The sequence below is a fragment of the Procambarus clarkii genome, chromosome 26 (assembly GCF_040958095.1).
Source record: "Procambarus clarkii isolate CNS0578487 chromosome 26, FALCON_Pclarkii_2.0, whole genome shotgun sequence".
In the NCBI taxonomy this organism is placed as follows: domain Eukaryota; kingdom Metazoa; phylum Arthropoda; class Malacostraca; order Decapoda; family Cambaridae; genus Procambarus; species Procambarus clarkii.
This window is the reverse complement of record NC_091175.1, coordinates 4,647,706-4,791,884: the sequence shown is the minus strand read 5'-3', so window position 1 is coordinate 4,791,884 and position 144,179 is coordinate 4,647,706. Positions and strand designations below refer to the sequence as shown.

The 144,179-nt window shown below is 37.3% G+C and overlaps 10 protein-coding genes and 4 long non-coding RNA genes across 17 annotated transcripts in view; 7 read left to right on the top strand and 7 right to left on the bottom strand.

The window, feature by feature from the left end:
* The window catches only part of LOC138368989 (uncharacterized), a 25,496-nt gene extending 22 nt beyond the window's left edge, over window positions 1–25,474 (bottom strand). Inside the window, exons 1-6 of one of the 3 annotated variants that reach the window (XM_069331730.1) lie at window positions 25,335–25,474; window positions 21,454–21,532; window positions 16,587–16,679; window positions 12,718–12,810; window positions 10,815–10,865; window positions 1–1,660 (exon numbers count right to left, since the gene is read on the bottom strand). The exon at window positions 1–1,660 is cut by the window's left edge and continues 22 nt beyond it. In XM_069331730.1, the coding sequence (XP_069187831.1) occupies window positions 1,605–1,660; window positions 10,815–10,865; window positions 12,718–12,810; window positions 16,587–16,679; window positions 21,454–21,532; window positions 25,335–25,337 (375 nt within the window). In that variant the 5' untranslated portion in view covers window positions 25,338–25,474 and the 3' untranslated portion in view covers window positions 1–1,604. Of the gene's footprint in view, window positions 1,661–1,740; window positions 2,127–4,275; window positions 4,873–10,814; window positions 10,866–12,717; window positions 12,811–16,586; window positions 16,680–21,453; window positions 21,533–25,334 lie in introns of those variants that run through there. The other 2 variants (XM_069331731.1, XM_069331729.1) reach the window with 2 other exon arrangements.
* A 3,816-nt stretch (window positions 25,475–29,290) lies between these two features.
* On the bottom strand, window positions 29,291–34,906 carry LOC123757003 (uncharacterized). Its single transcript, XM_045740407.2, has 5 exons — window positions 34,767–34,906; window positions 34,183–34,333; window positions 33,063–33,548; window positions 29,853–29,958; window positions 29,291–29,426 (listed from the first exon to the last, which is right to left on the bottom strand). The coding sequence occupies exons 1-4, from the start codon at window positions 34,767–34,769 to the stop codon at window positions 29,900–29,902; spliced, it is 699 nt and encodes a 232-aa protein (XP_045596363.1). The 5' UTR covers window positions 34,770–34,906; the 3' UTR covers window positions 29,291–29,426; window positions 29,853–29,899.
* Window positions 34,907–41,738: 6,832 nt separating this feature from the next.
* Window positions 41,739–63,031, top strand: LOC138368694 (titin-like). The gene is made up of 5 exons (XM_069331414.1): window positions 41,739–41,894; window positions 43,313–43,415; window positions 45,380–45,472; window positions 45,812–45,922; window positions 55,568–63,031. Exons 4-5 carry the CDS (start codon window positions 45,914–45,916, stop codon window positions 63,029–63,031), a joined length of 7,473 nt encoding a protein of 2,490 aa, XP_069187515.1. The 5' UTR covers window positions 41,739–41,894; window positions 43,313–43,415; window positions 45,380–45,472; window positions 45,812–45,913.
* Window positions 63,032–63,068: 37 nt separating this feature from the next.
* Window positions 63,069–68,829, top strand: LOC138368693 (uncharacterized). The gene is made up of 2 exons (XM_069331413.1): window positions 63,069–67,769; window positions 68,710–68,829. Exons 1-2 carry the CDS (start codon window positions 63,069–63,071, stop codon window positions 68,827–68,829), a joined length of 4,821 nt encoding a protein of 1,606 aa, XP_069187514.1.
* Window positions 68,830–73,025: 4,196 nt separating this feature from the next.
* On the top strand, window positions 73,026–80,573 carry LOC138368988 (uncharacterized). The gene is made up of 2 exons (XR_011229695.1): window positions 73,026–75,245; window positions 79,132–80,573. It is a non-coding gene; the product is annotated as an uncharacterized lncRNA (long non-coding RNA).
* Window positions 80,574–81,259: 686 nt separating this feature from the next.
* LOC138368987 (uncharacterized) lies at window positions 81,260–91,264 on the bottom strand. Its single transcript, XR_011229694.1, has 3 exons — window positions 90,596–91,264; window positions 89,134–89,217; window positions 81,260–84,022 (listed from the first exon to the last, which is right to left on the bottom strand). It is a non-coding gene; the product is annotated as an uncharacterized lncRNA (long non-coding RNA).
* A 2,076-nt stretch (window positions 91,265–93,340) lies between these two features.
* Window positions 93,341–101,141, top strand: LOC138368986 (uncharacterized). The gene is made up of 3 exons (XR_011229693.1): window positions 93,341–93,409; window positions 95,113–95,220; window positions 100,222–101,141. It is a non-coding gene; the product is annotated as an uncharacterized lncRNA (long non-coding RNA).
* A 530-nt stretch (window positions 101,142–101,671) lies between these two features.
* On the top strand, window positions 101,672–105,169 carry LOC123756672 (uncharacterized). Its single transcript, XR_006772663.2, has 3 exons — window positions 101,672–102,638; window positions 102,749–102,893; window positions 105,029–105,169. It is a non-coding gene; the product is annotated as an uncharacterized lncRNA (long non-coding RNA).
* Window positions 105,170–105,937: 768 nt separating this feature from the next.
* On the bottom strand, window positions 105,938–108,214 carry LOC138368985 (spore coat protein YeeK-like). 2 transcript variants are annotated; one of them, XM_069331728.1, is made up of 4 exons: window positions 108,078–108,214; window positions 107,745–107,973; window positions 107,436–107,489; window positions 105,938–106,874 (listed from the first exon to the last, which is right to left on the bottom strand). In XM_069331728.1, the coding sequence occupies exons 1-4, from the start codon at window positions 108,078–108,080 to the stop codon at window positions 106,855–106,857; spliced, it is 306 nt and encodes a 101-aa protein (XP_069187829.1). In that variant the 5' UTR covers window positions 108,081–108,214; the 3' UTR covers window positions 105,938–106,854. The 2 variants fall into 2 exon arrangements, with proteins under 2 accessions (XP_069187829.1, XP_069187828.1); XM_069331727.1 differs by lacking the exon at window positions 108,078–108,214 and having other exon boundaries at window positions 107,745–108,070.
* Window positions 108,215–111,885: 3,671 nt separating this feature from the next.
* Window positions 111,886–113,039, bottom strand: LOC138368741 (glycine-rich protein-like). Its single transcript, XM_069331461.1, has 5 exons — window positions 112,916–113,039; window positions 112,654–112,810; window positions 112,495–112,536; window positions 112,290–112,394; window positions 111,886–112,175 (listed from the first exon to the last, which is right to left on the bottom strand). Exons 1-5 carry the CDS (start codon window positions 113,018–113,020, stop codon window positions 112,162–112,164), a joined length of 423 nt encoding a protein of 140 aa, XP_069187562.1. The 5' UTR covers window positions 113,021–113,039; the 3' UTR covers window positions 111,886–112,161.
* A 6,542-nt stretch (window positions 113,040–119,581) lies between these two features.
* Window positions 119,582–120,680, bottom strand: LOC123757002 (uncharacterized). Its single transcript, XM_045740406.1, has 5 exons — window positions 120,656–120,680; window positions 120,327–120,546; window positions 120,174–120,215; window positions 119,827–119,973; window positions 119,582–119,724 (listed from the first exon to the last, which is right to left on the bottom strand). The coding sequence occupies exons 1-5, from the start codon at window positions 120,656–120,658 to the stop codon at window positions 119,711–119,713; spliced, it is 426 nt and encodes a 141-aa protein (XP_045596362.1). The 5' UTR covers window positions 120,659–120,680; the 3' UTR covers window positions 119,582–119,710.
* Window positions 120,681–124,873: 4,193 nt separating this feature from the next.
* On the bottom strand, window positions 124,874–126,254 carry LOC123756604 (eggshell protein 1). The gene is made up of 5 exons (XM_045739834.2): window positions 126,135–126,254; window positions 125,508–125,721; window positions 125,355–125,396; window positions 125,087–125,239; window positions 124,874–124,981 (listed from the first exon to the last, which is right to left on the bottom strand). The coding sequence occupies exons 1-5, from the start codon at window positions 126,135–126,137 to the stop codon at window positions 124,968–124,970; spliced, it is 426 nt and encodes a 141-aa protein (XP_045595790.2). The 5' UTR covers window positions 126,138–126,254; the 3' UTR covers window positions 124,874–124,967.
* An 8,028-nt stretch (window positions 126,255–134,282) lies between these two features.
* On the top strand, window positions 134,283–135,250 carry LOC123757001 (keratin-associated protein 19-2-like). Its single transcript, XM_045740404.2, has 5 exons — window positions 134,283–134,317; window positions 134,422–134,629; window positions 134,742–134,783; window positions 134,899–135,048; window positions 135,151–135,250. The coding sequence occupies exons 1-5, from the start codon at window positions 134,315–134,317 to the stop codon at window positions 135,162–135,164; spliced, it is 417 nt and encodes a 138-aa protein (XP_045596360.1). The 5' UTR covers window positions 134,283–134,314; the 3' UTR covers window positions 135,165–135,250.
* A 5,391-nt stretch (window positions 135,251–140,641) lies between these two features.
* Window positions 140,642–141,655, top strand: LOC123757000 (uncharacterized). The gene is made up of 5 exons (XM_045740403.1): window positions 140,642–140,680; window positions 140,796–141,039; window positions 141,155–141,196; window positions 141,312–141,452; window positions 141,554–141,655. Exons 1-5 carry the CDS (start codon window positions 140,678–140,680, stop codon window positions 141,565–141,567), a joined length of 444 nt encoding a protein of 147 aa, XP_045596359.1. The 5' UTR covers window positions 140,642–140,677; the 3' UTR covers window positions 141,568–141,655.
* The last annotated feature ends 2,524 nt before the right edge of the window (window positions 141,656–144,179 follow it).

The following is a 144,179-nucleotide window of genomic DNA, read 5'->3' as shown; positions in this document are numbered from 1 at the left end:
TAATAATACATTTTCAGAATGAATAATTTTCAAATCAATAAGTTTGGACACATATAGGCAGGAGAGAGAGAGGTGAAATGAAGTGAGGTATAATGACAAATATATGAATGAGATTGGGTGGATAAAAATAAGAGCTGCATCACATGGGCCAATAGGTCAATGCATGGGTATTAATAACATAAGATAGTGGATACTAACAATGAATTAGTGAGACAAATGTGTATCAATGATCCTACTCAAATCTCCCTTTAACTGATCAATCAAAAATAGATCTAAATTATACAAACCACTGCTAATGTGCAAATTACATGATTTTGTAATCTGTATTAATGCAGATTCAATTATGTTCCTATTGAAAGTACTTTTACAATTTGTTATTGAAGAAGTCATCTCCCTATCAATTTGGTGAGAATTTTCTGACAAATGAATAAACCAATCAATAGACAATTGGCCATGTCTTACAGAGTATTTATGTTGCGAAATTCTACATTTCAAATATTTAAATGTTTGCCCAACATAGAACCTATTACTGTCTATAAAAGGTATTTTATAAATGACACAATTATCACTACGAGGGCTGTTTCTAACTAATAGTTCACCAACAAAATATTCGTAATTAATTAATACATGTATATCAAAAATTTTCAAGGACTTGACCATATTTTCAAACCCAGAAAAATATGGTAAACGTAACACATTCTTTGGGCAAATATTCTCAATGCATATATTATTATAATATGTGCGACGTGCTTTGCTACGGTAAACTTCCAAAAAACTCAGTAGATAACAATGCTTGAGACCAATAGAATCAATATTCTTAAATTCTTTATCTTAGAATTCTGGACTAACAACCCGAAGAACACTTAGATACATAGAGGAAAAAAATTATTGTTTCACATTGTATCTATGCCCTGAGAAATAATGAATATAAGATATATTATTCGTAGGCTTTCTATAAACACTAAACAAATTGAAAAATCTTCCCTATGAATAAATATATCAAAGAATGGCAAACATTTATCAATTTCAGTCTCCAAAGTAAATTTTATAGCAGTGACTTGATCATTAGGTTTAGCTACAAATTCGTCTGTATTTTCATCTGAAGGCCATATACACAAAATATTATTAACATATCTAAACCATAAAAAGATTCCAGGGGTAATTTTTGAAACAAATTTCTTTTCGAAGAATTCCATGTACAAGTTTGAAAGCAATGGCGATAAAGGATTGTGTCTCTCATAGACACTAAATGCTCCTCGATGCTCGATCGATGCAGTCTTGTCAGCTACCGTGTTTCCTCAACACACACAGTACCGTCCTCAACCAGTACTGGGAAACACCAACGACTCTACCCTAGCCACGGGCCAGCCAAAACATAGTCTAACTGGTGCTCTTCGTGCACGCCCACAATCACTCTCCAGCCTGGTGCTGGCAGAGAACATCAGCCTCGCGCTGCTGGCCCTCTTCACGTACAAATACTAGGGTAGCAAACCCTAGGCAGGAGCTTCTTGCAACTCGCTGGTTACACTCCTCCGTAGCACCTCACTGTCAGTCGTCTCTTCTGTTAGCCAGTCCCGGGCACGCTGAATTCTGCCACTGCCACTTCACAGGCAGACAGTAGAACACCACACAGTACTTCTCCGGCGGCGGCTCACTGCTTCTGTAAAGCAGAATGGAGTAGAGAGCTATTGGCTGCCCTGGGTAGACTGACTGTCCTCGTACCACAGCAGCCGTACGTCGACTCTATGGATACAGACACGTCATCAGTACACTGGTCAGTACATGGGACACTAGGAAACATCACTTACGTACTCTGACATAGACATACAACTCCTCCTATAACAGATGGCGCTGATTTTCTAGGCGCCACCTCACCAGAGGCCAGAACCAGCTACCTCTCGAGCTGACTAGGACAGGAATCTAGCGCCTCTTGCTGGTATTAATCCTGTCACCACTAGATGGCGTCGTCCAAATTGTGGGGGTTTCGGGAGCAGACTCACAGATGGCATTGACGTCGCTGCTCCATGCTCCAACGATGGAATCGGGTTCGTAACATCGCCTCAGAGGAGCTTGAGCTCACTTGAGCTGAAGAGATCGTGAGGGGAGGGCGTTCTCCGTTTGAGTCCCTGGTGAAGAAGAACCCCTGAGTGAGTGGTAAGCATTTTAAAACAGTTTACAGTGATTGCCTATAGTAGGCCGTGTGTCCAGCGTCCGTAGCCGATGTTTATTAATATGTTAGGCATGTTTTGATAAGGCAGAGAGCCTAAATAAGAGGACAGAGATGAGAGAGACAGCTTGTGACGAGCAGCATGTCCTCTCCCGTCAATCGCCTGGAGCCAACTGACCGGCTGACGGCGGAGGACAGTTCCCTGGGTGAGGAGCCGCCTGCCGGCAGGGCGGAGGATGGACTAGTCCAAATGTGGGGGAGACCCCTCACAGCATATGGGAAGCAGAGAGATGTCGGATGGAGACATTTTATGTGTAGTTTATTTTTAGTATGCCAGGGAATGCTTATATTAAAGTTTATAGTTACAACTGTAGGTTGGATTACCTGCAGATATGTATATATATATATATATATATATATATATATATATATATATATATATATATATATATATATATATATATATATAGGGGTACCACCACTGGTTTAATTAAAGGGACCCACATCCTCGAAGAAGAAAATAAATAGTGTTCAGAGAAGACTTTGTGGATTCTCACTGAATACTTTAATCTTTTCCTCTCCTACGACCCCTATTATTTTTGTTTTATTTGATTTTATTGCAATGCTACAGTTTACAGAAAACACACACTTATATAACAATATAACAATATATATATATATATATATATATATATATATATATATATATATATATATATATATATATATGTATATTTATATACTGCTGTTCCAGTCTTCCTGTCTTCCTCCTCAGCATCAGATGACCTGGTTAAGGAAATTCTACTGGACACCCTGAGTGATGTAGCGTGGATACAGGACCCCCACTACATGGATCGCGACACGAAATGCGGTGCCATGGCAGACCCAGCACTCAGACCAACCATGCCGAAAGTCAAGGAACAATCCAGCTGGGACAGCTCCATTGTAGACAAAGAAGCCACAGCTTTGCTTGAGGCAGCAACAACCCCCCCAGTGATTGTGCACGCCTCAAAGCTGTGCAGGCTCCCAATGCAAGGGACTTTCTTTTGGCAGTCCCTATGTCTGCGACAGGCACATGTCTTGATCTGCAGGAGCTCCATATTGCAGTCGATCTCTGCCCTGCTGCTCCTATCCACACTGTTCATAGGTGTGTTTGCAGTGAGGCAAATGCTGACGAATATGGATTGCATGGCCTGCACTGTGGAAAATCTGGTGGTTGGCTCACTAGACACGACGAAATCAATGACATCATTAAAAGAAGCCTTGCCTCTGCCCAGTGTCCAGTGGAGAGAGAGCCCCGCAACCTACTGAACCGTGACTGTTAGCTTTGCCGGCCAAACAGACAGAATCACACTGCGCCCGTGGAAGGGTGGCAAACAGTTGGCGTGTAACTATACTTGCGTATCCACCCTGGCCACCACATGCATCAATTCTCTGTCGGCCAAGCAAGCAGGAGCCACGGCAACACACAGAGAAAGATACAAGTCAGCCAAGTACAGGCAATCAGATCATCGGTACAACTTCGTTCCAATAGGGTCTGAGACCCTAGGCCCATGGGGAGAGAGTGCAAGAAGGTTTTTTAAGAATCTTGGTTCTAAGCTCATTGACACTACAAGAGACCCTAGAGCGGCAAGTTTTCTCTTCCAGCGCCTCAGTGTTGCGATCCAGAGGGGGAATGCCCGCTGCATCCTCGGTTCCTGCCCGGCGTCGGAGGAATTCGAGGAAATCTACAGCCTTTAGGAAGCAAACTTTTCTTGTTTCCTCTCAATGTTCATTCTTTGTATAAAATCAGATATGTAACTGTATAACCTTTTATATATATATATATATATATATATATATATATATATATATATATATATATATATATATATATATATATATATATGTATGTATGTATATAGATATATAGATATATATATATATTGGTGTATACTGCAGCAGGCTTTCATTTAGACATTTCATTGACTATGATTGCATATTCTGTGTTGATTATTTTATTGTTTATGGGCTTCTATTCCTCTGACTAGTTCTCCTGGAGTGTGTTCAAATTTGAAAAGGATTTCTCCAAATGTCATATTTTTTCGAGGTTTACTAAAAGAATAAAAAATTATCTGTAGAATGTATTGCACTTATTATAAATTTACACAGCGTTTTGAACCTACAAGGTTCATTCTCAAGTGAGGGGACAGGATTGATTAATTGACTGATTGATTAATTAACCTATACCTACAAAGAGTAGTAAGACGATAGTTAGTCATTGGCATTTTCGCCTTTCTATGCGAAGATGCCAACGACTATGTGTCATGCCAGTGACAGTTATGTCACTGTCCAAAATGCCATGCCTACTACACCTGACTAATCGTTGCTTATTTTTCCTGAATATAGAAAAAGCTCTATATCAAAATAATTGTATATTTGAAAACTGAATTAAGTTTAGTAAGTACAGATGAGATCTTTGAAAAAAATTCTTGAGTTTCTTAACATATCTGAGTCTTCATTAACATGTAATGAAATTAGAATCATTAGACAAATGAAGCATATGATATATAGGAAAAAATTCTGCAAAAGCTTGTTTATATAATATTAATCATTTTTTATTTAACATACACGTTTTTTGGGGTTTAATCTTTTCTGCTCGACCTTCTCCACTTCCTCTTTCTCTTGGGACACGTTGTCGACGCTCTCTTTACTCACGTCGTACTCTGCCAATGAGACAGTTATCAGTCTTTTGAACAGTTATCTGTGAATCAATGTATATATATATAGTCATGTTTCATTGCATATGACTGCATTGTCGCCCGTTGATTATTTTCTTGTTAAGAGCTTCTATCCATCTGATCTTGGTTTAATTGGAAAATGATTTATCCAAATATCATATTCGAGGATGACAGAAAGAATAAAAGCTATCTGAAGAATGTATTACACGTATTATAAATTTACTCAACGTGTCAAACTTCCTAGGTTCATTCACAAGTGAAGAGACAGGATTGATTGATTAATGAAGATTAAGCCACCCAAGAGGTGACTCGGGCATGAATAGTCCATAAAGGAGAAAGGATGGATTGAATGATAACGATTAAGCCACTCAAGAGGTGGCGCGGGCATGAATAGCCCGTAAATAAGAGAGATAGATAGGGTTGATTGATTGATATAGATTATGCCATCCAAGAATTGGCACGGCATGGATAGTCCATAAAGAGACAGTTGTTGTTTTAGATTTAGCTATTTGGAATAAAAATTTCCATGTACCATGGGCTATGGTGAGCCCGTAAATTGAGTTTGGTTATTCACGATAACCTTATTACTGTAGAGACAGGAGTTGTTGTTGTTTTAGATTCAGCAGCTCGGAACAAAAATTCCCAAGTAGCATGGGCCACTACTCTACCTGTACAACAGGTAGAGTAGTGGCCGTTTTTGTTAGTGAGTCTGCCTTTTCATTACCATCTATGCCAATGTGATTTGATATCCAATTTAGGGTGATTGACAGCCATTGATTTTGTGTTTTTCCCTATATGTAGGATGTCTGTGAAGAGTTGTATATTATCCCTGTGCTGGCTGGATAACAATACCTGGAGCAAAGAGTTAGAGTTGGAATGAATGATGACATAATGTAAATTATTCACAATTTCATAACTGATGGCCTCTTTTCTGGGCATATAATTCTGTGTCCAATGTTGAGCATCTACTGTTCAATGTACCAGTAAGCTTCATGGTTGTTAGTGTAAAATGCTGCCCCAACAGAATCTCTTTCTTGATCAACTGATCAATCTGTGAAGATGTGAGTGGTTCTCGGTCTTGAGATGCTTTCCATTTGTTGTTCTATGATTGCTTTGAGCCTCTGCGAGTCACACTTTGATTTTTAACTGGTATCCATCAGTGAGTATCTTCAAACTCGATTCTTTCCATGGAGGAGGCCACCGAAAGTGTTGATATGGGCTATCTTTTCCCATTCTAATAGTCTGTTTCAAGCCCACTTTCTCTAGAGTTGTATATTATATTTCTCTAGAAAGTGGGTTTGTGAAAGTGGGCTTGTGGAAAGTGGACTTTCTCTAGACTCATTTCAGCTAAAACGATTCAGTTTCGTCAACTTCTTTGACTTCATCGACATTTTTCCGGTAGGGAGAGATAGAAGTTGTTGTTGTTGTTTAAGATTCAGCTACTTAGAACGAAAAGTTCCAGGTAGCACGGGCTGTGATGAGCCCGTAAGTGGAGGCTTTTTGGAGCCTTTATCTGTGTCAGTAACATACTAGAGACCTGTGGATGGATGGGAGTCTTGATGATGGATTTCAGTCCTGGAGGGCTGGCTGTACCAGATATGGAGCTGGTGGGGTTAGTGTAGACCTCTAGGTTTCCGTTTTTTCTTTGAGAGAAAATGAGGAGATATTTAAGGAGAAAGGAGTTGTTATTGTTGTTTAAGATTCGCTACTCAGAACAATAAGTTCCAGTAGCACGGGTTATGGTGAGCCCGTAAGAGAAACAAGAAAGGAGAGAACATATCGGATTTATACTACACCTGGAGATCAGGTAAAGGCAAATGGGTGAAGGGTAGGAGTAAAGATAAGAAGAGGAATAGGTCAAAAAGCTGTACCAACAAAGATTTGTCAGGTGTATTGGGCATGGCTTTTTGAAAAGCGACATCATCGTTGGCCTCTTTGCATTCCGGTCTTGCTCTCATCTCATGGTTGGAAGAGTGAATAGTTCCGTTATGAGTATTTATTGACTTATTGACTTTTATGTGAAGGGATTCAAAAATTTGTATTCTTATATATTGCATTTTTTCTAATATGCAGGTGTTTTTATTCAGCATTTCTTCTGTGAGGGTGATGTCATAGGCGTCTCTCATGATGTTTTTAGGGACACGTGATTGAGGATGACGGGCAAACACACCGTAAACTTGGTCGATGTCATACTTAAGTACTTAGATTGAAGGTTACATCCTTCAGGTTGGCAGGTGTACAAATATACTAAGTTTGTCCGCTGGAAAGAGTTCTCCGCCGGCTTCGGGCTGTTTTTAATATGTAGGTCGGTAGTCGTCTTTGTTTTATAGTATATAATGTCGATGTTTTCGGTAGGGAATGTCCTTTTTTTGTCCTTGAACAAATATGACATTTGAAGAAATCATATTCCAATGAAACAAAGATGCACAAGCACTAGTTAGAGAGGCGTAGAGGCCCAAAACAAGAATAAAATCAACATGGAAAGGAATCTGCAATTATATTCAACGAAGACGTGCAAATGAAAACCTGCTGCAGTTTATACCAATATATATTATATATATATATATATATATATATATATATATATATATATATATATATATATATATATATATATATATATATATTATATATACATTATATATATATTATATATATATATATATATATATATATATATATATATATATATATATATATATATATATATATATATATATATATATATATTTTAGTATATCTTGGTAGCAGTCTTTTTTGTAAACATATGTTGTTAAATATGACCGAAAAAGTAAGATTAATAATTCTAACACGAATTTTCTCAACATTTCTTACGTTTCTTTTTACTGTCGATGGTAATTGAAAAATCAATACTCCAAAATTCATTTTTATTTCCAGTCTGACGCGATGCTTGAACGCGTTTCGTAATAACGTATTACATTTTCAAAGACTTTAGTTTCGCACACACAACTGTAACCTGAAAACACTTATTAACAGAGTTTTACTAATTCTAACGCTAAACAGCTTGTCTTATATACTCGCATTTGGGTGAGGTGATATGTTGAAACAGTTTTGGATGAGGTAAACAAACTTTTGACCAACACAAGACAGAACACGGTTCAATGGGTATAAATTGGATAAGTGAAAGGGAAGAATGGAAGTAACTGCAAGGGGCCTATTGGCCTATACTTCGTCTTGATGCTTTTATATTGGTACGGAGTCTTGAAGTGGGTAGAATATAGTTGTGCATTAATTGGATGTTGGTTGCTGGTGTTGACTTTTTGATGTGTAGTGCCTCGCAGATGTCAAGCCGCCTGCTATCGCTGTATCTATCGTTGATTTCTGTGTTGTTTGTTAAGATTTCTCTGGTGATGGTCTGGTTGTGGAAAGAGATTATATGTTCCTTAATGGAGCCCTGTTGCTTATGCATTGTTAATCGCCTGGAAAGAGATGTTGTTGTCTTGCCTATATACTGAGTTCTTTGGGGCTTACAGTCCCCAAGTGGACATTTGAAGGCATAGACGACGTTAGTCTCTTTTAAGGCATTCTGCTTTGTGTCTGGAGAGTTTTTCATGAGTAGGTCGGCGGTTTTTTTGGTTTTATAGTAAATGGTCAATTGTATCTTCTGATTTTTGTCTGTAGGGATAACGTTCCTATTAACAATATCTTTCAGGACCCTTTCCTCCATTTTATGAGCTGTGGAAAAGAAGTTCCTGTAAAATAGTCTAATACGGGGTACAGGTGTTACGTTAGTTGACTCTTCAGAGGTTGCATGGCTTTTCATCTTCCTATTTATGATGTCTTCAACGAAACCATTGGAGAAGCCATTGTTGACTAGGACCTGCCTTACCTTACAGAGTTCTTCATCGACTTACTTCCATCCTGAGCTGTGGCTGAGAGCACTGTCGACGTAAGCGTTGACAACACTTCTCTTGTACCTCTCAAATATATATTTGCTACACTATATATATCACTTAATATTGTATTGCTATTTTTTTATTTTTCATTAGTCATTTCATGTTCACCTAATATTTACTTATAACAGACACCATAACTTTCTGATGTCCAGCTGTTACAATACTTGTTGTTATGACCCCAGGTTGCCTGAAGTAAGAGTCTACCCCAATGAGAGTTATTCGGCAATCTGGACCTGATTGTGTGGTCAGAGGAAGTATAGATATATGTATATATACTAAATACATGATAAATGTCCGTGAATAGTTTAAAAGCATGAGCAGAGGATGTACATGTAAATATGTGACATGACAAGAGAGGTCGCTGCTTTGCTGACATGATGTGAGGCTCGCGGGACATCTTGTCCTTACTTGAGCAACAGAAGTCGTGAGGGAAGGTCACTCTCTTTTGAGCTCCTAGAAGAGGAGGACCCCCTAATTGTGTGCTCCTTCAGGAGGAGGGAACTAGGCAGGCGTTTATGTGTGAAGAGTGTGGGACGACTTAAAGGGCTAGAAGTCAAGACTAGAAGAAACCTTGTGAGGCAGCCCTATAGCGATTTTGTGGTCGGCCTGTGTGGGCGCCATTGTTGAGGACCAGGACCTGAGCGTCCTCGCGCCAGAGAACTCTGCGGTTTGTGAGGGAGAACTGCAACGTTTGTGAAGGAGAACTGCAACGTTTGTGAATGAGAAATTCAACGTTTGTGATGGAGAACGGCAACGTTTGTGAGGAAGAACTACAACGTTTGTGTGTGAGAACTTGCAGCTGTTTGGTGATGCTGCAGGAGTGCCTTACATATTTTGAGGACCCCGATGATGATTGTAGTGTGGGGACCTCGAGTAATGGAATAGAGAATCGTAAGGACATCGATATCTAAGGGAGTGCTTGATTGCATCTTCGACGCGATAGGCGCAGTGCAAGTTGAGAGAGTGTTGCTGTTGTAGGGTAGGAAATATATGAATATTATATGTGTCATGTATTGTAGCTTGAAACAGTGAATGAAGCAGAAGGCTGTACTGAAATTCAAGCAGCAGCCTGGTACAGTTATAGGTTGGAGGCATTAGGTGACACCAGAGTGTTATCAGTTGGTAGTAGCCTAAGAGGTGATTGAATTGTTATATAACCACTTCATTTATGTATATTGTGGATGTTTTTGTATGTAATTTCATGTTTGTTAGCTGGCTTTTGCTTCTATCATGTTGAGGCTTCCTGGCTAGAGAGAGAGAGAGAGAGACAGAGAGAGACAGAGAGAGAGAGAGACAGAGAGAGACAGAGAGAGAGAGAGAAGATTAAGCCACCCAAAAGGTGGCTTGGGCATGAATAGCCCATAAGTGGTGGCCCTTTTGAGCCATTTCCAGTATCAATAGATGATACTGGAGATCTGTGGAGGTGCGACTGCACCCTGCGTGACGGGAGATGTCTCCCGTGAGAGAGAGAGAGAGAGAGAGAGAGAGAGAGAGAGAGAGAGAGAGAGAGAGAGAGAGAGAGAGAGAGAGAGAGAGAGAGAGAGAGAGAGAGAAAGAAAGAAAGACCCGGCTATAACTTGGGTGATAGTGGACTATGACCAACTAAAGGAGATTGAAAGACCATTACAGAATAAGAATACTGTGAAGATTGCTACTGCAAAGTTCCAAAAAAAAAAAACGTACATATGTTAACCTATAAGTTTTTAAAGGGGCGAGCGTCAACTTTATAATAATATTTGCCTGTCAAGTAATTTATAAATAATGTAAAAGCTTATTATTTTCATAAGTCCGTGTTTACAATTTTTACACAAATTCAAGTATATTACTTAAGATAAAACTTTGTACATGATTAGCTTCAATGGATACCTAAACCCAAGTAATTAAAATGTAATTTGTTTGTTAATAATGTAAATATTAGCTAGTCTTTGGTACTTTTGAGAAACCACAACCTGTGTTGTGTCTATTCACACTTACTTCAACCACCCCAGAACATTTCAACTCACTACTTACCCTCGTTCTCCGATTTGAGACTCTCTTGTTCTTTCTTATGAACACTGGCATCTGCAAGATCAGAAATGTTTAACTAGGATTTGCTGGGAAGAATCGTCTTGAAATTTTGTACAACTTACAATGCACATTGTGGTTTTAACGTATTATGTTGAGAACAATGTGCTCTTACAAATAAGGGTGTGGTTTCATTGGTGTCATGTTATATAAAGGTAGAGGTAACCAAATAACTGTGCTTAACACTTAAAAAAGGAAAACATCTGACTGATTTCCAAAAATAAAGTTTTACTTACGAATCTGAAAGAACTAAGGACCAACGATTTTTTGGGTAAAACACAGTAACGCGCCCGGGGAAGAGAATAGGAGTCAATAATGTGCCCGATAATGAGAGCAGGAGGCAAGGAAGTGTCCGGAGAAAAATGCAGAGACCGAGAATACGTCAGCCGATGTGAGCAGAAGCTAGAGAAGTGTTAGGGAAAATGTAAAAGACCCAGGGCAATGCCTGCAGAATTGCAGGAGCTGCAGTGCCAAAAGAACTGAACAGGCACTATGGAAAAGACGAAACGCATTATGTGTTGTGAGGATAAAGAGATAACTGAATTGAAAAGAAAAGGTTTCCAAGGAGAAACTTGTCGCACTCCATAGATCTTGAAGACAGATAGTTCTTTATATATTTAAACTTTTTCACTTATGTATTTTGTAATGTAAATCCACCTTTAATTAAATATATATAGAGACGAAGGAAGAAAATTACAAGTTGTAGAAGCATATTGAAATATATTCACTGATGACATTTTACTATTCCACTCAATCACATCCTCTCTTCCCATTTCTGTCAAAACACTTTCTCTCTCACTCTATGTACATGTCAAATACTATATGTCTGTCTGTCTGTCTGTCTCAATATCTCTCTCTCTCACTCTCTCTCTCTCTCTCTCTCTCTCTCTCTCTCTCTCTCTCTCTCTCTCTCTCTCTCTCTCTCTCTCTCTCTCTCTCTCTCTCTCTCTCTCTCTCTCTCTCTCTCTCTCTCACTCTTTCTCTCTTACTAACTTTCACACCTACTTTGCTACTGGCTAGACCCTGGCCTGCGTTAGAACTCAGATGGTTGTCAAAGGATGTGTCTTAATATCCAGTGGCGGTGACGTTTATGGAGAACGAGTTCACATGTAACGACTTATTTTTTGCTAACTTCTATTGTGCATATTCCCTATGTAATAAAAATAAAGCAAATAAAGCATATAAAACATATACAATTTGAAGGAAGGGGAAATTAATTATCTATCATTTGGACATTGAGAGAGAGAGAGAGAGAGAGAGAGAGAGAGAGAGAGAGAGAGAGAGAGAGAGAGAGAGAGAGAGAGAGAGAGAGAGAGAGAGAGAGAGAGAGAGAGAGAGAGACAGACAGACAGAGAGAGAGAGAGACAGAGAGACAGAGAGTGAAAAAGAATCATAGACAGACAGACAAACAGACCGACAGAAAACCACTCAATCAGACAGAGACAGACAAGTAAAGAGAACATGAAGTCAACTAAATAATCATTTTCACCACAAATTAAAATTTGAACTTTATTGGTCAAAATATTGAGAGCACTGCTTGAATAACTGCACAATAGATAAACAGAATTATTTTAGTTAATATAGAGAAGATCTCTGAAAATATCACTTAGGAATGAGATTGAATGGATATAAATAGGAGCTGCCTCGTATGGGCCTTCTGCAGTTACCTACATTCTTATGTTCTTATGTCCTTCACAACGTATCTAAATAATCATATTATTACAAGTAAAGGAATTAATATACGATCCTTAGACATATGAAGCACGTGAAATATAACAGAAAATTTCTCCTGAAGTCTGCAATTTTATTCTACTGATAATTAATTAGATTAAAGGACCAATACACCTACTGGAGGCGGCCTGTTCCGTATTTTCCTTGACGCTCTTAAATCCCCCTTGGCTTTCAGGAATTTCTTTGACGACATGATGTTTCTTGTTATATTCTGTAAATGAGACAGTTATCAGTTTTTGTTATGTGCAAATGAACTACTAACAGAAGCGGGGAAAAACGAGGAACATACTCATTTACAATCTTAACCCCACGACTCAAAGAAGCAGCAAAACAACTAAAAAATCTGAAAGACGTAACAATAAGAAAAGCCGACAAGACAGCAGCATGTATTAATTCCCACCCAAGAATACATGAACAAAATTAGCGACATCCTTAGCGATGATACCAAATTTCAACAAATCACGAGGAACCCTGTGGAAGACCTTAAACGCAAAGAAAGGTAGTGTTCATTTCACTAAACTCCATGGCGACTATGGCTTAGGATATGCCTATGACAATGTTAAGACACACAAACCAGGTAACCCACTACGCTCAATAATCAGCCAAATACCAACTCCAACCTATCACCCAGCAAAAAGACTTAACGAACTCCTAACTCCATACACTCCAAGCAACTATAGTCTACAATCATCAGCAGATTTCCTAGAATTAATCAAAACTTCCCAGCCCGATGGAATCATTGCTTCTTTGGACGTCGAATCCCTATTTACCAACGTCCCAGTCGACACAACCAAAGGAATGATACTGGACAGAGTATACAGAGACGAGAGAACCCCCAAATTAGACATACCCGAGCCACACGAGAAGAGCCTTCTCGAGGCATGTACAAAGGAAGCCCCTTTCATCAGTCCGCAAGGAGACATGTATCTACAAATAGACGGAGTAGCAATAAGCTCCCCCTTAGGAGTGTTATTTGCTAATTTTTATATGGGAACCATCGAAGACAGTCTTCAGTAGCAGACAAAAACCAACTGTATACTGCCGTTATGAAGATAACATATTCGTCATAATAAAAGACTCAGATGAACTAATTGATCTAAAAGCCATCTAGAGAGAGAGACAGTACTCCAATTTACAGATGAAAATAGTGAAAATAACAAGTGGCTGCCCCACCTCCCTCCACTGAGCTGTAACGTAGACAGATATCAGCCAATGTAGATATGTAGATGCACACGTGTAATACCATACGACCTGTTTACCTTCTCTCCATGGATGCAAAGTGACTTCATCTGAGCGTTTTTGGCTGTTGTCAGGTACACACACACACATATATATATATATATATATATATATATATATATATATATATATATATATATATATATATATATATATATATATATATATATATATATATATATATATATATATATATATATATGTCGTACCTAGTAGCCAGAACGCACTTCTCAGCCTACTATGCAAGGCCCGATTTGCCTAGTAAGCCAAGTTTTCATGAATTAATTGTTTTTCGACTACCTAACCTACCTAACCTAACCTAACCTAACTTTTTCGGCCACCTAACCTAACCTAACCGATAAAGATAGGTTAGGTTAGGTTGGGTAGGGTTGGTTAGGTTCGGTCATATATCTACGTTAATTTTAACTCCAATGAAAAAAAAATTGACCTCATACATAATGAAATGGGTAGCTTTATCATTTCATAAGAAAAAAATTAGAGAAAATATATTAATTCATGAAAACTTGGCTTTTTAGGCAAATAAGGCCTTGCATAGTAGGCTGAGAAGTGCATTCTGGCTACTAGGTACGACATATATATATATATCAGTACAGGGTCAGGTGATAAAACAAATACAATAAAGGTAAAGACAAGAGGGATACATAGGGGATAAATGGGGGACGAAGCACATTCAAAGATTAATCAGGTGTGATAGGCATTTTATGTTGAACAGTGTCTTCTGTGTTGGCATCGTTATATTCCTGTCTTGTCCTTACTCTCATGGTGGGTAGAGTAAACAGTTTCGTAATTTGGGTGTTCATGGTAGGTTGTTCTATTCCTATGTGAATTGCTTCAAGAATTTGTAATCTTCTTACATCTTGGGTTTTGTCTATTATACAGTTAATTTTGTTCAACATTTCTCTTGTTAGGGTGATGTCATGGGCTTGTCTCATGTGACTCCTGGGGGCACCGGATTGAAGATGACAGGTCAAACGCCTCGTCAGATTGGTCGACGTCATACATATGTACTTAGATTGAAGGTTACATCCTTCGTGGGGGCAAGTGTACATGTATACAACGCTTGACTGCTGTAGAGGGTTCTCCGTCGGCTTCGGGTTGATTTTGATAAGGAGTTCGGAAGTCTTCTTGGTTTTGTAGAATATGATCAGGTCTATGTTTTTGTTAGGAGTAATGCTTTTTACTTCTTTACGAATTATTTATTTCATTATTCTTTCCTCTTTTTTATGTTCACTGTGCATGGCTAATTTGTAATATAATTTTATTGGAGGTATTGTGGTTTCTGTTCTAGGTTCAGGATTATACCATCGGTCCAGGTGTCTTCTTATAGCAGCGTTTATTTCCGTGTTGCTATATCCGTTGTTCACCAATACCTGTGTTATTCTTTCAAACTCTCTACTCACGTTGCTCCATTCGGTGCAGTGGGTAAGCGCTCGAAGAATATAAGCACTGAGAACACTAGCTTTTTTATCTTTGGGGGACACCCACTTTTACCGTTCAGGCATAATCCTATGTTGGTAGGCTTAGTATATACGTTGGTGCTTAAAGAGGTTCCTGTTTTTGTTATTAGTACATCCAAGAATGGCAGTCTGTTATTTTCACTATTTTCATGTGTAAATCGGAGTATTGACTCTCTCTCTAGATGGCTTTTTAGATCAATTAGTTCGTCTCAGTCTTTTACTATGACGAATATGTCATCTACATAACGGCAATATACAGTTGGTTTTTGTCTGCTACTGTATATTGTCTGTCTTCGATGGTTCCCTATGCAACCCGTTCTCGCAAATTTAATAAGTCAATATTGATTTATTAAATATGTGCATAGGTGACATACTTAACATAATAGATACCCTTAAAAAGATTCATAGAAAACACCGACCTTACCTAACCTTGTTAGTATCTTAAGATAAGCATCTTATTGCTTCGTAATTACAATTATTACTTAACCTATACCTATTATAGGTTAGGTAATAATTGTATTACCTATACCTATTATAGGTTAGGTAATAATTGTAATTACGAAGCAATAAGATGCTTATCTTAAGATACTAACAAGGTTAGGTAAGGTCGGTGTTTTCTATGAATCTTTTTAAGGGTATCTATTATGTTAAGTATGTCACCTATGCACATATTTAATAAATCAATATTGACTTATTAAATTTGCGAGAACGGGTTGCTATATGGGAACCATATCGGTTCGATGGTTTTCCATGATCACCCAAATCACGAAACTATTTACTCTACCCACCATGAGAGTAAGGACAAGACCGGAATAACGATGCCAACACAGAAGACACTGTTCAACATAACAGGCCTATTACACCTGATTAATCTTTATATGTGCTTCATCCCCCATATATATATATATATATATATATATATATATATATATATATATATATATATATATATATATAGATATATATATATATATATAGATATATATATATATATATATATATATATATATATATATATATATATATATATATATATATATATTTATATATATATATATATATATAATTATGTTTAGTAAATACGGATAATATCATTGAAAATACCACATAGGTCCTTCACAACATATCTAAGTAATCATTTCATTACAAGTAAATGAATTATTTTACAATCATTAGACATATGAAGCATGTGAAATATATCAGAGAATTTCTCCTGTTGTATGCATTATTCTACTGATAATTAAATTGATTTAAGGACCAATAGACCTACCGGCGGCTTCCTGGGTATTATTTTGCTCGACGCTTTTAACTTCCTCTTTGCCTACAGGCTTGTCGCCGTTGTTACCCTCGTTCGCTTCGAACTCTGTAAACGAGACAGTTATCAGTTTTATTTTTTGCATATGCAATATATATATATATATATATATATATATATATATATATATATATATATATATATATATATATATATATATATATATATAATATATATATATATATATATATATATATATATATATATATATATATATATATATATATATATATATATATATATATGTCGTACCTAGTAGCCAGAACTCACTTCTCAGCCTACTATTCAAGGCCCGATTTGCCTAATAAGCCAAGTTTTCATGAATTAATATATTTTCTCAAATTTTTTTCTTATGAAATGATAAAGCTACCCATTTCATTATGTATAAGGTCAATTTTTTTTTATTGGAGTTAAAATTAACGTAGATATATGACCGAACCTAACCAACCCTACCTAACCTAACCTAACCTATCTTTATAGGTTAGGTTAGGTTAGGTAGCCGAAAATGTTAGGTTAGGTTAGGTTAGGTAGGTTAGGTAGTCGAAAAACAATTAATTCATGAAAACTTGGCTTATTAGGCAAATCGGGCCTTGAATAGTAGGCAGAGAAGTGCGTTCTGGCTATTAGGTACGACATATATATATATATATATATATATATATATATATATATATATATATATATATATATATATATATATATATTTTGGTAGCAGTCTTTCCTGTAGACATATATTATTAAATATGACCGAAAAAGTAAGATTAATAATTCTAACACGAAATTTCTCAATCTTTCGTACATTTCTTTTCACTGTTGGAGGTAATTCAAAAATCAATTCTCCAAAATTCATTTTTATTTCTAGTCTGACGCGACACCTGAGTGCGTTTCGTAAAACTTATTACATTTTCAAAGACTTTACACATACACAACTGAATAGAACTTACATATCTCCGATTTGTTTATATCTACATTTGAGTGAGGTGGATGGGGTGAGGTGGTATTTAATAGGGTATTAATTTCATCAACACAAGACAGAACACGAAACAATGGGTATTGAAATGGAAGTGATTGTAGAGAGCCTATTGGTCCATATTTCTTGATGCTTCTATATTGGAGCGGAGTCTTGAGGTGGGTAGAATATAGTTGTGCATTAATTGGCTGTTGATTGCTGGTGTTGACTTCTTAATGTGCAGTGCCTCGCAAACGTCAAGCCGTGTGCTATCGCTGTATCTATCGATGATTTCTGTGTTGTTTACTAGGATTTCTCTGGCGATGGTTTGGTTGTGGGAAGAGATTATATGTTCCTTAATGGAGCCCTGTTGCTTATGCATCGTTAAACGCCTAGAAAGAGATGTTGTTGTCTTGCCTATATACTGGTTTTTTTGGAGCTTACAGTCCCCAAGTGGGCATTTGAAGGCATAGACGACGTTGGTCTCTTTTAAAGCGTTCTGCTTTGTGTCTGGAGAGTTTCTCATGAGTAGGCTGGCCGTTTTTCTGGTTTTATAGTAAATCGTCAGTTGTATCCTCTGATTTTTGTCTGTAGGGATAACGTTTCTATTAACAATATCTTTCAGGTCCCTTTCCTCCGTTTTATGAGCTGTGGAAAAGAAGTTCCTGTAAAATAGTCTAATAGGGGGTATAGGTGTTGTGTTAGTTGTCTCTTCAGAGGTTGCATGGCCTTTCACTTTCCTTCTTATGATGTCTTCGACGAAACCATTGGGGAAGCCGTTGTTGACTAGGACCTGCCTTACCCTACAGAGTTCTTCGTCGACTTGCTTCCATTCTGAGCTGTGGCTGAGAGCACGGTCGACATATGCGTTAACAACACTCCTCTTGTACCTGTCTGGGCAGTCGCTGTTGGCATTTAGGCACATTCCTATGCTCGTTTCCTTAGTGTAGACTGCAGTGTGGAAACCTCCGCTCTTTTCCATGACTGTTACATCTAGAAAGGGCAGCTTCCCATCCTTTTCCATCTCGTAAATGAAACGCAGCACGGAACTCTGCTCAAATGCCTCCTTCAGCTCCTGCAGATGTCTGACATCAGGTACCTGTGTAAAAATGTCGTCAACATACCTGCAGTATATGGCCGGTTTCAAGTTCATGTCGACTAAGACTTTTTGCTCGATGGTACCCATGTAGAAGTTTGCAAACAGGACACCTAGGGGAGAACCCATGGCGACCCCATCTACTTGCTTATACATGTGCCCATCCGGGTTCAAGAAGGGTGCCTCTTTAGTACAAGCTTGGAGTAGTTTCCTCAGAATATTTTCTGGTATGTCAAGAGGAGTACAGGCTGGATCACGATACACTCTGTCGGCTATCATCCCGATTGTCTCGTCCACAGGTACGTTGGTAAACAGCGATTCTACGTCCAACGAGGCTCTTATCCCTGTGGCCCGTGTGCCCCGCAGTAAGTCAACAAATTCCTTTGGAGACTTCAGGCTGAAGGCGCAAGGAACATAAGGAGTCAGCAGGCCGTTGAGTCGCTTCGCCAGTCTGTACGTGGGTGTGGGTATCTTGCTAATGATTGGCCGAAGTGGGTTTCCAGACTTGTGTGTCTTGACATTTCCATACGCATATCCGCATATGGATATGCGGATATGTTATTTCATATCCGCATTTAGATTTGTTATTTCAAGCAACTTGCAACCAGCCAATCGTTTTCTCATCCTGGTCGCAGCGTCCTCGTATCTGCTTCACTACCCACCGAAATGTCCGCTCAAGCAGCAGCGCTGCCACTGCCATCTTGGAGAATGATCACTAAGAAACAACCTTTTGACAATGTAAGGGAACGTAAAACGTACTTTTCAAATGTCCTCAAATGATTTCATTATTTGTTTGCATAATGTACATGGCAAATGTTCAAACGTTTCCTAAATGATCAACACTGTAACATGAGAAGCAAGATAACAAAAAAAATTAAATGTCAGATTTTCAAGTCACATTTAAAAATATATAATATCACTAATTGTTCATTTCGAGTTATTAGGGTCCCAGAATACAATATGGTCTTCATGTGTATCATTGTAAAATATAGTTTGACAGTATAGTTTACTGAAAAAAATCGTCAATATGGCATTTTAAAAACACGCCAAATTGAGACACAAAAAATTGTAACTTTCAAACGTTTGGCCTTTATGAAAAATCCATATGAAGACATTGTAGACCAGACAGCTCTGCATACTTTATAAGAAGATGGTGAGAATCGGTCAGAATCTGGATTTTTGAAGCTGACTCAAAGTAGAAACATTTGGAGATAATTGAAGTTGAAGTTATCCACAGTGAATATGGTAGTTGTAACTTATTAATTTACTTTAATTTACTTGAATGTTTTAATAAACATTGCTTGGCATTCGTACACGAATATGTGAAAGTTGTCGGTCAATATGTGATGAAATAAAGTCAAGAAAAAACACCCCCCCCCCCAAAAAAAAAAAATATATAGGAATAGTTATAATTGGTTAATGGATATATATGTATACTTTATATAAGTGATGAAGCCGTAATCTGGTCCCCATTCAGCAAAACAACCTAATATGACAAAGAAAATAGAGTTTGAAATATGTGAAAAAAATCGGCAAAATAGTCAAACTCAAGTTCTACCACCTGTGGCTGATTTACCTGTTGACCAATTTTGTTCCAACTTTACATACCTCATGAATGGTATGCATTCTCCAAGATGTAGAAGCCACAACAAAATCAAATAAGACACAAAGGAGAATTTTAAAAAAATGGAGAACAATACAGCAATATATATATATACTTATTCATTATTATTTGTGTGAAATTTTGCCCTCTAGGTTGCAATCAGCAATCCAAGAGGGCACCAGCTGCATATCCATTTCGTAGACCCTCCTTACTACTACTACTCGTTTTCTTTGAGCGTTGAACAGGTGCTTTCATCTCTTTATCACTCCATTATTTATGAGTTCCACTAACTAGGAAGTGTTATTGTTATCATGAGTATTTTTTTTAATTCACATAAAATCCATTTCTTAACAAACTGGGAATGCAATTTTCACGATGCTGATGCCAAATAACGTTAGATTTGTTTAACATTTTATTCTATATTTCATGTGTGGACGAATATATTTTTTTCATTACAGGTTCCTTTAAATTCGAATTTCTCCAAAATGTTGCAATTCACGGCCTTCCTGAAGCAACCAAAATGTTCTCTGGGCCGTCTAATATATAAAAGGAAATGGAACACTGACTCTTGAAGCCGGGAAATGTACTATACGAGCCGGCAATTGTGACAGTTTTATAATGATTAATAAATACATTCCTAAACAAAAAGCAATGTCTGAAAATAATTAAAGAAAAGTATCTGTGGATATTACGCATTTTCCATCATAGAAAGATTCGATAACAAAGAGCAACCTTCAACGTGATATCTAATTTGTCAAAGCAAAAATATGGAAAATCACATTAATAAATTATTGCAAAGAAAACGGAGAACATTAAAAAAAGACAGAGTAAACATACATAGCATCATACATTTTTGACAGGCAAAATATATTTGCAAAAAAATCCAAAAATTTATCTTAATAGTTTGATGCACATATGTCAATTATTCATTGTTCAAACTGACATAAATATATGAGTAGCTGCGCCTTACGGATGGATCTAAGACCAAGAATAAATAAAATCGCTAGATAAATATAATATAAAATATAAAATAGGAAAAAATAATAGAAAACTAGTAAATTTTACCTAACAAACTTTTTTCGTCAAGTATATATTTGAATTCATTAAACCTCTGACAATTGGCTAGTTGGTATGGGGTCTATAATAAACTAATTAAACAGTTAAAGAAACTTACCATTATTATCAACTGCATGGAGTTGTGGGATGCCAGTTGCTAGCAAGGAAGCAGTTGCTGCCAGATACACTACGTTCAGCTGCAATCAGAAAATGTACATTATTACACTAGCTTTAAAAATATTATATATTATATATATATATATATATATATATATATATATATATATATATAAATATATATATATATATACATATATATATATATATATATATATATATATATATATATATATATATATATATATATATATATATATATATATATATATATATATATATATATAAGTTGTGAGGGTACCACTTCTGGTGCAAATGTGGGGGACCCACAGCCTCGGGAAGAACATAAGGAATATGAAAAGAAGACCTTGAGGATTCTCACTGACCACTTTAATATTTTCTTCTACCCCCCCCCCCATTCTTTTGTATATACACATATATGTTTGTTTTAATTAAACTGCTACAAAAAAGAAGTTACATATAGGGTACAAAGATGATTATCATAAGTTGTCGAGTTCCTCCAGCTCCTCAGATGCATTTCCTCTCTGTATCGCCACACTGAGGCACTGGAAAAGGAAGCTGGCAGCTCTAGGGTCTCTTGTTGTTTCAATGGAAACCAACGTCGACTATGCCTTCATATGCCCGCTTGGGCACTGTAAGCCCCAAAGAACTCAGCATATAGGCAAGACAACAATGTCTCTTTCTAGGCGATTAACTATGCACAAACAACAGGGCTCCGTCAAGGAACATATAATCTCTTCTCACAACCAGACGATCACCAGAGAAATCTTAACAAGCAACACAGAAATCATCGATAAATACATCGATAGCAGGGGACTCGACATCAGCGAGGCACTACACATCAAAAAGTCAACACCAGCAATCAACAGCCAATTAATGCTCAACTATATTCTACTCACTTCAAAACCCTGAACCAATATGGAAGCAGCAAGAGGAAGTATGGGCCAATAGGCCTTCTGCAGTTACTTCCTTTCTTATGTTCTTATACCAATTGTTTCGTGTTCTGTCTTGAGTTTCACCTCACTCAAAACTTTTGTGCCATGTCCCCTCACCCAAAAACGAATATAATTATGAATGTATTTTGTGTGTAAACCACAGCCCCGTTACCTGTGCCAGGTAAGTTCATTACGGGCTCTCCATAGCACGTGCTACTTGGAAATTTTTGTTCCTAGAGGCTGAATCCTAAATAACAACTTGTGTATAAACACAATTTTGTGTGCACCTACGGGCTCACCATAGCCCGGAGTTGAATCTTTAACAACAACATGTGTGTATATTAAGTCTGAAAATGTTATTAGGAATTACGAAACGCGTTTAGGCGTCAGACTAGGAATAAAAAGAATGAATTTTGGAGAGTTACTTTATCAATTACCCTCGACAGCGAAGAAGAACGTAAGAAATATTGAGAAGATTCGTGTTAGAATTATTAATTTTACCCTATCGGTCATATTCAACAACATATGTTTACAAGAAAGACTGCTAGCAAAATATACTATTTATATATATATTAAATATACATATATATATATATATGTATATATATATATATATATATATATATATATATATATATATATATATATATATATATATATATATATATATATTGCGGAAGCACAAAGGACTGGCATGCAAGACACAACGAGGTCAATGACATCATCAAGCCTCGCCTAGCCTCGTCTCAGCTAGGTACCCAGCGGAGAGAGAACCTCGCATCTTAGGGGTCCAAAACCCGGATTTCCCCGCACTTCGCCCTTGATGGCATCACCATATACTCATGGAAGGAAGGTAGACAGTTGGTGTGGGACTACACATGTGTATCCACCCTGGCTGACACCTATGTACACTTCGGAGCTGATCAAGCAGGTGGGGCGGCCAACCACAGGGAAACAGCTAAATCACTCAAGTACAGGCGACTGGAAGGTCAATACCTCTTTGTTCCCATAGCGTCTGAGACGCATGGCCCCTGGGGCAAGAGTGCCTTGGGATTTATCAAGGAATTGGGTTCCAAGCTCATTGACGTCACCAGAGACCCAAGGGCTTCCAGTTTTTTGTTTCAGCGTCTCAGTGTGGCGATCCAGAGGGGAAATGCTTGCTGCGTCCTCGGTTCCTGTCCAGAAGCGGAGGAGCTTCAAGAGATCCATAACCTTTAGGCATTTGTCTTGTATGTTTTGTAACCTTTAAATATATATATATATATATATATATATATATATATATATATATATATATATATATATATATATATATATATATATATATATATATATTTCATTAAATATGACCGCATATTCTGTATTTATTATTTTCTGGTTTAGGGCTTCTATCCCTCTAACTATTTTCTTAGCATCAGGGCTTAATTGAAATAGGAGTTCTCCAAAACTCATTTTCGTACTTTTAAGGTGAAGAAAAGAAGTGATTTACTATAGAGTGTATTACACTTATTTGTATAATTTGCACGACGTTTCGAACCTCCATGGTTCATTCTCAAGTGAACAGATCTTACAATACTAGTTGATTTTATACCCGCATTAGGTCAGGTGATAATACAATGAAGGTGAAAACATGGGGGCATACATAAGGGATAAATGTGAGGTGAAACATAGAGGCTGCAGAAGGCTTATTGGCCCATACGAGGCATCTCCTATCTAAACACAAAGATTAATCCAGTGTAATTGGCCTGTTATGTTGGACATTGTCTTCTGTGTTGGCATCGATATGTTCTTGTCTTGTCCTTACTCTCATGGTGGGTAGAGTAAATAGTTCCGTGATTTGGGTGTTCATGGTAGGTCGCTCTATTCTTATGTGAATTGCCATGAACACCCAAATCACGGAACTATTTACTCTACCCACCATGAGAGTAAGGACAAGACAAGAACATATCGATGCCAACACAGAAGACAATGTCCAACATAACAGGCCAATTACACTGGATTAATCTTTGTGTTTAGATAGGAGATATTGGCCTCGTATGGGCCAATAAGCCTTCTGCAGCCTCTATGTTTCACCTCACATTTATCCCTTATGTATCCCCCCATGTTTTCACCTTCATTGTATTATCACCTGACCTAATGCGGGTATAAAATCAACTAGTATTGTAAGGTCTGTTCACTTGAGAATGAACCATGGAGGTTCGAAACGTCGTGCAAATTATACAAATAAGTGTAATACACTCTATAGTAAATCACTTCTTTTCTTCACCTTAAAAGTACGAAAATGAGTTTTGGAGAACTCCTATTTCAATTAAGCCCTGATGCTAAGAAAATAGTTAGAGGGATAGAAGCCCTAAACCAGAAAATAATAAATACAGAATATGCGGTCATATTCAATGAAACATGTTTGAAAGAAAACCTGCTGCCAGTATACACCAATATATATATATATATATATATATATATATATATATATATATATATATATATATATATATATATATATATATATATATATATATATATATATAATGTATATTGAGAGTTAATATTTTCCTGGGCAAGAATAAAGTATTATTAGATGTTTGTGAGTGAGGAATTTCGGTGACCTTAATGATTCGTGCGGATGATGAGTCTGATGCCCAACAGCATACTATCTGTATTCGTTACGTCATCTAAACAATTCTTGCCCTATTTTAGTACACGCACTCATACATATACATTCTTTTCTAATACCGGAATGAACATAACCAGACAATAATTTGATTATAATTTACGTCCGTCGCGCTTTGCCTCTGCTAGTAGAATATTCATTATTACGTTAATTTAATAAACATATTTTCTTTTTCCTATGAAGAACAATTTTTTTTTCAATTATTCTGGTATATACATTTATTTGAATAGGAATATTTAAAATTTTGCAGCTTACCATGATAAAAAGTTCAGCTCGAGTGGACGATGATGATAAGAACAGGCGTGGAAGCACTACTTGACTTGTAAAGGATCAGACGCCAGTTATATTGGCTCAGAAATGAGTTAATGTCAAGGACTCGCGTTTTAGATGTATGAAAACACATGGACTCCGTGACCAATATGGCAACAAAGAGATCGTGCAGAAGTTATCTAAAGCTATCTATTCAGAAGTTGTGAATAGGAATATTTAAAATTTTGCAGCTTACCATGATAAAAAGTTCAGCTCGAGTGGACGATGATGATAAGAACAGGCGTGGAAGCACTACTTGACTTGTAAAGGATCAGACGCCAGTTATATTGGCTCAGAAATGAGTTAATGTCAAGGACGCGCGTTTTAGATGTATGAAAACACATGGACTCCGTGACCAATATGGCAACAAAGAGATCGTGCAGAAGTTATCTAAAGCTCATAATACTCAAACTCATTGTTTCTGTTAGTTATATTCTGGCCCTGATTTACATTTTGTAATGTCTTTTCACGTGGGCCGAGATAATAGAGCAGTATGGATATTAAATTTTTTTCTCAACAATTCATGATATTTTAAAGTTCTAAGCTTTGCAGTTATTAATCTAATTTCTCGGTCAATTATTTTAATTAATTAAGTACAGCATACTTATATACACATGTACTTATGTACATCACAGTACAGCATATATATATATATATATATATATATATATATATATATATATATATATATATATATATATATATATATATATATATATATATTATATATGACCGAAAAAGTAAGATTAATAATTCTAACACGAATTTTCTCAATATTTCTTATGTGTCTTTTTACTGTCGATGGTAATTGAAAAATCAATTCTCCAAAATTCATTTTTACTTTTATTCATTGAAATAAAAATGAATTTTGGAGAATTGATTTTTCAATTACCATCGACAGTGAAAAGAAACATAAGAAATATTGACAAAATTCGTGTTAGAATTATTAATCTTACTTTTTCGGTCATATTTAATAATATATGTCTACAGGAAAGACTGCTACCAAAATACACTATTATATATATATATATATATATATATATATATATATATATATATATATATATATATATATATATATATATATATATGTATATATATTATATATAAATATATATATATATATATATATATATTTATTAGTATTATATTTATATATTATATTATTATATTATTAGTAGTATATTTAGTAGTATTTATAAATACTCCGAAATTACCATCTCTTTTAGGGGTCTGAGCAGGTGGTGGAGTGGGTTAAGGCGTACCTGTTAAGCCAGTTGCTGGAAGGCTTCTGTGCTGGCTAGGGTTCGAGTCTCCTGGTGGGAAAGTGTTCTGAAGTTTGCAGGCGATGAGTCACAATAACGTGGCTGAAGTATGTTGACCAGACCACACACTAGAAATTGAAGGGACGACGACGTTTCGGTCCATCCTGGACCATTCTCAAGTCGATTGTGTCGACATTAGAATATATATATATATATAATAGTGTATTTTGGTAGCAGTCTTTCCTGTAGACATATATTATTAAATATGACCGAAAAAGTAAGATTAATAATTCTAACACGAATTTTGTCAATATTTCTTATGTTTCTTTTCACTGTCGATGGTAATTGAAAAATCAATTCTCCAAAATTGTCGACACAATCGACTTGAGAATGGTCCAGGACGGACCGAAACGTCGTCGTCCCTTCAATTTCTAGTGTGTGATCTGGTCAACATGTTCTGAAGTTGTATATATATATATATATATATATATATATATATATATATATATATATATATATATATATATATATATATATATATAACTGGTAATGATATAATGTAACAATATATTGCTATACTGTGAATTAATGAAATACTGAACCTAATTAGTTACAACAGTGATGTATTCTGCGCTACTCGGCCCACCTCCAATGTTTCCCTCTTCTGTCTAGCCGTCCCAAGAAATCTTAGTCCAATAAAATCAGCTTTTCGTAAATCTGGTACTGCAACAACAAAATTTGTACATCGGTTCTATATTATGTTAATTCTCATTTACTTTGATGACTGTTTCGTAGCTCACCCTCTTTCTCGATGTCATTTACGTGTTGCTCCCTGTTTGTTAGCACTGTGTCAAGAATATTATTTTCCTGTGTTGACTCCTTAATATGTTGCTCTAGGAAGAATTAATCATTTATTTATAAAAAAAAATCTGCGTTGGTATTCCCAGTTTTGTTAATTCAGTTTATTTCACTAAATCTAGGCTCATTCATAACAAACACTCTTTGACCAAGATGCTCTAGATTTTTTTTTTGATCCCATACATGTTTTGCTTCCATTCTGTCGAAGTTTGGTGGTCTGTATTTTATTTTGTCTGTACAATTTTCGTATTTTTAGATTATTATTATTATTTTTATAATGTTAACCAAATATTTTCTAAATGTGGTACATATTTGATTACTTCTTTAATAATATATTTTAAATTTTACTCTCTCCCTTTGAAACAATGTTTTAAATATGTCAACAAAAAGTCGAATTCGAAAAAATCTATATTATTAAGATAAATTTTGATCTAGTAAAATCCTGAGTTTGGAAACAGGGGTTGTTATTTCGAACAGATAACGTAAGGGGGACTAGGGACGTTGAATTCAAAATTGTTCGAGTAGAATGAAAATGTTAGATTTATATGTATTTAACAGACATAAGACCACACGATTGCTTAAAGTATAAGTTAGATATGTATGTGGACATAAACTGGAGCTACTCCGTATGGTCTTATAGTCCTTTTGCAGTTTCATTTGTTCTTGAATTCTAATAAACGTAGGATCGATTGGTGGTTTAAAGCGAAAGTTAGATTTGTACATGAGAGAGAGAGAGAGAGAGAGAGAGAGAGAGAGAGAGAGAGAGAGAGAGAGAGAGAGAGAGAGAGAGAGAGAGAGAGAGAGAGAGAGAGAGAGAGAGAGAGAGAGAGAGAGAGAGAGAGAGAGAGAGAGAGAGAGAGAGAGAGAGAGAGAGAGAGAGAGAGAGAGAGAGAGAGAGAGAGAGAGAGAGAGAGAGAGAGAGAGAGAGAGAGAGAGAGAGAGAGAGAGAGAGAGAGAGAGAGAGAGAGAGAGAGAGAGAGAAAAAAAGAGGGAAGAGGGAAGGAGAGGAAGAGTGGGATATAGGGAGAAATCCAAAATGAGTCTCATTCAGGCACACTTTAATAATCTTTCTATTCTATGACAAACATTTATAAATTTTGACGCACATGAAAATCAGTATCTTTGATTTAAAACAACCTTAAATACCATATGAAACATGTGCGAGAGGTTACGTTGCCAATAGCTTGCAAATACAAAAAATACGTTCGAGAATCTGAGGATTGATTGTAAGCAAGCTGTTCTTACCTGTGGGATGCTGTTATAGTTTTGTATTATTTGACTCTGTCCCACTTTTCAAATTTTATTTTTCAGACTAGTATTTGTTTCTCTTAACTTTTCTTATTCGTTCTTTCTACTTATCCAGCTTCTCATCTGTACAGAGACTATCAAATGCAGTTGTCAACACATTGGACATTCGCTGATTGGTCACATTAAGAGAAAACTCCGCCACTATTGTTGTCTCACTACGTGTGTGTTTGTGTATTTTGTCAGGATAAGTATAAGGTCTACAGTATACTGATTAGTAAATCCTTTGAATATCAAGGAGCATCTTGCATTAAAAATATATTTGTATGACTGGAATATGAATACAAATATTAGTTCGATGTTATGAACAGGCTCGATCAGGGGCCAACAACTATAAAATGTATTTTCAATTCAAATCGCTTGATTGATTCTAATTTATTAATTTATGTACAGGTATTAGACAATCGTGATTATTTTTAACACGAACTAACATTATTATTCTGCCATAAATTAGGAACATAAATAAAACTGAGCTATTGGTGTATATTTATTGTCGAAAATCCCATCGTTTTACAAACCTGAGGTTGGCCAACTGATTTGTTCCGTTAAAACAGGGACAGTTATGATGATGACACCAATATGTTCACCAACGACTCCTGACTATGGAGGTCTGCAAGGGGAAATATTAAATGAAATTTGATACTATAAGATAAACATTAGAGATGATTTACAATAGTGACTATCAAATGCATTTTTTCCCCCTCATTATCAGAGGGGGGAGTTAATGATTATTAACTGTTAATCATTTACATGTTAATAATATCCCAGATATTAACAGGTTAATATCCCAAAAATATATTAACATCTTAATACTATGTACAAGTACTATGTATGTTTAATAGTCAATCTTCACTATAAATTATTGTTTAAGTTTGAATAAGAAATAATATTTCTGAATTACCATTTGTCAGCAAAATAATATTTTAAAGATTTCTTAGGCCTGTAATGGGTTTGGTGCTTAACAGAGAAGTTATGGTGGAAAAAATATTGTTGTTGTATTTCATACTTAATTTAAACAGAAAGCATGTGGACCTACTGGAGTTGACATCTTAGCCTTGTCAATTGACGTTCATGCCCGGGATATCAATAAAACCTAAAGCCTGGGACTTCATCGTCGTAATCTTGAATATTCCATTCTAGTTCTGCGGATGACATAGTTTACAATCTTTAACGCCTTTGTTTTTAACAATAAAAGCTACTAAAATTATGTGCAAAATATTAAGTTACTAGTTATCACAATATATGACAATATCCCAATATAGTCAAACCAATAGTAAGGTAAATATTTGTATCAATCAAAAAGGAAAAAAAAAACTATATCCTAAATATATATGAACCAGAGAACATTTTCTTGCTTAACATTTCTCAATCATTTATATATAACTAGTGATATTAATTACCATTGTAATTTATGAAATATTTGATAAGTAATTATCACTTCATTGAATGCGTATTTTTCTACACAAAATATATTTAATCGTCCTATATATGACACTCCATCAATATTTTTTCTAGTTACATCTGAGAGAAGACTTAACCCAACATCAGCAGTTATCATTATAGTACACCTCCAACTAAATTTATCATAGCTATATATTTATTTTTGCCTTTGAAGTAGGAGTTCCACACCTTTTAAGAACAAAAGCAACTCACACAGTAGCCTTTTCGCAAGGAAAATAGCTGATTAACAAATCATTTTGACAGTCTATATGTTTTAGATACTCCACAACATAACGTATTCATTAATGTGCTACTAGGATTGAGTTTTATTTATAACTTACATGAATGATTCAGAAAGATTTGAAGTTATACAAGAGCTATACATATACTATATAGAGTGTGTTGAACTAATAATTCCTTCAAAATTTTATGCATTCCTCGCAATAACATTTTAAACTATTTTTCGAAAAACCAAGTCCTATAAATCAAATCTGAGTGGAATTGGAACAGTTTAAATGCTGTTTATTTCATTTATTTTTGGAGTCGTAGTCTTCAAAGCCAATTATCAAAATATTATGCTAGGAAGATTTTATTAAGTTTCGAGGTCACTCTGCCATCTTCTGCTTGAATTTATCTCATTATTTTATATTTATCCCATTCATTTTTGTATTTTCCCATTAATTATAATTCTTCCCATTAATTGTATTATTCACATTAGTATATACTATTTCCAATATCATTATGTCTTTTAGTTGAGGACGATGCAGTCGGCTGAACATAAAATGTCTCACGTGATTTCCAACAACTTGTTTAATAATAATTATAACGTGAGAGTGCTTCGATTCACTCTCTCTAGTAACCTAAAAGGGATACTAGATGATAAGACTGATATGCAATTCAGTTTTCACTTTTTATTTCTCATTTTTTTGTCTTATCATCTCATTAAAAAACAGTCAACATTCTGTAAGCTCTCTTTTTATATAAAAGGATTTGAATAATAATATTTTCTTCATTATTATTCACTCTTGGATACTGGTTTGTAGTTAAATAACTCGTTAACACAGCTGTTTAATTTCATGGTATATATTGAACCAAACATTAATTTGCTGAACACTAATATTTTTATGACTGTACGGTCTACATCATAAATATATTTAGAGTAGTCTCTGAATTTTCCGATAGAGTAAAATTTATTTCCAAATTTACCTTTTGCTGTTATATTTATGATATATATTCTTTGTAATGCATGGGCTCTGAAAACTATTATTAACCCAAGTTATATTAATTTAACTGTCTTATCATTCAGTATGTTTGCAAAATTTTGGCAATATATGAGTTAACAGACAAATCCAATGACGGATGCAATTAATTTTTAAATGCTGGACCCGATTCAATCTTCCCAGAATCGACGTAGTTTCAATTAATTCATTAAATTTAAATTTAAAGATTCTGAATCTAAGTATATTTTTTGGTCTTATATTGGTATGACATATGATTCTTTTTAGGTACTAGGTACCACTATTGTCTCATGTGAAGCAGTGGAGATCTTTATGTTTTGTACAGTATTTCAGAAACTAACTTTAGTATCCATAACGATTTTCCCTCGGGTCATACAGCAGTTGTTTCGTTAAATTCTTATCTCTCAGCCAGTCATAATAATAATGATCAGTAACTTTCCGAAGGAGGTTTCCCTCCCATGTCAGGTAGTGTCTCCGACTCCATTCTGATGACCCCTTAGAATCATGAATTTAATTCCTGTTGTGCCTCTTCTTAGAGTTATTTGTCTTATTTTCCGTATGTAGTTGGGTAGGAATCTTGGTTGTTTCTTAACGTTGGAGAATATGTCGTTCTAATTATGTTCCTCGGGAATTATTCTTATGGTCCCACTTTCATTATGTTTGTTATTGTTTCTATCTATTCTATTTTTTCCATGTACTTTCCGTTCTTTCTTATTTATTGCATTAGAGTTCTTGCTTCGCCTATTGAAATATGGGGTGTTCTCCTGCCTTGGCTCTCAATCTCTTTATTTAAGAATATTAATCCCTGCAGCCTTTGACTACTTATGTTTCTTGCGTTTTATATTATTCTGCAATGACATGAATTCCTTGTCATCGTTCCCACTGAATTCTAGCCAAGTCCTTTATTATTATTTTATAGTATCTCATCTTTGCAAAAAATTTGATATATTGAGTTTTATATTTATCAATCAGTTTCTTGTCTTTTAATTACCTAAAACAGGGATCTTTGCTCACATTCTAATATTTACATCTCCCATTTACTACATTATTCTTGTAGTTACCTTGTTTCTTTGTCACTATTTTCTGCGTGTCCTGTTCATGTGATATTTGCTATGAGTTTGCTTGCAACCACCACTATAATATTTTTGTAATAAGCTATTGCGATAATCCTTAGGTTCGTTTTATTGCAAAGTTCCTCAGAAATCTCCTACATTTGTTCAACGGCATGTGCTTACAAGATCAGACATCAACTACTAAGTTCATCTTTCAAATATTTTTGAAAACTCTTGCAAAAGTTTCCTCTAGAGAGTTTCTTCTCATAAGCCAGTGTGCTTGTAATTATAATTTGATCAGTTTCATGATTTTAAATATTGGAAAATGATAAGTCGCAGAATATCAATATATTCACAATTAGATGGAGTGCATAATAAAGAAAGAAATTGAATTTGAATTGAAGCTGGTTTGTTAATTCTAGGATTAGCAAGTCATTGGTGCCTCAGAGAAATTAAAGTATTGCTGTACATATTCTAACCTTCACCAACCCCAGAATATTTATACTCACTACTTACCGGAACTTCTACTTGGTCCAAATGAATATGGAGTGTCTTGATACATCCTGCTGCCGTAGTTTACACCGACCGCCTGGCGAGACAGGGCTGGCAGGGGAGACACGGCTGGCAGGGGAGACAGGGCTGGCAAGGGAGACACGGCTGGCAGGGGAGACAGGGCTGGCAGGGGAGACAGGGCTGGCAGGGGAGACAGGGCTGACAGGGGAGACACGGTTAGCAGGGGAGACACGGCTGGCAGGGGAGACACGGCTGGCAGGGGAGACACCGCTGGCAGGGGAGACACAAATGGCAGGTGAGACGCAAATGGCAGGGAAGAAAGGGCTGGCAGGGGAGACAGGGCTGGTAGGGAAGACAGGGCTGACAGGGGAGACAGGGCTGGTAGGGAAGACAGGGCTGGTAGGGAAGGCACGGCTGGCAGGGAAGGCACGGCTGGCAGGGAAGGCACGGCTGGCAGGGGAGACACGGCTGGCAGGGGAGCTCGCAACCCTGCAAAATTAGGAGACCAATTACAATTTTTACTATTGTCATTATGTAGAATGATGTCATTATTATTTGCCATATCTATTCAACTAGGCATTGTCGGTACAAATCATCTGGTCCAATAGCCATAATGAATACATTTTGTTTGCAGCAACTTGGCATATCTGTCTGCACACAACAGTATTAAAATATATATATATATATATATATATATATATATATATATATATATATATATATATATATATATATATATATATATATATATATATATATATATATATTATGCTTGTAAAAGGTAATATATTTACTACACATGATGTACATTTACGAGAAACCGTATATGTATATGACGCGTTATAAACGAACTAATAAAAAGTATATTACACTTAACTCATGAAATTTTATGTAAATAATTTTAAGCAAAAAATCAATTAATCCCCAAGCAACAGCTCATCGCATGTGTGCCAAATATTTTTTTTTCTTAATACTGATGAAACATATGAGCAACCGCCCAAAGGATTGGGAATGTGTACCAATTATGTATTCATGATTGGTAATTTGCACCAATCAAGTATTCATGATTGGCACACTATAATTGGTACAGAAATTCACTCATGTATTAAATGCAAAAACTGACCAGCATGGTGGTAGTAAGGGTAGTCCGGGTATGGGTTGAAGTACGGGTGTTGATAGTAGAGAGGATGTAGATTGTAATATGGGTCCCGATGATAATATGGAACACAAGTTGCCAGTGTGGAGACACTGACTACCAGGAACACTGCACTCAGCTGCGATCACACGATGTATTAAATACATGTAATAAATATATGTATCAAATATATGAGTAAAGTAAATATTTGTACTATTATTTTTAAGAACATAGTTAAGTTTTTTAGTGGGTTTTATGAGAAGAAATTTTTGATTATGTTATATTTAAAGCCCATCCTTCTCTTCAAATAACTTAACAAAAGGAAATCCTACCTTATTTCTACACTCGAACAGACACCTAAACCTTCCTCACACAAAGTCATTGTTTCCCCATGTCAGGAAGAAGGTTAAAAAATTCAGTAATGTAAACATCCAATGCTATTTGCGATTGTTAATTGAATATATATAACAATAAGTGCATTTTGTTAAACTTTGTGCTTCTTCCCATTTTTCAGAATTAAAACGTGTTATGAACTTAATTTGAATAAAGGAACATAAGTCTTTGCAACTCACCATGATGAAAAGTTCAGCTGGGGTGGACGACGATGCTAAGAACTGCTGAGGTGAACTCCAGATGACTTGGGAAGGATCAATCTCCGGTTATAAAGGCTCTACAGCATATTACCCTCAAGGACTTGCGCTCTACATGTTTACAAACTTTGGACTCCTCCATGATGGAGTAGTCAACACATTGATCATGCAAGAGTTATTTAATGTTTGTTCAACTGAAACTCATTATTTCTTTTCAAGTTTTTTATTGGTTTTGATTGAAATTTTTTAATGTATTTTTTCACAGGATATGATAAAACAGAATTATATATATATTACATAATGCTCTGAATTATTACACAATGTACGAAATTATTGTTCTTCGTCCGTAGGTAGTAAATGTTATTTTCTAATTGCTAATGTCTTCAAATTGTGGAAAATAGCTATTATTCCCCCCGAGAATTTCTTTCGCCTTTGCTTTGGACATCTCTGGGAAGATGTCTTAAAGGGTGAAAAATGGCACTTAATATCCACAGACAAAAAATTGTTACATAGTGTTACGGATATGAAATTCAGAGGATTGTTATTACATTTTTCACATCATTGACTTTCAACGATGCATCTTTTACAGGGAAACACGTCACCAAACATGTCACCAAATATGTCACCAAATATGTCACCAAATACGTCATCAACCACTACACACAGAAAATCACGATAGCGTGATGCATCAAATGAACAAATCCACAAGGGCCGTGACGATATACGACCTACGTCCGAGAGAATCCCATACGATGCCTGGGATGCGCAATGCGAGAGGATGCGTTGTCGTAGCTCAGTCGATTAAGGCAGCGTCTGGGATCCTCTCGGACGTAGATTCGAACCCTCGTCACGGCCTTTATGGATTTGTTCATATGGTCATCAACCACGCCACCAGACACGTCACCAAACATGTCACCAAACACGCCACTAAACACGTCACCGAACACGTCACATCATGACATCGGAATATTTCGCAAGAAATATTAGAATTTAAACTTTTAAGTGAACTCTAACGATCCAGTGTAAACAGAGAAAATTTCTGTGAATAATATTAGCTGGTGACAGCAGATCAGTAGTGTACCTGTTAGAACTAGAAGAAGATCAATAGACACTGTACTGTGAGTAATACTGGACTGTAATGAGAAGCTCAGTAGATTTTCTTGGAGAAATATTGCCATGGAGAAAAGTTAGAGAAAATGTTAAAGATAGAGGGCTGAGCTGAATACAGCCTTAGATTCAATCCTGTAGTTTCTTTTATCTAACTTGACTCGATTCATCCAGATCATAAACTAAAATTACTAGGAACACAGATTCCAGTAAGGCATTCTAAAAACATCTAAGGCCTATTTCATCATCATAGGGCAATTGTAGAAAATTCTGATACCAAGTTATTACTAATCATAATTATCTAGGTTTATCATGTAAAGAAATTCCAGTTTGTGACTTCTCTTAAAAAAATGAGAGTTATTGACACGTCCCCAGATTAAATTTATTCATAATACCAACATTAAATAAACCTTAAATCACCAGTCTGGACACTAGAAACAATAAAAAAGTGTTCCCCTCGCAACCCTTCCTCCGAATAGACAGTACGATTTAGTACTAAATGTAATCAATACACTTAATGGCCAGCATCGCACCAAAATATTGTGAATATTAGAGTTTACCTGAAAAGATGAATAGAAAACCACGACCTTACCTAACCTTCTTAGTGTAAGAGGACAAGCATTTTATTGCTTCTTAATTACAGGTAGTACTTAACCTATAGCTATATTGATATTACAGTTTAATAAAGCTAATAAAACAAAACTAAAATCTTTCAATAAACTATAAAGTAACTCAGGATATTTTCAAAATTTATATAATCATTATTGTTTAATAAAACTGAAAAATATTTTTTTTATATATATAATAGTTGTGTATATATATAATTGAACACGAAAACCTCAACATAAAAATTTGAGTGAATTAACAGAAAATGAGGAGAATATATGGTGAGGTAAATTTAACAGTATAATAAGTGAAATTATGTACTATGCAGGACAGTCAGGAAATGTACTTATTACATATAGTATTAAAACCTACTGTCTATTCGAAGGATGCGTTGGTTAATACACTCAAAATTTAAGGTGGAAGTTTTCGTGCGTAACTTTATATACATAAGTTTTAAATATAAAGATTTTTTTTCAATTTTATTAAACAATAGATTTTATACAAAATTTGAAAATATCCGGAGTTACTTTATAATTTATTGAAAGACTTTAGTTTTGTTTTATTAGTTTTATAAAACTGTAATATCAATAAAGCTATAGGTTAAGTACTAATTGTAATTAAGAAGCAATAAATGCTATTTACATGCTTGTCCTCCTACACTCCCAAGGTTAGGTTAGGTCGTGGTTTTCTATACAGCTTTTTAGGTAAACTCTAATATTCACAATATTTTGGTGCGATGCTGGGGCCAGACTCACGAAGCAGTTACGCAAGCACTTACAAACCTGTACATCTTTTCTCAATCTTTTGTGGTTTTGTTTACAATTATTAAACAGTTAATGAGCTCCGAAGCACCAGGAGGCTGTTCATAACAGTAACAACAGTTGATTGGGAAGTTTTCATGCTTGTAAACTGTTTAATAAATGTAAACAAAGCCGTCAAATATTGAGGAAAGATGTACACTTTCGTAAAGTACTTGCGTAACTGCTTTGTGAATCTGGCCCCTGGCCATTAAGTGTATTTATGTATTATGCCGATAGTTAGGATTGTACTTATTACATTTAGTATTAAAACGTACTGTCTAATCGGAGGAGGGGCTGTCCCCTCGACTGGAGATAATTAAATTATAAATTAAATGAGCTCCTCTGTCCGTTTGTCTCTAAATGGGGACAAAATGAACTGATTTCTTGATACATTGCTTGATCAATTAGGGAGGAAATACCATTATTAACAATAACGAAATCTTGCCTGCGAGCATGCTCGCAAGGCTCCACGAATATTTCCCTCTAGTTTAACTGTTGTAGGACGCCAAATCTCCTATGATCAGCACGTCTTCATTAGCAAATAGGGAAGTGTTTTATATCCATTTGACTGTTATTATTGTACTTACATGGTCATATCCGTATGTTATGTCAAGTGGTTAGGATGCTGGACAAGTCACCCAGAACGGGTAAGCCTTAACTTATTAACTAGAACAATTATTTTCCCTGATAAAGCCGTCATGTACAGGCGATGAGTCACAATAACGTGTCTAAAGTATGTTGACCAGACCACACACTAGAAGGTGAAGGGACGACGACGTTTCGGTCCGTCCTGGACCATTCTCAAGTCGATGGAGAATGGTCCAGGACGGACCGAAACGTCGTCGTCCCTTCACCTTCTAGTGTGTGGTCTGGTCAACAAGCCGTCGTATATTTGTTACGATTTATTACTGTTTCCTTTTAACAGGTGAAATTGAAGGGAAAGAAGGATTACAACAAATTACCTTGCTCAACGAGATGCATGCTGCGACGTTATTATAGACTGGTCCACCAGAGATTCAGTTTATGCGACGTAGAAGTGTAAATTGTTCATTAACCGGACCACATTCTGCAAAATAGGTAAACTACTAAACAATTTTTAACACTAATCCTTGCAGATTAATAATTACCAACAAATTTGACTCAATTAAATAATTTCAATTAAACAATTATTAATACACCACCCGAACTTGTGTAGGAAGCTACTTGTGGGAAACTTTAGATGATCTGATGTTCTCATCAGAGCTGAACTTTAGATGTTCCCAAATGATCTGATGCTCTCATCAGAAAATTGGGAACATCAAATGATCTGATGTTACCATCACTGATATATAAGATAAACAATTAAAAAACAAAATGAAAAACAATGAAAAAAATAACAAATAAAATATCTTCACGAAATGAAAGGTATAGTAAACAACAAAGCTCAATTCCAACACAATGTTACAAAAAATAATTAAAACAATATGAAAATAATTCGAAATCTATGAAAATTCAATTTATCAATAAAAATGGAAACATTGAAATGGAATTCACACATATTTAGGTTTTCCTAAGGGGTGTTTGACCAGGGGTCCCAGAGAACATTTCTTACACAAAAGGTGGCAGATGGTCTCTCCCATCCCAAATTCTTATCCTGGTCCCTTTCATGTGCAATATAGTAGAAATTGTTTGGCGTTTTCCCCCGATAGTTCCCTTCCCCCCATAAATATCCTCATCTCTAAGCACCATTAAGACTTCTGTAGTGCCTGCTTTCATAATCTGTCAGGCTCTGACTCAACTGGTGCTTTTGCTTGGAAAGGAAAACTCTTTTGCTGAAAAAAAACACATTTAGAATAGCAAGTTGTGTTGTGGTTTTAGATTCAGCTACTCGGAACAAAAAGTTCCAAGTAGCACGGGCTATGGTGAGCCAGTAATGGACTAACCTGGCACAGAAGCAGAGCTGTAACCCGGATGTTAGAATAGCAGCTGAAGAAACATTACAAGCACTTGCATTTCTTGGATTACATTGAAGTATTTCTGACTGGCACTACAGCAACTTGAAATATATATTTCCAAAGTCTATCAGCATAAGAGTTTATTATTATTATTATTACTAGCTGTACCCGGCCACACGTTGCTATGGCTCAGCAACGCATGTGCGTAGCTCAGCCACAACAATCTTTCCCTGTCTGCCTGTCATCCCCCACCATTCCCCCCCTCCCCTGTTCCCCTCGCCCTCCCCACCAGTCCCCCCCTTGCCCGTCCCTTTGTCCTCCCCACCATCCTCCACTACACCGTCCCCTCGTCCTCCCCACCATTCCTCACTCACCTGTCTCTCAATCTTCCCTCCTATTGCCCCCTCCTCCGTCCCCTCGTCCTTCCAACCATTCCCCCCTCCCCCGTCCCTTTGTCCGTCTGCCACTCCACCATCCCCTCGTCCTCCCCTCCATCTCTCTCTCTCCCATCCTTTCGTCCTCCCTACCATTCCTCCTTACCCTGTCCCCTCGTTCTCCCCACAATCCCCCACTCCTCGGTCTCCGTCTCCTCCCTACCATTCTCCATTTCTCCTGTCCCCTCATCCCCAACTTCCCAATTCCCTCGTCCTCTCCACCATTACCCTCCCTCCCCTATCCACTCGTCTTCCCTACCATCCCCCACTCTCGTCCCCCTCGTCCTCCCCCCCCCCCCATTCTCCACTCCCTCGAATGATGCATTCCAAAATGATGTCATGTTCCCATCATAAAATTGGGAACATCAAATGATCTGAGGTTCCCATCACAGAAATATAAGAAAAAACAGTTAAAAAACGGAATGAAAAACAATCCCAAAATGCCTTAGCTCTTGCGTCGTCCGGAATAGCTACGACATTGCTACCACGTGGAAGAACTGCTCATTCGGCTTTGAAATTGACATTGAACATGCAATTCTTTGAAACTCTCGCGTGCAACATTTCCAAAGCATCCGGCATGGGAAAAGTATTGCAGAAATGTAAACTTATTGCTTGGGATGAATGAACAACGGCCCATAAAAAATAGCTCGAGACTCTTGATCGATCATTGCAAGATTTGCGTGGAAACATCAGACCATTTGGGAACGCATTAATATTGCTTGCAGGAAGTTTCAGGTAACTATTACTTGTAATTCCTCGATCGACACCAGCGGACGAAATAAATGCTCGCCTGAAATTCTCTACTTTGTGGCGCCACGTAAAGACATTAAAATTAACTACAAATCTGCGTGTCCAACTGCAAAACGATCCATCAGTTGAGATATTCTCATCTAAATTTCTAGAAATTGGGAACGGAAACGTGCCGGTTGATCTGACCTCAGGACGAATTTCATTGCCTCATAACTTCTGCAATTTAGTGACGTCAAAAGAAGAAATAGTTAAAAAACTATTTTTCAATATTCAAACCAATTTTAAGAATCACGATTGGCTGAGTGAACGAGCTGTTTTTGCGGCCAAAAACAAAGACGTCTATGAACTTAACAATACCATTCAGTCTAACATTCAAAGCGAAGCAGTCACATACAAGTCCGTCGACACTGTTGTGGAAGCAGATGAAGCTGAAAATTATCCAACAGAATTTTTTAATTCATTCGATCTGCCAGGGATATCACCGCATGTACTGCAATTAAAAATTGGTGTGCCAATTATCATGTTACGAAATATCAACCGGCGAAAGCTTAGCAACGGCATGTGGCCATCAGAAAAAAATTATTCAGCAACGTCGTAGAAGCAAGAATCTTGACAGGACCTTTCAAAGGTGAAGATGTTCTCATTCCTATGATTCCAACGGATATGACATTTCAATTTAAGAGATAGTAATTTCCAATTCGTTTGGCATTTGCAATCACCATCAACAAAGCTCAGAGCCAATCTTTAGAATTGTGCAGTTTATATCTAGACACGGACTGCTTCTCACATGGACAATTATATGTTGAGAGTTCTTGAGTCGGCAATCAGACAATCTCTATATCTCCACAGACAATGGAACAACAAAAAATATTGTATACTCACAAGCATTGTGAAATTAAACATATTAGAAACGTGCACTTTCTCTTTCCTTTTTTTCATTTAACCAGACTGAGCCACAGCAACGCGTGGCGGGTACAGCTAGTAAATAAAATAAATATGTTAAACATGAGCAGCTGTACTAAAACCATGATGCGTCGCCCGTATTATTATATATTCTGCTTTTCAAAATGTAAAGGAAAAGGTTTTGCTTTTATCGGTTATCTTATGTTACATTTGTTTTGAAACTGAAGTGGACTTGCTTTCGGTAACTTAATTAGAAATGTTGTGTCCTTGACAGTAAATATTTTAATAAATTTAGTTTCAGTGAACCGTTGTACAAACATTATTATTTACATTGTTGTCACGCGCATATCAAGCGTAACAAGCAACCGTGCTTGTTTAAACAAACATAATTTTTTTAGACATCTGTTTTAACGTCGTGCTCTGATAAATCTTATTAACATTTTACAATTACCTCTGATTCAACTCTCTCCTTCAGCTCAGTGGTGTCCACTTAAACCAGGCGTCAGTGCGAGGATCGGTCACTTACAACCCAAGTCATCATTTTTAGACTTTGTCACCAAATATCCTGCGATCATGGTAAGACTTTGTCATCCACAACCCGTCATCATGGTATGACTGTCACTAACAACCCCGTCATCATGGTATGACTGTCACTAACAACCCCATCATCATGGTATGACTGTCACTAACAACCCCGTCATCATGGTGTAACTGTCACTAACAAACCCGTCATCATGGTATGACTGTCACTAACAACCCCGTCATCATGGTATGACTGTCACTAACAAACCCGTCATCATGGTATGACTGTCACTAACAACCCCGTCATCATGGTATGACTGTCACTAACAACCCCGTCATCATGGTATGACTGTCACTAACAACCCCGTCATCATGGTATGACTGTCACTAACAACCCCGTCATCATGGTATGACTGTCACTAACAAACCCGTCATCATGGTATGACTGTCACTAACAACCCCGTCATCATGGTGTAACTGTCACTAACAAACCCATCATCATGTTATGACTGTCACTAACAACCCCGTCATCATGGTATGACTGTCACTAACAACCCCGTCATCATGGTATGACTGTCACTAACAACCCTGTTATCATGGTATCACTGTCACTAACAAACCCGTCATCATGTTATGACTGTCACTGACAACCTCGTGATCACTGTAAAACTTTAAACTCTGTCAACAAGAGATGCCAAATGTGTAATGGTCCTTTTCGGGACCCGAGTGCTATCTTGCCTAGAATATATTAGATGAACTGGTTTCAAATCTACACTCGTAAATAATTCATTATGAGACCAGGACGTATAAAGGAATAATCATAATAGACCATGTCACCCACATCCCTGTCACCATGATAAGACTGTCACCCACATCCCCGTCAAGATGATAAGACTGTCACCCACAACCCCTTCAACCTTATAAGACTGTCACATAAAACCCCATGAACATGATAATACTGTTACATACAACTCATCTGTCACCCCACAATCTTATCAATATGATACAAATTCTCACGATAGATTCAGTCTATCGTTAAATGACTCAATATGTTCCAAATAACTACATCTTAATTTAAAATCAGTCGCCGATGTCTTAAACATAGTGATGGCCACTAAACAAGAAGGCATCATAACATATACATAGCACCTCTAGATGTTGAATCCTTATATATGAACGTGTTAATTCTTCCCCCCCCCCGAAGTGGCAAGGGGAGTAAAAGGGGACAAAAAAAATCGAGCTAGTCGATGTGGACACGGGTGGTGCTTGAAGGGGAGGTCAGCTGGCCTTAACAATTACCATTCATACGAGTGTGTCTGTGTGTCTCTCTCTCGTGGGAGGAAACTGTGTGCCCATTGTGTCATGTGCCATGCCTGGAACTATAAATGACGATAAAGTTGTAAAATATTGACGACAAATATCGCGATGATAAAAATACTGTCCTAATAAGAGAAAGTGTTGTGTTTCCCCAGAGAGTTGAAGGAGCGGTGACTACGCCGGTGCTGGTGGTAGTGGTGACGGTGGCCAGTCTGGCCTCAACCTTCCCTGAACCCCAAGGCCGTGGCTCTTTCTCCGGTAAGGCGAATCATGCCCACGAGCTGGTAAGGTACTTCGGGCTCACAACTAATAATGTGCTCAGTACTAAGTGTTGGCAATGTACCTCTTGTTGTGAGCTATGGTAATCCTGCATGTGGTATATGGTATACATGTTGTGAGGTATTATGCTCCTGTTGTGAGGTATGGTAATCCTCTTGTGGCATATAGTGCACATGTTGTGAGGTATGATGCTCCAGTTGTGAGGTATGGTGCTCCAGTTGTGGGGTATGGTGCTCCGAATGTGAGGTATGGTAATCCTTTTGTTTTATATAGTGCACATGTTGTAAGGTATGGTGCTCCAGTTGTGAGGAATGGTAATCCTGTTGTGGCATATGGTACACATTGATCTTTTGATTTTAAATTCTTATTAATCATAACTCCCAGATCCCTTTCGCAGTCCGACTTCGCAATCTCAACACCATCTAGCTCGTACCTTGTAACCCTATCATCATTACCTAGCCTCAAAAATTTACGTTTATGTGCATTAAACTGTATCTGCCAATCTCTCGACCATTTCAAACCCCTATTTAGATCGACTTGAAGCGACAGTGAGTCTTCTTCCGTGTTTATTTCTCTACCCATTTTTGTATCATCAGCAAATTTGCAGATGTTGCTACTCAAACCTGAATCTAAATCATTTATATATATTATAAGCAACAGAGGTCCCAGGACAGAGCCTTGTGGCACTCCACTTGCAAAATTTTCCCAGTCTGACTTAACCCCATTTATACTAACTCTCTGTTTTCTTTGGTACAGCCATACCCTAATCCAACTTAATATAGCACCCCCAATACCATGGGCATCTATCTTTTTAATCAGTCTTTCATGTAGCAGTGTGTCAAAAGCTTTGCTAAAGTCAAGGTACACAACATCACAATCCTTATCACTATCAACTGCCTCAATGTTATGAGGTGTGGTGCTCATGTTGAGATGGATGGTACACATGTTGTGAGGTATGGTTGTCTGGTTGTGAGGAATGGTAACCCTGTTGTGGCATATGGTGCAAATGTTGTGAAGTATGGTGCTCCTGTTGTGAGAAATGGTAATCCTGATGTTAGTTTAGGTTAGGTTAAGATAGTTTAGGTTAGGTTAGGTATGGTTGGTTAGGTTCTGTCATATATCATCAAGAGGAAGTATAGGCCAATAGGCCCTTTGCAGTTACTCCCATTCTTCCCTTTCACTTATTCAATTTATACCCATTGCACCGTGTTCTGTCTTGTGTTGGTCAAAAGTTTGTTCACCTCATCCAAAACTGTTTCAACATATCACCTCACCCAAATGCGAGTATATAAGACAAGTTGTTTAGCGTTAGAATTAGTAAAACTCTGTTAAGTGTTTTCAGGTTGTGTGTGTGTAAACTAAAGTCTTTGAAAATGTAATACGTTATTACGAAACGCGTTCAAGCGTTGCGTCAGACTAGAAATAAAAATGAATTTTGGAGAATTGATTTTTCAATTACCATCGTCAGTAAAAAGAAACATAAGAAATATTGAGAAAATTCGTGTTAGAATTTTAATAATAATATATATTATTAAATATATATATATATATATATATATATATATATATATATATATATATATATATATATATATATATATATATATATATATATATATGTATATATATATATTTTGGTAACAGTTTTTCTTGTAAACATATGTTGTTAAATATAACTATATATATATAAATATATATATATATATATATATATATATATATATATATATATATATATATATATATATATATATATATATATATATATATATATATATATATATATATTTTATATACTAATTTTAATATACTATATTTTAGTATACTATATATATATATATATATATATATATATATATATATATATATATATATATATATATATATATATATTGTGTATGTTTCCAAGTTTATAAATTTTTAAATACTTTCCAATATTTCAGAATACTCAGCCACTAATCGAGGGATGACTGGGACTTACCGGGGACACAACAAAGCACACAGTTCTTCATCTGGAAGAACATTGGCACAAACTGGTAACTTTATTATTGTTCTGTATTTCTATATACTTTAATCAGCTTAGTGGTCACGTATGTCCTACCTATTACAACGGAAACATTTTAGCAAATAAAATTTAGGCAAAACATTCACTTTTATTTGTAGTTCATAAAGTTTAAAGTAATAAGTTAATCCTTAGTGGATGAAGCGTTTATTCTGTATGTAAAGATTTTTTTAATAATATATCTCCAGTCGGTATTCAACATGTGTATTGGTTTTATGGCTACAACGTTTCAGTTTTAGGGAGATGTCTGATGCTGTGTATTTAAAACTGCATTCCAACACCAGCTTCATATATCTCTAATGTTATTTTTCAGAATTAGGAGGTAAATTCGAAGGTAAAGGAAGATTGTCAGGAATAATCAAATCATCAGCTTAGTAGACTCCTGCCTCAAGCTCTTCAAACAGACATTTCGACAATGAAAAAGGTGACAATAATTTAGTTCGTATATGAACCTGTCCTGAAATTCCACATAAAATAATTACTGTATGCATGACACAGCAACAAGCCCCAAAGATCATTGATGTAGATTAAGTCACTATAACCTTCGACATGTATGGATATCCCACCTTTCCGGCATTTACCAACTACTGTGCCGCTAAGGGTCCACAGGTGTGCCGTAAGAGTTTCAGGTAAGGTCAGAAATAACAGGAATAATAAGAAAAATTATAATTAAAAAATACAACGATTTTGAAATCCATGATTAACATTATATAAAATTAACACTATGATTAGAATTTCAGCTGTTAAATTTTAAATTGCCTAATAAGTCGACTTTTTGTTATATACTGAATTGTTCTAAAAAAATTCTAATGAAAAAATTCAAATTTCTTTGTATTATATATATTTAACATTTTATATTATTTGCGTCAAAACAAACATTAAAATTTCATCTAACCTAATGTAACCAATCGTAACTGATCCAAACCTAATATAACTAAGTCAGTAATTCATGTTCCTAATATAATAGATTATAGTTAGACAGAAACCAATCTGGAAAGAAATATATGAAAATAACTAAAATCATTCGACCTGTTAAACACATCGGACCTTGTATACTAGGCCAAGAATAACAGTTTTGGTTATTTAGGCAAGATATATACATATATATATATATATATATATATATATATATATATATATATATATATATATATATATATATATATATATATATATATATATATATATATATATATATATATATATATAAACATATATATAATATATAAACATATGTCGTACCGAGTAGCCAGAATGCACTTCTCGGCCTATTATGCAAGGCCCGATTTGCCTAATAGGCCGAGTGATTTTCTTTTTTTCAATAAATTGTTTCCAGTTGGTTTATTTTATATATTTTTATTATATTATATTAGGAATAAAAATTATTGATTTAGTTATGTTAGTTTAGGTTAGGTTAAGATAGGTTGGGTTGGGTTAGGTAGTGTAGGTTATGTTCGGTCATATATCTATGTTAGTTGTAACTCAATTTAAAAAAAATATAACTGATACATAATGAAATGGATAGCTTTATCATTTTATAAGAAAAAAATTAGAAAATTATTTAAATTCATGAAAACTTGGCTTATTAGGCAAATCGGGCCTTGCATAGTAGACCAAGACCTGCTTTCTGGCTACTAGATACGATATATATATATATATATATATATATATATATATATATATATATATATATATATATATATATATATATATATATATATATATATAAAATCCATGGATATGTCCCAATGACAAATCTGTCCAATAATAGAATTTTAGCAGTTCACTAACCGCTAAAAGAGGGAATTTAGTGTTTCAATTTTACTGGTATGAAAACCTTATGAAGAAATTATCTTCATACGATAATCACGATTATAATTTGAGAAGAAAAAATCTTGTTCTTAAATTTTTCTATTAAATTAAATTAAATTTTTGCCACATTTCTGGCAGGTTGCTGTTTGATTCCTGATAGTTCCTTCAGTTCGTTATGTTATATGTGCTCCATTGATTATCTGATATTTTTTTTTGTTTTTCTTTATAGTAAATTAGCCAAACACTTTCATTTGATAACTATCCTATCCTATTTCATCTGCAAGCCACAAATTAAGTCATGATTAGACGGGGATTTGCTTTGAAACGTTCTATCCAATGCGGTGATTCAAGAGCCGGCGAACCACACTTTTGTGAACGAAAAAGTAAAAAAAAAAAATTATAATCTCACTCTGTAATAAGTAAATGTGTAAACTTATTATGTAAACTGATATTCTTTTGAGAACACGTTAAGGTGGCTAAATGTTCACCAACTTACATGATATTTCTCGTCATATTTTGTTGAAAAAAATATCAATTTTCATTTTCCGCGCGTGTTGCAAAACATTTCATTGAACTGAAAAAATTATTATGTCTACATCTTATCGGTTTGTTGGATAAAGTAAGGCATGGGTACCCTCTCACGAAGACTAAACAAATCCTTGAATAATTTATATTAGACAGCCTTTAAATGGTTCGTGATCGTAGTGTATAGTCAGCTTGGCTGCCGCACACGTTACCTCACCATGGTAAGTTCGAACTTAAGTGATCAATTTAAGATGTTAAAAATACAATGATAATATAAATATATATATATATATATATATATATATATATATATATATATATATATATATATATATATATATATATATATATATATATATATGTATGTGTGTGTGAACAAGCCTGAACACACACCCTAGGAAGCAGCCCGTGACAGACAGTTTACTAACTCCCAGGTACCTATTTACTGCTAGGTAACAAGGGCATTCAGGGTGAAAGAAACTTTACCCATTTGTTTCTGCCTGGTGCGGGAATCGAACCCGCCTCACAGAATTACGAGTCCTGCGCGCTATCCACCAGGCTACCAGGCTCCTACCAGGGGCCAATGCAATGTGAGACAGGACCAATGCATTAGGCCTTCTGGATCATGTACTTAAATAGTTGTACACACCTAGTTGTGCTTTGTGGGGGTTGAGCTTTGGCTCTTTGGTCCCGCCTCTCAACCGTCATTCTACAGATTCTTGAGCTTCTCGTGCTCCATCATTTCTAATTTGAAACTGTGTATGGAATAAGCCTCCACCCCATCACTTCCTAGTGCATTCCATTTACTGACTACTCTGACACTGAAAAAATTCTTTCTAATGTCTCTCTGGCTCATTTGGGTACTCATTTTCCACGTGTGTCCCCCTTGTGCATGTACCACCAGTGTTAAATAGTCCAACCCTGTCAATTCCCCTGAGAATTTTGTATATTGTGATCATGTCTTCCCGAGCTCTTCTGTCTTACAGCGACGTGAGATGCAGTTCACACAGCCTTTCCTCATAACTCACGCCTCTTAATTCTGGGACAAGCATTGTGGCATACCTCTGAACTTTTTACAGCTTCGGCTTGTGGTTGACAAGGTACGGGCTCCATGTTTGGCCGCATACTTCAGGATTGGCCTCACACATGTAGTATACAAGGTTCTGAAGGATTCCTGGCACAGATTCCTGAAGGAAGTTATGTTAGCCAGCCACGCATACGCCCTCAATGTTATTCTTTTGACGTGGGCTTTATGACACAGGTTCGGCGTTATATCAACTCCTAGCTCTTTCTCTCTCCGTTTCGTGCAGGACTTCCTCTCCCATACGGTATCCAGTGTCTGGCCTCCTATTTCCTCTGCCTAGTTTCATCACCTTACATTTACTTAGGTTGAACTTTAGCAGCCATTTATTAGACCATTCTTTCAGTTTGTCTAGGTCATCTTGTAGCCATATACTATCTTCTTCTGTCTTAATCTTGCTCATAATATTTGCATAATCAGCAAACAATGTAAAGAACGCATCTATTCCCTGCGGGAGATCATTTACATATATCAGAAACAGTATGGGTTCAAGGACTGATCCCTGTGGGACTCCACTGGAGACACCTCGCCACTCCGAGACCTCACCCCCGACAGTGATGCTTGAATAATGCATTAGGCCTATTGGATCATGTGAAGAAGGAACAATGCATTAGGCCTACTCGATCATGTGAGGTAGGAACAATGCATTAGACCTACAGAATCATGTGAGGTAGAACTACTACAATAGGCCTATAGGATCTACATGATGCAGATCAACTAATAGACATACATGTTACAGGAACTACTGCATCATGTGAGTCAGAAACCTTACATTAGGCTTACTGGATCATGTGTGTGTGAAGAACATTGCATTAGGCTTTCTGGATCATGCGAGGCATAAATATTGCATTAGGCCTACTGGATTGTATGAGGGAAGAACAATGCATTATGCCTTCTCGAACATATGTTACAGGAACACTACCATTAGGCCTACTGAATCATGTGCGGCACAAACACTGAGTCTCTTGTAGTAGCATTATATTCAGGAATCAGGTATGTTCGCCTTGTAAGTAATGTTAAGTGAACTTTCAACTGATAATTATATTTATCACTTTTAATTTCGTTATTTATTGTTCAGAAATATCGCTAAACTATCATGTAGGAAATTCAACTATCATCATTGATAAGACGTCAATATTGACAAGTTGAATGTTTAAGTAAGGTCGTGATCAGTACTCAGTGATGGGTGGTATAGGATTTTATGTGTGGAGTAACAATGTGTACAACAGCTAGGCAGCCTGCATTGCAATTGAAGACAAGGAAAATGTCTTCAATTGAGTAAGGAGACATATTGATGAAAAGGAAGCAGGGAGTGATAGTGGGAGAGGAGAGATGAGGTTATGTCACATGAGCGTCGTCACTGCACCTTTCAGTCAGTGTCGTCACTGCACCTTTCAGCGAGTGTCGTCACTGCACCTTTCAGCGAGTGTCGTGAAAGACCGTTTATTGTTCACGAGAGTTCAGGGAAACTACAGAAGCTCTCCGGCTGAAAATCACGTTTTCCACAAATGTGAATGTAGCTAAAGTCCGAACGAATGTAAGTTTAGCAAAGGTTTTCACAATTATGAATACAGTTAAAATCCTCACGAAAATGGGTGTAGTTATGGTCCTCACAAACCTGAATATAACTAAGGTCCTCACCAACAAGAGTGTACCTGTAGTCCTCACCAACAAGAGTGTAGCTGTGGTTCTCACCAACAAGAGTGTAGCTGTGGCCCTCACCAACAACAGTGTAGCTATGGCCCTCACCAACAACAGTGTAGCTGTGGCCCTCATCAACAACAGTGTTGCTGTGGCCTCACGATTATAAATCATTAGGATTCTCAGGTTATGTGTGTAGCTAAGAGTCTGACAGATACCAAAGTTGAGAAGGAAGGCAACCAGGAATCAAAGGCTTGTATTGCCTGGTTGCCCCTACCGGATGTGCACCAAATGACAAAGATTTCAAACGACTGCTGCTCGTGACTACAAACACAACTCTCTTCAATGTTTGATAAACAAGTCTTTCATACTTCTGAGTTTGAGACACACAAAAAAGTTCCTCTTCAACATATCAAACACGCACACAGATCTCGACCTTAGCACGCTGGATGACAGAAGGATCAGGGAAGACTTGATAACAATATATAAGATTCTAACAAATAAAATTTATTAGTAAGAAATAAAGAAGGAATACTCAATATGAGGATAAAGCAGAATGAGTCATAGATATGTCAGAAAGAAGTTCTTCAGTAATAAGAGTAAAAAATAATATGTTGAATAATATAATGAGGTGGTTATAGATATCTCATAACACAATGGTATATATAGTTATAATATGAAACGCATGAGAAGAGAATCATTGGCACGGAGGTTGACATAGTAGACTCGTCGAGGATGACAAGTCAGATGGTAAACCAAGACGCTGAAGCATGTTTGACGATCGTGGGGCAACCCAGCGATGTCACAGGGAGTCAGGCACAACACTCCCACCACCTGCATGGGAGCAACACCCACACTACCTGTATGAGAGCAATAGTCACAACATTTACACTTAAAGTATTAATTATTTGACTTGATCTATCTCTTAAAGAACAGCAATTAACACCAATATTTTTCACTATATAATTATTTATTTTTGCTTGATCCCCAGTATAAACAAATGCACGTTCAATCATCTTAATAGTGGTGTGTGTCCAGGTTGCGAGATTGAACCACCGGGCAGATGAACTTCATACCCAGTGAATGTTATGGGATGGTTTTGAGATGAAATAAGGGCTCTGGAATTGTCGCAGGTCGAGAAAGAAGTGACCCTGTGACGCGTCCCAGGAGGTAGGAAGAAACCTTGATGGTCTTTAAAGAAATAAATAAAGCAAAAAAATGAAGAATGAGATCCTTGAAGTGTCTGAGATGGAGGCCCGGTCATAAGAGGTAGACAGTGTCATTTGTAGGATGATGGGTCTTGGGAAAGAGGAAGTGTTCTTAGAGGAAGCAAGTGAGTGAAAGTGGACAGTATCAGGTCATGTGTGTGGTGGCAAACTGTGTTGTGGAAGATGTATTGGGCCCCAATTGCCACGATCCAGAAGAAACCTGAGCGAAGTTACGCAAAAATAGTATATGTAACGATAATGATTTTTCCAAAGAAATAAGTTTTCTTGACAAAATCCACTAAATCATAGAATCTCTTTCAATCCATTCTAAAACACTGCCTAACTTTTTTACCTAAAAGAGCTTGTTTCTCTAAATGGTTAAAGTCTCGTCTTCAGGATAGTGTCAAATATTTTTTTGAACATCGATGAACCTAGTCTACTCGTCTTCTCTGCAGATATTTTTTTGCAGTTATCTGAATTCAGGATGGTGTTTATGGAAAACAATTCTTCAAACATTACGTTGGTTTGTTTCCTAAACTAACTTCAACTATGGTACATGTTCATCCTTCCCAATCGTTCAGGGAAGGACGATTGGGTACCTATTCTTACATCTTGGCCCCTGTTCAGCCTGAACTAATTTGGGACCTGGTTGTAAACCGGTTGGCAGATCGTGCCCCTGGGATAACTAGACGGATATTACTTAAGTTGAACTATGGGGAAGGGAAATCCCTCAGATTCCTAAAAATTCCTCAGATTCGCAAATATTTTGTTTATTAATGATTGATGTTCTGTTAGTCATGTTGATAACAAAGTTTCAATCATTAGTAAATACGTGTTCTCAACTTATTCGGCGTATTGAGCAGCCGAAGAACAAGAGTGGAAGAACAACTTCTCACCCAGTAATGCCCAGGATAGTCTGTCTCTCCACCCCGCCCTTCCCTTTTATCTCCTTTCCCATTTTTGTTAACCCTCCCTCCATCATCTTCATCCTTGGCCCCAGCACCCTCCCACTCCCCCTCTCACACCCATAGTAGCCACAACGCACTTCTCAGCCTACTATGCAAGGCCCGATTTGCCTAATAAGCCAAGTTTTCATGAATTATTTGTTTCTCGACTACCTAACCAAACCTAACTTAACTTTTTCGGCTACCTAACCTAACCTAATCTATAAAGATAGGTTAGGTTAGGTTAGGAAGGGTTGGTTAGGTTCGGTCATATATCTACGTTAATTTTAACTCCAATAAAAAAAAATTGACCTCATACATAATGAAATAAGTAGCTTTATCATGTCATAAGAAAAAAATAGAGAAAATATATTAATTCAGGAAAACTTGACTTATTAGGCAAATAGGGCCTTGCATAGCAGGCCGAGTACGACGTTCTGGCTACTAGGTACAATATATTTATATATATATATATATATATATATATATATATATATATATATATATATATATATATATATATATATCGTACCTATATCAGAATGCACTTCTCGGCCTACTATGCAAGGCCCGATTTGCCTAATAAGCCAAGTTTTCCTGAATTAATATATTTTCTCAATTTTTTTTTCTTATGAAATGATAAAGCTACCTATTTCATTATGTATGAGGTATATTTTTTTATTGGAATTAAAATTAACGTAGATATATGACCGAACCTCACCAACCCTACCTAACCTAACCTAACCTATCTTTATAGGTTAGGTTAGGTTAGGTAGCCGAAAAAGTTAGGTTAGGTTAGGTTAGGTAGGTTAGGTAGCCGAAAAAGTTAGGTTAGGTTAGGTTATATATATATATATATATATATATATATATATATATATATATATATATATATATATATATATATATATATATATATATATATATGTCGTACCTAGTAGCCAGAACGCACTTCTCAGCCTACTATGCAAGACCCGATTTGCCTAATAAGCCAAATTTTCCTGAATTAATATAGTTTCTCTAATTTTTTTCTTATGAAATGATAAAGCAACCCATTTCATTATGTATGAGGTAAAAAATTGTTATTGGAGTTAAAATTAACGTAGATATATGACCGAACCTAACCAACCCTACCTAACCTAACCTAACCTATCTTTATAGGTTAGGTTAGGTTAGGTAGCCGAAAAAGTTAGGTTAGGTTAGGTTAGGTAGGTTAGGTAGTCGAAAAACAATTAATTCATGAAAACTTGGCTTATTAGGCAAATCGGGCCTTGTATAGTAGGCTGAGAAGTGCGTTCTGGCTACTAGGTACGACATATATATATATATATATATATATATATATGTATATATATATATATATATATATATATATATATATATATATATATATATATATATATATATATATATATATATATATATATATGCAAACAAGCCTGAATGGTCCCCAGGACTATATGCGACTGAAAACTCACACCCCAGAAGTGACTCGAACCCATACTCCCAGAAGCAACGCAACTGGTAACTACAGGGCGCCTTAATCCGCTTGACCATCACGGCCGGACAAAAGGAAGTGGTAGCCGAAGCTATTTGAACCACTTCCCCGCCGGCAACTCGGATGGTAATCTTGGGCATAGCATTTCACCAAATCACCTCATTCTTTGGGGCACACGTGAGGAACACAAATGCAAACAAATTTGTTTGCATTTGTGTTCCTCACGTGTGCCCCAAAGAATGAGGTGATTTGGTGAAATGCTATGCCCAAGATTACCATCCGAGTTGCCGGCGGGGAAGTGGTTCAAATAGATTCGGCTACCACTTCCTTTTGTCCGGCCGTGATGGTCAAGCGGATTAAGGCGCCCTGTAGTTACCAGTTGCGTTGCTTCTGGGAGTATGGGTTCGAGTCACTTCTGGGGTGTGAGTTTTCAGTCATATATATATATATATATATATATATATATATATATATATATATATATATATATATATATATATATATATATATATATATATATATATATATATATATATATATATATATATATATATATATATATATATATATATATATATATAATTTTAACTCCAATAAAAAAAAATTGACCTCATACATAATGAAATGGGTAGCTTTATCATTTCATAAGAAAAAAATTAGAGAAAATATATCAATTCAGGAAAACTTGGCTTATTAGGCAAATCGGGCCTTGCATAGTAGGCCGAGAAGTGCATTCTGGCTACTAGGTACGACATATATATATATATATATATATATATATATATATATATATATATATATATATATATATATATATATATATATATATATATATATATATATATATATATATATATATATATACATATATATATCCTGTGTGTATATATATACAAATATTTCATTTAAAATGGGGTTTTCTAACAATTATCATCTATTATATTAGGAACATGAATTACTGATCTAGTTATATTAGGTTACGATAGGTTTGGTTAGGTTAGGTTTGATCCAATTTCTATGTTAGTTCTGACTCATTTAACAAAATTTAAATCAATTGCATTTATTTATATATGAATATGTATAAAAAAATAATAGGGGGAAATCAAATTCGCATCTCTGATATAGGAGACTGGTTTCCAGTAAACCAAGCTTAAGATGCATCGTTAATAATGATCTAAGAATTATGTAACTGGTACCCAACTGAGATTGTTAACTCTCTGTGTAGCACTACTAATGTTATGAGCTAATCAAATCAACATTTGTTTTTAATCTATTGGATCTATATGTCTAATACGCAGGTGTTTTGGATTCTGCTGTGGTATATTTTTTAATAATGAAATTATTTTATCTTGTTGAACAGAATGTGTGTAGGAGAGCATTAACTTTGGCTGTGCTGGTGACTGTGATGACCGCCAGATGTTCCTGTGCCAACCTCCTATTTGATCGCCTTGCTATACCTAACACTAACAGTCTCAGCAATGACGGAATATCTTTGGAAGCGACACGAGACAAAGGAGGTAGACCTTTTGTTCCTAGTAAATTTCGACGCTTCTTTCATTTAAGGCCAAATAATGACCTTCGTTACAAAGGTTCCATGCCTACAGACTCTCGTCGCGTCAGAAGAAGTGTGTCCAATGTACACAATAATGGTATTTTACATAGACCAGAAGCGTTTATGCCTCATCCTTACATAACTGAGAAACGCTTGGTATTTGAAATATATCGTTATGCGTTTCCAAAGCCAAGAGCACCATCGCTCATTGTAATAACAGCACATGAATACCCAGAAAACTATTCACCAGAATTATCTGCGACACCATCATTTGATGAGCCTGTGTTACAGGAACCTACTCTATCTGGTAATACAATACCTAAATATAAAGGATTTGAGACACCAATGTATTCTAGATTGGAGACACCTGAACGTACTGGATTAGGAGCAAATGCAATCCCTAAATTAACAGTATATTACATACTAAGAGCACCAGAATTTCCTGGATTACAAGCTATTGAAACTGACGAATCAGAGGCACCTGAATTTCATGACTTAGAGTCACTTAAACCTCCTGAATTAAACGAACCTGAACTTCCTGGATTACAAGCATCCGAATTTTCTGCGTTTCCTAAATTAGAGGCACATGAATTTCCTGTATCAGCTGCTCCTAAATTTTTTAGTTTAGATGCACCTGAAGTTTCAAGGTCAGGAACACCAAAATTTTCTGGATTACAAACCTCTGAAATTGATGAGTTAAGAACACCTGAATTTTCTGGATTACAATCACCTAAATTTAATAGATTTGGGGAATATGTATTGCCTGAATTAAGGGCATCTGAAATTCCAGTATCACAATTACGTGAATTTCCTGAATCACAGACACGTAAATTTCCCGGGTTAGAGTCTCCTGAAACTTACGTATTTAGGACACCTGAATTTTCTCGCTTACAATCACCTCAATTTTCAAAATTAAAAGATCAAGGAAAACAAACACCCGAATATGCTGGACTTCAGGCAACTTATTCTCCTAAATTAGGGGCACTAAAATTTCCTGGATCAGAAACACCTGAATATCCTGGACTAGGAGCATCTCAATTCCCAGGGTTAAGAGCGTATAAATTTCCTCAACTAGAGGCACAAATATTTCCTGAATTAGGAGCACCTGATTTTCGTGGATTAGAGGCGTCGTTTCCTGGGATAGAGCCAAGCAAGTTACATAGATTAGAGGCACCTGAAAATTTTCGATTAGTGGCACCAAAATTCCCTGGATTAAACACACATATTCCTGAATTAAGAACGCATGGAATTCCTAAATTAAATGTGCCAGAATTGTCTGAACTGCGATCACCCAATTTTACTGGATTACAAAGACCTGAAGTTCATGAATTATATGCACCGGCATTTTCTGGATCACAATTACCTGAGTTTGGTGGATTAGAGGCACCCAAATTTCCTAGATTGCAAGCACCAGAATATCCTGGATTTGTGACACCTGAATTTCCTGTATCGGGAAAACCTAACATATATGGATTAACGGAACCTGAATTTTATGGCAATGCGACTAGATTAGGGACACCTAAATTTTCTGGATTAGAATCTCCTGAACTTCCTGGATTAGAATCACCACAATTTACTGGATTAGTGGCACCTGAAATTAATGATTTTCAAGCACCAACATTTTCTGGATATGGAACACTTAAAGTTCCTGAATTAAAAGAACCTATGATTTATGGGTTAGATAAAACTGAGTTTCCTGGATTAAAAAGAACCGAATTTTCTGGAATACGAGAGCCATATATTCCGGAATTAACGGTACCTGAATTTGAGGCACACGAATTTCCTGAATTCATGTCGCCAAAATTTTTGGGATCACAAGCACCTGAATATCTTGGATTCGAGGCACCCGAATTTGCTGGATTTGTGGTACCTGCATTTCCTGGATCAAGAGCACCAGAAGTTCCTAACTTAAAGGAACCAGAATTTTATGGATTTGATACAACTGAATTTCCTAGATTACAAGCACCTGAGTTTTCCGGATTACTAGAACCTGAGTTTTATGGATTAGAAGCACCTGAATTTCCTAGATTAGGAAATTATTCATTTTCTAAATTACGAAGACCTGAACTGATTGAATTAGGGTCACCTAAAAATACGGAATTGTCAGTACCGGAAATTTCAGGATTACTAACACCTGAATATTCTGGATTTGAGACATCTGAGTTTCCTAGATTAGAGACACCTGAACTGAATGCATTGGATGCACCAAAAGTTCCTGACGCAACGGAACCCGCAATTTCTGCTTTAGGACCGTCTAAATTTTTAGAATTTGTAACACCTGCAACAGGAGAACTAACGGCACCAGCATTTAATAAATTACAAGCACCTGAATTTCCTGGATTACTAGAACCTGAATTTTCTAGATTACAAGCACCACATGTTGATGGATTAGGTGCTCCTGACTCTTTTGGCATACAGTCAACTAAATTTTCTAAATTTAAACCATATCATTATCCGGAATTTGAGGCACCTGGCATTTTTGGCTCAGTGGAACCTAAACTTCCTGAATTACGAGCACCTGAATTCCTTAATCCAGATATTCCTGGATTTCAATTACCTGATTATCCTGGATTCCAACCACCTGATTATCCTGAACTTAAGGCAACTGAGTCTCCTAGATTAGTGGCACCGGAATTTCCAGGATTACGAGCGCCACATAGTTCGAAATTAACGGAACCTGAATTTCATGAATTTAAGGCACCTGAATTTTCTGAACTTATGGGACCTGGATTGCCTGCAATAAGGGCACCTGAGTTTTCTGGATTACAAGTACCTCAGATTCCTGGATATGAAGAACCTGAGTTTTCTAGATTAGATACACCAGAATTTCCTGAATTACAAGCTCCTGAAAATGAGCTAGATGCTCCTGAATTTCATAACTTACAATCACCTACGTTTCGTGGTTTAAAATCACCTGATATACCTGGATTTCAATCACCTGATTTTCATGGAATTCAAGCACCTGATTATCCTGGATTTCAAAGTACTGAATTTCCTGGATTTCAAGCCCCTGATTATCCTGGATTTCAAAGTACTGAATTTCCTGGATTTCAAGCACCCGATTATCCTGGATTTCAAAGTACTGAATTTCCTGAATTTCAAGCACCCGAGTATTCTGCATTTCAAAGTACTGATATTCCCGGATTTCAAGCACCTGATTTTCCTGGATTTCAACGTATTGATATTCCTGGATTTCAATTACCTGATTATCCTGGATTCCAACCACCTGATTATCCTGAACTTAAGGCAACTGAGTCTCCTAGATTAGTGGCACCGGAATTTCCAGGATTACGAGCGCCACATAGTTCGACATTAACGGAACCTGAATTTCATGAATTCAAGGCACCTGAATTTTCTGAATTTAGGGGACCTGGATTGCCTGAAATAAGGGCACCTGAATTTTCTGGATTACAAGTACCTCAGATTCCTGGATATGAAGCACCTGAGTTTTCTAGAATAGATACACCAGAATTTCCTGAATTACAAGCTCCTGAAAATGAGCTAGATGCTCCTGAATTTCATGACTTACGATCACCTACGTTTCGTGATTTAAAATCACCTGATATTCCTGGATTTCAATCACCTGATTTTCATGGAATTCAAGCACCTGATTATCCTGGATTTCAAAAAACTGAATTTCCTGGATTTCAAGCCCCTGATTATCCTGGATTTCAAAGTACTGAATTTCCTGGATTTCAAGCACCCGATTATCCTGGATTTCAAAGTGCTGATGTTCTTGGATTTCAAGCACCCGATTATCCTGTTTTTCAAAGTACTGAATTTCCTGAATTTCAAGCACCGAAGTATCCTGGATTTCAAAGTACTGATATTCCCGGATTTCAAGCACCTGATTTTCCTGGATTTCAACGTACTGATATTCCTGGATTTCAATTACCTGATTATTCTGGATTCCAACCACCTGATTATCCTGAACTTAAGGCAACTGAGTCTCCTAGATTAGTGGCACCGGAATTTCCAGGATTACGAGCGCCACATAGCTCGAAATTAACGGAACCTGAATTATCTGAATTTATGGGACCTGGATTGCCTGAAATAAGGGCACCTGAATTTTCTGGATTACAAGTACCTCAGATTCCTAGATATGAAGCACCTGAGTTTTCTAGAATAGATACACCAGAATTTCCTGAATTACAAGCTCCTGAAAATGAGCTAGATGCTCCTGAATTTCATAACTTACAATCACCTACGTTTCGTGGTTTAAAATCACCTGATATACCTGGATTTCAATCACCTGATTTTCATGGAATTCAAGCACCTGATTATCCTGGATTTCAAAGTACTGAATTTCCTGGATTTCAAGCCCCTGATTATCCTGGATTTCAAAGTACTGAATTTCCTGGATTTCAAGCACCCGATTATCCTGGATTTCAAAGTGCTGATGTTCTTGGATTTCAAGCACCCGATTATCCTGTTTTTCAAAGTACTGAATTTCCTGAATATCAAGCACCCGAGTATCCTGGATTTCAAAGTACTGATATTCCCGGATTTCAAGAACCTGATTTTCCTGGATTTCAACGTACTGATATACCTGGATTTCAATCACCTGATTTTCATGGAATTCAAGCACCTGATTATCCTGGATTTCAAAGTACTGAATTTCCTGGATTTCAAGCCCCTGATTATCCTGTTTTTCAAAGTACTGAATTTCCTGAATTTCAAGCACCCGAGTATCCTGGATTTCAAAGTACTGATATTCCTGGATTTCAATTACCTGATTATCCTGGATTCCAACAACCTGATTATCCTGAACTTAAGGCAACTGAGTCTCCTAGATTAGTGGCACCGGAATTTCCAGGATTACGAGCGCCAGATAGTTCGAAATTAACGGAACCTGAATTTCATGAATTTAATTCACCTGAATTTTCTGAATTTATGGGACCTGGATTGCCTGAAATAAAGCCACCTGAATTTTCTGGATTACAAGTACCTCAGATTCCTGGATATGAAGAACCTGAGTTTTCTAGAATAGATACACCAGAATTTCCTGAATTACAAGCTCCTGAAAATAAGCTAGATGCTCCTGAGTTTCATAACTTACAATCACCTACGTTTCGTGGTTTAAAATCACCTGATATACCTGGATTTCAATCACCTGATTTTCATGGAATTCAAGCACCTGATTATCCTGGATTCCAAAACACTGAATTTCCTGGATTTCAAGCCCCTGATTATCCTGGATTTCAAAGTACTGAATTTCCTGGATTTCAAGCACCCGATTATCCTGTTTTTCAAAGTACTGAATTTCCTGAATTTCAAGCACCCGAGTATCCTGGATTTCAAAGTACTGATATTCCCGGATTTCAAGCACCTGATTTTCCTGGATTTCAACGTACTGATATTCCTGGATTTCAACGTACTGATATTCCTGGATTTCAATTACCTGATTATCCTGGATTCCAACCACCTGATTATCCTGAACTTAAGGCAAATGAGTCTCCTAGATTAGTGGCACCGGAATTTTCAGGATTACGAGCGCCACATAGCTCGAAAATAACGGAACCTGAATTTTCTGAATTTATGGGTCCTGGATTGCCTGAAATAAGGGCACCTGAATTTTCTGGATTACAAGTACCTCAGATTCCTGGATATGAAGCGCCTGAGTTTTCTAGAATAGATACACCAGAATTTCCTGAATTACATGCTCCTGAAAATGAGCTAGATGCTCCTGAATTTCATAACTTACGATCACCTACGTTTCGTGATTTAAAATCACCTGATATACCTGGATTTCAATCACCTGATTTTCATGGAATTCTAGCACCTGATAATCCTGGATTTCAAAGTACTGAATTTCCTGGATTTCAAGCACCCGATTATCCTGTTTTTCAAAGTACTGAATTTCCTGAATTTGAAGCACCCGAGTATCCTGAATTTCAAAGTACTGATATTCCCGGATTTCAAGCACCTGATTTTCCTGGATTTCAACGTACTGATATACCTGGATTTCAATCACCTGATTTTCATGGAATTCAAGCACCTGATTATCCTGGATTTCAAAGTACTGAATTTCCTGGATTTCAAGACCCTGATTATCCTGTTTTTCAAAGTACTGAATTTCCTGAATTTCAAGCACCCGAGTATCCTGGATTTCAAAGTACTGATATTCCTGGATTTCAAGCATCTGATTTTCCTGGATTTCTACGTACTGATATTCCTGGATTTCAATTACCTGATTATCCTGCATTCCAACCACCTGATTATCCTGAACTTAAGGCAACTGAGTCTCCTAGATTAGTGGCACCGGAATTTCGAGGATTACGAGCGCCACATGGTTCGAAATTAACGGAACCTGAATTTCTTGAATTTAAGGCACCTGAATTTTCTGAATTTATGGGACCTGGATTGCCTGAAATAAGGGCACCTGAATTTTCTGGATTACAAGTACCTCAGATTCCTGGATATGAAGCACCTGAGTTTTCTAGAATAGATACACCAGAATTTTCTGAATTACATGCTCCTGAAAATGAGCTAGATGCTCCTGAATTTCATAACTTACGATCACCTATGTTTCGTGATTTAAAATCACCTGATATACCTGGATTTCAATCACCTGATTTTCATGGAATTCTAGCACCTGATTATCCTGGATTTCAAAGTACTGAATTTCCTGGATTTCAAACCCCTGATTATCCTGGATTTCAAAGTGCTGATGTTCTTGGATTTCAAGCACCCGATTATCCTGGATTTCAAAGTACTGAATTTCCTGGATTTGAAGCCCCTGATTATCCTGGATTTCAAAGTACTGAATTTCCTGGATTTCAAGCACCCGATTATCCTGTTTTTCAAAGTACTGAATTTCCTGAATTTGAAGCACCCGAGTATCCTGGATTTCAAAGTACTGATATTCCCGGATTTCAAGCACCTGATTTTCCTGGATTTCAACGTACTGATATACCTGGATTTCAATCACCTGATTTTCATGGAATTCAAGCACCTGATTATCCTGGATTTCAAAGTACTGAATTTCCTGGATTTCAAGACCCTGGTTATCCTGTTTTTCAAAGTACTGAATTTCCTGAATTTCCAGCACCCGAGTATCCTGGATTTCAAAGTACTGATATTCCCGGATTTCAAGCACCTGATTTTCCTGGATTTCAACGTACTGATATTCCTGGATTTCAATTACCTGATTATCCTGGATTCCAACCACCTGATTATCCTGAACTTAAGGCAACTGAGTCTCCTAGATTAGTGGCACCGGAATTTCCAGGATTACGAGCGCCACATAGTTTCGAAATTAACGGAACCTGAATTTCATGAATTTAAGGCACCTGAATTTTCTGAATTTATGGGACCTGGATTGCCTGAAATAAGGGCACCTGAATTTTCTGGATTACAAGTACCTCAGATTCCTGGATATGAAGCACCTGAGTTTTCTAGAATAGAAACACCAGAATTTCCTGAATTACATGCTCCTGAAAATGAGCTAGATTCTCCTGAATTTCATAACTTACGATCACCTACGTTTCATGATTTAAAATCACCTGATATACCTGGATTTCAATCACCTGATTTTCATGGAATTCTAGCACCTGATTATCCTGGATTTCAAAGTACTGAATTTCCTGGATTTCAAGCCCCTGATTATCCTGGATTTCAAAGTACTGAATTTCCTGGATTTCAAGCACCCGATTATCCTGTTTTTCAGAGTACTGAATTTCCTGAATTTGAAGCACCCGAGTATCCTGGATTTCAAAGTACTGATATTCCCGGATTTCAAGCACCTGATTTTCCTGGATTTCAACGTACTGATATACCTGGATTTCAATCACCTGATTTTCATGGAATTCAAGCACCTGATTATCCTGGATTTCAAAAAACTGAATTTCCTGGATTTCAAGCCCCTGATTATCCTGGATTTCAAAGTACTGAATTTCCTGGATTTCAAGCACCCGATTATCCTGGATTTCAAAGTGCTGATGTTCTTGGATTTCAAGCACCCGATTATCCTGTTTTTCAAAGTACTGAATTTCCTGAATTTCAAGCACCCGAGTATCCTGGATTTCAAAGTACTGATATTCCCGGATTTCAAGCACCTGATTTTCCTGGATTTCAACGTACTGATATTCCTGGATTTCAATTACCTGATTATCCTGGATTCCAACCACCTGATTATCCTGAACTTAAGGCAACTGAGTCTCCTAGATTAGTGGCACCGGAATTTCCAGGATTACGAGCGCCACATAGTTCGAAATTAACGGAACCTGAATTTCATGAATTTAAGGCACCTGAATTTTCTGAATTTATGGGACCTGGATTGCCTGAAATAAGGGCACCTGAATTTTCTGGATTACAACTACCTCAGATTCCTGGATATGAAGCACCTGAGTTTTCTAGAATAGATACACCAGAATTTCCTGAATTACAAGCTCCTGAAAATAAGCTAGATGCTCCTGAATTTCATAACTTACAATCACCTACGTTTCGTGGTTTAAAATCACCTGATATACCTGGATTTCAATCACCTGATTTTCATGGAATTCAAGCACCTGATTATCCTGGATTTCAAAAAACTGAATTTCCTGGATTTCAAGCCCCTGATTATCCTGGATTTCAAAGTACTGAATTTCCTGGATTTCAAGCACCCGATTATCCTGTATTTCAAAGTACTGAATTTCCTGAATTTCAAGCACCTGATTTTCCTGGATTTCAACGTACTGATATTCCTGGATTTCAATTACCTGATTATCCTGGATTCCAACCACCTGATTATCCTGAACTTAAGGCAACTGAGTCTCCTAGATTAGTGGCACCGGAATTTCCAGGATTACGAGCGCCACATAGCTCGAAATTAAGGGAACCTGAATTTTCTGAACTTATGGGACCTGGATTGCCTGAAATAAGGGCACCTGAATTTTCTGGATTACAACTACCTCAGATTCCTGGATATGAAGCACCTGAGTTTTCTAGAATAGATACACCAGAATTTCCTGAATTACAAGCTCCTGAAAATAAGCTAGATGCTCCTGAATTTCATAACTTACAATCACCTACGTTTCGTGGTTTAAAATCACCTGATATACCTGGATTTCAATCACCTGATTTTCATGGAATTCAAGCACCTGATTATCCTGGATTTCAAAAAACTGAATTTCCTGGATTTCAAGCCCCTGATTATCCTGGATTTCAAAGTACTGAATTTCCTGGATTTCAAGCACCCGATTATCCTGTTTTTCAAAGTACTGAATTTCCTGAATTTCAAGCACCTGATTTTCCTGGATTTCAACGTACTGATATTCCTGGATTTCAATTACCTGATTATCCTGGATTCCAACCACCTGATTATCCTGAACTTAAGGCAACTGAGTCTCCTAGATTAGTGGCACCGGAATTTCCAGGATTACGAGCGCCACATAGCTCGAAATTAAGGGAACCTGAATTTTCTGAACTTATGGGACCTGGATTGCCTGAAATAAGGGCACCTGAATTTTCTGGATTACAATTACCTCAGATTCCTGGATATGAAGCACCTGAGTTTTCTAGAATAGATACACCAGAATTTCCTGAATTACAAGCTCCTGAAAATAAGCTAGATGCTCCTGAATTTCATAACTTACAATCACCTACGTTTCGTGGTTTAAAATCACCTGATATACCTGGATTTCAATCACCTGATTTTCAAGGAATTCAAGCACCTGATTATCCTGGATTTCAAAAAACTGAATTTCCTGGATTTCAAGCCCCTGATTATCCTGGATTTCAAAGTACTGAATTTCCTGGATTTCAAGCACCCGATTATCCTGTTTTTCAAAGTACTGAATTTCCTGAATTTCAAGCACCTGATTTTCCTGGATTTCAACGTACTGATATTCCTGGATTTCAATTACCTGATTATCCTGGATTCCAACCACCTGATTATCCTGAACTTAAGGCAACTGAGTCTCCTAGATTAGTGGCACCGGAATTTCCAGGATTACGAGCGCCACATAGCTCGAAATTAAGGGAACCTGAATTTTCTGAACTTATGGGACCTGGATTGCCTGAAATAAGGGCACCTGAATTTTCTGGATTACAAGTACCTCAGATTCCTGGATATGAAGCACCTGAGTTTTCTAGAATAGATACACCAGAATTTCCTGAATTACAAGCTCCTGAAAATGAACTAGATGCTCCTGAATTTCATGACTTACGATCACCTACGTTTCGTGATTTAAAATCACCTGATATACCTGGATTTCAATCACCTGATTTTCATGGAATTCTAGCACCTGATTATCCTGGATTTCAAAGTACTGAATTTCCTGGATTTCAAATCCCTGATTATCCTGGATTTCAAAGTGCTGATGTTCTTGGATTTCAAGCACCCGATTATCCTGGATTTCAAAGTGCTGATGTTCCCGGATTTCAAGCACCTGATTTTCCTGGATTTCAACGTACTGATATTCCTGGATTTCAGTTACCTGATTATCCTGGATTTCAACCACCTGGTTATCCTGAACGTAAGGCAACTGAGTCTCTTAGATTAGTGGCACCTGAATTTTCTGGATTAAGATCATATCAGAGTTCTAAATTAATGGAACCTAAATTTCATGAATTAAAGGCACCTGAATTGCCTGAATTTATGACAACTGAATTTCCTGAAATAAGCGAACGTGAATTTTCTGGATTAAAAATACCAGAATTTCCCGGATTACAAGTAACTGAGATGTCTCCTTATAGGGCACCTGAGTTTCTGAAATTAGAAACACCTGAGTTTCCTGGACTCCAAGCACCTGAAAATGGCAAATTAAGTACTCCTGAATTTTTAAACTTACAATCACCTAAATTTCCTGAATTAAAGGAACCCAGAATACATGCACTCGAATATTCAAAATTTAAATCACCTGACTTTCCTGATTTAAATGTACCTGAATATCAAGAAATCGGAGCATCTAAATTTCCTGAATTAAGGGCACCTGTGCTTCCTGAATTAGAAGAACCCAAAAATATGGAATTATCAGTACCTAACTTTTCAAGATTACAAATAGCTGAATATCCTGAAATTGGGGAATCTGGGTTTCCTAGATTAAAGGCACTCGAATTGCATGCATTGCATACACCAAAAATTCCTGAATCAACGAAAATTGAAATTTCCGGATTAGAAACACCCAAGTTTCCTCGATTTGAAACACCTGAAACGGGAGAATTGGAGACACATCAATTTCCAGCAGTACAAGCGCCTGAATTTCCTGTATTACAAGGACGTGATTTTAATGGATTACAACAACCAGAATTTTCTAGATATGCAACACTTCAATTTCCTGGTTTCGGGTCATCTACGTTTCCTGGAATAATAGCACCTGAAAATGATGACTCAGATGTACCTGAATTACAAACACCTCATATTGAAAAATTAGGAATACCTAAGTTTCCTGAACTACATGCTCCTAAAGTTGATGAATTAGAAGCACCTGAGTTCCCAGAAATTCGAATAGCTGAAAGTCCGGAATTAATGGAACCTGAATTTCCTGAATTAAGATCGCTTGACTTTCCTGAAATAAAGGCCCCTGAATTTTCTGAAATAAAAGCCCCTGAATTTTCTGAAATACAGGCCCCTGAATTTTCTGAAATACAGGCCCCTGAATTTTCTGAAATACAGGCCCCTGAATTTTCTGAAATACAGGCACCAGTATTTTCTGAAATACAGGCACCTGAATTTTCTGAAATACAGGCACCTGAATTTTCTGAAATTCAGGTACCTGAATTTAATGGATTACAAGAACCTGAAGCTGATGAAATAGGAGCAAATGAATTATCTGGATTACAATCACCTACATTTCCTGGTTTAAAGGGACCAGAATTACCAGAATTAACGAAACCAAGAGAACCTTGGACAAGGGTTCCTGAGTTTTATAAGTTAGGAGCCCATGAATTTCCAGGATTACAAACATCTGGAATATTTGAATCAGGATTACATGAAATTTCTGGTTCACCTTTATTTCCTCAAATAAGAGTACCTGAATTTAAAGTTCTAGCATTTCCAGGGTTAATAACACCTGAATTTTCAGGAGTAAAGGAACATGATATTTACGAAATAAAACCCCCTGATTTTCAGGAAATAAATACACCTTACAGAAATAAATTAATGGTAGAAGATTTCCAAAATTTTTTGAAAACCCTCTTTTTAAAAAAGAGGATTTTTCAAAATTTTCAGATTTAGAAGGATCTGAATTTTCTAGATTAGATACATCTGAAATTCGGCATTAAGAGCACCTGAGATTCCTTTACTCGTTGCTGAATTAGCTGAATTCGGGGAACAAGAAAATTTTGGTTTGCATGCACATTATTTTCCTTCATTAAGGGTACATGGATTTCCCGGATTACATGAAGCTGTAATTCCTGGATTAGAGGTAAATGACTTTCTTGCATTAAGAACACATGAAAATTAAATCACCTGAATTTTCTGAATTAGAAGCACGATAATATCTTTGGATTAAAAGCGCCTGAATTTTCTAAGTTTGGAGTACCTGTAATTCCTGAAATGTAACCAGTAAACAAATTATCTGAATTAAGGGAACCAGAAATTCTTGCAATAAAGGCAACTGAATTTCCTCTATAGGAAGCACTTTTTTTTTTTATTTCCTGAATTAGTAGCATCTGAATTCGTGTAATAGGAGCGCCAGAATTTCCTAAAATAAAGACACCTAAATTTTCTGGGTTAAAGGGACCGGAATTTCTTGATATACAATCTACAGTATGTCCTGGTTTACAAGAACTTGGATATTCTGGATTAGGGGAATTTGAATTTCATGGAATACTCGTAACTGAATCACCTGGATTAAGATCATCTGAATTGCCTGGACTAGAAAAACGAAACTCTTGAATTACTGGTTACCGAATTATCTGTATTAATGGAACCTGAATTTTCTGGATTAAAAGCATCTGAAATTCTTGAACCACCGGCACCTGAATAATTGTAGTTAAAAAAATGTGACATTCTTGAATTACAGGCATCTGACTTTCCTGAATTAGAAGTATATGAATTTCCTAAATTATTAGCACCTAAATTTACAGGAAAGGAAGCACTTGAATTTCCAGGATTAAGAATATCTGGATTAGAAGCACTTTAAATTTGAAATACTGGTCCCTGAATTATATGTAAATGGATTATATTAGATTTTGTGAATAGGGGCTTTAATGGAGGATATTGAAAAGATGTTCAATGTCGACCAAACTTTTTTGACTATTTCTATGTGTAAAGGGCAGTAACCGTTCCAAGTTTCATTATCGCAGCATTAATAGAAAGTGAGATTTTTTTTCAACGAATTTTACACATTTTCAAAAATTTACTACAACCACACGTTTCAAATTAAATAATTTATATGACGCTGTTCTATCACATTAGCATATATTAGAGGATTTGTATGACTGGATTTTCCGAAATATGTTTAGTTTTACTAATTCAAATAGTCAAATTTCCCCCCAAAATTATGCAAATCTATCACGTTTATTATTATTCATAAAATCAATTAATGAGCTTAGAAAAAAATATGGCATACCCATTGAAGGGGTCCGTCTAATTACCACAAGCTACACAAGCTTCACAAAGCTTCTTGGCAATACGTTAGTAATGAATAAATATGATATGTTAGGTTAGGCTGACCTAACCTAACCTAACCTAACCTAACTTAACCAAACCAAACCAAACCTAACCTAACCGACACTTGGATCGTCGACTTGATTTGGCGTCACCCGCTCTTCATTTTCGTCTAATTTCTTTATAAAAAGATACTTTTCAGATTAAAATTATGCTTTTTCGTGTTGTACATTCAGCACCAACATTATAATGAGTAAATATATCATATTTATTCATTATTAACGTATTGCCAGGAAGCTTTGTGAAACTTGTGTAGTTTGTGGTAATTAGACGGACCGCATTGAAGAGACATGCACTCTACATATAAGGTGCACGTTTCATGTAAATTTAATAAAAAATGAAAGAGTAGAAGTTACGTTTATGTTACTTGGAAGAAAGTAATGAAAAAATGAAGTCTAAGGTGCTACCATCTGTGGTTGAGGTTGAAGTATAGAATTTCCTCCAAAATTTACACCCTTACAGATAGGCTTACGTGCACTCAGGTGTATAAGTTTCATGCAAATCGTCCGATAAACAAATGAGAAAAAAAATAAAAAAAATTAAATTAATATATCTATTTTTTTAACAATTTTGTATGAAACTAATTATTAAATTATTTATTATATGTTATTGTGACAGCTGAGAGTCACATACATGTTTTCAGTTGACACTCTTGTTTCATGTAAATTTTTGACCATTTTGAAAATGTTTTGACATATAATTCACACACACACACACACTCACACACACACACACACACACACACACACACACACACACACACACACACACACACACACACACACACACACACACAAGCTTCATACATGGAACTCTGACAGTAGATGGGAGGAAGATTGTGATCATGGTAATCTACAATCCCCCACCAAACAGTAGAAGACCCAGGCAGGAGTATGATGACAACAACAAAGCATGTATAGATGAACTGCAGAAGGCAGCAACACTAGCCCACAGAATGAGAGCGAAGCTGCTGATCATGGGGGACCTAAATCATGGAGAGATAAATTGGGAATCAAGGAATCCCCATGGAGGGGATGAAACGTGGGGAGCAAAATTAGTAGATGTTATAGACAGGAATTTCCTGACACAACATGTGAAGGAAGACACAAGGGAAAGAGGAGGAGATGCACCGAGCCTATTAGACCTGATTTTCACCCAGAACGTAGAAGATATCGAGAATTTAGAGCATGAAATACCTCTAGGGGCCAGTGACCATTGTGTCCTAGTCTTTGACTACATGATGGAATTCAAAATTATGACCATGGGACAAGAGATCTGGGAAAGGAGAGCTGACTACAGGAAAGGGGACTATATGAGGATAAGGGACTATCTGGGTGAAGTGCAGTGGGAGGAAGAAATTAGAGGAAAAACAGTCCAAGATATGATGGACCTAGTCATACAGAAATGCCAGGAGGCCGAAGAGAGATTTATACCAACGGTAAAGGGAAAAAATAAGAAGGAATATAATAACCCATGGTTTAATAGACAGTGTCAGGAAGCAAAAATGGCCAGCAGGCGGGAGTGGAGGAAGTACAGAAGACAAAGAACAGAGGACAACAGAAGCAGATACAACAGAGCTAGGAACGATTACATTAACATAAGACGAACATCGGAAAGGGACTATGAGAACGATATTGCAATCAAAGCGAAAAAACAACCTAAGTTACTACACAGTCATATAAGAAGAAAAATGTCGGTGAACGACCAAGTGACAAGACTAAGGAAGACAGAGGGGGCATATACTGAAAGTGACAAGGAAATCTGCGAGGCACTGAATGCCAGTTTCCATGGAGTGTTCACTACCGAGCCTGAGCAGCTCCCATTGTTGGAAGGGGTTACCCTAGATGAAAGACTATCAGATATAGAGGTGACAGCAGAGGAGGTAATGAAACAGTTGACAACTCTAGATGCAACTAAAGCAGTTGGACCAGACAAAGTATCACCGTGGATACTAAAAGAAGCAGCACAGGCCCTCAGCGTGCCTCTGGCAATGATCTTTAATGAGTCACTTATGTCAGGAGAATTGCCCAGTTGCTGGAAGAAGGCAAATGTCGTGCCGATCTTCAAGAAAGGAGATAGGGAGGAGGCACTTAACTACAGACCTGTATCACTGACAAGCATCCCCTGTAAAATACTGGAAAGAATAATTAGGCTACGACTGGTTGCACACCTGGAGAACATTAGGTTTGTGAACAAACATCAACATGGGTTCTGGACAGGGAAATCGTGCCTAACAAACCTTCTGGAATTCTATGATAAAATAACGAGGATAAGACAGGACAGAGATGGTTGGGCAGACTGCATATTTCTGGACTGCCAAAAAGCCTTTGATACAGTACCGCACATGAGACTGCTGTTCAAGCTCGAGAGGCAGGCGGGGGTGGGGGGAAAGGTCCCTAGAATGGATAAGGAACTACCTAACAGGAAGGAGCCAAAGAGTTACGGTAAGGGGCGAGAAGTCGGACTGGCGAACAGTAACAAGTGGAGTACCACAAGGATCGGTGCTGGGACCAATTCTATTTCTTGTATATGTCAACGACATGTTTACAGGCGTAGAGTCCTACATGTCGATGTTTGCGGATGATGCAAAGTTGATGAGAAGAGTTGTGACAGATGAGGATGCAGGATCCTCCAAGAGGACCTGAACAGATTGCAGAGATGGTCAGAGAAATGGCTACTAGAATTCAACACGAGCAAATGTAAAGTTATGGAAATGGGACTAGGAGATAGGAGACCAAAGGGACAGTACACAATGAAGGGGAACAGCCTACCTGTAACGACGCGTGAAAGAGACCTGGGGTGGGACGTAACACCTAATCTATCTCCTGAGGCACATATTAATAGGATAACGACAGCAGCGTACTCTACACTGGCAAAAGTTAGAACATCATTCAGAAACCTAAGTAAGGAGGCATTTAGGGCGCTTTACACTGCCTACGTAAGGCCAGTCTTAGAGTATGCCGCCTCATCATGGAGTCCCCATCTGAAGAAGCATATAATGAAACTGGAAAAGGTTCAGAGGTTTGCAACGAGACTCGTCCCAGAGCTACGAGGGATGGGGTATGAAGAGCGCCTGAGGGAACTGTGCCTTACGACACTAGAAAGAAGAAGGGAGAGGGGGGACATGATAGGAACGTATAAGATACTCAGAGGAATTGACAGAGTGGACATAGACGAAATGTTCACACGGAATAGTAACAGAACGAGAGGACATGGATGGAAGCTTGAAACTCAGATGAGTCACAGAGATGTAAGGAAGTTTTCTTTTAGCGTGAGAGTAGGGGAAATGGAATGCACTTCAGGAACAGGTTGTGGAAGCAAATACTATTCATAATTTTAAAACCAGGTATGATAGGGAAATGGGACAGGAGTCATTGCTGTAAACAACCGATGCTCGAAAGGCGGGATCCAAGAGTCAATGCTCGATCCTGCAAGCACATATAGGTGAGTACATATAGGTGAGTACACACACACACACGCACACACACACACGCACACACACACACACACACACACACACACACACACACACACACACACACACACACACACACACACACACACACACACACACCACACACACACACACACACACACACATATATATATATATATATATATATATATATATATATATATATATATATATATATATATATATGAATAATTGCTGAGAATGGGTATTTAAGTTTTCAAGGATATATATATATATATTTATATATACTCTCATTTATCCAATTTATACCCATTGCACCGTGTTCTGTCTTGTATTGGTCAAAAGTTTGCTCACCTCATCCAAAATTGTTGCAACATATCACCTCACCCAAATGCGAGTATATAAAACAAGCTGTTCAATGTTAGCATTAAGTAAAACTCCGTTTAGTGTTTTTAGGTTACAGTTGTGTGTGTGTGTAAACTAAAGTCTTTGAAAATGTAATAAGTTATTACGAAACGCGTTCAAGCGTCGTGTCAGACTAGAAATAAAAATGAATTTTGGAGAATGGATTTTTTAATTACCATCGACAGTAAAAAGAAACATAAGAAATATTGAGAAAATTCGTGTTAAAATTATTAATCTTACTTTTTCGGTCATATTTAACAACAAATATATTTATATGAAAGACTGCTACCAAAATATACTAATATATATATATATATATATATATATATATATATATATATATATATATATATATATATATATATATATATATATATATATATAACAAATCCTTTGAATTGCTTAAATACCCCATCTTTAGCAAATAACCATTAATATGAACAAACACCTAAATATATAACAAATCCTTGAAAACTTAAATACCCATTCTTAGCAATTATTCCTTGAAATGCATAAACATCTATCTTTAATAAATATCACTTGAAAATATAACAAATGTATATGAAACAGATTGGACAACATGAATGTCCTGCCAAAAATGGATATAAAACATAAACTCTAACATACGTTATTGAATAAATCGGCGACCTAATATAAAGGTGATGAATGTGAAGCCAGCCTATTAAATGTATTCAGAAAGTATCTAAAAACTAGATGTCGCGAATAGACATTCTTTTATATTATTTGAAAATGTATGAGAAAATATATATAAAGGTTAGGTGGGGGCGGGGTGAGGGGTGTTAGGCTGAGGTGTGCATAACATGTTGGATGGATAGTGTACAAGTAATAAAAAAATGGGATTAAGGTTAGGTTAGGGGTTGGTTAGGGAAGATTAAGGTTGTTGGGTTATGTTAGGGTTGGTTAGGTTATGTTAGGGTTGTTTGGTTATGTAAGGGAAGAATGCTTAAACAAAGCATTACCAAGAATATTAGAGAATTGGAGCAAGTTAGTAAACTGTGCATTTGAGTAAGTTTTTGTAAAGTGTATAAGTTTGTATATAAGTTGGTGAATATGGAAGTCTGTGTTTATAAAGTCAAGGTTGCATAAATGCTTGAGTGAGTTTGTATTTGCAAAATTTGTGTTTATAAAGGGAACTGTTTGCGTATTTGTAAGTTTGGTTGTGTTTGAGTATGTGTTTTGTCCGAGTTGTTTGAATTTGCATAAGTTTATGCTAGTTTGTGAATGTAAGGATTGGAAGTAACGCCCCCTAATGTATTTAGTATTCATATTGTCTTTAACTTTGTCCCCGAGAGCATTGTGAGTCGAGGCGAGAGCGCCTCTGAGGATACTGATTTAAGGAGTATATAGTTAGAGTTGGTCTATGAACACTTTGGTTAATTTTGTGATACAGACAAGTGCCATTCCCTGTCTTGTATGTACTGAGAGAATGGATGGTTTCAACATTTCTACTTATCTACCCTTCTACCTCTACCTCTCCTACTCACTTCCTACTCCCTCTCCTCTCCCTTCGCCTCTCTCCCACTTCCCTTTCACCTGACGACCCTCCTAACTTCCCACCTACTCCTCTCTCCTCCCTACCTCCCTCACCCCAAGCCCTCACTAATTATTTCATTATTCATCTCTTTCCTTTCGGTTCTCTTATATGTTCGTGGCAGTGAACTGTTCTAGAGTTCTCTAGAGTCGCGAGTAGCTGATCAAGTTACAATGCCTTGTGTTCGTGATACTTAGGTAATCAAATACCTAGGTCACAAGGTGTTGAATTGGAGAGGCTGCAGAAGGGCCTCTGGGGGGGGGCACTCTAGAATAGCTAACTGGAGGGATAGCTAGAATAGCTAACTGGAGGGATAGCTAGAATAGCTAACTTGAACTAGAATAACTAACTAACACCCATATAGAGTCAACCCTACCAAGTTGAATCTCATCCGGAAAGAAGTCGACTACATGCTTCAACATGGATTGGTGAGACCTAGCAGCAGCAGTTGGAGTAGTCCGTGTATTTTGGTCGAAAAGAAGGATGGAACTCACAGGTTGGTCATTGACTACCGTAAGCTAAATGTAATGACTGTTGATGATAACTTTACAGTACCTAGATTAGATGATTCCATAGACAGTGTTGGTAAAGCCAAGTTTGTAACCAAACTAGATTTGTCAAAAGTATATTGGTAAATTCCTTTAACACCAAGAGCTCGGGAGATGAATGCATTTATAGCTGCAGATGGGTTGTATGAATTCACTGTAATGCCTTTTGGGCTGAAAAATGCCCCAGCAACTTTCCAGCGTCTTATGAACTTAGTGTTAAAGACATACCACAATGTAGAGCTTACTTGGATGATATTGTAATTTATCACATTAATTGGGAGGACCATATGAAATGCTTGGATAAACTATTAAAATTCTTAAAGGAGGCTAATTTAACTGTAAACTTACACAAATGTACTTTTGCTAGAGCTAGTATTTCTTACTTGGGATATGAAGTGGGAAATGGGAAGGTTTTACCACTCAAAAATAAAATAAATGATATATTAGAGTATCCAGTGTTGACTAGCAAGAAGGAGGTACAAATATATCTTGGAATGTGTGGTTATTATAGGAAGTTCTGTAAAAAAATTGCAGCAATTGCAGCTCCTTTGACTAACTTGCTATGTAAAAATAAAAAGTTTAGATGGCCTCAGGAATGTCAGGATGCATTTACTAAAATAAAAGGAATGTTATCATCTGGTCCAGTGTTTTCTACTCCTGACTACTCTAAGCCATTCAAACTATATATAGATGCTTCGGATTGGGGTGCTGGTTTTGTACTAATGCAAGAAGATGATGAGGGGTATTAATCATCCAATACATTACTATTCTAAAAAATTTACCAAATGTCAACAGAATTACTCCACAGTAGAGAAGGAGGCTTTGTCATTATTACTAGCTGGTAAAAATTTGACATTTATCTATCAGCCAATACTGTTGAAGTGTTTACTGACCACAACCCCTTAACATTTATTGCTAGCATGAAGAAATCCAATCAGAGAATATTAAGGTGGTCTTTATTGTTGCAAGAGTACAATCTGGTCATCAAACATATTCCAGGAAAATTAAATATAGTAGCAGATGCACTTTCTTGATTGCCAAAACCTGGGGTGACTTAGGGTTGTACTATTGCTCAGAGATGTATATATTATTGTGTATCTATTGTTTATTATATATCTTTTACTGTTTCTTTACAATTATTGTGAAATCTGGTTGAGGTGTTAATTTTATGTGAAAAAAGGTGAAATTCATTCATGAATTTCTCGAGTGTATATATTATTATGTATCTATTGTTTATTATATATCTTTTACTGTTTCTTTACAATTATTGTGAAATCTGGTTGAGGTGTTAATTTTATGTGAAACAAAAGGTGAAATTCATTCATGAATGTCTCATTTTTTCCCCACAGCTTAGGAGGGGTGTTACGAATCTTGCCTCCTGTGGAGGTTAGTTTCAAGTATAAATTGTTGGTGGACACAGTGGAAAATTTTTGATAGGAAAATATCTACAGCTGATTTCAGTGAGGCGGCGAGTTACCAGTAATACTCCACCCAGCAAAGTAGTACCTTCAAAGCTGGAGATTGTCAGGAATAATGTGAATTGAAATACCCTAACTATGTGAGGGAAAAATTGACTCAATCTAAAAGCATACATGGGGAATATGGTAAATAAAGTCAATAAAGGGTTTGATTGCAAATGTAAAGCATAGAGTATTAAGGGGGGGGGGTTATATCACGTCATAATGACCTTTAGTTGTAAGGAGCAACATTTCATATGTGTAATATCGTGTTTTATACATATAAATTTGTGTCTGTACTAGGCTGTTTATCTTACTCCTTGATATGCCCTAGACTCAAGTATAATCATCTATTCCCCTAAACAACATTTAAAGGTCCACCACTACTAAATTCTTAACAGGCCTCTGAGACACAGGTATGACAAAAGTTTTTGACACACGCCCCCATGACAGACCTCTGCAATATGATATCTTCAGGCCATCAAGTTAGAGAGGTTAAATATCCCAAAAGGAATGCATAGTGAAACATCAGTTCGGTTATATAGACTACGTCTAGGTTACAGATGCAACTGGGGGAATGTTGAACCCAGACAGAGGGAATGCATTTTCTGCCAAACAATCACAGAAATGACACTACTTGACTATCTCCTGGAATGTAAAGCAGCCAACGTCCTTAGAAGAGCTTTAAGAGTCCCTGAATCTTGCAGTAACCACCCTGAAGCCTTCAATACTGCTACTCTTCCGGGCAAAAATGGTGTCCAGCAGCTGGACATTAATACTGTCACGCAGTATCCTTCCCCGCGACAGTAGCCTGATGATTAACTGCGACCTCAGATCACAGTATACATTTACTAAAAAAAGAAATATCCCTGTGCCACCTCTTTGGTGGCTTACACTTTATCAATCAATCATCTGTTTGGTTGTTTGTCTAAGGTTGGAAGCCAGACACTTTGGGCTAGTCTCACGCTGTTTGAAATGATAAAACTTTTTTACTGTATATATAATCTCATAGGATGGTCGTTGTTGGTCCTCTATACCACTTTTGAGGCTGAATTGGCCTTCACATACACTCTGCAAAAATCAGGGAATATGAAATGGGCAAGAAATATCAGTAAATTTCAGCATTCGTTTAAATATTAGTGAATCTAGATTCTGTAATGGAAAACGCATATTCAGATGACAGATTTGCATTTACAGCACAACCTTTTGGTTACAGAGATGTGGATAGTGTAATGAAAAGGGTTACAGTCATAATGGATATGAGGTGAGTATGTATGGGTTGAGATTGAGAGGGTGTAAGTGGAGATGTGTAGAATGAATAAATGTTATCAGTGATTAAGCCAGTGTGTTATGAAAAGGTTATAGTGATGTGGCTAGAAAGGGAAGGTGTAAGGAGGGTGTGAGAGTGTGGAAAAGGAGCCGATTTTGGGCAAGTGTATGTGGCTGGAGACAAGGAGTGTATATGTGGTGGAGGCAGACAGGATGTGAGTAGGGGGAGAGGAAAGGATGTTTTGTCTGCGAGACAGGATGGATGAGTGTGGAAAGACAGGGCAAGTGCATGTGGAGTGGAGACGGGAAAGGTGTGTGTTGGGAAGATGAAGAGGGTGTATATAGGAAGAAACTGGAAGGGCGTGTGAAGGACTGAAGAATGTGTTTAGTGAAAATGGTTACAGTGGTGTGGCGAAAGTGGAATTGTGTGTTGTGGTGTTTATTAGAGCATGTGTCTGGGAGAGATCGGGTGGGTGTAGAGTGAGAGGAGTTAATGAGTGTGTGTTGGAGGGGAGGGGGTAGACCTGGGAGGAGGTATGGCAGAGGCCTGGACACAGAGTCGATCCGTCATCTCCTTGCACCCATCTTGATTTTATATATATATATATATATATATATATATATATATATATATATATATATATATATATATATATATATATATATATATATATATATATATATATATATATATATATATATATATATATATATATATATATATATAAAATAAAAAAGGAAGGGGGTGGTAGGAGAAAAGCACACAGAAACTGTATTGGAGGGGATCTAAACATTCCCTCTAATGCGTTATGCGTGGTTTCCTCCGAGGCTATGGGTCCCCCTTCTTCCAGCTAGAGGTGGTACTCTCTTAATATATATATATATATATATATATAATATATATATATATATATATATATATATATATATATATATATATAATATATATTATATATATATGCAAATATTATTAGTAGAATTAACGAATAAATTATTATTTTTTTTAAATGTTCTAAACCAAATTATATCATATAAGAAATAGTTTTATGTTACCTCTTATATATTGAAAAGAAGATATATTTAAATTATATTCAAATTTCAAACTCAGGACCTGGAGGATAATGACCCTGTGTGAATGAACCGTGCAGTCGTTTATCAGGCACGTCCACATGACTGGAGTTGTCGTACCCACCATACAAATTTTGCTAGCCACGTCAACTCTTCTAAGCCAACAAGAAGTGTGGTGTAAATACACACCTCACAAGTCTTCTTTTCTTCGTCAACAACATCATCTGTAGCCAAGTTCACGAGAAGTATAGTGTTAGTACACACCTTACAAGTCTTACTGCTGCGTCTTTAACTGATGTACTAGCCAATTCTACAAAAAGCATATTGTCAGTACACACCTTATAAGTCTTAGTACTATATCCACAACAACACTTGTAACAAACCAGGAATAATATATATGATATTTCCTTTTTTTTACTATATATTGACTCCATGCCTGTTGCTTAAAACTCACGAGCGAATATTTAGATCTCCCACAAGCAGTATGACATCACTCACGTGGGACACATTCAGAATACTGCACGTATTATATATTTCCGTCCTAGGAACTGTTAGTCTAGGGGTTTCGTAAATCGCTAGTAAATTTCTTTAGACGATTTTGATTTCAGCCATCTTACCTTAGTTATCTCATTTGCCTAGAGGGTAAATGATAATAGAATCAGGTAAAGATACAAGTGAGATTAAGTATTTCTATAACCAACAAGGCATACATATATACAGAATTAAAATATTCAAATGTAGTAATGACAGAAGGATTGTACTTATTAGATCAAAAACATAAGTGGGTTTATTCAACACAGAATTAGTCTTGAACACATCCTATTCATTAGAATCTCTACCAATTGAGTAAAGGTTATTACCAATAAATGAAATGTATAACATAACGAGTCCCTACTTTATTAGTTCAGATGTTCTGGTATGCTTCTCCATTATATATTCCAATTATTTCCTTCCTGAATTGAGACTAATACACTACTATCTTGCCTAAGGCCATTCCCAAACTAGATGTACATCCATGTAAACAAATTCCTCTGACAGGCTTCCACCCCTCTGGCCTTCACCACTCGAAATCCCTAGAGTTTAACTATTAAAGATCAGCCAATCCAAATCTAATGTTAATGACTTGAGCAACACAAATAATAAGCATGAGACTAACGATTCTATAACTCATTTTTGATGACAGCTTTTTGGAGACACAGTGGCCAGACCACCTTGAATGGGGATTAGTTCATAATTGTTCTTTAAAATGTTCTACAAATTGTACTAATGCATTTGCTTTGTATAATTTAACAGTTGGAAAACTTTCTAAGACTCAGAGGCTTAGTCATTTTTACTACATTGTAACTATGTCTACTAGAACTGTGGAGTCATTATAAGTCTCAAAAATTAGTTATACTCTTTCCTGATAACTACAACATGTACCTGAACATCACCCTAAGAATATTGGAGTTTTGGATTATACAAATAAAGTGTTACTTTATATTAGACAATTATTTTTGTCCTGTTCCTTTTTGTCAAAGTGACAATAACAAATTAGGTTAAAGAAATGGGGTGCCTCAAAATTTGACGACATTTCTGTCTTTTTTAGACCATTCTGGAGCCGAGGCTAAGAGAGAGCAACCCGTTCTCAGGCCAGGGGCCAGATTCACGAAAGCGCTTACGCAAACACTTACGAACCTGTATATCTTGTCTCAATCTTTGGCGGCTTTGTTTACAATTATTAAACAGTTAATGAGTTCCGAAGCACCAGGAGGCTGTTTATAACAATAACAACAGTTGAATGGGAAGTTTTCATGCTTGTAAACTGCTTAATAAATGTAACCAAAGCCGTCAAAGATTGAGGAAAGATGTACACGTTTTAAGTGCTTGCGTAAGTGCTTTCGTGAATCTGGCCCCAGGCTCGTTAAATCAGCGGGCGTCCCACAAGACGCACTGATAAATTTTAACCTATTTTGTAGGTGGTTATCATGTCTCCTCTTACTCTTCTGTTTTCCAGGGATGTGAGGATGTGTGTGTGTGTGTGTGTGTATTTGTTTCTGTGAGTACTTATTTTTACTAAGAGATAAGTAATCCGATTGGTTGAATTCACTGGTGTTTCTTTTGGTGAGGAATACGTATTTTTTAATACTGCCTTTAAATTGTTAAAGGGTTATACAAACAAAAGTAACTAAAGTTTATAAATGACATATTTTTATTATAATAATGCTTTGAATATTTTACATAAAGGATTATACAAACATAAAAGACTGAAATTTATAAATTACATACATCTTTTGCTTTGTAATATTATTATACCCTGGAGGATCAGTGTGCATTGGCGAGGATCCTGACAAAGGCATCTTTATCAAATTTATACCCAGTGTAGATGATATATTGGGCTTTATAATTGTTGAAATATGATGGCCACCAACGAGAGGGGTTCAAGTTCCTTCAGTACTTAGTACTTTAGATTCTAAGATGTTCTGAAGCAAATTTGCATCATATGGTACCATATCTGTATCAGTATAACTTGGAAGAGAAAGTTTTTGATTTTATGCCAAGTGAAGGTGATCCCGATGAAGGCATCTTTGGCATATATGTAAGAGGTCCAGCTGAAAGAGAAGGGTTTTCGATGGTTAAAATCATAGGTGTCCCTATTAAAGACGAGAAGCACCTTCCGAAATTTGTAAACTTTGTTTAGAATTAATTGGAAGTTCACTTGCCTGGAGAGGTGCCATAGAAGTATCTGTGCCACTTGGCAAAGAAGGTTTATCTGTGGTGTGAAGCGCGGGAGATCCTGATAAAAGCATATTTGGCATATTTATACCTGGTGTACTTGATATATTAGACTTCATAATAGTTGAAATATGATTGCCACCAACGAGAGGGGTGTAAGTCCCTTCAGTACTTGACACACTAGATCCTACATTGTTCTGAAGCAAATTGCATCAAATGGTACCGTATATGAATTAGTATAACTTGGAAGAGAAAGTTTTTCATTGATGCCAAGTGAAGGTGATCCTGATAAGGGCATCTTTGGCATATAAATACCAAGTCCAAATGGAAGAGAATGGTTTTCAATGGTTGAAACCACAGGTGCGACAATTAGAGGACGAAATGCACCCTCTGTACGTTGTAAATTTGGTTTAGATATGATTAGAAGTTCACTTGTCTTTTGAGGGGCCATAAATGTATCTGTGCCACTTGGCAGAGAAAGTTTATCAGCGGTGTATATTGCCGGGGATCCTAGCAACTTTGCTGTACTTAATGGATTGGGCTTTAGAATGGGTGAAATTTGAAGGCACCAACGAGAGGGGTAGTAGTCCCTTCACCACTTGGTACACTTGGTCCTAGAAGGTTCTGAAGCAAATTTATATCCAGGGTATTTGATAAATTGGGCTTTAGAATGGTTGAAATTTGATGGCCACCAACGAGAGGGGAAGTGCTCCCTTCAGTACTGGGTACTCTAGGTCCTAGAATGTTCTGAAGCAAATTTGCATTCAAATGGTTCTATATGTGTATCAGTATAACTTGGAAGAGAAAGTTTTTCATTGATGCCAAGTGAAGGTGATCCTGATAAAGGCACCTTTGGCAAATTTATTCCCAGTGTACTTGATAGAATGGGTTTTAGAATGGTTGAAATTTGATGGCTACCAACGAGAGGGGAAGTGGCCCCTTCAGTACTTGGTACTCTAGGTCCTAGAATGTTCTGAAGCAAATTTGCATCATATGGTACCATATATGTATCAGTATAACTTGGAAAAGAAAGTTGTTCACTTATGCCAAGTGTAGGTGATCCTGATGATGGCATCTTTGGCATGTAAGTACCAGGGCCAGCTGTAAAAGAAGGGTTCTCAATTATTGAAATCGTAGGTGTCCCTATTAACGGACGAAGAGCACCTTCCGTAATTTGTAAACTGGGTTTAGATATGATTGGAAGTTCCTTTGGCTCTAGAGGTGCCATAGAAGTATCTGTGCCACTTGGCAGAAAGGTTTATCTGTGGTGTAAAGCACGGGAGATCCTGATAATAGGCATATTTGGCATATTTATACCCAGTGTACTTGATATATTAGGCTTTAGAATGGTTGAAATATGATGGCCACCACCGAGAGAGGTGTAAGTCCCTTCAATACTTGGCATACTAAGTCTTAGAATGTTCTGAAGCAAATTTGCATCAACTGGTATCATATATTTGCCAGTATTACTTGGAAGAGAAAGTTGTCCATTTAAGCGAAGTGTAGGTGATCCTGATGAAGGACTCATTATCATGTCTGTAGGTGGTCTACCTGGATATGATGGATTTGTAATTGTTGTAGTCCCAGATACTCCTATAATCGGTAAAACATATTTATACATGGATTGATCTCCTAATTTATTTAATGATTTCAATTGCATATGTAAATCACTGGAAGGGGCTGGACTACCATTGTTGTTCAGTGTCCCTGATACAGACATGTATTTGTCTGGTTCACCCGTTTGACTAGATATATCTCTTTTTGATTTTACCCTAGATGGTATTAAATCTTCACCTTTCAATTTGTTTAAAGAACGTTTAGTTCTGGAGGAAAGCTCGGGTTTCGTTAATAAGGTCATATACGTATTTGTAAAACTTGGGAAAAATTGTTTTTCATTAGTGAGAAGTGCAAATGATTGAGGATTGCTTGGTAGACTATAACTAGGAGTGTCTGGAAGCTCAGGAATGTCATTTGGTGGACTGTATGGATCTAGCACACTGTTGACTCTTCTTCCCAATTCATCCCGCCACTCTTCGTGATTTCCATTACCATCTTCAGCATATATATCATACTCCTCTTTATTCCTATTCATTTCATTCACAGCACTGTCATCCCAGCCAGCAGATGCATCTTCTGTGTCTCCTGAGCCCTTGACATGGTGTCCAGGAGCTTGTGGCCGTCAAGACCACCACCACCACCGCTGTCACACCTGTCCACTGAACGTCACAAACACAAAAGAGAAGTAACAGTCAGTATGAGTCAGAAAAAATTATTCTTAAGGCAAATATATATATATATATAGCAAATATATATATATATATATATATATATATATATATATATATATATATATATATATATATAGACATATATATATATATATATATATATATATATATATATATATATATATATATATATATATATATATATATATATATATATAATAATAATCAGCCAAATACCAACCCTAACCTAGCACCTGGCAAAAAGACGTAACGAACTCCTAAACTCCATACACTCCAAGCAACTATAGTCTACAATCTTCAGCAGATTTCTTAGAATTAATCAAAACTGCACAGCCTGATGGAATCATTGTTTCCCTGCACGTCGAATCCCTATTTACCAACGTCCCAGTCGATACCACCATAGAAATGATACTGCACAGAGTATACAGAGACGAGAGGACCCCCAAATTAGACATACCCGAGCCACACTTGAAGAGTCTTCTCGAGGCATGTACTATAAAAGCTCCTTTCATCAGTCCGCAAGGGGACATGTAACTACAAAAAGACGGAGTAGCAATGGGCTCCCCTTTAGGAGAGTTATTTGTTAATTTTGATATGGGAAACCATCGAAGACAGAGTCTTCAGTAGCAGACAAAAACCAACTGTATATTGCCGTTATGTAGGATGACATATTCGTCATAGTAAAAGACTGAGACGAGCTAATTGATCTAAAAGTCCTCTAGAGAGAGTGTCAGTACTCCGGTTTAAACATGAAAATAGTGAAAATAACAGGCAGCCATTCTTGGATGTACTAATACCAAAAACAGGAACCTCTTTTAAACACCAGCGTATATGCTAAGCCTACCAACATAGGATTATGCCTGAACGGTAGAAGTGAGTGCCCCCCAAAGATACAAAGGCAGTGTTCTTGATACGTATATTCGTCGAGCGCTTACCCACTGCTCCGAATGGGGCAACGTGAGTAGAGAGTTTGAAAGAATAACTCAGGTATTGGTGAACAACGGATATAGCGACACGGGAATAAACGCTGCTATAAGAAGACACCTGGACCGATGGTATAATCCTGAACCTAGAACAGAAACCACAATACCTCCAATAAAATTTTATTACAAATCAACCACGCACAGTGAACATAAACAAGAAGAGAGAGTAATGAAAGAAATAATCCGTAAAGGAGTAAAAAGCATTACTCCTAACTAAAACATAGACCTGGTCATATTCTACAAAACAAAGAAGACTACCGACCTCCTTATCAAAAACAGCCCGATAAGCCAAAAACAGAACCTTTTACAGCAGTCAAACGTTGTATACATGTACACTTGCCCCCACGAAGGATGTAACCTTCAATCTAAGTACATAGGTATGACGTCGGCCAAGCTGACGAGGCGTTTGACATGTCATCTTCAATCCGGTGACCCCAGAAATCACATGAGACAAGCCCATGACATCACCCTAACAAGAGAAATGTTAAATAAAAACACTTGTATAATAGACAAAACCCAAGGTGTAAGAATATTACAAATTCTTGAAGCAATCCACATAAAAGTAGAACAACCTACCACAAATACTCATATTACGGAACTATTCACTCTGCCCACAATGAGAGTAAGAACAAGACCAGAACGTCAAGATACCAACATAGAAGACACTGATCGACAAACAGCGCTCACTACACTTGATTAATCTTTGTATGTACCCCTATTTAACCTTCTCTTCTTAGCTTCTTTTCTCCTTCATGTCTACCCTTTGTTTACACCTGACCCCCCATTGTTTGTTCCATTTGTATTCACCTGACCCCGCTATTAGTTTAAAATATAATGATCTGTACTGTAACATCACTTTAGAATGAACCATGTAGGTTCGAAACGTCGTGCGATTTTATAAATAAGTGTAATACATTGTTCAGTTATTCATTTATTTTACTTCACCTTGAAAACGAACATAAATTTTGGTGAACTCCTCTTCCAGCTGAACCCTGATGCAAGAGCACTAGTAAGAGGGATAGAGGCCTAAATCAGAAAATAGTAAATACGGAATATGCTGTCATATTCAATGAGATATGCATAAAACCAAATCTAACTTGCTGCCAGTATACTCTGATATCTATCTATCTATATATATATATATATATATATATATATATATATATATATATAAGCCTATACTTGCATAAACCACAAGTGAAGATAAACAATCTTTGGACAACACCCACCAGTGGGACTCGAACCCAGAAAGCACAACTACCTTCCAGTAGCTGGCATAACTAGTATGCTTTAACCCACTACGCCATCAGACCTTACAAAAGAAGTAGATAGTTCGAGATATATATCTCAAACATCTCTACCTCCCGAAGGCACCAGATGAGTGAGGGGTCAGTCTGCATTTTTCGTCAAGCCACTGTCAATGTGAGAGAACTCGTGTCCAGCTTATAAGCCTATACTTGCATAAACCACAAGTGAAGATAAACAATCTTTGGACAACACCCACCAGTGGGACTCGAACCCAGAAAGCACAACTACCTTCCAGTAGCTGGCATAACTAGTATGCTTTAACCCACTACGCCATCAGACCTTACAAAAGAAGTAGATAGTTCGAGATATATATCTCAAACATCTCTACCTCCCGAAGGCACCAGATGAGTGAGGGGTCAGTCTGCATTTTTCGTCAAGCCACTGTCAATGTGAGAGAACTCGTGTCCAGCTTATAAGCCTATACTTGCATAAACCACAAGTGAAGATAAACAATCTTTGGACAACACCCACCAGTGGGACTCGAACCCAGAAAGCACAACTACCTTCCAGTAGCTGGCATAACTAGTATACTAGTTATGCCAGCTACTGGAAGGTAGTTGTGCTTTCTGGGTTCGAGTCCCACTGGTGGGTGTTGTCCAAAGATTGTTTATCTTCACTTGTGGTTTATGCAAGTATAGGCTTATAAGCTGGACACGAGTTCTCTCACATTGACAGTGGCTTGACGAAAAATGCAGACTGACCCCTCACTCATCTGGTGCCTTCGGGAGGTAGAGATGTTTGAGATATATATCTCGAACTATCTACTTCTTTTGTAAGGTCTGATGGCGTAGTGGGTTAAAGCATACTAGTTATGCCAGCTACTGGAAGGTAGTTGTGCTTTCTGGGTTCGAGTCCCACTGGTGGGTGTTGTCCAAAGATTGTTTATCTTCACTTGTGGTTTATGCAAGTATAGGCTTATAAGCTGGACACGAGTTCTCTCACATTGACAGTGGCTTGACGAAAAATGCAGACTGACCCCTCACTCATCTGGTGCCTTCGGGAGGTAGAGATGTTTGAGATATATATCTCGAACTATCTACTTCTTTTGTAAGGTCTGATGGCGTAGTGGGTTAAAGCATACTAGTTTATGCCAGCTACTGGAAGGTAGTTGTGCTTTCTGGGTTCGAGTCCCACTGGTGGGATTATATATATATATATATATATTACAAAATCGCACAACGTTTCGAACCTCCATGGTTCATTCCCAAGTAATTTATACCAGTATGTTTAGTGTATAGCATACTGTAATATATTCTTCAGTTATATATATATATATATATATATATATATATATATATATATATATATATATATATATATATATATATATATATATATATATATATATATATATATATATATATATATATATATGTGCTTTTTGCATTATTATTTTTGTATCAACCCATGTATATCTTGTAACCATCAAATGCATAATAAAGCACAAAAATATATATATATATATATATATATATTTCCTTATCCAAGGAAGTACCTTCCCTTTCACTCCTGCCTTCATCTCCAGCTTGTGCACTTGTCTCTTATGTGGTAATGTGTCAAAGGCTTTCTTGCAATCCAAAATATGCAGACTGCCCACCCGTCTCTTTCTTGCCTGATTTTTGTTGCCTGGTCGTAGAATTCAACTAAACCTGTGAGGCAGGACTTGCCATCTCTGATCCCATGATGAGGTTGTGCTCTTTCGCTCCTGAAGCTTTTACTTCCACTAGCTTTTTTCGTACAATCTTCTTCGTCAACTTAAATGGTATGCAAGTTAGGGACACTGGCCTGTAGTTCAGTGCCTCCTGTCTATCACCCTCCTTGTATACCGGGACTATATTGGCCGTCTTCCCAATTTTTAGCAGGTCACCTGTTACCAGTGATTTTACACCATGGATAATGGCATGCACAGTGCTTCTATTCCTTTCTTTAGTATCCGCGGTGAGATTCCATCCGAGTCCATAATGAGATTTCATCCTGGAAAGTGACTCAAGCGGCGTAACCGTGTGAAGCAAGCAGTGCAAATATATGAAGCAAGAGGTGTAACTCAAATGGAGTAATTATGTGATGCAAGATTTGTAAATGTGTGACACAAGATGTTTAAATGTTTGACGAAAATGTTGTGTCTGTGTGCCATGAGGTTGGCAACTATTTGACGCAAAAGTGTAGCTGTATGAAGCATAAGTGGTGTAACTATGTAGCACAAGTGGTTTAGCTGTGATGCAAGTGGTATATCTAACACAAGTGGTGTTACTGTTTAACGGAAGAAGTGTAACTATGTAACGAAAGTGGGGAAACTGTGTATTAAAGGTCGAAAAAGGAGACCAGCTGGCTACAGATGCTGAATTCCTTGAGAATTTTGCATTTGTTTCCTGCATCAATTGCTTGCAAACAAAAACTGTCTAGCGACAGAGTTAAGTCACTATGTAATTTTCCGTTAAGTCTTTATAGAACGGTTGCCTGTAGATTTTAAACTTAAGTGTCCTGGTTGATGGGGTTCTGGGAGTACTTCTACTCCCCAAGCCCGGCCCGAGGCCAGTCTTGACTTGTGAGAGTTTGGTCCACCAGGCTGTTGCTTGGAGCGACCCGCAGGCCCACATACCCACCACAGCCCGGTTGGTCCGGCACTCCTTGAAGGAAACAATCTAGTTTCCCCTTGAAGATGTCCATGGTTGTTCCTGCATCGAAGATGTTCCATGGTTGTCACCGTCGTTGATCACTTCGGGCTCCTCTCAAGTATAAGAAGAACAAACAACAGCCTGTATTACAAGCTAACATCCTGCTGCTTACCATTATAGAAGAGGTGACGGAAGTGAAGTGAAGTGTCCTGGAAGCCACTTGCTCCTTTCATTTAAAGTTAATCGGGAGACATTCCTGAAACAGCGCAACAAACGAATTTTATCCTGTTGAAGTAAAAGACCGTGATGTTTGACGTAAACAAACGTCCAACATAATATAAATACTGACATTTTCATTACTGTTTTCATGTAAGCAGTTTACATAATATGAAGTCATCTCGTACCTTGGTCACATGCAAATTTAAGAGTGAAGCGTCTACGCATTTGTATACAGAGCAAAGTCACGTTGCATAAAAGATACCAGGAACGCCGAAACTGTATGATAATCAATATATACAGGATAGATGAGATTGAAAGTTACCTAATTAAAACTGTTTGAAAGACCTGTTTACATCTTTATTACTCCTGTTAAATACCTTCACATTTTAACTCCTGTATGGGTTGTGAAACTTGTATAATTATTAAACATCGAATGCTGAAACTGTATACCTATATATGTGTCCTATAAGCTTTCTCTCACATTGTCAGTCATCATTTGTAATAAACACATCTGTAATTGGTCCTATTCCGAATACCTTCCGATCCTCTAAGTCCTCTGTAAACAAGAGAGCCATTGCTTTAAACACACAACACTAGTGAAACAATTATTTGACTATATTCTCACTTTCTAATTGGTGAACTAAACATCACTGACAATTTCACATAAAGCTGGTCAATGAACGTTGTTATGTAGTTTCCATGTGGCGGAAAATGTACAGTTCTGTAGTTCACAAGGAAGCTGGGTTCTTACTTTCTTTATTGATGCTTCCAAAGTATTTGATGAAGTCAACTACCTCTTACTTAAACTCCATCATTATGGAATCCGAGGCCTTGCCCTGGACTATATCCGATCCTATCTTAGTGACAGACACCAGTACTCACACAGTTGTGTTTGTGGGGGTTGAGCTCTGGCTCTTTGGTCCCGCCTCTCAACCGTCAATCAACAGGTGCATAGATTCCTGAGCCTATTGGGCTCTATCGTATCTACACTTGAAACTGTGTATGGAGTCAGCCTCTACCACATCACTTCCTAATGCATTCCATTTGTCTACCACTCTGACACTAAAAAGTTCTTTCTAATATCTCTGTGGCTCATTTGGGCGCTCAGTTTCCACCTGTGTCCCCTAGTGCGTGTGTCCCTTGTGTTAAATAGCCTGTCTTTATCTACCCTATCAATTCCCCTTGAGAATCTTGAATGTGGTGATCATGTCCCCCCTAACTTCTGTCTTCCAGCGAAGTGAGGTTTAATTCCCGTAGTCTCTCACCTCTCAGCTCGGGTACTAGTCTGGTGGCAAACCTTTGAACCTTTTCCAGTTTGGTCTTATCCTTGACTAGATATGGACTCCATGCTGAGGCTGCATACTCCAGGATTGGCCTAACATATGTGGTATACAAAGTTCTGAATGATTCCTTACACAAGTTTCTGAATGACGTTCTTATGTTGGCCAGCCTGGCATATGCCGCTGATGTTATCCTCTTGATATGGGTTGCAGGAGACAGGTCTGTGTATGTGTGTGTGTTCACCTAGTTGTGGTTGCGGGGTTTGAGCTCTGCTCTTTCAGCCCGCCTCTCAACTGACAATCAATCAACTGTTACTAACTACTATTTTTTTTACCCCCCCCCCCCCCACACACACAGGAAGCAGCCCGTAACAGCTGTCAAACTCCCAGGTACCTATTTACTGCTAGATAACAGGGGGCATCAGGGTGAAAGAAACTCTGCCCATTTGTCTTTGCAGGCGCCGGGAATCGAACCCGGGCCACAGGATTACGAGTCCCACGCGTTGTCCACTCAGCTACCAGACCCCTTGAGTGTGTGTGTGTGTGTATTTACCTATCTGTGCTTGCGGGGGTTGAGTTCTGCTCTTTCGGCCCGCCTCTCAACTGTTACTAACTAGTATTTTTTACCCCCCCCCCCCCAGGAAGCAGCCCGTAGCAGGTGTCTAACTCCCAGGTACCTATTTACTACATTTACTGCTAGGTAACAGGGACATCAGGGTGAAAGAAACTTTGCCCATATGTTTGCGCCTTAGCCCGGGATCGATCCCGGGTCGCTAAATCTATGCCTCCAGAGCGCTGTCCACTCAGCCACTAGGCGCCATGTGTGTGTGAATATGTGTGTGTGTGTGCTCATGCATATACACATTCGCCTGTGCATCACTATGTGGTAATGCATAAATGATAGCCTTCCAAAATCCACATATTTAAAAACAATTCTGAGCTCGCATAATAAACCATAAAAAACTCAACCGTGGACATAAAACAGCCAATTAAGGTTAACGAAGCAGTTCCAGATCACTAAATATTTATGGCACCGTAACAAAGTTAGTGAAAAGAGACACAGACGTGTTGCACTGGTAACATTTACCGTTGGTTATTTTTATTGCGACTCTAATCCTTGGTTAGTTATATCGTTGGTTGCTTTTACCGCAGCGAACTGATATCGTTGGTCACATATATCACTGGTTAATTTAATCGTTAATTACTGTTATCTTTTGAAGTCTGAAATGGAGATTTGTTTTCCGTAGAGTACTGCTTACTCCCACCGCTACCCGAGCATCTAATTGGTTCACCCGCTTCTGACATTTACTCGAAAACGATGAACAACACAATGCATTAAAAATACCTGAAGATTCGGGTAATGCAAGTTACTGAGGACTTACAATCTTTAATTATCTTAGAGAAAGAAAGAGAGAGAGAGAGAGAGAGTGTGTGATTAACGTCTCTTTCCAGGTGATTAACAATGCATAAACAAGAGGGCTCCAATAAGGAACTTATAATCTAATCATATAGTCTCCCACTCCACTGTCCCCTCAACCTCCTAACCATTCCCCACTCCACCATCCCCTCGTCTTCTTCACTATCTCTCACTCTTCCGGTCCCCTCGTCCTCCCTACCACTCCCCCCTCCCCCTGTCTCCTCATTCTCCCCCACTCCCCGATCTCCTTTTTCTCTGCACCATTCTTCATTCCCCTGTCCCCACCATCCCCAACTCCCCCCGTCCTCTCGTCCTTCCCACCATTATCGCCTCCCATATTCCCTCGTTTTCACAACCATCCCCCGCTCCTGTTCCCTTGTCCTCCCCACCATTTTCCACTCCCTCGTTCAATGCATTCCCAAATGATATGATGTTCCCACCTGAAAATTTATAACATCAAATGATCTGATGTTCCCACCATTGAAATATAAGAAAAACAGTTTAAAAACGAAATGAAAAAACAATGACAAAAATACACTATACTCACAAAATGATTTGTATGGTAAACAAAACAGCTCAATTCCAACACAATGTCACACAAAATAAATAAATCAAAAAGAAAATAAATTGAAATCTATGACAATTCAATTTATCAATGCAATCGGAAACATTGAAATGGAATCGTAACATATTTAGTATAGTGTGTGTTGCTCTTACGGTCAACAGATGGGGCTGTTTCTTAAAAAAAAAAAAAATACGTACCTGTCATAGGTGCGGCCTCTATACTTATACTTTCGAAATGAACAGTATGGTAAACAAAATAGCTCAATTCCAACGCAATGTCAATTGCGTTGGATTTCAATGGTTTTAGTCTTTCTTTTAACCAACGGTGTAGATCGTTTACAATGTCACTGTTAATACCAACTCCAAGGTATTAACAGTTGATAACTGTTGATAACCAAGGTAATAACTTAACATTAAAAGGTGCTCGTGATTCACTTTTAGCAGCGAGTGAATCCAGTAGAGCTTGCAGTCTAGTTTGGGTATTTGTAGCTAGTTGTAATGCTGCTAGTTCTGCTTGTGTGGAGGTCAGCCAGTTGTTTAACCTGACACTGACAGTCTTTGTGCAAATATTATTTCTGTAAAACCTACATGCTGCTCTAGTCCGTCCAGTAGAAGATTGTACCGAGCCGTCGGTGTAGACTCAGTGCTCGTGAGATCTTAAATTCTCGATGGAGGAGGCAATTGTTTCGACTGTAACAGCTTTGAGAAGAGCACGATTCTCATTATCTTTCTTGGTGACAGGTTTGTATGATACTTGAATGGTGGGGTACAGATAAAGAGGAATATCAGAAACAAAAAGATTGCACTTAAAAGGAATGTTGAGTTTAATGAGATTGTAGGCATTGTTGCTCAGCCATTTATTATAAAAGGAGTGAGTTGGTATGTCGACACCAGTCAATACGGTGTTATCAGCACTAAATAATTTGTCTCTGAGCAATGCAAGGTCTCTCATCACTTTAAGGCAAAAGGTAGTGTTGACTTGCATGATTCTCTCTAGTATGGTTGGAAGCTTCAGTTCTTCCCTCATGTTGATGATTCTTGTGCATCTTGAGGCACCAAGAATTATCCTCATGGCTTCATTCTGTACTACTTCAAGTTTGTCTAACAATGGAATCGTTTGAAATGGAATCGTAACATATTTAGTAGAGTGCGTGTTGCTCTTAGGGTCAACAGATGGGGCTGTTTCTTAAAAAAAAAAATTACCCCTAGAAACACAAACCGAAAATGTCACTATTTTCCGCTTGATACAACTTGTAATAAAGTTGTTACATCTTGGCTTAACATGTTTATGACGTATTAGAGCGTTGTTACAACTTGCTATATTGGGTGTTATAACTGGTTAGGTGTTAAAACTTTTTCGAACGTTGTACCAACGCCGTGGTTTCGGTATGTGTTTAGCGGGTACCTGTCCTAGGTGCGGCCTCTATGCTTATACTTTCGAAATGAACAGTATGGTAAACAAAATAGCTCAATTCCAACGCAATGTCAATTGCGTTGGATTTCAATGGTTTTAGTCTTTCTTTTAACCTACGGTGTAGATCGTTTACAATGTCACTGTTAATACCAACTCCAAGGTATTAACAGTTGATAACTGTTGATAACCAAGGTTATAACTTAACATTAAAAGGTGCTCGTGATTCACCTTTAGCAGCGAGTGAATCCACTAGAGCTTGCAGTCTAGTTTGGGTATTTGCAACATTTGGGTATTTGTAGCTAGTATACAGGGGCATGTGATAAGCAGTCTGCACTGGCAGATTCCAGATGCATTTTGAGGATATCATCAACACAAGATTGAATAAGGTAGCAGTGGTAATAAAAATCCCCATCTCGCAGGATAGTTAGTCATACAGGGCTATATGTGGTCTATTTTTTTTATTATTAACACATTAGGTACATCTGCATTAGTGCAGCTACCCTAGACTATATGAAGTGGAGTACAGTGTGTCAAAAAAGCTAACTAGGGGTCTATTTTTTTTTATTAACATATTAGGTACATCTGCATTAGTGCAGCTACCCTAGTCTATATGAAGTGGAGTACAGTGTGTCAAAAAAGCTAACTAGGTGATGCTAAAAAAATCCCCATCACACAGGATGGTTAGTCATACAGAGGCATGTGATAAGCGGTCTGCACTGTCTAATAGTGTTCTTGGTCGAGAAATTCTAGGGGTTCTGTCAGCCACGTTTTACTGATTACGTGGGGGATGGGTCGCAGTTGAACCTGACCTATTTTTAAGTGGGTCGAGAGGTCAGCCCTGATCCTCCCATATTGGGCACCAACCCTACTGAAACCATCACGCAAAGTTTGGTGAGGGTAGTTCTAAGCATCTTACCTTGAGCCACGGACTGACAAACAGTTAAACAACAGGCACTCAGAAAGACATTATTTACCATATATAAATAAATAAATAGTTTCTGGGGTTGTTAATTTATTTGTAACAGATTATAACATTATTATTAATATTATGATTAGTTTAACTTTGTACTTTTATTTAATGAAACGTTTTGCGGTATCCAAGTGCGTAGACACTTCACTCTCTAATTTGCATGTAGCCAAGTAATGAGATGATCTTATATTATATTAACATTATTTACACTCGTCATAAAAATGTCAGTATTTATATTATATTGGACTTGTGTTTACGTCAAACATCACGGCCTTTTACTTCAACAGGCTGAAATTCGTTTGTGACGCTGTTTCAGGAATGTCTCTCGATTAACTTTAAATGAAAGGAGCAAGTGGCTTCCAAGACACTTCACTTCCGTCACCTCTTCTATAATGGTAAGCAGCAGGATGTTAGCTTGTAATACAGGTTGTTGTTTGTTCTTCTTATACTTGAGAGGAGCCCGAAGTGATCAACGACGGTGACACTTAAGTTTGAAATGTACAGGAAACAGTTCCATAAAGAATTAACGAAAAATTGCATAGTGACTGGCCTCTATCGCTGGGAATTTATTGCAGAAGACAAATGAATCTCATGCATTATAGGCAGCTGGTACCAACGGAAGACGAGATTATTTCATCAAAATAATTATTTGTAGCAATCGGTCCGTGGAGACAACGAACGAATCATTATAAAATTATAATGTTTAACTTGTCTACAGAGGCCAGCCGATCCCAGTGGATAAGTGTTAAAACATAATTGTTTAAAATGTAAACAATGAGTGTTATACGAACTTCATTAATGCAAAACGCGAGCAATGAATTTCGTAAACCTTACTACCAACAAACAGAACCAAAACAACGTCTCACCCTTCCAACAGAACTGAGAATGAACAATGTCATTAACATCAACATTAAACACAATATGGAAGTTGTGCAATAACCAATCACTTCAAACAACATGTTAGCCTAAAACGGAATTAAAGTAACTAGATCACCACGCACGGGCTATCCACAATACTTTGCAGAAATTGTGGCAAAGTATTTAGAGGATAGACTTAATAAAATCGCATTTGGTGGAGAGTATATCCGAACAAAAGAATGCGAGTCGTGTGGATAACTGTAATATGTCTTAAACTACACTTGTGCCCCACAGTTACACCACTTGCGTCACACAACTACACATCTTGCAAAACACAGTTAACACAGCTACACTTCTTGCATCACATAGCTAACACATTTGCGTCACACAAATACACCAACGGTATCACAATGTTACACCTCTTGCATCACTCAATTGCACCTCTTACATCACACAGTTACACCTTTTGCTTCACACAGTTGCACCTCTTGCATCACTCAGATGCACCTCTTGCATAACTCAGTTGCACCTCTTGAATCACAAAATTGCATCTCTTGCACGAAACAGTTGCACCTCTTGCATTAAACGGTTTCATCACTTGCATCACACACGGCAGTTACTACTATAATTGTAAGGGCAGCCTCCGTTACCTGTGATCTGGTGATTTAGATCATTCAGGCTTGTTCGCATTTGTGTTCCTCACGTGTGCCCCAAAGAATGATGTGATTTGATAAAATACTATGCCCAAGATTACCGTCAGAGTGCCGGCGGGGGGGGGGGGGGGGTCAAATAGCTTCGGCTATGACCTCCTTTTGACCGGTCGTGATGGTCGAGTAGATAAGGTGTCCAGTGCACACCAGTTGCATTGTGCTCCTGGCATTATGGGTTCGAGTCACTTCTGCGGTGTGAGTTTTCAGTTGCATATAGTCCTGGGGACCATTCTGGCTTGTTCGCATATATATATATATATATATATATATATATATATATATATATATATATATATATATATATATATATATATATATATATATATGTATATATATATATATATATATATGTATATATATATGTATATATATATATATATATATATATATATATATATATATAATATATATATATATATATATATATATATATATATATATATATATATATAAATAAATATATATATATATATATATATATATATATATATATATATATATATATATATATATATATATATATATATATATATATATATATATATATATATATATGCTGAGCCTGAGCTTCCAAACACTGGAAGCCCTACTTTACAAAATGTTGAAACTACTTATAGCTCTCTCATAAGTGCTCCTGATATTTCAAGTATTCCAGAGCATAGTCTTCTACGTACGCCACATAGATATATGCCACTTTTACCTTTACTAAGATCACCTACACCTAATGCTATTGATAAACAATCTGTCGAGAGTGGTACAGATTCTTCTATATCCCATTTAGAGACAGCTGAACATCCAATTATAATTGAACCTAGTTCACCACGGAAAAAAGAAGCGAATATCCCTCACCTATAAATTCAACCTTTACAAAACCTTGTCTTTCATGTATATCATACGCATTCCTAGCAAATTCTTCTTCGCCAGAATTACATATACTTAACGTTATTGATAAATAGTCACTGTCAAGTGGTAGTGATACTTATATGACACCTTAAGAACCCGTTCTCTTCCAGTTATTATTGAACCTAGTTTTCCAAGTACAAAAGAAGATATTATACCTCTGCAAGGGTCATCAAAAGTTAATTCTATTGATAAACAGTATCTGTAAATTGGGACAGATACTTCTATAACACATTTAGAGACAGCCGAACTTCCAAGTAATGGAACCTTGTTTACCATTTACAGAAACAGTGATTGTCACTCTGGAAGGATTATCTGTAATTTAATCCATTCGAAAATCAAGGCTTCCAGGTACACCATTTAGATACGTAGCAAATATATCTTCCCCAGAATCACATATATTTAATATTTTTAATAATCATTCTCTGTCAAATTGAATACATACTCATATGACAACATCAAAGACACATGTACTTCCAATTATAATTTACCAACTAAAAAGTTGTGTATATTTTCCTCCAATAGAAGCACCTGTGACTACAAAAAGTGAAAACCCTCTTCTTCCAGCTGAACCAGGAATGTTAAAGCAAAATGCTCAATTATCAGAATCTATTTCACTTCATAAAATTGATAAACCATATCTGTCAAATGGAACAGGTGCAGATAAGGCACCACTACTAACATCTGCTCTCCCATACATTGTTAAATCCGGTTTATCAATTACAGAAGGTGTGTATAGTCCAGTAATAGTAGGACCTGTGACTTCAACAAATGAAATCCCTAGTCTTCCAGGTGGACCAGTAAAAATAATGCCAAAAATGCATTTAGCCCCGTCCCCTAAACATCACAAAATTTATTAACCTTATCTGTCATTTGGAACAGGTGCAGGTATGGCACTACTTCTACAGACATCAGAACTTCCATGCATTATTAAAGCTAGTTTACCAAGTAAAGAAGTAGCGTTTAGCACTCTGGTAAGAGTATCTGTCATTTCAGTCATTTTAAAACCTAGCATTCCAAATACAGCACAAACGAATATGCAAAGTATATCTTCACCAGAACCCCAAATACTTTACGCTATTGATAAGCAATCTCTGAAAATTATTCAAATTTAGATTTTTCACCACTTCCATAAACACCTGCATTCTAGACTATTATTAAGCCTAGTTTATCATTTATAGAAGGAGTGTTTACCCTCTACGTGTAGCACCTGTAATTTCGAACATTGAAATGTTTTTTCTTTCAGATGCCTAAGATAGATATATAGTAAATATGCAGTTATCAGAATCACCTTTACTTCGCATTACTCTGCTTAGGCATATTGGTAACACTAATGGCTCTGCTCTTGTTCTTGCTTATAATGCTCTTCCACATAAAGACATTATAAACCCCTAGTTTATAATGCTCAAAAGGTAGTTATAGCTATCTATAGCACTATCTCGGGGTTTCATCAGCTGAAAATACGTTGTCTTTCAAGTGCAACGAAAATACATATGCTAAATATGACATTATCAGGAAACATCTGCACTCTACTCTTTGGACAGATCTAGCGTCTGTCCCTAGGTCTACCTTGGCCTTCAGACTCGGTTATGATACCAGTAGGGATGACGGCACTAACATTGATTCTAAAACTTTGTTTACCAAGTAGAGAAGTTATATATAATCCATTATTAGGAGCACCTGTGATTTCCACCATTAGAAAACCGTGTACCATATAAATATACAACAATTGTGCCTTCCTTTAAATAATACTAATAATATATAAAATAATAATATATAAAAATAATATATATCTTGTAAATTCAAATTGTTTATGCTTGTATAATCCTTTGAATATGTAAATATTAATGCAATATTATGAAATATGAATATATATCTCACCAACAAGAAGACCTGGGAGTTCGACCTACTTGTTCATTACTCATTACTATATTATTTGTTCAACACGTACTCACAGAAACACACATACTCACATTCACACAAAACTCACACACATACACACACACACACACCTTAGGCGCCTGGTGGCTAAGCGGACAGCACTCAGGGCTCGTAATCCTGGAGACCGGGGTTTGATCCCCGGCGATTGCGGAGAAAAATGGGCAGAGTTTCTTTCACCCTGATGCCCCTATTACCTAGCAGTAAATAGGTACCTGGGAGTTAGACAGCTGTTACGGGCTGCTTCCTGAGGGTGTGTGTGTGAAAACAAATATTCGTTGATTGACAGTTGAGAGGCGCACTCACCGAACGTTCGGTGTTCGGTGTGTCCGAACAGGTTCACACCGAACCTGTTCGGACCCACCTCATTTTAATATGACTTAATTATATTCCTCAAATTAGGCAAATTTGTAATTAAATTTTGTAAATAAAGATGTTAATAATAATAAGATGACATCAAGCCATTCTGAGATCTCACCCCTCACAGTAACTCTCTGCTTTCAATTGCTTAGGGAATCCGGTAACCACTAGAGCACCCTACCATTTACTCCTGCCTGTTTCTTCAACCTAAGCACCAGCCTCTTATGGGGTAGGCTGTCAAAGAGTTGCCGACAGTCCAAGAAAAGACAGTGTGTGCCCACCCTCCTGAGGTGAGGTTATCTTGAGATGACTTCGGGGTTTACCGTCCCCGCGGTCCGGTCCACGACCAGGCCTCCATTTTCTTACACACCCTCAGGAAGCAGCTCGGTGCAGGTGTCTAACTCCCAGGTACCTATTTACTGCTAGGTGAACAGGGCCATCAGGGTGAACGAATCCCTGCCCAAGTTTCCACCTGTATCCCCATGTTCGCATACCACCCGTGTTAAATAGTTTACCTTTATTTTCCCTGGTGTACGCATGTGTAGATTTTGTGTAAGCAATACGTATGTGTGTGTTGATATGTAGTGCTTATGATCTAAATTACAGAATCAACTTAATCTATATTTTTAGGTAACAACTATATGGTCAAATCTACAAAATAGCGGAGAAAAGTACAGTAATATTTCACTGTCCTTGAGGTTACCTCTCGACACGAGGTGTCAGGTAGCAAGAAACTTTTAAGATCAAATTTCGTTCATCCGCCCTCAGCGTCACCCTTGTGAGTACGGCGACACCCTTGTGAGTACGGCGACGCCCTTGTGAGTACGGCGACGCCCTTGTGAGTACGGCGACACCCTTGTGAGTACGGCGACACCCTTGTGAGTACGGCAACACCCTTGTGAGTACGGCGACACCCTTGTGAGTACGGCGACGCCCTTGTGAGTACGGCGACACCCTTGTGAGTACGGCAACACCCTTGTGAGTACGGCGACACCCTTGTGAGTACGGCGACACCCTTGTGAGTACGGCGACACCCTTGTGAGTACGGCGACACCCTTGTGAGTACGGCGACACCCTTGTGAGTACGGCAACACCCTTGTGAGTACGGCAACACCCTTGTGAGTACAGCGACACCCTTGTGAGTACGGCAACACCCTTGTGAGTACGGCCACACCCTTGTGAGTACGGCGACACCCTTATGAGTTCGGCGACACCCTTGTGAGTACGGCGACAACCTTGAGAGTAAGACGACACCCTTGTGAGTACGGAGACACCCTTGTGAGTACGGCAACACCCTTGTGAGTACGGCAACACCCTTGTGAGTAAGACGACACCCTTGTGAGTAAAGCGACACCCTTGTGAGTACAACGATACCCTTGTTAGTACGGCGACATCCTTCTCGACTCACTAATAGGAATTCCAGGTTCGAATCCCGTGCGGGGCAGAAATAGTTGTGCGAGTTTCCTCTCACTTAATGCCTCTGTTCACCTAGCAGAAATAGATACCCCGGAGCTAGTCAGCCTGTTGTGGGGTTGCTCTATTGGAGGGAGGGAGGGGGGAGGGAGAGGAATACAGTAATTCGACCTTGGGGGGCGGGGGCCCTTGTATAAGACTAACATATATATATATATATATATATATATATATATATATATATATATATATATATATATATATATATATATATATATATATATATATATATATATATATATATGTGTGTGTATATCACGAAAATAAACACGTGATTAAGAATGTGACAATGTCAGACCACGGAGGAAAAATGAAACAGGAAATTTCCTTAAGTACTTTCGTATATTAAATACATCTTCAGAAGGTCACCTTCTGAAGATGTATTTAATATACGAAAGTACTTAAGGAAATTTCCTGTTTCATTTTTCCTCCGTGGTCTGACATTGTCATATATATATATATATATATATATATATATATATATATATATATATATATATATATATATATATATATATATATATATATATATATATATATATATATGTATATATATATATATATATATATATATATATACACAATGGCTGCCAGTCCCCTGACTCAATAAATTATTTTTACATTGATTTAAATAAAAATCATAATACTAATTTCACCACTTCATTCAGGCATATAAACACGTATTCAGGGAAATGCAATTTCATATACAATTTGTTTAGGTAAATTAATGAAAGCGCTCAACCAATATTACTAAATAGTTAACAATTTTGAAATTCCGAATAATATCTTTATAATAATTTCTTCGTTAAACATAATCACACAGGGAATTATTTTGGATATTTAGTTAATACTTATGTAAAGTATTGGGTATTTATGTTTAACAAACAAGGTCATTCCCTCTGCCAGTTTGGGCGAGCCAATCCGTGCGGCCTCAAAACTTTGGACAAATCGAGACAAACCTTGATTATAGGTATGGCGACATTCTACGCACTCGGACCTGACACCTTTGACGCACTCAGACCTGACACCCTCGACGGACTCAGACCTGACACCCTCGACGTATTCAGACCTGACACCATTTCGACGCACTCAGATCTGACACCCTCGACGTACTCCGACCTGACACCTCCAACGCACTCAGACCTGACACCCTCAACGCACTCAGACCTGACACCCTCGACGAACTCAGACCTGACAATCTCGGCGCACTCAGACCTGACACCTATGACGCACTCAAACCTGACAAACTCGACGTACTCAGACCTGACATCCCGAGACGTTCTCAAACCTGTCACTTTCGACACACTCAGACCTGACACTCTCGACGTACTCAGACCTGACACTCTAGGCGTATTCAGACCAGATACCCCTCGACTCATTCAGACCTGACACCTACGACGCACTAGGACAAAGAACTACATCAAGGACAAGCCCACTCGATTTTCCATTTTTTCCTGAACCTAATTCCAGGTGATTTGGTCAGTGTTATGAAGGACACTGCGTGAGTGGGGGCTTATAAATACCAGGGTCGTACATCCTTGGGCATCAGAACCTCGACACTGGCGAGAAGAATGGTTGGTCCTGCTTACTGAATATCTGTGATCTAAATATCGTTCAAAACTGCCTTAGTGTTTGAGTATTAAATAACCAAAGTGGAAAATATTGATATACTGTCTCCTTCCAGCAGCGTGTGTTTGTCTTGCTGGTTGTGGTGCTGATGGTGGCGGCGGCTGTGGTGTTGGGGGTCGACCCAGAGCACCACAGAGATGAGAGGGCTCTTAAGCTCCTCAAGTTCGTCAAGGGACTCAAAGCTGGGACCCTGGGGCTAGGTGAGTATTTTGGAAGATGGAGCACTAACGTGGAGGAAAATGTGGGGGGACTTTGTTAATGTGAGTCTGTGTGTCTACCCTTATACCGGTATGTCTTTCCGGCGATGTTATTCTCTCAGTATGTTTGTCTGTTTCTGCCTGAATGTCTGACATTCTGTTAGTCTGTCGGTCTGTCTTTTTATCGTTCCTTTTGACTTTTTATCGTTTTTTTGTAGTTTTTGTCGTTCTGTCTGTCTGTCTGTCTATCTATATGTCTGTCTGTCTGTCTGTCTCCCCCTCTCTCTCTCTCTCTCTTTATCTCTCTCTCTCACTCAGCAAGAACACTTGCTCTCCATAAGACAACACACAACTTATCAGATGTCAGTAACATCGTTACTGACGATGTCTTATTTGTCAGAAAAGTGGGTAACGTCAGTAACTTCGTTACTAACACCTTCACGACATACATCGCAGGTACTGTGACAAACTCGTGTCGTCTCCTTGCGATATTAAGAGTGACAGTGAGTAAAAACGTACCTAACAGGTTCATGCGGTGAGTGCTTGGTCACTCATGACGCCTCCTGTGCTTGGCCTAGAAGACCGTCTTGGCCTCCACTCTGACCTTCTGAAACTTTATTTTTTGCATGGCATTTGCGTTCAGTTTTTGTCTTCTTATGGCCGGGGTTTTCTCACGCTCCATTATCAGTAGTTTGTACTTTAAACCTCCTGAACCCAGATGGTGTTTCGCTACAACATCTTGGCATGCGTCAGGGTCTTACACTGAATTTTAAATTAAAATAAGGTCATTGATGTATAAATATACATAAAGGGATGAGTTAGCTTTTGCTAGTCTCACCCCGTTTAATACATCGTGTTCATAAATACACACACATCGCAAACAACATATTATTGGACATTCTGGTTGATAAATATATACATTTCTTCCTGTACACATGCCAAATGTGTACAGAAAGAAATGTGGACGTTTATGTACACAGACGTACACACAACTATTTTTATGGCTAAGTACATAGAAATAAGAATCATTCAAGATGCTACAAATAAACATTCTGATAATTCAACAAATGGTTACAATCGTTGTGCAAAATTATTATATCTCGCCAGAATATCATCAGCCTTTCCATTGTAAGCTACTTCCATCCAGGCTATTTGTTCAGGAACTGTCCTATTCTCAGTATTTCTATATTCATTATTCAGAGGGCAATCAAGAATATAATGAGTGAGAGTGTGAGGCCTTAACACACCACATTGTTTACACTTGGTTTCATTATCATTGACTCCTGTTCCTTATTGCCATTAATATTTGTACCCAAGTCTGAGCCTCATGTGTATTGAGTCATTCCAAGCATTTCTCCTTTTACGTTAAGTGAAATGGGTGTCTTGATTCACGTGTGGTGTTGCATGGTCTGACCTCCCTCGTACATGATACCTCTCTTCGCCACCTCTGCCTGAATATTTCCTACTTTGCTTCTTATTTGTCTCTGGTCAAAACACATTCAATGTCAACTTATGGTCTTGATGTGGCGCGGTTGGCCAGCTCATTCACCACTTCGTTCGACACATTCCAACATGAGATGGAATCTACAAGAATTTCAGTTCTGACCTTTAGGCTAAATCTCATTTATCTTTTTCTTTTAGTCCTCAACAATGTACATGATGATTGAATTTTGTATGATTAATGGAGAGTATCGTTGTACGTTGCTGAGGTGTTCTAGCTACCTCTTCCTTGTGTCTGTCTCTTTATCTCTTCTTGTTATTACTTCATGTGTTATTGAACCATTGTATTTTACAAAACAAATACCCTGTCATTATCGTGGACATAATGGCTCTAGATGGCTCCATTTGCTAAATCTAGTCTTTCCCAGTTTTGTGGATTACTTTTGTCATTTTTATTTGCATCGTACCCTCCTTTTCTCAAACTTCCTCAAGAACATATTTCATGTATCATAAACAAATACGACTGTGAATAGATTATTTTTGTAATCCATTTATTAATTTAAAGCATTTATCTAGTCTTATCTCACATTAAGATTGAATAATAATATTCTGCTTGGCAATTACTTGTGATTTTACAATTATTATTTTATCTTCAGTGTGCAATAAAATACAGCTAATTAAATACTTTTCCTTTTCAGTCAAAATAGGATGATGGAGCAAATGATCCTTGGTGGCACCGTTACACTGTCTTTCATCTATAATCCCCTTGACGTCAGAATTACCTTGAATATGTTCCTGATTGCTGTGTTTTATTTACAATAAACAGAACCATATTTTTATCTAATGTATATAATATATTCCTATAGTTATAAATTTATTGAATATAGTAAACATGCAAAGGAAAGTAAATTCTGTGATATTCAAACAGAATGCAAAGAGTAACAGTCAATCAAACAAAATCAGATCCAAGCACTGTGAAGAGCTCACTACCTAGAGGATCGGTTAGTGCGTCACTGCTTCTTGTCATTCTCTAATCAGTTGTGGAGGAAACACAAGTCACTGCTTCGTGTCCTCCTTTGCAGACGATTAAAAAATCATGAAAAATAACTTCAATGAAAGACAAGTAAAAGTGAGAGTACGCTTTTGATAAATACAACCTCATATATGCATAGCATCTCGCAGATGAAAGCTTTTGATAACTTGATATTGAAGTCATTATAAGAATATGCTACAATATGTTGAGTGTGTGAGACAACAGTCCGCCAGGGGGGGTTTAGCAAGTCCGTGATCCACATCGAGCATAATTTTTTGTGTCATGAGTCTAATATCTGAAGTGTTGTCAAGTTTGTTTTTGTTTTTCATAATTTAAAGCTTGTCTTGAAACTTGATCTCGCTGCGTTGTTTAATATAACTGTTTTTATATTTAATAAATTATGTTTTATTAACTAATCGCGATTTGTTTTAACATTTTACATCATTTTCCAGATTGTGAACTGTGGTTTTCACTGTTTCTCATGCAACATGAGATGTACTGATATTCATAATTAATAGATTTAAAGTGTTTAACAGATCTTTCTTTCGCTATAAAGGGATAAATAAAAAAAGTATATATGAATTATTTATTTCTTATTATAACTGCTCCTATAATATGATTGAAAGATCAAGATACAATATCTGGACACAAGCTGAGAGCGAGAAAACCACCTTTGCTTTATTAGGAAGCTTATATCTGTAAACTATCAACAATATCTAGCCTCAGAAATCTATAATTTGTATGCAGTTAAATGCTGAAATTGTAGCAGTCTGAGGCTAGGTAATAATGATATAATTACCAGGAAATGCGAAGTCTGAACGCGACAAATATATGCAGGTCATAATAAGTATGACTTTACAGCCCAAAAAAGAATGCATTACAATAATACGTCAAATTAGACGCTGTGATTTAGTTGTAAAAGCGGTAACAATTGAACATTTAATATTAGTCATCAGCTATATCTTGCACTATATCTAAAAGGGGCGTAATACTTTTTAGATTATGCAGTTCAATTGTAAACGCCATAATATAGATTGAATATAAAATCACCTGAAAGTCGTTAGTGGCGGATGACAAAGCTAATCTTATGAATAACAATTCTCACATCTGAAGAAAGATTGAGAAATAATAATTTACATTCTCAAGAAAGGCGAAGATTTAAGGGTGACAAGAATGAAGTGTACAAGTGGATGAAATTCTATACAAACACAATACAATAACTGTAACTTCCATAACTTTAGACTTAGGAAAGACCTGGGTAAATATTGATTTCGGTATAGGACTGCGTGATTTGTGCAAGAAATTATCGTGTAACATAATACATGCGGGATAACATGATTGTTTCAAGTGCAGGCTAGACATATATATATAAATGAGTTTTAGTGGATATAAATTGGAGCTGCCTCCTATTGGACACTAGGCTTCCTGCATTGTTCTAAATTATGTTGTAATGTCCTTCATTATATTTATGATGTAGTACAGATGAACCGGTCACCACCCGTAGCCATAACCTGAAATAGACACAAGTTGTTTACATCAAGGTATGTAAATATTTACAAAGTATGAAAAACATATAAGTATATGTACATCAAGTTAAAAATATCTGCAAAATTTACTACAAAATATATTATGATGCTTTTGCAATCGAAATATTTTGAATGAACAGAAAATATATTATATTTACAAAGCTAGGATACATCGAGTTGTTAAGCCTAAGACTGCTCATCAAGTATATTAAAAGATCGAATCAATATTGTTATTTTCAGAGATCGATTTACATCGTAACCTGCATAAAGTATGCTGTATATATCGGTTAATACTTCATGTTATTAGCTGCAGCCTGAGGTAAAGAATGATATGTGGTCGTTAACATCATTCGATCGTGTATGTCGTGTGTTGGTGTATGTCAGTGTTGGAGTATGTCAGTGTTGGTGTATGTCGTGTGTTGGTGTACGTCAGTGTTGGTGTTTGTCGTGTGTTGGTGTATGTCAGTGTTGGTGTATGTCAGTGTTGGTGTATGTAACTGAGCCAGCCAGCCAGAGGAGTGCAGATGACGGAGGGTGAGGCCTCACCGTAGCGGCGCCGCAGGACCCTGGTGAGACCCGAGTATACACCTCCGTACCCACCTGTGAAGAAAGCATTCCTTAGACCCAATACAGACAAGAGATATAATATACTTACTAGTCCATACAGACAAGAGGCTTATTATACTCACTAGTCAATACAGATAAGAGGCATGATATACTCACTAGTCAATACAAACAAGAGGCATAATATACTCACTAGTCAATACAGACAAGAGGCATAATATACTCACTAGTCAATACAGACAAGAGGCATAATATACTCACTAGTCAACAAACTGTGTAGAGAATATTTACCAAATCCACCATGCCCGTGGTGTCCACCATGTCCCTGGTATCTACCATGGCCACGGTATCGACCATAACCATACACAGGGTAGCCTCCATAACCATATATAGGGTAACCTCCATTGTCATAATATCCACGGAAGCCTCCATAGACACCATATCCTCGCGAGCCACCATAGATCTTGCCAGCGTTAGCAGCGGCAGCAACAAACACCAAGATCACAATCAATAAAATGCGCTGAAACAAAACGCAGAACATCGCGTTATCTTACCAAGCATGCTGAGCTGTTGTCTGGAGTCTACATCAAGCACTGAAATGTTCACATACCGACCTTTCCTTACCATTGTGTTGGTGTGAGGAGGACTGAGTGCGAGGCCTGGAGGGCGTCCTGGACCTTATATACGAGAAGGTCATCCTCCACTGCCCTCCCTGACCGTGTGCATCTCAAGGCACTGGTTGGCCTTGAAGGGAAAAAATAGTGTCGTATTTTTACCATTTATAATCCTCAGACAAGAACATCAGACACGAATTGAAATCCAACTCGTGAAAACCCAGTGTAATAAATCTTCCCATCTCGGAAATCCTGGGGAAAAGTCTTGGCGTAAATTCTTGTTCGGATTCGGTATTTAACTATTAAAGAATGGCAAGAAAGAGAGCACAGGTGATAATGATATACATAATGGTTGTATAAAGGTCAGTCACGTATCTTCTCGAGTGATATGGAGGGGAGTGCGATGAAGCGTCGACTGATGATGTTCGTCCTTCGTTGTCGAAGATGATCAGGACTTCAATATACGGGTTGATGTCATTTCAAGTTCAAGTATGTTTATTGAAACAAGAAAAAATACATCTCAAAGGGATAGAGTAGCTCAGGCTATTTCTTAGTTTAGACTTAGGCTAGTTACTTGCGCTTAAATTGCACTACGGGTACACCATAGCCCGTGCTACTAGGAACTTTTTGTTCCCAGTAGCTTAGTCTAACACAACAATCAATCAGTTCGTGAGGGTAGGAACTGGACATGTCGAGTGTTGCATTCTTTTTGGTGAATGTTGAAGATGATTAAAGTAAGGAAGAGTTGCGCAAATCGTTAGCCTCACTCTCTCGTCCCGGCCAATCTGGTTCTAGCGGCAAGACAATTCGAGACGGCAGGAGATAGATTAGGATTCAGTGGATGGCCAGCAGTGTCCTGTGTGTCTCACTGTGCTCTAGTTGCGCTCCACAACACTTTGCTGGTCCGCCTTCCTGCCCGCTGAACCATTCTGGTGGTTTCCTCCGCGCAGTTTCCCGGCTGCAGTCTTCTCAAGCATAGGTAGATAAGCCGTACTACGCCGAGCGTTTCAAATCTTCGCTTACCCTCACCTGGGTTTGCCCGCCAGTCGAAGCGCCTGCTATCGCTGTATCGGCTTGACATCTGCGAGGCACTACACATCAAGAAGTCAACACCAGCAATCAACAGCCAATTAATGCACAACTATATTCTACCCACTTCAAGACTCCGTTCCAATATAGCAGCATCAAGAAATATGGGCCAATAGGCCCTCTGCAGTTACTTCCATTCTTACCTTCAATTTACCCAATTAATACCCATTGTTTCGAGTTCTGTCTTGTGTTGAAAGTTTTGTTCACCTCATCCAAAACTGTTGTAACATATCACCTCACCCAATATGCGGGTATAAAATAAACTGAAAGCTGTTTAAATCATAGCATAGTAAGAACTCTGTTTAGTGTTTGCAGGTTATAGTTGTGTGTGTGTAAACTAAAAGTCTTTGAAAATGTAATAAGTTATTACGAAACGCGTTCAAGTGTCGCATCAGACTAGAAATAAAAATGAATTTTGGAGAATTGATTTTTCAATTACCATCAACAGTGAAAAGAAACATAAGAAATATTGAGAAAATTCGTGTAAGAATTATTAATCTTACTTTTTCGGTCATATTTAATAATATATATATATTATTAATATATTATTATATATATATATATATATATATATATATATATATATATATATATATATATATATATATATATATATATATATATATATATATATATATATATATATATATATATATATATATATGCGAACAAGCCTGAATATATATATATATATATATATATATATATATATATATATATATATATATATATATATATATACATAACTGTAACCTGAAAACACTAAACAGAGTTTTACTTATGCCTAAACTAAACACCTTGTCTTATATACTCGCATTTGGGTGAGGTGATATGTTGCAACAGTTTTGGATGAGGTGAATAAACTTTTGACCAACACAAGACAGAACACGGTGCAATGGGTATTAATTGGATAAATGAGAGGGAAGAATGGAAGTAACTGCAAAGGGCCTATTGGCCCATACTTCCTCTTGATGCTTCTCTATTGGTACGGACTCTTGAAGTGGGTAGAATTCTATTCGTTTCGGGATTGTTCAACATGAACAAGTTGCAGGTCTTCTTGCATATAATTCGATCTTTTGATTGCTGTGAGCTGGGGTAAAGATTTTATCAATAATGTCTTTTAGTTCTCTCATCTGTTTTGTAAGCTGTGGAAAAGAAGTTCCAGTAGAATAGTTTAAATTGTGGTACAGATACTGCAGTGTAAGCTATTTCTTCAAAAGTGGCATGGCAGTTCACCTTGAATTTAATAATGTCTTCAACATATCTGTTACAGTACCCATTATAGACTAGGCCCTGACTTCCATATGAAGCTGACAACAAACTTTTGTATCTATAAGCACACTTACCACTTGCATTAAGGCACATTCCTAGGTTGGTTCTTGTAATGTTTATTGGAGTGTCGAAGCCGGTATACCTTACACTACACTACACTACACTACACTACACTACACTACACAGAAATCACAATAGCGTGATGCATCAAATGAACAAATCCACAAGCTTGACAAATCCGGCATACCTTCCTGAGACGGTTACATTTAAGAAAGGCATCTTAGCGTCGCACTCCATCTCGTAAGTAAAAATGATCCTGGTTCATCGCTCAGAGGCTTCCTTAAGCTGTATCAAACTTTCATTGTCAAGAAACTGCACAAATGCCATCGACTTGCCTTCAATAGGCATCAGTTAATTCACCTGAACTGTATGGGTCTCGAACCGTGGACCCCACGCATGTGAGGCCGTGGCACTATCAACTCGGCTATGAATAGTCTTAATAAGAAAATCTTCCAGAAGCAGCTGTCAAACTGGAATTTTCAACTTTCCCTGACTACTACTGAAGCCCAGAGGAATTACTGACCCACGCCCATGTCATATAAATTGTCATCCACACTTCCGTGGAAATAAGCATTGATTCACCTGGACTGTATGGGGCTCGAACCGTGGACACAACGCGTGCGAGGCCGTATCTCTTTCAACTCGCGAAGTACACTCGCGGGGTCCCCGGTTCGAGACCCATACAGTCCAGGTGAATTAAAGTTTATTTCCACTTTATGGCAAAGGTGGATGGCAATTTAATATGCGTCAGGTTTCGGGTCCATGTCAACAGACGTTCTGTTCAATATTACACAAGTAAAAACTCGCTCTTAAGTGAGGTCATCAGGAATCAAGAAAAGTGCCGCTTTTTTGTACATGTTTCGAGTAGTTTTCAAAGTATTCATTCTGGGAATTCAAGTGTAATATAAATTGAATCCCGATAAATTGTGCTCATCATCCCATAGTCTCATCCACGGCCACGTGGGTGAACAGCGACCCAACATAGAGACACGATCTCATACCCGGTGTCTGAAACCATCGCAACAAGTCGAGAAATTGCGGTATAGATTCAATAGTGAGAGTGCGAGGCATTTATGGAGTCACCACAGAATATGTATGACAAGAAGAGTACCTCGCTTATTGGTGTGTATAAACTGAGAGTTTGCTTTAGTTCAGGACTAAAATATACCTGCTGGCTGGCTGATATGTTATTGTGGTGGCAATATTAACCCTTCAGAGGTTGTTTGACCGTCAGCCCAACACGAAACAAACCAATTTAAATGATTACGTGGTAAGATCCTGGGTATTGGATAGTTCCTTGGATATTAAGTTCCTGGTAGAAACCACAGTAAAAACTAAGTTACCGCCAGAAGTTTTATTTATCAATATCGGCAATTACAATTAAATCAGACAAAATCACTCATCATAATTTTTATTCCATATATTATAATATTCTGTAAATATGTGACACTACCATGAAAATATTTGACATTATTCTGAAAATATTTTACACTACTCTGGAAATAAATTAAGATAAAAACTGCAATTTTACATTTAAGATAAACAAGAAAAGATTGCGACTGGGGAACACCGTACGGGTCCTTGCCTGGGCATCGGGAAGCTTGAGCAAGGATAAGTTTGGGCAGGTGTCGTCAGGACCAAGCAACACCTGGGGCAAGGAAACAGCTGCCGCCTCACTTGCCGTAGCCTGAAATTATGGAATATGTTCTGTCATAAATTATCACCATCAATCACATCCATATAATTAAGCTAAATAAAATATAAAATACATATAATGAATATGCACATAAACGGCACTAACCCAGATGTCCAAATCCACCAACTCCTAGACCGCCAAAACCGCCGTGGCCGCCATATCCTCCATATCCTCCATATCCTCCCACTCCGCCATATCCACCTTGGCTTCCTACAAACCACGAGAGAGTATAAAACAACAAGTACTTAAAGACAGGCAAAGATATGACGAGCTTCACAACACAACGAGAGCACGCTGCCGACCAACTCACCGAAGCCCTTGCTGAGTACGATAGTATGTCCTCCATAGCCACCTGTACAATGAAAAGTGCGAAGTTAATGCATTGGAGATGAATTTGGTAACATAAATATCTATATAAATATGTCTTTTGAAAATATGTATATATTAAGTCCCAGAAATTCTTACTCACCATATCCTCCACCATAGCCGCCATAGCCACCAAACCCACCCAGGCCTCCATATCCAAGGCCCCCATACCCACCAAGACCCCCGTAGCCACCAATGAGTCCACCGTGGCAATCTACACCAGTCATCGCGGCCACCACAACCATCACCCAAAGGAAGCGCTAGAAGAAGAAAAAATTCCTTTACCAATCTCGCAAGAAACAACCAAGTCTCCGAATTGTATTGATTACACCATATATTTGTTAAGCCTTTTAGCGAGTGCTTACCATAATTGTGTAAGTTGTGAGGGTGCGGGTGGTAGCGAGAGTGATGGCGAGAGCAGGCGTCGAGGGCCTTATAAAGACACAGACGCGGCGCCTCCTGCCCTCCATGACCTTCAACACATTGCCTTCTGTGTGATATGTGAACCGAAAACAAAAGAGAATGAATAACATGCAGAGCGAAATGAGAAATATTATGACGGTTGTCGGTGCATGAAGGACAACACAGCGGGGTTATCCCGTTATGGATGTTTATAACAATGGTGATCTCTTTGGTGGATTCACTCGAATTTTCCATTAATAACGCGATGCTATGAAGCCTGAATACAAAAATCACTAAATATGTTCCATTAACAAGCATTATCATATTTAATTTGGTGCTGTTTACTTTTGAACCTTACAAATGGGAATAGTTACAAACAGTTTCATAAAATATTGACAAACAATAAGACACCATCAATGTTCATAAAATATTGACAAGGATTAAGTCCTCATCAAAGTTGATAAAATAATGACAAAGAACATTTATTACAAATAATGTACATAAATTAACTCAGAGTAATGTGTCCTCGTAGGGACAAATCATTCTTAACTCTGAAAGTTTTCAGTTAATACAAAATGCTAATTTTCAACAATTTCTTAATAATAAACTTTATCCTATTTAACACCAAACATTAATATTTTCAAATTCAAAATCATTAATAGCTTTTCAACCCAAGAAAATATATATATGTATAGCTTGTCTTTAAATTTGTCTTTGTGGTTGACAAAAAAGCAACGGTCTCGCTTCATGCAGGTTTGCGTTCAATCCCTGACCGTCCAAGTGATTGGGCGCCATTCCTGTCCTCCCCCCCCCCCGTCCCATCCCTAATCCTTATCCAAACCCCTTCCAAGTGCTATATAGTCGTAATGGCTTGGTGCTTTCCACTGATAGTTTCCTTCCCTCACCCCCAACAACATAAAGCCAATTCTGTTAAATGTAACTAACTATGACCTACCCAGCCAATCTTTGACGATACTAAAATTTCGAAGTTTGCTGACGGTGTAATACGTGTGACGACTTTTATACCTGAAGATGTACAGAGTTCATTGGAACAACATAGGAACAACAAGCATACATAACACATCAAATGGAGAATAATCAACCGAGACAAAAACTTTCATCATTGGATGTTGTCCAAGCACACGTGAAGACGAAAGAGGGATAACCATCTGAGGAAACCACATAGCCATTCTCAGTCAAATTTATCATCTTTATGTATGACCCACCGAGACAACCAGACTCTTCTCGTCATATAAGATAACATTCATATCTAGCCAAAGCGCACTTAAGGTAACTATTCAGAATTAATTTATTAATTTACAACTCATGTAAAGTTACACCTCTAAATGGCGGCAAGACCTCTCAGAGTTTCTTTACATTCCAAACTGCATTCACCACACAAACCAACATGGTAATCCTGCTAAAACTACAATGTGTATCCAATCGTTTTGAGGCAGATTCCATCTTCACTGGGGGACAGAGTGAACAAGGCACACCTTCACTAGACTCTCGAAGCCGACCCTTTTAAAGAAAGACTTAAGTCTTCTCTTCAGAAGGCAATTACAAAAAATTCTCGGGAGGTACACATCCTTCTCCGGATCCCGAAAACCGTCAATACATCTCAGAGTCAGAACACACACATTCTCACGCGAAAATTCCCGAGATCGGCTATCCTCAGCAACCTTCGGGAAAACCCTGAAAACCGGGAGCTGCCACATTTTGTACACTTAACTTAAAAAAATACCCATCGGAAACACGTGCGATGGCTGGTCAACATCACCGGCCAACATTAACTGTCAACATCACCGGCCATCCTCATTACAAGGCAGCCAAAAATTGGGCATCCGTACACAAGGGACATAAGCAATACCACAAGCCAAAAGAACATTCAGTGGTCAGTGCAGTCTGTTAATGAATGAAAGGTCCCAGGTTCGGTCCCAGCACAAGACGGATACGTTATTGCATCGTTTCCTTTCACCTGATGCATTTCTTCCTCAAGCATTATCCCAGAGACAGGCAATTAAAAAAAAAAGTGAGTTGCATCCAGGGGAATGTCAGTCGTTGGCCCAGCGCCCTCAACCTGTTCTCAACCTGCCTCATACCATCTTTTTCAACCACGTTCTCACCTGTGGACCCCTTCAATCCTCCTTTCAACTGAGAGTAGCCATTGTTGCGCCATATACCAACATTCATACATAACAAGTCCTGCACTGTTATTCTCAGTTAAAACTTCATGTAAGTGATGTCAGGATCGCGACATTCAGTTTAACACGTATGTGTTGACTATCATTAAATGTTGATTGTGTATGTAATTATTATAGTGTAATGTAATGACTATTTGTAATGCCATGATCCCCTTGAAATTCTTCTATGTATTCCAAGGGGTCCATAGAAGAATATCAATTCTTCTTGATGAAGGATGTTGATGAAGAATATAAATTATTATTCTTGATCTTCTTGATGAGGAAAATCTTCTTGATAAAGAATATCAATTATTCTTCTTGATGAAGAATATCAATTATTCTTCTTGATGAAGAATATCAATTATTCTTCTTGATGAAGAATATCAATTATTCTTCTTGATGAAGAATATCAATTCTTCTTCTTGATGAAGAATGTCAATTATTCTTCTTGATGAAGAATGTCAATTATTCTTCTTGATGAAGAATATCAATGGACTCCAAAGGGTTTATGGACCCCTTGGTGTCCCTTAACCCCTTAGTGACCATTGTCCATTGACCCCTGGTTGGAAACCATTGGTCTAGGAAACCTCGATAAGCCTGACAACCTGTCTCGTCTCCGTCAATGGGACACCCAACCAATCAGGAACACGCATCACGGCTCACTAACAAGCTGGTCCCCATGTCATTCTTTTTTATCCATCTTGATCCTTTATCCTAAGTCATTATTTTTATCCTGCCACAGCTGCTTAACAATTACTGTTTACATATGGGGCTGCAATCCGCTCTCGCACAAGACAGCACATATATGATTTATTGCTTAAAGTTACTATTTTGCTTATAAATAAGTACATATGTGACATATTGCAAGCCATATTTTTTTCAAGGCACTAACTTTTCCTCACAGTTTTATTAAGCAACAGAGATTTTATTCAAAATTTGACAATATTCTGAGTTACTTTACGATTTATTTAAATATTTTAGTTTTGTTTTATTATTTTTATAAAACTGTAATATCAATATGAAGATAGGTTCAGTACTAATTGTAAAATTTTAACATACTAAGAAGGTTAGGTTAGGTTGTGGTTTTCTATTCAGCATTTCAAGGTAAACTCAAATATTCACAATAAATTAGTATGTCGCATATGCACTTATTCATAAACAAGATATTGACTATGAGCAAGTGCGAGAATGAGTTGGGGGGGCTGATGTAGCTTTAGTCAAGTGTTGCTTCGCTTGCTTCGTACTCTCCAGACTTGATGCTTTAAGATCGAATTCACAGTAAATTCATTCCATTTTCTCTGATAAGTTACGGGAGGGTTAACTCTTATATTTCTATCACCCACACCAAATAGTTCATTGTGTCGGGGGACATAAATCCAGAGTGTATTCATATACGTTAGGCTTTTATACTGAGGCAATACGTCCTTATTTTTATATTAAAATTTCTTCTCGTTTGCTTATTTATTTTATTGAATCAACGGTTAAATTGTACATTAATATATTAGCTGTCACTAACCCCTTCACGTAAGCCAGCACCACAACGCTATAAGCTTCATCCCAAACAGTGCCTCTGGCGCTTTATCCATTAAGTAAAGTGTTGCTGGTTACTACAAGGGTGTCCGTCATCATCCATCCTGCAGGCAACGTGCCACTGTTGATCCTTGATCCCGGCCTTGTGACGTGAGCAACACTCAGGCCTCGTCGCTGCCAACACTCAGGCCTCGTCGCTGCCAACACTCTGGCCTCATCGCTGCCAACACTCTGGTCTCGTCGCTGCCAACACTCTGGCCTCGTCGCTGCCAACACTCAGGCCTCGTCGCTGCCAACACTCAGGCCTCGTCGCTGCCAACACTCAGGCCTCGTCGCTGCCAACACTCAGGCCTCTTCGCTGCCAACACTCAGGCCTCGTCGCTGCCAACACTCAGGCCTCGTCGCTGCCAACACTCTGGCCTCGTCGCTGCCAACACACAGGCCCCGCCCATTAAGCTCTTGCAAGCTCCGCCCATGATTCTCTTGCAAGCTCAACAGTAGATTGGGAAAATTACATTCAACAATCTTTTATAAAATTTAAACTCTTTCCTGAAGATTACAAACCGACTTTTACATCTTATTGAATTGATTTAACTAATGGCAGATGAATTTTATGTTGGCACATGTAAAGTAACGCATAATGGAAACAAGAATTAAAAGATCTGCTCGTGGACAGCAATACAGAGTTGATGACTGTAAAAAGAGAAGACCTGGGAATAAATGAAGACATTTATTTGTATTTTATTTTGTAGAAAACGAGAAAGTGCGAAGCCATTACGACTATATAGCACTTTGAATGATGAGCATATGGATTTGGGATTGGACAGAGGAAAGGAATGGTGCCCAACAACTTGGACGGTCTGGGACTGAACGCCGTCCTCTAAGAAGCGAGACCATTGCTCTACCGTCGCCCCCTTAGCTCTCCCTCCTTGTGTGCCTAATGCACCCCTTAGCTCTCCCTCCTTGTGTGGCTTGTTCACCCCTTTGGGTCTCCTTCATTGTGTGTAACTGCTAAAATGGTTTCCTTTTCCACAATGACGTCAGCTTTCGTGAAGAAAGTTACCTCGTGAGAGATTATTAATGTTTTTCTAGCTGGTGCGTGTTATACTGTGGAGCTGTGAACGGTTGGGTGCCTGGCCTTATACATCACATTAAGCATTTCCGATTTCTCTTCCCTTCATCTCGTGTCTCGGACCGTTGACCCACTTCCGTTCCCACGCTTAGGAAGCAATCTCCGCTGTCAACGTTGCAGTGCGTAGTGGAGGTGTAGATTCCTACCCGGGACGCTGATTTTATGTTGAGTTCTAGGCGATTGTGATCTTCCAGGTGGGTCTTGCTCCTCTGTGCAGTAGCTCTGGTGTGGTGTGGCCTTGAATCTCTGTTGGTCCCGGAAACCTGGATGTGGTAAATCTTTAATTTTATTTAGTAGTTTATTGTTTTGATAACTAGCAATTTTTATTGAGGGTTAATGCTTCTTCATTGGTTCTACATGACTTTTATTCTCTGGACTACTTTGTAAAGACATGTGTCATCATAATTAACGTTTAGTTAGTGAACTGTTCGACTTGTTTCTTCTCTCGCTTCCCTTACTCACATTTTCACGTGTATTTTGTGACTATTCTGCGATATATTCGATCCGCTTCTGCGCTTTCAGCAGTTAAAATTTACAGAGATTGTCTGCTTGTCTGCAGTAGGCATGTTGATCCATTATATACCTATAAATTATTGCAACACGGCCAATTCGGTTCTCGAGTAGGGAGAAAAATATGAAACAAGAGAAACAAAAGTTAGAGAGGATTTCCTTAATATTTTGACCAACATTAAAGTATAAAAGAAGTATTCTCGTAAGTATGTATTAGAGTACATACAGCACTTGACCGTCAATCATGCGCCAATCATATATATATATATATATATATATATATATATATATATATATATATATATATATATATATATATATATATATATATATACACATATATATATATATATATATATATATATATATATATATATATATATATATATATATATATATATATATATATATATATATATATATATATATATATATATATATATAATAAATATATATCATTTAGCATTCAGAAGATAATTATTAGGAGAAAGCGCCAAGCCATTACGACTTGGAATCAGGATAAGGATTTGGAAAAATTTAACATTCAGATTTTTTTTAAATAAATATATAATTGAAACAGAGAAATATTTCTTTGGCCAGTAAGTATAACATTAGTGCTGGGCATCAAGTGGTTTTGAATTATTGTGCTTTTTAATTATATTATTCTTAAATGAAGACTAAACCCACACACCAGAAGATAAGGATACGTCGACGTTTCGGTCCGAACTGGACCACTATGAAGTCGATTGGAATAATGGTCCAAGACGGACAGACCTGATAATGGTCCAGTACGGACCGAAACGTCGACGTATCCTCATCTTCTGGTGTGTGGGTTTAGTCTTCATTTAAGAATAATATAATTAAAAAGCACAATAATTCAAAACCACTTGATGCCCAGCACTAATGTTATACTTACTGGCCAAAGAAATATTTCTCTGTTTCAATTATATATTTATTAAAAAAAAAATGTGAATGTTAAATTTTCCCAAATCCTTATCCTGATTCCAAGTCGTAATGGCTTGGCGCTTTCTCCTAATAATTATATTCTGAATGCTAAATGATATATTTTAATTAAGGTTAATAAAGATATAACATATGAAATAAGAGATGGTCTCTTGTGTATATATTTCTAAATATTTTCTAAAAGAATAGCATTGACTTGTTTAATTCCAGTACAGATTACTAGTAGTGCCTGAATGCTTATGATAGCTGTTCTTGCAACTTTTTTATATGCCCAAAAATTATTCTTAAAGGGAGTAAATAAAACAATGAAAGCGTATATGCATAAGTTTTTTATACAATTTTAAGATAATCGTATGCCAGTAGTGATGACGAAGTCTTTGGTTCTTGCTCTCGCGTGCAGCTGGCTCACATCAGGATGAGGTACGGCTACTCCACTCACCCTACTTACCGTAGCCTGGAATTATGAAATTTGTATTACAGTTTGTGATTTAACCCACAGACTAGGCCAAGACTATTCTAACTATAGCACAGCAGAAAGCAAGTGGTAATCACTTACCACCGAGTCCAGCCAGGCCAGCTCCAAGTCCTCCCAGGCCTGCTTTAAGGCCTCCTAACCCAGCGTGTCCGCCCTGGTCAAATTTTTTTATTCCGCCAAGTCCAAATCCACCATGTCCAACCTTGCCTCCGAATGCTCCGTGACTTCCTGCAAGCAATCAGCTGAATCGTTAGAACCACTAGTAACACTCGAGTGTGCGTGTGTGCGTGTGTGTGTGTGTGTGTGTGTGTGTGTGTGTGTGTGTGTGTGTGTGTGTGTGTGTGTGTGTGTGTGTGTGTGTGTGTGTGTGTGTGTGTGTGTGTGTTATCATCAACTTTGAACAAAACAAACAAAAACTGTAGCCTCACCATAGCTCTTGCTCAGCACAAACGTGTGTCCTCCTTCCGCTCCTGAGGAATGAAAACAAATATATGTTTTTTGTTTTGTCCATACACAGCTTTGAACAAAATAATGAAATAATATTATATAAAGGAATTAATGACCGAAGAGTTGATACTTACCATATCCTCCACTGTGTCCTCCACCATAGCCGCCGTAGCCACCAAAACCGCCCAAGCCACCGCCATATCCACCTAAGCCACCACCATATCCACCAAAGCCACCACCATATCCGCCAATCCCACCAAGGCCATGACCGAGGCCTAGACCATGACCACCATAACTACCAATCAGTCCTCCATAACAAACGCCAACCACAAAGGCTAGCACCATCAGGCAACGCTGAAAAAAAGTACTTCGTTAGAGCAATATAATCAAGATGTTACAAAATGTAAGATCAATAAGATGTTACAGGTTAAGAAATTGTCTTTCATTAAGAATTTGCTCTTACCATGATTGGCGGAGTCGTGTGTTTGAGATGTGAGGGAAGGCAGTGTGTTGAGGATCTTATATAGGACTGCTGGGTTCACCCGCCCGGTGTAGCCTTCAGGACGAGGACCTCCACGCCCTGGGTGTGGCTGGAGACAATAACACAACAGCTGTATTACAAAGGAAAATTGTCGATGTTATGAGTATTCATGCCATGAAGGTCAACTCGCCTGGGTCATTGTATTGCCGACTCTGTGGCAGAGAGAGATCAGATGGAGAGCAACAATTTGTAGAATTTTTTTTTGTCTTGGTAAGATTCTTGACTGAAAATAATAAATAATGCAAAGGTATCAAATAAAGTTATTTATACTGTTAGTGAAATATTTGAAATAAAATTTACAAGAACTTTTCATCACATTGTGATATGTTAGGAAATTAATTTGTCTTTGGTTCTTCTAAAGTTATTTGAAATATTATTTTTATTCTGATTTTTATAAAGGTTTTATAAAGTTGCTTTTAAAATATATATATATATATATATATATATATATATATATATATATATATATATATATATATATATATATATATATATATATATAAAGTAGAAAAAAATATACTTACAAAACTACAAAATATCAAGACAAATGGTTTTGATTGCAGGTTGACTTAATACCGATTTTCAGTAGTTACACAAAAGCTGTATATGGCTAATGTTTGTTGCTGAATTTCTTTTCATTTTGCAAAATAACTTTAAACAAATTAACATTTTTTTATGAGTCATCGTGTGCATTTGAATATAGTGAAACTATTGACACAAGCCACGTAAATATCGGAATTACTACTACTAATAATAATATATAAAAAAGATGTAAGGTCAGCTTGTCAGCAAAATGTCTCGCTGCTGTTATTAAGAGTATTAGACTAAAAAGACAATGGAAAATTTGTGTTCATAAAATCTGCTAACGGGGCAGACCAACTGAATCTAGCCCTATCATCTCCAGTCCTAATATAAATAGTGACTTTCATATTTGGAATCATATTTTATGTTTACCCGTGAACTTGACCAATGACATGTTATTTTGGAAACTGAAGAATGATTTCCATCGTTCTATTAAAGCTATTTTTTATGATCAAGGACTTCTTTAGGCATAGTGTTCATTTTCATTTCTAAGATGTCGTGACTACTGACAATAATAATTACTTATTCTTTCCATATCTGCAGATATAACACTATAGCTTGAATTGTCCCTCAAGGCCATTTGTGATGACCATAATCACATTTTTCACCTTAACAGTGACCAAAACAGCGTCTGACAAGAAACGATGCCATCCAATTCATACGATTGTCGAAAAATGTAAACTAAAAATTCTAAGGCATTCATAAGAAACTAAAATTTGTAATATCAATTCTGATTTAAACAAACCACTGTTTGACATTGGTGACAAAGTGTCCCGAGATGATAGCCTCAACGTCCTTGGTTGATCGCTCCAGGCTCAGCCAGCGGCCAGTCCTTCAGGAGCGTCACTCGTATTTTGGGCGTGGCCGAGACCATTATCTTCAGAGTAGCGGCATCTGTCTGTGACGAGAGTGACGCGAGGGACATCTAACACTAAACTGGTAAATATTTGCTTGAAGAAATTATAAATATAAATTCATTGAAGTTATTGACTAAAATATGAGTAATTTTTTGTTCAGGATCTCAAAACTTAGGCAAGCTTCTCAGATCATCTGAGAAGGAAGGAAAATATTCTCAGGATATTGGGTTATTAACTAGCAGAGTGAGCTGGAAGCTATATTTTTGTCAGGTAAACAGGATATTCCATAACGAGTTCGGTTTGTGGGTCTGTTTATATATATATATATATATATATATATATATATATATATATATATATATATATATATATATATATATATATATATATATATATATATATATAAAGAAATAGTTTATTACATCATACACGGTAGAGAAAACAGCTGGGAAACTAAGGAAATAAAGCTGCCGAAAAAACATTAATGTCCACTTCAATTTCAGGTATGTATATTGAGACAATAATATATATATATATATATATATATATATATATATATATATATATATATATATAATGTATATATATATATATATATATATATATATATAAATATATATATATATATATATATATATATATATATATATATATATATATATATATATATATATATATATATATATATATATATATATATATGCACACACACATTTGAGGGGAAGGCAAGAGATGGTAGCGAGTTTTGGAGAGTGGTAGGATAAAAGAGTAATGGGAAAAATGGGAAAATGAGGGGGGGAAGTTAGTGAAGGGTAAGGGAAGAGGGAGATGCAGGGAGAGGGTTGGGAGGTGTCCCTTGGGGGGGGGGGAAGAGCGAGCTTCCCTTGACTCCGTTCACTAGTGACTGACTCCTACGGTGGGCACACATACTGTCAGACAGATTCATATTGATTGATAAATTACCGCTCCTTTAGAAGCCAACAAAATTGTAATTTGATCTATCTCTATTTTAGTTATAAATGCCTCATATTATAACTAATCCGTAAGTTAATGATAAAGACAAACATAAATGTAATCACTGTAAGTTAATGAAGGAAAACAGTCTCACAACTTTCTTTCTGCTTTTCTTTAAATAAGTTTAAAGATATTAGTGCTCTTTAACTTTCCACTGACAAAATTATTGGTTAGTTTGCTGTAGCTTATTTGCTTGTATTGATGTTCATGTTGAATAATTTAGTGTAGCGTGTTTGTATTAATGTTCTTGTTGAATATTTTAGTGTAGTCTGTTTGTACTGATATTGCTGTGGAATAATTTACTGCAGCGTACTTGCATTGATATTTTATGAATAATTTACTGTAGCAGATTTGTACTGATGTACTTGTTGAATCATGTATTGTAGCCTTCTTGTATTGATGTAACTGTTGAGTAATTTACAAGTTTATTTGTTCCGATGTTCTTAATGTATAATTTTGCTTGAATTAAGGTTACTGATGTATAATTTATTTGCATTGATGCTCTTAATGTATATTAAGACACTGCTATATATAATATATATATATAGCAGTGTTTCTAAAGGAGAAATGCAGAGAAGCAATTTGAGTAGAGGAAGTACTCACTGCTAACAGTAGACACGCAATGCTAGTGGAGAGAGAAAAATGCTAGTAGGGAACCTACGCACGACTAGTAGAAGAAAGCGCACGACTAGTGGAGATGGGAATTGCAGTTAGCAGATGAAGGACTCGCGACTAGCAGATGAAGGACTCGCGACTTGTAGAGGGACTCGTGACTGGTGGAAATAGTAACTCGTTGTGGCTAGTTTAAATACACTGACTTGAACATACATTCTTAGACTAGTGTTTTTCTTCAGAGTTAATTGAATCGTTTAAATTGTTAAGAAGTGAATAGTAAGTTATCGTTTTGCTGATCAATAACTTTAACGGGAATAATTTACTATGACGCTAATTATTGAATTATATCATTATTTTCCCCAGATGTTGATGAATGATTTGAATCATCTGGAAATACATCCGCTCAGCTCATAAGTGAGAAGTCCTGGGTTCGAACCCTGAGCACCACCTTCTTTGTCCACCTCTCTCTGTACATTCAGCAGTGTCCCTCACTTGGTTGTGAGATGATTAGTGGATTGTATTCCAATCAAAAGTAGTCTGAATAACCTATCTAATAAAGGCAAAAAAAAAAATGGTAAAGCTAAAATGGATTTAGTTTTTAAATATTTTATTTTCCAATTAAACTAGATTGTCCTCGTAAATTTCACAATCAATTGTGTTCTTATCACCTGTTATGGCTTCTTCTTCTCAAGAATGAGGTTTGTGATTGAAATTTATATTTCTTGTATAAATTTTTTGTTGTGGAATTCTCTCTGATGTTTATAATGGACTTGTGAAATTTATATTTCTTGTATTATATCTTGGATGATGGGAAACAACGTCTCAAACTCATTTGTTATCACCCAAAATTTATGGGCCTTTGTATATCTTTTTTTTTACTTTAGAGAAAAAATACTTTTTTATATATATTTAAAAATATATATATACATGCAAATATTTTATAGATATAGGCAAAATCTGTATTGGTCCTTACTTTTAGCAAAAGCCTTTAGGACTATTCTTCCTCAGCTTCTCTGATCCTTTGTTTCTCAAGCAAAAAGGGACAAAAAATAATGACAATGAATCGATATGGTCACTTTTCAAATGCTTTATTACAGTATAGTGTATTGTATAGTATTGAATAGTATGGTGCTGGTCGTAGCCTGGACGAGGTCGCTCCATCACCTCTACTTCCCGAAGCCTGAAATTGTGAAATATGGGAGTTACTGTATGTTCGAGTTTTAATACACATTCTTGTTCAGTTCATTTCCAATATAACATTTATAAAAAACTAAAAGGCACGCACCACCATATTTTCCAAAGCCACTGCCGAGTCCGCCTCCCAGGCCAAGTCCTCCAAGTCCTCCTCCGTGGCCAAATTTACCGAATCCACCTTTGCCAAATCCTCCGGCTCCTCCGTGGCCAAATTTACCCCCATGGCCGAATCCTCCGAAACTTCCTATAAGTAATATAGATGAAGCATGAGAACCACTGGGCAAGACGCCTTTTATATAGGTATAGGCAAATGACTCTTCAAACGCTGTATAACAAGTAAATAAGTGTTGGTTCCTTACCGTGGCTCTTGCTCAGCACAAATGTGTGTCCTCCCTGGCCTCCTGTGGAGTGATAAAATAGTTATTACTACTCTGTTCACACACTCTTAAGTATACTCTATACTGAGAGATTATTATGTTCAGGAAAATATTGGCAAATTACGTTATGCTTACCATATCCTCCGCCGTATCCTCCTCCATAACCACCGTAGCCACCAAGACCGCCCAAGCCACCACCATATCCGCCCAAACCACCGCCATATCCGCCTAAGCCGCCACCATATTTGCCAAGACCACCATGTCCACCAAGTCCACCAAGACCACCAAGAAATCCACCGTAGCAAACACCAGCCATCATGGCCAGCACCGCCGTCAGTGTCAGGAAACGCTGGAAACAATTATGGAAAACATTCAGCCTTCCCTTCTGGTGTGAGTACAAAACCTCGTTAATTACATTAATACAAAATTACATTTACAACTTTTGTATTTAATGGTGCTAAATAATAAACCTTAAGTTTATTTTAAAAAATAATTAATTTAAGAAATAATTATTCAATTATCGCTTAACCAAATTATTTCTACCCAAATCTAGGTTGATGTTCAACACTCATCTGATAAAATGCCCAAAAGCACTTAAAAAGTCTGTAAACTTGTCTTTAGCACTGTTTTACACAAAAAATGGAATTCATTAATAAATAAATTACTAATAAGTCGTATGAACTGACCGCAGTATACACAAATGATATATGATTCAATACTATAACGTTGCAGAGAAGCCATTGTGTGAGTGTTATCTCTTACCATGGTGGCTGCGGGAGTAGCTGTTGTGTGAGCACCGGAACAGTTGTGATGGCGAAGGAGGGCGTTCAGGACGTTATATAGGACAGGAGCGTCCTGCAGGCCACGGTAACCTTCGGGACGTGGACCTCGCCCCCCATGCCTTTGGTTGACTCAGTAGCAAAAGCGATATGTAACGTGTGAGGGGAAATGGGAAATATCCTGAGTGTTCACTATGCATGAAGGCCACACAGAAGGGCCATCCTGATAACATGTAACAATGGACATCCGCACTATGTATCTTACGGCACACTTTGTATCTTGTGATGCTATGAACATATATAGGAAATTTAGCTTCGAGATAAAATAGTGAAGGTTTTCTGTATATCTTTTTAATCATCATTAGGAGTAATCAACTGCATACGTTTACCATATTTTAATTCGGTTTGCAAATAATTGTACGATAAGCTGTGCTGAAAAATACTGTAATCGATATATTTTGCACATGTTCAGTTGAAAATAATTTGTTACTTGAGATTTATTGTGCAAGTTAAACCAGAATAATGTCTAATCACGTTGCAAATACATACCTGGGAATGAAAGCAGACATTGATGCATGTTTATACTACATTATTTATGCATGCTAAGATCTACTTATCTACAGACAGATATAATATTTAATTGATGTTAAAGCCAATTATCTCCATTGATTGCATGTAGATTTGAGGATAATATGTATGCATTGTCTGTAATGCATGCGATAGTTTTCATTCAGTTTAATATAAAAACCTATTCAAATTTGTGAATATACCGCAAACCTAACGGAACAACTTAATTAAAAGTGAACCTGTTGAATGAATTATTTCTGAGCCGTGCCTACAGGATGAAAAATTTGAAAAAATTCACTAATTAGAGACATTATTTAAATGTTGACTAATTTAAACGCAAAAATGAGTTATAAATATCCACTCTGCCTATTAGTTAAAATGACCTTTACCAACTAAGCATAGTTGTACGGTTCTGGACAAGAAGACACAGCACATTAACATATCCCCGCATCCGGACAGTCTACCGTCTACCAGGCAGGATACATATAAAATCACCCTATGTGTGGCATATGCATTCTTATTGGGTGTTCTCATAGCCGCTTTTTAACTGCATATTGTTAAGGTAAACTAAATATTAATTTCTTACCACCGCGTCCCAACTGTGAAGACTCTGCGGTTAACCCACACAGCATTAAACTAGGGGTCTGCAAACCACGTACCGCGGGATACATCCGGTCCACCACAAGATTGTATCCGGCTCGCAGCAACTTGAACTAAAAATTAAGTAATTATTTCCCACTTTTTCTCAACCATGCATTCGGGCAGTTGACCCGCCCAGGTCCTGTCCGCTAAGCTCCTTCCCATATAACACCAAGCCAGTGTTATCTGTCGGGCGAGCATGTCGAGGGCCAAGTAGGCCGGGCGAACATGTCGACTGCCAAGCAGGCCGGGCGACCATGTTGAGGGTCAAAGCAGGCCGGGCGAGCATGTCGAGGGCCAAGCAAGCCGGGCGAGCATGTTGAGGGCCAAGCAGGCCTGTCGAGGGCCAAGCAGGCCGGGCGAGCATGTCGAGGGTCAAGCAGGCCGGGCTACCATGTTGAGGGCCAAGCAGATCTAGTGAGCATGTCGAGGGCCAAGCAGGCCGGGCTACTATGTTGAGGGCGAAGTAGGCCTGGCGACCATGATGAGTGCCAAGCAGTCCGGAGACATTAACACAGGTGTTCTAATGTTCATGTCATTAACCCCTGCCGGCAGTTCAGTTATTAGATTGGAAATGCATGAATTATAATTATCAATTCCATTATACACATGTAAGAATTAATGTTGACTTACTATTCTCATACTTGTGTAATGGGCTTGTGGTACTATTACCTCCACCACACCCTAACCTATAACGTCGCTGGCCGAACTAAAGGCAGGTACTTAACGTTTTGTGAGTTGGAGAACCAATATTAGTCTCAGCAGCGTGGGTCAGAATATTAAATATGCATTGTAAACCACCGTTTGGGTGTTGTCAGAGCGGACGTAACATAGTACATGTGCCGGCCAGGAGGCCAGGACGTGTCTTTACTGGCGGACCATCCTCCCTCCTCTCCACCTTGTTGATCACTGCGAGAACTAAACAGTTATCGAAGAGTGGTCAATAAGTTTTAATTAATTGGTAAATCGAATTATTATTATTAACTCGATGTATCTTTAAAGGATTGGATTTAATCTTCAACTGTAAGCTTAACAACGAGACATATTTAGAACAATTTCAGATTCTTATTTGCATTGTGGTTGAGTGTAAGCAACTGACAAAATCTAGAATTGCGCCATCCCAGTATAACATATAGTTATAAAGTTTTCATTATAATAACAAAGGACCTAATAGTAATTACAAAATAAATTTATAATTTTTAGATTTAATCAGAGGGCGAATCCTCACAACATTTAAGTAGAGGACGAATGCTGAGTTATTATTTAAGGTTACACTCTATTTAATATAAAATGTGGGAAGTTATTTCCAACACATTTTCTAACATAGAAAATTCGATTTTTTTCTCATTGATGCATCACATTAATGTCATTTCTTTGTGCATTTTGAAGAGAAGCTTTGGAGGCAGAATTCCTAGACTACAAATCCAGAGTACATGGAGGCATTGTGTGAAACACTGATTAGGCTTCAGTGGAAGCCTCAAGAACCCAAGAGGATTCAGTTGAATTCCAGGTTTCAATTCTTTTTACCATGTCGTGGTGTAGTTGTCAAAGGCGTTTGCTTGGGAATACTAAGAGCATTGGTTCGAATTCTCCTCTCGGCTCCTGCTGATTATACAATTGATATATTACGTTGAGGTTCTTTCTTTGTGCTACTGAAGTACTTAATGCAGCGTTCTAACCGATCCACCTCAAGCTCATATTGACGTAATTGATGCAGCAATAATATTCGCTCATTACAAACTATTATAATGAGCATCATCTTTGTGATGTTGCATTCATACACGACCAACAGGTATCATAAACACAGTCAGAGATCATTATTAATATTAAATGCTCTCGACTTTACAACTATGTAACAAATAAATGAAATACTTCAAATATATGTTGAAGTTTTCATCCGATGATTAGATTTGTGCATATTTGTGTAAATAAATCATTATCGGCTCGTGACGCTTAAATATAACTCTTGAGAACTGATATTCAAACCCGAAGGAAGGAAATCTGAGCTCGAGAGGTCAAGGAAGGAATTACTCCTAAGCAGCGCGGCCTTGTCTAACACCTTGGGCGTGTATCACCTACCATCATTATATCACCTCGACCTTCCAACTCAAGTAAACATCTTAATAAATGTTGTGTACCGTTATTGACGCATTATTTTCTCGTTTATCACAAGACTTTGGTACGCAACGCTAAAGACAAAACATTTATATATATATATATATATATATATATATATATATATATATATATATATATATATATATATATATATATATATATATATATATATATATATTAGGTGAGTACACACACACACACACACACACACACACACACACACACACACACACACACACACACACACACACACACACACACACACACACAAACACACACACACACAAACACACACACACACACACACATATATATATATATATATATATATATATATATATATATATATATATATATATATATATATTATATATATATATATATATATATATATATATATATATATATATATATATATATATATATATATATATATATATATGTGTGTGTGTGTGTGTGTGTGTGTGTTTGTGTGTGTGTGTGTGTGTGTGTGTGTGTGTGTGTGTGTGTGTGTGTGTGTGTGTGTGTGTGTGTGTGTGTGTGTGTGTGTGTGTACTCACCTAATTGTGCTTGCGGAGGTTGAGCTCTGACTCTTTGGTCCCGCCTCTCAACCATCAATCAACAGGTGTACAGGTTCCTGAGCCTATTGGGCTTTATCATATCTACACTTAAATCTGTGTATGGAGTCAGCCTCCACCACATCACTTCCTAATGCATTCCATTTGTCAACCACTCTGAACCTTTTCCAGTTTGGTCTTATCCTTGACTAGATATGGACTCCATGCTGGGGCTGTATACTCCAGGATTGGCCTGACATGTGGTATACAAAGTTCTGAATGATTCCTTACACAAGTTTCTGAATGTCGTTCTTATGTTGGCCAGCCAGGCATATACCGCTGATGTTATCTTCTTGATATGGGCTGCAGGGGACAGGTCTGGCGTGATGTCAACCCCCAAGTCTTTTTCTCACTCTGACTCATGAAGAATTTCATCTCCCAGATGATACCTAGTATCTGGCCTCCTTCTCCCTACGCCTATCTTCATTACATTACATTTGCTTGGGTTAAACTCTAACAACCATTTGTTCGACCATTCCTTCAGCTTGTCTAGGTCTTCTTGAAGCCTCAAGCTGTCCTCCTCTGTCTTAATCCATCTCATAATTTTGGCTTCGTCAGCAAACATTGAGAGAAATGAATCTATACCCTCCGGGAGATCATTTACATATATCAGAAACAAGATAGGACCGAGTACAGAGCCCTGTTGGACTCCACTGGTGACTTCACGCCAATTCGAGGTCTCACCCCCCTCACCGTAACTCTATGCTTCCTATTGCTTAGGTATTCCCTTATCCACTGGAGCACCTTACCAGCTACACCTGCCTGTCTCTCCAGCTTATGTACCAGCCTCTTATGCGGTACTGTGTCAAAGGCCTTCCGACAATCCTCGAAAATGCAATCCGTTCAGCCTTCTCTTTCTTGCTTAATTTTTGTCACCGCGTCGTAGAATTCTATTAAGCCAATCAGACAAGATTTACCCTCCCTGAATCCATGTTGTCGATTTGTCACGAAGTCCCTTCTCTCCAGATGTGTTACTAGGTTTTTGTTTCACGATCTTCTCCATCACCTTGCATCGTATACAAGTCAAGGACACTGGCCTGTAGTTCAGTGCATGTGTGTGTGTGTGTATGCTGGATAAATGTAAATGTCTTTATTTCAGCTATTTATCTAGAAACTGATCTTTGAATTTATCTATATATATCACTGAGTATTCGCTCAAGGATTTCTTTATTCAAGTATTCATCCATGTTATTTCCATAACAATAATAGCAATTATTGTCCAAGTTCATTAATAGATCTTAACCTTTTCATCGACTTTATATATTCATTGACGCTAATTTTCCTCTCACGGTCAGTGTGAGCGTTATAACCACTGCTTAACCCTGACAATGACAAAGAAACAAAGGAACGTCTTGAGGTAATGTTAAAACCATATTCCCCCGTGGTAGCCTCGCCCTTGGGTGAGCGCACTGACCTTCCCCACCCGCCATTCCTTCACCAAAGCCAGTCATGTTGAGGGTGTGGCTCTCATTGCTACGAGGAAATGCAGCGTCATCCGCTCGTGTATCGGGAGATAGACACGTGATACATCCGTCAACACGTTATTGTCTAACGTGGATACTGACGAGGACGCTCAAATGCCTGTTTGCGTGCAGTTATACGTATGCGTATTTATGATTATGATATAAGAGCTCTGTAGATACTGGTAAATTTAGTTTTGTTTTATATACGTATAAATTATTATTTAATCGAATAATTTAGAATTATTTTTGCTCAGAACATTCTGGGGATTAGGAGAAAAGTTCCTTTCAATTCTAAGCTATTAGATACTGTTTAGTTAATTAAAACTCAAATTCTTTATCAAAAAGGTGTTGGGCAACTGAATATGTCTCGGAGAGAAAATGAACAATGTTTCATTCGTGTAATCGTGTTCAGCTCGCAGAGTGTATAGAAAAATGATATGATACAGATACAGAGTGCATATGAAAGATACAGAGTATTTATGAAAAAAGCTCATAATTGAGCGTCCACAGAGGTAACACAGGTTTTGAAGGTTAAAAATTAAAACAGAAGCTTGCATCTCCTACCACCAAAATATTTCCTTGACATATATGGAGATACTCTACAGCATCCTGGAAACGTCTACTTTCTGCACTGCTGTCTCACAGTTCACAGATGCTGCCGTGGTAAACCCTAGTTTTACATAGCTGACGTTCCTTTGCAACCCTATTAACAGCCGAGTTTACTAACAGCTGGCGAGTAGTTATATTGAATAAATCCTGGGAAAATTACTAGGAAAAGAAAAAAATATGCAACGACTTCCATAATTTGGAATACACTGACCGTTACTTTCGCAGGAGTAACGGTCCTGTTTAGAGTGGAGCAGCACTCGTCTCCCGAAGCATAAGCAGACGCTTGAGCCTGTACTCGGTCCAATCTCTGGTGCAATTGTAGGGAGCCATAGCCTAAGAGAAGAGAATAAAGAGAGTTGTCTTCTGCCACCTTTTATACTTTTACTTTATTACAATACTTTTATATTTTTTTATACAATATGATTTAATTTTTACTTATTATAATACACTGTGCTACAGATTACAGAAAACACAAATATATCCTGTTCGAGGATTTCATCCAGCTCTGCGGAGGCTGGGTATGTGTCCAGGATACAACAAGCATTTTCTCTCTAATCGCGACACTGAGGCGCTGGTACAGGAAACTGGCCGCTTTTGAGTCTCTAGGTTGCCCAATGAGTTCCTCACCTACCTCCTATAAGAATGTAAGTGTACATTTACCCCAGTCGCCCCAGGGGTCACGTAGCATATTGGCACGAACCTGTAACAACGCTCTAGGTCCCTATACTTATTAGTTTTCTGGGTCTCCCTGAAGGTACCCGCCCCGCCACCCTCAGCTGTACTGCGAGGTAGATAGGTATGGGCCAATATAGACGCACATGTGTAGTCCCACACGACCTGCCTACCACCCCTCCATGGCTTCAGAGTGACTCCATCTGCGCGTTTGTGACTGTTGTCAAGTCTGCACAACAGAGGTTCCCTTTGTGCTGGTCACTGACTGCTTCATGTCTGGCAATCATTCCATGTGACTTACGACAGATGAGACCATGGATGCTGTATTTACACTCAACAATTTTGCGTGAATTAATCCAGTCAGTTCAATGATTGCAATCTCTTAAGAAAGCAATGTATTGGACATAAGAGATTGCAATCATTCAATTGACTGGACTAATTCATGCAAAAGTGTTGAGCGTAAGTCAATTAGTAAAATAAATATTATTGAATCTTCATATATAAAAAAGTGAATTAGATAATATTTATGTAAGTATAGGATTATATAAATTAGATTTGGTAAATATAATTAGTAAATAATATTTGAAGGTGTAGTACATTCCAAGATTTAGGGTAGGCCTATTCAAATTCAATTATGTAACTTGAATTATTCGATATTTGTTAGATGAACCAATAACACTTACGCTTCCTAAGCTTAGCATTTTGTAGGTTCACATTCATACCAGTTGATATATTGATTGTTTAATAATTTTACTTTCGACGATATTCTCGAATTATTAACATTAATTCTTTAATTTAATATTTTTAATCATACGACGATGTTTCTGTAAAGAGATTATTGCATCACATCTATTTATTTTATGCATTTTTAATAATGAAGACATATCAAAGTGTTATAACAATGTAGAGAGAGATCAGGATGAGAGACTACATTTATGTAGCCCCGTGCCGCCTTTTATGGCTAGTGAAATTAGATAAAAATTAAAGGAGTAAGGTTATTTACAAATAAAGTCTTCTTTCATTTTGTATTTCTGTGCATAACATGTACACATATTATTTACGTTTTGATTGAATCATAGGACATTACATAAAAAAGCTATTAGCTAAATCGCAACATCATAATTAAGAAAATAATAGCTAAATCAACTAAAAAATTCATCACCTCATTTTTGTTTCTTAAGTTTGTAATTAAAATATACGTAATTTTCCCAGCAAACAAATGAATACAGCTGAATATTTTTTTCTTGATAGCCCTCACGTTTATCCAATGCGCACAAGGAATGCAAATACCATTTAACATTCCTCATCACCTTATACTCGTTCCTCACAATAATGACTCAACCTGTAGGTGTGGCCCCGAAGTCAAATCCTGAAGGTTACATTGGGTGGCAGGACGCACCTGTGCTATATAAACCCCCTCTGCATCCTCTTCAGGCATCACAGTGGTCTACCTCATCCACCTAACCAGTCCTACAAACATGGTACGAACGGAATAGTAATAGTTTTTTTCAAAAGAAAATTGAGTTTCAGAATTTATGCAACTTAGAAATGTTTTATCAAATAATATCTACACTTTTTTTTCCAGCGTTTCTTGTCAGTGACGGTGATGTTGGCCGTGATGGCCGGTATTTGCTGCGGTGGACTGATTGGTGGATATGGTGGTCACGGTGGTCTTGGTGGTCTTAAAGGGCTTGGTGGTTATGGTGGCTACGGTGGCGGCGGCGGTTATGGTGGAGGCTTGGGTGGTTTTGGTGGCTATGGAGGCCAAGGTGGAGGATTCAATGGTGGATACGGTAAGCTTAGTATATATTTTGCAAATATGTACCAAGAAATGTTTTTAACAATATTATAAGTATAAGTACATTAATAATCATATTATTAATATTGTTTCCATCACCCCCACAGGAGGCCAGGGAGGTCACACATTCGTGCTGAGCAAGAGCCACGGTAAGTCACCAACACTTACAGACGATACATGTTCTCTGAAGGGTGTATGTATTTTGCCTAAACCTACAAATAAAAGTATTTAGCACGTCGTTGTAATTCTTTATTATTATTGCAGGAAGTCATGGAGGATTTGGTCTTGGTGGACAAGGTCAATTTGGCCTGGGTGGAATTGGTGGAGTTGGCAAAGGCGGATTTAATAAGTTTGGCGGTGGTGGAGGACTCGGTGGACTTGGTCTGGGTGGACTTGGTGGACTTGGATATGGCGGTAGGTATCTTCATGTTTTCCTTGATGGTTTATTGATAACAATCTTCACGATATCGTAGATAAAAATGTAACAATTTTGTGACTTATAAAATATTATTTCAGGATACGGAAAGTAGGCATCTTGAGCCGTTTAGTCCCAACGAAGCCACGGAGATGTTCCTCAGTCCTCGTTACCACTACTGAATAAAGAATCAAAAGTGAACATTTAATTTTATTGACATTAGTTTCTTTATTCTTTAAATGAAAGAATTTTTTTTTTTGTCACAAGCTGAAAGAAAATATAAATTATATTATAACTTCTGTCGGCAATTGAAGGTCTGATCATTATCTACACTCAGTATCAACTATGGAGAGAAAAGGATCAATATCGTCCAACTCAAAGATTTTCCAGTATTGAAGACTTTTAATAATGACAGGAACCTCGCGCTATTAACACTAGGACGTGAGTGAAACGAAACAAGGGTTTTTCCTTTGTTGATAATCATGCAGTTTTCTTTCATTTGAAAAACACTAGTTTTTCGAGGTAAGAATTATCTCTAAATTATAAATACATCATAAATTCATTATAAATGACATCAAAATACAAAATGAATAAATAGTATAAATTTTTATATATTAATATATTTTGATAGATTGTTTTATTGTTTCAGAGATAATCCACTGAAACAAATACAAAGATTTAAGCAATAGTTTATGAGTACGCAGTATCCACAGCACATGTGCTCGGTACCTATTCCCAACTATCACCTCTTTCAGCATCACTGTGTGAAACTTACCAACACCTATTCCAGGATCACTATGTGAAACTTACCAACACACCTTCCAGGACCACTATGTGAAACTTACCAACACACTTTCCAGGACCACTATGTGAAACTTACCAACACACCTTCCAGGACCACTGTGTGAAACTTACCGACACACCTTCCAGGATCACTATGTGAAACTTACCAACACACCTTCCAGGACCACTATGTGAAACTTACCAACACACTTTCCAGGACCACTATGTGAAACTTACCAACACACCTTCCAGGACCACTATGTGAAAATTACCAACACACCTTAAAGGACCACTGTGTGAAACTTACCAACACACCTTCCAGGACCACTGTGTGAAAATTACCAACACACCTTCAAGGACCACTGTGTGAAACTTACCAACACACCTTCCAGGACCACTGTGTGAAACTTATCAACACACCTTCCAGGACCACTGTGTGAAACTTACCAACACACCTTCCAGGACCACTGTGTGAAACTTACCAACACACCTTCCAGGACCAATGTGTGAAACTTACCAACACACCTTCCAGGACCACTGTGTGAAACTTACCAACACACCTTCCAGGACCACTATGTGAAACTTACCAACACACCTTCCAGGACCACTGTGTGAAACTTACCAACACACCTTCCAGGACCACTGTGTGAAACTTACCAACACACCTTCCAGGACCACTATGTGAAACTTACCAACACACCTTCCAGGACCACTGTGTGAAACTTACCAACACACCTTCCAGGACCACTATGTGAAACTTACCAACACACCTTCCAGGACCACTGTGTGAAACTTACCAACACACCTTCCAGGACCACTGTGTGAAACTTACCAACACACCTTCCAGGACCAATGGAATAATATAAGAAAACCTCTATGAACATCTCTGTTGACGAGCTTAATGAACTTCCAGTCTGGAGAGAGAGAGAGAGAGAGAGAGAGAGAGAGAGAGAGAGAGAGAGAGAGAGAGAGAGAGAGAGAGAGAGAGAGAGAGAGAGAGAGAGAGAGAGAGAGAGAGAGAGAGAGAGAGAGAGAGAGAGAGAGAGAGAGAGAGAGAGAGAGAGAGAGAGAGAGAGAGAGAGAAAGAGAGAGAGAAAGAGAGAGAGAGAGAGAGAGAGAGAGAGAGAGAGAGAGAGAGAGAGAGAGAGAGAGAGAGAGAGAGAGAGAGAGAGAGAGGGTGGGAGAGGGAGAACGAGAAAAGGAAGTAGAGGGGATAAGAGGTGCAGTATGTAAGGGGATGAAAGTTAAAGAGGAGTGATATGAAGGGAGAGGAAAAAAAAGGAAGGGAAAAAATGGAAGAAATATGAGAGATGGGATGGAAATTGGGGAAGAAAGGTGGGAGACTGATGGAAAGTGAGGGGGGTTGGACTGGTAATAGTCCCTAGCGCAGCCATGTTACCCCCCCCCCCCTCCCCTCCTTCCCTCCAATCCCGCCCACATCCTATAGAAAACAAAACAAAAATTAAATATACTCTGGTATTAGACGACAATTATGTAACATTGACAAATTGAAAATAAATATAAAATAGTTAACATTTTAGATTTGTTTACGATACCAAATGCAAAGATAATTTTTACGATGAATACCGGAAACAAACACCTACAACTTTGTCTAACAGAACCTACACAATAATTCTTCACTAGAGTGTCACAGTTGTCAGTACATACTACACTGTACTTCACTACTGTGTCACAGTTGTCAGTACTTAATACGCGCATCTATTATTATTATTATTATTATTATTATTATTATTATTATTATTATTATTATTATTATTATTATAATTATTATTATTATTTGTGGCGGAGTGAGAACAGCAATTACTATAATCGGTTAGGTTATTAAGCTCTATGTTTTTCTTAAAAATACAATTTCCCAATCGGTTAACAAGCAGGGTTCCTAATTACAGCTGGGTGCACAATTACAGCTGGGTACACAAGTACAGCTGAGTGCACAATTACAGCTGGGTGCTCAATTACAGCTGGGTGCACAATTTCAGTTGGATGCGCAAATACAGCTGGGTGAACAATTACAGCTGGGTACACAAGTACAGCTGAGTGCACAATTACAGCTGGGTGCTCAATTACAGCTGGGTGCTCAATTACAGGTCGGGTGCACAGTGTAGGAACTGTGCTCAGTCACGCCACCCTGGCAAGGGTTGATCTCCGCGTTCATAATCTGTTAGTACATAGATTTAACAAATTAACTTTATGATCAAACTTGAATGTCAACTCCCCCTTTAAATGTACTCGCCATTTTTTCGTTTAAAATCTTCATAGGAAATACTGTCTTGTGTTGTAAAGACCTGTTTCTGAAGACGAATTAGCTGTGAATGAAAATAAATTTGTATAAATAAACATTCTTATAATGTTTCTAGTTACGTTATTTCCATGCCGTTCTATTTATTTTATAGAAATTTTTACATTATATTTAAAGATCCTAATATTTTCTTAAGTGCTATATAATATAATGAGCTCTTGTGTCGCAACTGTGTAGTCAACCATAACTCTTTAATATTAATGAAAACTTTTGTAAATCATTTAATGGTCATCACTACACACGGTTCCCACTCTCATGGGATGGGGAATCATCAGCCTGGAGATAAAATTTAAATTAATAGTATCGTTGACAAAATTTATATATGTAACAAATATATTTAAATATTTGTTATATGTATCAGCCATATAATATCAGAGATAAACTATTACACTGAAACTATCATCCAAAGGAGTAAATCATGGCTCCATAAGACCAAGTGTTCGGTGCTCCTCGAAAATATTAAATTTTAATATAAACAAATGCATTAAGTTCCTCTTTAGAAACCCCTTCCACCCACCCTTTTTCCTGAGCATTTCCATCCCTTTTGTTGTTTACCTCACTCCCCGCATCTCTAGCCATTCCTCTCAACTTACACTCAGATTCATTATAATACACCTTCTTCACCAGAATACCATCATACACTCGTTTAAAATATCAAAACTCTATCGGTTCGCTCCCTTCATTCCACGATTTCTTGACTTTGACATTCCACATTGTCCACGAGACCGGACAAAAGAGGATGGTAGCCGAGGCTAATTCCCATCCCCCCGTCGGCACTCTGTTGGTAATCTTGGGCATGGTATTTTATCAAATCACTTCATTCTTTGGGGCACACGTGAGGAACACAAATGCGAACAAGCCTGAACGGTCTCCAGGCACATATGCAACTGAGACCGGTAGCCTCGGCTACCGTCATCTTTTGTCTGGTCGTGTTGGTCGAGTGGTTAAGGGATCCTGTACATCAAATGCATTGCTTCTGGCAGTATGGGTTCGAGTCACTTCTGGGGTGTGAGTTTTCAGTTGCATATATGCCTGGAGACCGTTCAGGCTTGTTTGTATATATATATATATATATATATATATATATATATATATATATATATATATATATATATATATATATATATATACATGTATATATATATCAAATTATAAGCCTGAATAGTACATAGACTGCATTTTAAATAATTGGAAACTCCAAATGCCGTTGCAGCGACTAGGACCTCCGCCCGAGTGTCTGCTGTACCAATGTACCATCTCACCACAAGGTTGTACCACTGTACCTGAGTTTTGTACCAATGTACCATCACACCACAAAGCTGAGTGCTGTACCACTGTACCACTACCCTACAAGTGCATGGGAGAGATTTTATGAACTCATTCAACCCCATGCCAGAGTGCATTCAAGATAGGTGGTCAAATGCCGTCACACTCGCACTAAGCAACTACTATTATGTTCTAGCAGTCACTCAAACACCAACTCACAGATTCATAAGACCAGTGTTCAGTGTTCTTCGTGAATTTATATTTTCAATATTAACAGATACATAAACTGCCGTCTTGTGAACTACTAATATCCAGCCTTGTCTCTTACAATATTCCTTCCAATGCTCACATCCACTTTCTGCATCCTCACTCTGTATTATTTTCCTCCCGTTATTCCTCTCTTCATTTGCTCAAATTCCTTCTAACTCATTCTCCTCACCAGAAACCATGATCCATTTATTCAGCATATAAATAATATCTTAGTTCGCTCTTGTCTTTTTATTGATTATTTAGTAACAATTATAATTAAGTGCTCTGAATATTGCACCTAACATTCCACTTTCTTCCCAGTTTCTTTTTTTCAGCTGCTCATGTTTATACAATTTCACATTCTTATCACACAATCGTGTCATTTGACTCAATAAGGGCAGGCACTTCCGTACCTTCATTCAGGCTTCTGAACGTTTCTTTTCTCATCTTTATTGGTACAGAGAGTTATGTTTGCACAAGACATTTTCTGTTAACTCCCATACTTTCAACTGTTCCAGCACACATTCTTTTTCATCCATCTAATATCCCATGTATGTTAATTGATCATTATTTTTTAGATGGTAAATAGTATTTCATAATGGTGAGAATACAGGGAATCACCAAAAAATATATCACTATCAGACAAAGCTTTAATTCAAAATTAATTTAATTCATCGAAGAGATAGCATAATGATTTACATAATTTGCACCACCTAATTTGTTTTCAAATAAAAGCCTTCATTTACGAAATCATTACGAACAGATTTCAACTACTACATGTTTATACTAAAACGACTCACTTTTGTGAACAAAGAAAACAAATAATCTTTAACATTCCACATTAGAAATAGCATTGTTGTTATAATAATGAATCACCCTGCAGGCGTGGCTGTGAAGACATCCTGAAGGTTACTGCTGACGGCAGGACTCACCTCTACTATATAAGGTCCTCGACACCTTCCATAACCATCAGAGCGGTCCACCTCCTCCCTCACGCCAGTCCTACAACCATGGTACGACCAAATAAACATTTAATGTCAAATAGATTTAAAGCAGAGATACAAGCAGATGTTAAACGATAATTTTGTTTCAGTGTTAATCTTATTTTTCTTTTGTTCTTTTCCCCAGCGTTTCCTGTCAGTGACAGCGGTGCTGGCCGTGATGGCTGGTGTTTGCTATGGTGGACTGATTGGTGGCTATGGTGGTCATGGTGGCCTTGGTGGTCTTGGTGGTCTTGGTGGACTTGGTGGGCTTGGGGGTCTTAAAGGGCTTGGTGGTTATGGTGGATACAGTAGCGGCAACGGTTATGGTGGAGGCTTGGGTGGTTTTGGTGGATTTGGAGGCCAAGGTGGAGGATTCAATGGAGGATACGGTAAGCATATTCTATTTCACAAGTATTTAATTAAAAATATATATGCAAATTCTTAGTTGAATTACTCTTTTGAGTTAAGTAACATATTAATAATACATAATTAATCATACCACAGGAGGCCAGGGAGGTCACACATTCATACTGAGCAAGAGCCACGGTAAGTCACCAACACTTATACATGTATCTGTTGAGATTACATTTGCACAGTTTGAGTTCAAATATACGAAACGTGTTTCAACTGACAATTTAATGCTTCTCCTAATTGTTTGTAGGAAGCCATGGAGCATTCGGTCAAGGAGGCGGACACGGTCAGCTTGGCCTGGGTGGATTTGGTGGTTTTGGCAAAGGCGGATACGGCAAGAATGGCGGTGGTGCACTTGGTGGAGTTGGACTCGGTGGACTTGGCTATGGTGGTAAGCATCTTCGTGTTTCTTCTATAGTTTTCTTGATAATTAACTCAACAAATCGTTCATAGAATTGTCACATTATTGTACCTCATGTTATATTATTTCAGGCTACGGGAAGTAAACCTTTTGGAAAGACATTGTCCTGACGAAGGCCAGCGACGTGTTCCTGAGTCCTCGGCACCACTATTCTAATAAATTCTCAGAAGTGATTTCTTTCTTTTATTTCCAATATTTATTTACTATTTGTTTTAAGTAGTTATACAAAATAATTTGAGATATGAAAGAGTCATCTGTGTTTAGATTACTGCTGAAACGGAAGTCGTTATGTACACTTTAATCTATTGAGATTAATCAAGACTCACACCAACTATGGTGCTTCGAACACCAAGAAGTTTCCGCATTCAGAATAATAGGCAACAAAAGGTAGTGAGGTAAAGGCATCAAATAGTTATACTTTTTGTTGTTGTTTAGATCTGTTGTAACAATTTATAACATACCTCAAATATGTTTTTTGTGGCATTTGCATATATGCTATTCTATGAGTAGCAATCATATAAATTCATATGTAAATGCACAAAATTATTTTTAAATTGTGTATCCTGTCACGACACCTCTAACGTAAGCAATGGTGAGAGTAAGATGTATCTTGGTAACATGAGCTGAGAACTTCTTGGCAGCAAACTCTTGTAACTTAAATAACATGGTCCTCAAGTCCACACTGATAATCCAACCCATTGTGAGTAAAACTTCCTCAACCCCTCTGGCAATAGGCAAACTGTCAACAAGTTAATTTTCACACTACTCCATCACAATCTCTCAACAAGAGCCTTAATTCGCTATGCAAACTGCGCATATATAAAAGAAAAAGGATACATTCCTATTTTATGATATCATAAATATAAGACATGTTTAGCAAAAGAATTGTCGAAAAAACCGACACCAGTTACTAACATTTAATACAATTGGCAGATAATATTGCTGTTGTTTTGAAATAAAAAAATCACTCATAGAAGACGTGTCACAGTGGAAATTTCCTCCCTTAGAAAACGAGATATCATTGCATCATGTCATTATTAAATTCATCAGCCATATAATCGGAAACATCCTTAATTCATCAGTCTTTGGACTGTTAACATCATAAAAAACATTTCCCTTGAATCAACTTAATTATCAGTACCAAAATAAAGTAGATTCAGGTTTCTAACCACATCTTAACATCTGAACAAAGTAACCAAGGCGTCAGTGGGAGGAAGGCCACAGTGAGACGCCATTTTAATTTTAACATCAGTCGCTGGTGCAAATTTAGTTCCTATAATTTTCCCTTGGACAACAGTATTATGGGACTAATAGTGTTCCCTTTATCAACACCAACTATATATACTATAAGAGAAATATTCTTGCCGAAACCCGTTATAAATCCTCACATTCCTGGCCAGTTGTGTGTATGTATAGTAGGGGTGACCCGGTAAGGATACTAGACAGCAACCTAAACAAGGTAAATTTTCCTTGGATCTTATATCAAAAGTAATACCAATATTTCCTTTGATAAAGTTGCCATATTTAGGATTACTGCTATTATTGTAAGTACCCTTTAACAAGTGTAATAGAAGAGGAAGAAGAATTAACACAAGTTACCTAGTACACCAGTACATGGTGTTGATGCTAACATCAACCACAAGGATTATTTGGTGTGATCATCCTCTGTTCATAAGTGATGGACCAGCCCCACAACAAAACAGATACGGCCTCCCCATTTTAATTAATTATATATGTAGTCTAATATTGTAGTGAATGTCTACTAACCAATAATTTATATTGATGGCTACATAAATAAACCATAAACTTCCCAGAATGTGAATGAAAGCGATTTGTGAGAATCTTTTATCATACAGTCCACTCTAAACATTATACAATTTGCTATCGAAAAATATAAATTACTATATAAATTAATATAAATTAAATAAATATAAATCTCAAAGGTCAATTCTCAACAAAAATATTGAGCATCGACATAGAGGCATAATCCCATGAAAACAGTTGCCAGCCCAACATACTGGAAAAACTTTCATATACATAACAGTCTGGTACTACCTGAACGATCATATCTACTGATAATACCTTTATAAACAATCCAACGGATAATACCTCTATGAACAACTAAAATGATAACAATCCGATTTCTGTCAATTACAAAGTAATTACAATGTAACTTAGAAGAATAGTTAGCAATTACCTTCGTATCAATTTACTCAAATTAAACTTTATGATAATGAGGACTTATCAAGAATCAAGAATCTTGCCTTCTTGTCTCTAATTATGCATATGCAATATAATGTAACAGTTTTGTCCTGCTATGCAAGGTCTGTCTTCGGTTACTACATGATATCACATTTGATTAACATAGAGTTCTACAATATTAAGTTACACCAACTATAAAATTCGATCTGTGACACAATTAGGGACACCATTGGAATATTAAAATTTTCATTTGGAAAAAAAGGAAGAATATTAAATATCATTGTAAATATCAAATAAAAATCATTCTATTCTATTTTTGAAAAAATTACTAACTGAACCTAATTCAAGGCCATTCACAAATATTACATCTATTGGCATCACTTTCTACAAGATGCTTCATCAGCTGGGCAGTGTTATCAGTATTCACTACATGGTCCTTCAAAAGTTGTCCAATTATTATCAATAATTACTACAAGGTCCTTCATAATTTGCCTT

What these genes read in the sequence shown, in the direction of transcription:
- LOC123757003 (XM_045740407.2), bottom strand. An exon ending in CCCTTACTACCACCATGCTG is followed by an intron (nt 33,549 to 34,182) that starts GTCAGTTTTTGC and finishes CTAATTTTGCAG; the next exon opens with GGTTGCGAGCTCCCCTGCCA. An exon ending in TGGACCAAGTAGAAGTTCCG is followed by an intron (nt 29,959 to 33,062) that starts GTAAGTAGTGAG and finishes TGTCATCCGCAG; the next exon opens with AACTAGAATGGAATATTCAA.
- LOC123757002 (XM_045740406.1), bottom strand. An exon ending in AGGACACAGTGGAGGATATG is followed by an intron (nt 120,216 to 120,326) that starts GTAAGTATCAAC and finishes TTCATTCCTCAG; the next exon opens with GAGCGGAAGGAGGACACACG. An exon ending in TGTGCTGAGCAAGAGCTATG is followed by an intron (nt 119,974 to 120,173) that starts GTGAGGCTACAG and finishes GATTGCTTGCAG; the next exon opens with GAAGTCACGGAGCATTCGGA.
- LOC123756604 (XM_045739834.2), bottom strand. An exon ending in AGGATACGGCGGAGGATATG is followed by an intron (nt 125,397 to 125,507) that starts GTAAGCATAACG and finishes ATCACTCCACAG; the next exon opens with GAGGCCAGGGAGGACACACA. An exon ending in TGTGCTGAGCAAGAGCCACG is followed by an intron (nt 125,240 to 125,354) that starts GTAAGGAACCAA and finishes TATTACTTATAG; the next exon opens with GAAGTTTCGGAGGATTCGGC.
- LOC138368741 (XM_069331461.1), bottom strand. Translation starts at nt 113,020, where the DNA reads ATGGAGGGCAGGAGGCGCCGCGTCTGTGTCTTTATAAGGCCCTCGACG. An exon ending in TCACAACTTACACAATTATG is followed by an intron (nt 112,811 to 112,915) that starts GTAAGCACTCGC and finishes TTCTTCTTCTAG; the next exon opens with CGCTTCCTTTGGGTGATGGT. An exon ending in CGTACTCAGCAAGGGCTTCG is followed by an intron (nt 112,395 to 112,494) that starts GTGAGTTGGTCG and finishes CGTGGTTTGTAG; the next exon opens with GAAGCCAAGGTGGATATGGC.
- LOC138368693 (XM_069331413.1), top strand. Translation starts at nt 63,069, where the DNA reads ATGGGACCTGGATTGCCTGAAATAAGGGCACCTGAATTTTCTGGATTA. An exon ending in TAACACCTGAATTTTCAGGA is followed by an intron (nt 67,770 to 68,709) that starts GTAAAGGAACAT and finishes CTTGAATTACAG; the next exon opens with GCATCTGACTTTCCTGAATT.
- LOC123757001 (XM_045740404.2), top strand. An exon ending in AGGATTCAATGGTGGATACG is followed by an intron (nt 134,630 to 134,741) that starts GTAAGCTTAGTA and finishes TCACCCCCACAG; the next exon opens with GAGGCCAGGGAGGTCACACA. An exon ending in CGTGCTGAGCAAGAGCCACG is followed by an intron (nt 134,784 to 134,898) that starts GTAAGTCACCAA and finishes TTATTATTGCAG; the next exon opens with GAAGTCATGGAGGATTTGGT.
- LOC123757000 (XM_045740403.1), top strand. An exon ending in AGGATTCAATGGAGGATACG is followed by an intron (nt 141,040 to 141,154) that starts GTAAGCATATTC and finishes ATCATACCACAG; the next exon opens with GAGGCCAGGGAGGTCACACA. An exon ending in CATACTGAGCAAGAGCCACG is followed by an intron (nt 141,197 to 141,311) that starts GTAAGTCACCAA and finishes AATTGTTTGTAG; the next exon opens with GAAGCCATGGAGCATTCGGT.
- LOC138368985 (XM_069331727.1), bottom strand. Translation starts at nt 107,994, where the DNA reads ATGTTCTGCGTTTTGTTTCAGCGCATTTTATTGATTGTGATCTTGGTG. An exon ending in CCACGGGCATGGTGGATTTG is followed by an intron (nt 107,490 to 107,744) that starts GTAAATATTCTC and finishes CTTTCTTCACAG; the next exon opens with GTGGGTACGGAGGTGTATAC. An exon ending in GGTCCTGCGGCGCCGCTACG is followed by an intron (nt 106,875 to 107,435) that starts GTGAGGCCTCAC and finishes TGTCTATTTCAG; the next exon opens with GTTATGGCTACGGGTGGTGA.